Genomic DNA, 144,179 nt, shown 5'->3' with positions numbered 1-144,179 from the left:
TGTCTCTGATTTATATTGAATCTTTGTTAGAGGTTTATGTTTTAATTATTCATTTCATCTACTCTAAAATAATCACTTTTAAATAATGGCATCACTTTGCAATGTAATAAGGTGTGTTATCACATATGTAAAATGTGGGAAAACATATGCTAGCATACGTTAGCTAATAACCACTGAATTGATACGGCCTGATTGCACTACCAATATGTTCTAATGAGAATTAGTTGCAATTTAATGAATGTAAGTTTCAAAAATTCCATAAAATGAAGAACTTTGCTTTGTCATATAAAATTGTGAGCTTTTGTCTTTCATTTAGGTTGGTTCTGTGAATGCCCAGATTTTCTACAAACTAAATACCTGCAGTCCAGCATACTATTGTTGCTTTGCCATATTTCACGAGCTTGCATGCTGCCTTTGGGCACTTAGAAAACATTTGCTTCCAAATTGTTGCTCTGAATGTTCAATAATTAGGTCAGCACTTGCAGTCACATATAATGCCATGTTAGTTCATGCTTCTCAGTCACCAATTAAAGTTTAGTTTAAAGGAACTGAATAATGACCTTAGTTCCAGATTAAAATTTTTTTAACTCAAACTGAAAATGTGCTAGTTCACATTAATAGTAATCTTCTGTCTCTAGTTCCTCTATAATTATAAACACCTTTCAAACAAATGGAATTACTGTTATTTACTAGTTGACAACAAAACTGAGTTATTTTAAATGCAAATATTGATTTAACCACCTGATGTGTCATAAAGCCAATCAGCTTGCAGATATTGAACATATACATTTTTTTGCAGTTATTTGCAAAAATTGGTATTGATTTTGATTTCTTATAATTTAGCCATTTGGCAAAATGTCAAAACCAACTTATTGTTTCAATTATTTGTGGGATTTAATATTTGGTGCTGGTGTGGCTGACATTCAGATTTCTTTTAAGGAGCATCCACACAGAACCTGACTGGACACTATCTTCCTCCACTGTTTAACGCTGAACGCTTGTTGCCCCACTCCGTCATCGGGGCTTTCTTTGTTAAGGTTCTAAAGGAATTATTAAAAAGTTCTTCACATTACATTCTAACTCCTGCAGATCTTATATGTTGGTGATTAGTGAGACAAAGCTGTTGATAAATGATAAATCAGAGTGGTCATTTACTTGCTAATTATAGCTCTGTTTCCATACAGGCAAATGATTTCAAAACAGTAAAGGGTGAGCTAATCCAGCGCCAGCTTTTCTAGCACAAGTTGGCACTGGTCCCACCATTTTTCAGTAAAAGACCAGAGATTTATTCATGATGCACTTGCAAACACAACCAGAACAAGCTCCTGATCGCTCAGCTTGACAAGCTCAAGTTGACACAGTTGCCCATTAGGTCAAGAAGCAAAAAAATAAATGGTGGATAGCAATATTAAGCCTGCTTCCAGAGACAATAGCCAATTGTAGTGACAGGATGGCAGCAATTCAATCCTCTGGAGTCAACAGAGCAGTGCACTAAAATCACATCATCAATTTAACATGGTCTAGCAGCCAAATCCAAACAGTGCAGTTATGCAGATTTTATTGACAGTTTGATGTATATAAGTCCTACACCATATAAATGACTGAAGCCATGGTTATGCTTTTTATGCTGTGGACACATCTTACTATAAATAAAAAGGAAGACTTTCAAACCTTTTATGATATGATAATGATATTGTTAAACTATAGAAAAGAAAAGAAAAGCAAACATGTTCTGAATCACATTTAATTTTATATTTTAAATTGTTTCAGTAGACATTTGGGATTTAGGTATTTGTTTTAGTTTGATACTGAAAAGCACCATTTGCTAACAATGGTTGGTGCAGCTCTCCCAAAGTGCGGGTGGGATAAGGGTTAGGGTTAGCACATATGATTACTGGTTTGCAGTGATTGTGATATGTAGTAACTCCACTGGGTAGCTCGTGCTAGAAAAGAAAACAATCTTCATGACATTACTGAGCAGGGGCCTGTCAGATAATTTTTCGTCACCAAGATAAACTAAGAACATATGAGCAAACAACAAATAGGTAAGTGTATATGTTTTGAGCAGCATCAGAAAAAAATCATGGCATAGCAGTTATTTTATTAAATATAAAATTACCAAAATATTGTATAGTATGTGCCGATCATTACATAATCTTGAATAAACCTGAAACTATATATCCAGATAAACTCCACAGGACTATTCAGAACATCGAAGGCTACGAGACAACACACACCGACACGCTCTAGGTGGTTAAAGCACACTTCTCTTTTATCCTCAGAAGGATGAATTTTAAACTTTATTATATAACAGAGAGTGGAAAGGCATATCTCCATAGTAATAGTTGTTTAAACACTCTGTAGCTTGGTGTTGTGGTAACTGAAGCTGTTTGCATTCAACCCCCCCCCTCTGATTTTATAGAGGCACTGATCTAAAGATGCAGAAGCCTGAGGGTCTGAAACAAAGGGTGATCGTAAGAAATGCAAGTTAAAGTTTTGTCAGAGGTTTTCTGATGAAAGGAATTGAAATCAAACAGAGAGGATGACACTGCTGTACATCACTAAGAACCTTAATAATGGATTGCATTTATATAGCACTTTTCGGGGCCCTCAAAGAGCTTTACAGTTCCACTATTCATTCACTCTCACATTCACACACTGGTGGAGGCAAGCTACAATTGTAGCCACAGCTGCCCTGGGGCAGACTGACTAAGAACCTTAAGCAACTCTCTCTCAGATTTACCACAATATGTGCCAGTATAAGTACAGTATGGGTCTAGAAGCACAATTTAACAAGCTCCTGAATAAAAAAATTTAAAAAAAGCAAAGTGGATTGTCTGAAGAAATGTAATACATATTTTTGCAACTTCAAAGGGAGAGAAACCCCAGGACATCTTCAAAGGTATGCCCTTAAAAATAGACCATAGAGAAGTCCAACTTGTTTTCAGACAAAAACACAAATACAATAAAGGTAATGAAACTAAAGTAACAAAATAGAAGATCCACATACACAAATAGATTATTATATAGATCACAGCTTTAATTTTTTTAAGGCGTGAATGGCTTGCATTTGCTAGCCTCTAATTTTATTCAACTATTGCACCCAAAACAAAATGACACATCAACCATCACTGCTTTTCCTCAGATAAAATAAAGGCTCTATCACAAGTGATGTATGATTTTTAGCAGTTTTAAATGTTATATATTGCAATTAAAATTCTCAGAAGAATTATGTGCACTTTGTGTCAGGTTTTCTGCAAGATGTTGTAAATCATGTATGTTATTATGGTTCGACCTGAGATTGTCATCCAACGTCCACCATGGTTTTGAAGACTTGGCTGATGAGATATAGTGGTGTTCAAAACATCAACTGTCCTTTTATTTCGGCTGGGACACATATTGTTCTTACATTTATAAATCTTACCTATTCATCAAATATCACTGCAGACTTCTTTACAGGGCATAAATATATTACTGAATTAACATATTGAAATATACACCAATGAGCCCCAACATTAAAACCTGATTTGGCTCTGCCGACTTCTTGCAAAACATGCCACCATGTTTGCCACCCCTTGATTTGCAAACCCCCATTTTCAACTATTGTTGAACTGCATACCAGTTGTTTTACCAACTATATGCCATTCAGAAATTGTCACTAATTGTTTTTTGAAATTTGCATTCTTTTATCAATGTGTGCTCAAATATGGGACTTTGCAGAAATGCTGGACCAGAAGGGCTGGATATATACAGTAGCTACAGTCAGCTTCTTCAGCCAGTAGGTGGGAATCATCTCGGGGCCTAGTGCTGTCCAACTCTTCATACTTGAGACCTTTTCTTGGATATCTGCCATTGTGATGGTTACTGGACTCTATTCAGGGAGGTCGCTGTGGTCTGCTCTTAGATCCATTAGCCACGAGCATTGCCGTTATGTGCTGCATCCTTCTCCCATATGCTCTTCCAGTGTTGCTCCATTTCCAGACTTGGTGGTGCGGTTCTCATATTGTTCCCCTGCCACTGAGAGTAAACCTTGGCTGGTTCTTTGGAGAACATCTGGTTTATTCTCCTGCCTTCTGTCTCTCTGATTTTTCAAGCGGTTGGCCAAGGCTGTGAGTCTTTGCTTGGCAATTTCCAAGGCCTCAGGTATGGACAGCTTCCTGTACTTCTTAGGATGGACAGCTTCCTGTACTTCTTGGGCACCTTCTTTATCAGACCTTTCTGCAGCTATGCTCCTTGTGGCTGTTTAATTTGTGGCTAAGCATCTCATCTGTCAATGCTGCTATAGTGTAGATCAGCTGATGAAAAATGGTTAAAAAAGAAAAAAAATCCTGTTTTTTTTTCATGGTTGGATCTGAACAAGTTTCTAAGTAGAGCTTCAACATGCAAGAACTGGGAGTGAGACAAGCATTGAAAACAATGCTTAAAATAAAAACAGGCTGTTTTACAGCTGATCAAAAGTTTAGGACCACATGCCTTTAAAAGGCCAAATCTGTGCAAAAATGTGGATTCACTGTCATTTTGTGTCAGGTAGCCACACTGTCATGATGTTCTGATGGCAAAGGCAAAAAAAAGTTCCCTTTTTGAAAGTGGTCGGGTTGTTGAACTACATAAGCAGAGTTTTTCGCAGTGCAACATTGCTCTGGAGGCGGGACGCAGTAAGACAGTAATTTGGAATTTTTTTAATAATCCTGAGGGTTATGGAACAAAAAGGTCAAGTGGAAGACCCCCAAAAATTTAACTAGCACTGAGCCAGAGGATCCAATTGGCTGTCCATCAAGGCACTGGACGATCCTCAACCCAAATTAAGGCTGTTACTGGTGCCGACTGCAGCCCCATAACCATCAGCTAGCACCTGAGACTGAAGGGCTTCAAAATCAAAAAATTCCTTGACTCATTAAACGTCACCGAATTAACCGTTTGGACTTTGCAAGAGAGCATCAAACATGGGACAAGGTAGAAAGGTGGAATAAAGTTTTGTTCTCTGATGAGAAAAAATTTAACCTTCATGGTCTTGATGGTTTCCAACATTACTGCTATGACAAGCAGATCCCACCTGAGATGTTTTCTACGCACCACATTGGAGTGGGCGCGTCTGGTCTCGGATGCTTTTTCCTTCAGTGGAACAATGGCGCTCCAGGAGGTGCAGCTGCTGGCTATATCCAGATGTTGCCAAGAGCATCATGACTGAGGGCCCTCGTCTGCGTGGTAGCGACTGGGTTTTTCAGCAGGACAATGCTACAGTACACAATGCCCGCAGGACAAGGGACATCTTCCAGGAGAACAAAATGGTGTTCCCGTGATCTAAATCCAGAGAACCTTTGGGGGGATGGCCACTGAAGTTTACAAAAATGGACAATAGATGTCCTTCAGAAATGCTTGCATCAAGTATGCCGCAACAAGTTTTTGAAGTGATCAACAATAACGGAGCTACGCATTACTGAGTTCATGTTTGTTACTTTGGCAAAAATTAAATCTATAAAATAACTAACCACTAATCATACATTTTTGAATGTACTGTATGTATCCCTAAATTGCAGATCCTGTTTCATTTTGATGGTGAGAAAGACCAGTGAAATTTTCAAGCTTTTATCTTTAACAGTCTTTGAGATTTTTTTTTTTCAAACATAAAATGGAGATGATTGCCATCTTGGTGTTTTGAAGCATCCATTGTGAATGCAAGGTTGATCTGATTGATGATCCTTATTCTTGTATAGTAGAGACTTGGCCAACCCTAAAGCTTCCTCTTCTTTTCCACTCTATTTTTCTTTACACAATTAACAAAAAAAAATACCGGTTTAGACTATGAACTCATTACTCAGTTTTCAGATAAAGTGAGGCGGAGGTCTACTTCTAGCCAGTAGAAAAAATGCAAGTTTAAGTCCATGTTTTTATTGCTGACACTGACCACTGATGTAAGAAAAAAATGGGCTTGTCAAAGATGCCAAAGGCTTCCAATTGCTGTTAGCAGTTGTCAGGTAACAAATAAACAAAAACAACACTGTTGTACAAAACCCTATGCAGCAGATCATAAATTAGAAAGCAGTAATCTATTTTTTTAAATTATTTACTTAGTTTTGTATTGCAAAACCCCAGTGAAGAGTAACTGGTAGACCAGGAAGTGCTAACTTCCTTTTTTGCTTCTGTATGTGAAGTATGTCAATCATTCATACAAGGAGCTGTGTGCATGCACAAATAATAACCTGTCACCAAGACTTTATCACTTCACTTCTCATGTGCTGGTCTCCTGCTGCATTCTTCTTAAGACAAACAAGTCCACATGTCAGTACTTGTTCCACATTGTACCCATTTGCTGTAGTGTTGTCTTAATGAGTAAGACAGTTCATTTCCTATATTTTCCATGTAATCAAGCTCAAACCCATCACTGAATTTCTCAATAATGTTTGTGCATGTTTCTGTCCAGAAGCACAAATGTTCTTAAAGATGCAGTCAGTCAAATTTAATTTATTTATTTTTATTGAGTGTTTAGTTGTTTTAATTTAGATGGAGAAATTTGTTGCAGTTTTATTATCTGAAAAGGGGCCCCTTTTATCAAAGAAGGGAAAACATGAAGGAAAGAGAGAACAGAATCGGCATCTGGATAAAATGTCTGTTTTCTTAACCCCTAGCCTCATCTCTTTCACTGAAATTAAGGTTATAACAAATGAAACTACGTATAAACATTTTTATTTATTCCCAATATGGTAACAATTACTAAGTCTCCCATCTCTTGATAGCTGACGACAAGCCAGTCAAACAATAATAGCTGTTTTTCGGCTAAAACTATGCCGGCTAATGTTGGGCTCAATTGTCCAACAAAATTACACTTTCTAATAAAAAAAAATTACATTCATACATTGTCTGAGAGTTTATTTGCTAAATGTTAAACAATTTTATTTTCTACTTTAAGGATAGTTTCACTAATGGTGGTTAACATTAGCTAACAAAGGCTCACAGCAGATAAGCCAAGCTAACAGCAGCTAGCTAATAGCTGCAAAAATAGCAGTCCTTACCAGCAGAAGTCCAGAATACCCTCAACAAATCACCTCAGTATCAAAGTTATGGGACAGAAATTAGCTTAATTTACTTATTGACTTGTATCAGACAAAATGTTACCGCCTTTCCAGATGATGACACATATTTACAGACTGGCAGCCTGCAGTCACCACAGATGAATGGGAGCCACTGTAGCTAGGATTGTGCACTTGAACTGAGAGGGGTAAGAACACAGAAATCAGTTGACTGTTATCTAATCTACTGACCTCTAATGATGAGATTTTACCCACTGTACTGTTAAAAAATTTTAATTTTTTTTTCTTTCTCCAAAAAGCATTCACAAAGTCCCATATTGAAATGCCCAACTTTACATTATGAATAAATAATAACGTACAGGATGCAGTACATATAGAGTATATATTAAATGTAGAGGAAGCTTCTTAATCACAAGGGTGGTGCAGCCTATTTAAGTTTATTTTCTCCAGTTTTGTTGAATTAAATTCACATATTTTATTAATATGTTAATTTGCAATAATAAGCACGTATATGTGACTCTGTGGTGTCCTGTTAATAGTGTTAGCTCAAGCTTTAGCACTTAATTGTTTCCTCTCATAAAATATGGTCACTTCTCTTCTGGATCCAGAAAAAAAATGCATGGCCACGGCCTAACGTTGAAATTTTGAAACTGAGCTTTAAAAACCAAGGCTCTCATGTCGCTATGTCTACCTTTTATATACAATTTATGCTCTAGACCATAGGTGTCAAACTCTGGCCCGCAGCCTAATTACATTTGGCCCGCGAAGCCACACCAAATTACTATTAGAGCTGGCCTACTGGTATTATACAGCTAATATTTATATTGTTTAGTATTAAGCTTTGTTTGTTCCATATTCAGTTTTCCAGCAAAACTTATTTGAGTCCATAAGAAAAGATTCATTCTTATATCTGGAGGAAGATTTTTTTTTTTCAATAAATATTAATGTTAGCCCGCGACTTTGTTCCAGTTTTGAATTTTGGCCCACTGTGTATTTGAGTTTGACACCCCTGCTCTAGACACTTGAGAACAGGTAGCACAGACATAGCTTTGTCAATAATCAGCTTGCCGCCCTTTTAGTATATTCTTTGCAGTCAACTACAACAAAACATTGTGATATTTTAATTCTATTTTAAAAAAGTAATAATCTCCTTGCAGTCTTGTCTGAGTCACTGGAAACCCCCACGTTTTGGTGGCTTGGTATTAAGTCCGTATTAACTGAGGGAAAGTCCCGTAGTGGTTTTATTTGGTCTTAAACAACACCTAGTCATGGCTTGATACCACTTTTGTTAAAAAGAGAGAAAAAAAGACATAAATAGTCTGTGAAAACCAGAAGATATCCAATTAAGTTACACTTTTAGTGAAAGTACAATACTGCCTTCCTTTTATGTGTTAAATAAACACTTTATATTTAGACCAGAAGATATATAAGATATGATTAAGGTTCATTCATGTGTGTTCATTCAAAGTGCTTTCGTATAGAGGTGTGTGTGCATTTTCATAAGGATCTTTATTGATCTCTTGATTAAATAAAGTCATGCTTAGGAGAGAAAAGCATACGGTATATAAAATACTACCATTTTACTATTAATATTTAACACTTAACTAGCTGGGCCTTATAAATATAGAACCGAAACATAAACTGCTTCTGAGAACTTGCAAGCACGGAAAGGAATTCTCTGTAGGCGGGACAGTTTAACAACTCAACTCTGAGTCTGTGATCTACCAGCCAAATAAACCGGTTTGCAGGTCATATGAGGTGAAAACTGTTCATAGGGGAACAGGAAAGTGCACTCTGAATAATGCAAAACTTTGGTCAGCTCAACTCTTTCCACATCATATCAGCATTTAAAGTGCAAAGGTTTCTGGGAGCCGTATACGTATCTTGTTGTTTATTGACAGGTTAGCATTCCAACATGCTCCATTACGGTCCTTGTAACTTTTCAGACAGATAGCAGTGCATAGGTTGAGCTGATACTGGTGAGGGGGTTGGACATACATTGGCAAATATTTGCTCAGGCATTCTGAGGCAATGGCTTAAACTTAAAGCATGAATCCAAAAAAGGGGGGGGGGAAGTGTAAGGAGAAACCATTTTTCAACATTTTGTTTTATCGCAAATACACAGAAACACTCAGCAGAGTCAGATACATTAAGTGTGTAACTGTATCAGGTTGAAGACTGAGTCAAAGTAAATCTATGACACACGATATGAAGTAATAATATAATCTATTCAACATTAAAAGAACTATTTGTACATATGTAATCATTCAAACAAAAAATTTAAAGCCAAATAAGTGATAGTTGAAACTTTGTTACTAATAGCATTGAATAAAAAATAGATTAAGTATTACAATAAAGTCACAAAGTCACTTATTCAAAATAAAATAATTCTGAAAATGCAAAAACAGTGGAGCACAGTAACACTTCCTCTTTATTTTAGCACAATAAAGGCTCACTTTAAAGTATTCCATTTTGTTAACTACTTTTAACATTTCTAAAAAAAAATTCCAACCATTATCTGAAATCACACAGTGGCATTTACTTTATCAAAAGAACCTGTAAGCAGTGTTGGGAAGGTTACTTTTAAAATGTATTCCATTACAGAATACATGCCCCAAAATGTATTTTGTAACGTATTCCGTTACGTTACTCAATGAGAGTAACATATTCTGAATACTTTGGATTATTTAATATATTATCAAGTTTTTTACAACTACATGAATGTACTATTGCTGTGTGATTTCTTACTATTACTGAAGGTTATTTGCCATACCAATACCAACTAGATTTTTAAATCTTAATATAAAACGAGTAACAGTAGGGTGAACATTAGATAAGGCTGCATTGCATAATATGTCGTGTAGCCGAAAACTAGTTTTACTTTGCTGTCTGGGTCAACTTTACTAGCGAGAGACAGAGAGAGATAGCTTACTTTTAACTGGGCTACACTGCCCATAAGGCTATGTCTGTAACACTCTGCCTATTGCCTTCATATTAAATAATTTTTTGAACATTAGAGCCTCTTAATGCGTGTTTTGTTTGGGTTTCCACCGGCGTGGAATTACCAGAAATAGAGAGGGGACAACATATGAAACAGGAAAAGACCACCGCCTTTATTTCAAATAAGTAACTGTATTCTGAATACCAGCTTTTTAAACGGTAACTGTAACTGAATACAGTTACTCATATGATTGTATTTTAAAAATGTAATGCCGGTACAGTATTCCATTACTTCCCAGCACTACCTATAAGTGAAGTGACCTTTAATGCACAGGTAAGTATACACAGGAAATATTTGTGGAAACATTCATTCTTTCCAAGAGTTAAATAATACCACTCATGCCCCTATACAGTTACAACGAGCAGACTGAGATTAGCACAAAGACTGAAAACAAGGGGGCGGTATCACAACACACCTACTGGGCAGAAATGTGCTCAGATTATCTGCACTGTAATCTGTACACGAATAATGTTCACAAGAATACAAACTCTGCGAAATACTCACAGTCTGTGTTCACATGCTATAAATTGAATTAGTGAATTAGTAAATGAGCTTTAGAGGTGCTGCCTGCATGGCCTTTGTCAGAAGTCATAACAAAAAATCAAAAACAAACCATAAATCAGATTAATGCTGCTGCATTCTTTCCAAATGGTATAGTCTCGCTTTATGTGCACTTTATGGAGAGGGAGCCTGCATAGGCATGCAGCGACCTATAGCTGTCCTATATACTCTCTAAAGATGTGAGCTTCACAAGCCAATGCTGTTTGTTTCTGGTGAAACGTGCAGGCAATGTGGGAATTCTGTTAATGGTATTTTATGTTCCATGTTGGTTAAATAAACGTTCAATTCCAGTAAGACTGTCTTGGGTGAACCGGGTGAAATGAACAAAATATGAGTGACATTCCTGTCTAAATCAAAATCACATTAGTAGGCCAGCTGGAAATCTCTTCTGGATAATAAATCTGTCCTTTGACATTTCAAAATAAGTCTTTCATTTTCACACCAGTGTCGCTGACGTACTTTGTTCTGGCTTTATCTCTTTTAACTTTTGGTGTAGCTTCAAGCTGAAAAGTCAAAAGAGGCAGCACGACTCATTTCAGAGCACGCTGATAAACGGCGGCACACTGTAAAACAGACCTATCTTCTCGCTGCTGACTCTTTATCAATACAACAGATTAGTTATTCTTCACGACCAAATGACCAGATATGTGTTGCGATAAAGAAAAGAAGTCACCCTCTCTAAAGACCTCAGCAGGTGTATCAAAGGATGCTGCGGACAAAGGATGCCGGTGATCCAAGGCGATGTACCATTGTGCATCGAAGACTCCATGCAGCCAAAGTGGCCTAGACGGATTAGCCTGAGAGGGACTACATGATGGTTGCTTAGTAACTACAAACCTACTCAAATGCTTGGCGAACATTATGGGCAGGGCTGCATTTTGACCATGAATAATGAATAGTCAAAGGTGCTTTATGTTCCAGCCTTACCTCACCTTGAACTCCACACAGCATGATGTAAACATATGTGCCAAGAGAATCACCTCACAGCCCTGAAACTTCTGTTGCAATAATCGGTGTACATACGTACCTGCGGCATGTGTATTCAATAACTTTCCAGTGGCCGGTGTACTATAGTGGTTTCAGCTGGATCTCTGCCACCTTTAGTGCTTTGCTTCAGGCTCTGTCCAGGCTGTTTTTCCTATTCTGGGATGTCCTTGTATGACCCATACTCCCATGCCAAGATCCAGGCGGTGTCTAATGAAAGTAGGGTTCCAGCAGTTTATTTCAGAAAAAAAAAAGGGAAGAAAAAAAAAGAATCAAAGCTCAGGACAACAGTGTTTCATTAGCAATACTTGTCAAGCCAGTAGTTGAGAATTTGAAAAGTAGATGTGGGAATGTGATAACAGACTGGAAGGTTTAAAGGAAAAGAAATATTTTCACAGTGTAAGGGGAACCATTTTGTTCTCTAAATTATTATTATTAAGCGAAGCAGAAAATTTTTTCTGGTTAGCACTGAATATTGTAAAGTTTTCGCAGTGAAATGTAAAGTGGCTTCAGATTGCTTAGAGTAGGTTATAAATTGTTGCAATCTAAAGAAAATGAAGAAGAAAAGGTGAAGTGAATCAGAAAAACCCTAAAGACATAAAGGAAAAATTACAATTTTACCTCCATTTTTTTGGGTATAATTTATTGGAGTATTCTTCTTGTTTGTTAAGCTGCAATAACATGGACTGGTATTTATATAGGGTTTTTCTACCCTTAACTACAGAGTCATTGCACCAAAATCAAACGTGGACTTTCTAAACACAGACCAGCAAAACATCGGGAGAGAGAACCATCCAGAAGAGCTAGTGTAATCTAGGAAGTGAAAGTGAAGGTAAGCTCTTGTCCTGCTCATCCTATTGCATTTGTAATCAGGTGCTTAGGGTTTTCAGAGGTCACAGTATGTGTGCATGTGTAAGGCCCGTGATTTGAGCGACCCATGTTGAGTGGTTTTAAGTTGACAATCGTCGCTAGAGTTAATAAGCTTAAATGCAACAGTATTTCTGATGACCTCCTGGGCTGTGGAGTCACACAAGGGTAAACCCTGTCTTAGAAGTCCTAATTATTCCATGAAAATCTGATTCAGCCAAAGACACTGGCCGAGGGCTCCTTGCAAGCCAGCACACATGCTCTTTTCCTTCTTTAGCCTTGATGTAAACAAGCAAAAGACTTAGTCCAATCGAGTAATCCAGATCACAGCGGCAGTTTCCCAGAGTGATGTGGAGAAGCCAAATTCACAGTAACTCCTGATCTTCTCGGTGTTTCAATTGCTTCTCTCTTACAGAAGCGGTTAAGAAATCCTTCTGCTTGGTGCTGTTTCCTTTATTAATGGCGAACACCTTTTTAGAAGCATTTAAACAATATCGTATGATATAATATTTGATCATCTCAGGTATTGTTTTTTAATGATTTGCAACTTCTTGTTAAAAGTCCACATGTGCACATTGCATAATTTCTCAAAAAGCATATTTTTACATCGTGCCCTTTTCAGGCTATTCACTGGCCAAAGCTCATTACTAGACTGACATGAATTGAATGGCAGTTAGATCAGTTAGCCGATTATGTAAGTGTTTAAACTAATCAAGTGTCGGTAAAGAATAAAGACACAAGAGTGTCAACATGTCAGCAGCTATTATGTTAGTAGCAGCATCTGAGTCACTTCCCTTTAACTATGTCTTTTTTTTCCACTTCCAGTCAGCCTTCTTTGAATTACAAATGGTGAAATTGGACTTGCAGGAAAATGCGTTTTGCAAGTTCAAGCACAAATGTTATTCCCAGAAGTATTTTTTATGGTGATTTTGAAAGTTGAATGTATTTGAATTCACCAGCATAACATTCAATCAATTACATCAATTTACTGAAGTCTACTCTAATGCTTTTACTCTTTTTAATGCTTAGATTTAGATAAAGAGAGGTGCCGGAATTGTTTTTGATTTTTTTAATAATGCTATAAACTACTTTTAATATCGCGCTTATTGTGTTCATTCTTATTCATTTTCCAAATTGCTATTTAAAACAAAGAAGGTTCGCTTTCATGTTTAATTATAATATTTAATATACTTGCAATTAGAATAAACACTGTTTTAAAGGTGAGTTACTGGATGGAAAGCATGTGCCTAACTTATTGATAACATGTCTGTTTGAGTAAACACTGCAGGTTTATGGTCTTCCGCAGTGTGTGGCACCTGGCATCTCTTTCCACCCCTCTTTTTTCTAAACAAACACACATCTGGCTTTGGGAACATCTGGTTTATTACAGCCATTTCTCAGCAGGTTGTCTTCTGTTCGTTTTAGAGATTTTGCAAAACATCATCAGAGGCCTCCAGTGCAACAGCTGCTAAACAGTTACAGGTGCTTTCAGACAGCCAGGGCGTCTGGGCTGTATTTGCAGGTGTATACTCAGCTGCTAACAGCAACTTTCCAGCTGCATATTTTTATTCTTGGAGTCTGAATGTGGTTTTGTGGTTAAAAATAAGCTTTACTTTCTTATATTTGGCCTTCTTCTCAGGTCATCCACTCTCTGAAACAAGCTGTTTGACCTCCACTTGCTTTAAAATTATCTTTGGTTTAAGATAAATTCCTTTTGATTGGTTGGCCCTCATAAACAGAAGCAGTTATGTACTGCTGGAATACTGGATTGTGTTTTTCTCTTATATTCACAACAGAAATTATGGCCATAGTAGACAAATCTTTATGCTTGTTATTGGATAGGTGCAACCCCAGAACGAAGAATTGGTGGAGTTCTAGTTGTTCAACATGCAACAAATGTAGAAAGAAAGCAAATATGATGTTTAATCAGTGTTGTGGTTTCTGTATTCACTAGCATGGGATCCTAGTGACATAAATACCATTATCAAAGGGTGGTCACAAGGTTTTCATGTTTTTTGTTTTTTGTGAGTGCTCACTCATCCCTGAGGCACTACACTACAATTCACCAACTGTACATCCGTGTCAGCTGGCAAGAGCTTGCTAACAAACAAGTTTTCTAGTATCTAGTATTGGTCAGAGGAGAATAGAAACAGTTAATTCAAATTTCTACTCATTACAACCAAGGTATAGAGTAGAGCATCTCTGAATGCACATCTCAATGTGAAACCTTCAAAGAGTGGACCATAGCAGCAGAAAACCCCCATGTTAAATCACTTGGAGGGTATGGTCAGAATTTGGCATAAACAGCATGAACGCGTGGATGTATCCTGCCTTGTATCAACAATTCGGACTGCTATTGGTGATGTAACGTGTAGGGTGAATACACCTGGCACACTTTGAGCCTCTTAGCTGAGCATCATTGAAATGCAATAGCCTACCTGAGTATTATTGTTGACCATGTCCGTCCCTTTACGACCACAGTGAACAAATTTTCTGACAGCTGCTTCAAGGAGGTAAATGCACTGATGCAAAACTAAAACCATTTCCAGTTCTGTTGTAGCATACATACAGAGCTCCGTTTGATGTAGGTGGCAGTCAAAAATCTGAACTGGCGAAACTAACAAAAAGCACACTGATAACAAAACAAACAAAAAAAAAACAAATCAAATACAAAATAGGAAAGCAATTCGAACTGTCTAGATTTTGTATCCATCTTTCTGTGCTAAAGAAAATTAGAGCAAGTGAGATTGACAGGACAACAACAAAACAACAGCATCATAAGGTGATTATAATTCTGCAAAAGTTTAAATTATGTATGAACACACCCAAAGAGAAAATGAATAAAGAAACAGTGTTGCAAAGTTAGCAAGCTAGCTTCCTGGATCAGCTTTGACTGTTGCATCTTTTTGCACTGTACTGAATGTTGCTATATGTTGCATAAAAAATTAAAATGCATTAGAAAAATTGGCAGTTAATTTCAAGCAGGTGCTGCCTTATATTTCAAGCAATGAAACTTAGAAATAACAAGTACAAGCAGGAAAGAAAGGAAACTTTTATTAAATTAAATGAAATTGAATCATTTCCTTTCTTTTTCCAATCCTTGCAGAGGGTTTTAAAAAAAAGCTGTGAGTACAAACAAAACCACAAAAATAATTTGGCAGCACACAGTTAAAAAGAGATGACCCATTGCTTCCGTTCAGGAGGGTAGAGGAACCACTAAAGGACGATTTGCTAACTAAAGCTGAGAAGACTACCTACGGGAAATGTGTCTCGGACTAATAACGTCTGATGACAGATTCAACGGGCTGTGAACAGGTAGTGGCTGAGAATTAAACTAAGCAATGACTTGTAACAAAAGATTGATAATGATATGAAATTGAGTGTAAAAATAATGGTTCCACAGTGGCACGAAACCCAGTCTCCTGGGTGAAGGCCATTGGTGGGGGGGAATGTGCTGATGTTGTTTATAAATAACTTGATTTAATGAAGGAAGCAAACTGACGTCAGACGTGAGTAAAATGTATTTTATGATTTTGAGTTGCACTTTAAACATGAAAAGGTTCAATAAACATAAATCGTAAAGGTCAAATTTTCTAGTAATTTTTTCATGGTTCAGGCTTTAACCTCCTAAGACCCGAACTCTGTCATGGCATGCATTTTTAAGTGCTATTTGGGTTGATTGTTTTTACATTCATCAGGTCCCAAAGAATTACGTGATTACGTGTTTTGTTTGTTTTTTTTGTTTTTTTTACCTGATTTTTGTTTCTGAGAAAAATGAGATCCACTTATGAGGACATTCGCTTTAAATTTCGATAGCACACTGGCAGTATAATGTCCTTGTAAGCGGATATCAGGCCCTTGTAGAGCAAAATTTAGTATTTTGGTCTAGCCAACCCAAAATGTGATGACCACATATGTGGACGCCAGCTCAATTTTCCTAGGAAAGTGGGAAATACATGTAATGATTTACTGAAACAAGAGCAAGCATTGTGGAAATACAGCATATCGACACAACCTGAACTCTCTTAGTCAACCTTTCTAGTTACCTTTCTTTGTCAGCAACAAACCAATCAACCTTCCCATTGACATCCCGTTTTTCAATCGGACAAGATGCTGCCATCAGTCCATCCAGCCAATCTCTTCCACTTGTCCTTATCAGAGTCGTGGGGGGGCTGTATTCTATCCCAGCTATCGTAACACTGATTCTAAGAATCCAGCTTCACCAATAGTGTTAAATCTGAGACTCCTTTTAGCGTAAGGCTCCATGGTGTAAATAACCTTTAATACATGTAGTGTGTCATGTCCAGTAATAATACATTACATTCAGGAAGAGTTCTCCAGGCTTTTTAGAGGACATTCAAAGCTCTGGGGAGGCCGGTCCACAACCTGCTGAGATCTATTCTTATAATATTCACTGAAAACTGGACTGGATCGCAGAAGCAGCAAATTGTAAAATTACACACCAAAAAGATGTTAAGTCAACTTTTCCACATCTCTTAACTACTAACAAAACATGAAAGGTTTGAGTCTTGAAAGAATGCGTAGAAAAAGATGTATAAACTCACTGAGCAGCTTCTTATTGAATAGATTTAAATAGTTTGGAGCTGTCCAAACTAAAATCAGGCAAAACTGGCTTAAAACAGAGTCTGTTGAATGTCCAATTCATACTAGATATTATTTGAATGGCCATATTTTAATAAATAAATAAATTCACGTTAAATTTGTATAAGTAGATTCGCACACACTCATGACCTGACTATAATAAATCCCACGCTAAACCTATTGTGCTAAGGAGCCCCAGTAGTCTAATGGGGTGCAGTCATTAGGCAGTATGATAACCCATTATAAGCTTGATATAGTGCACATCCTGAAACAGACGCATAGCTTACATATGCACATACAGTGCCATGAACATGCATTTGTTAATTTAAAATGGGCCTTTGTACACTACCAGTCAAAAGTATGGATACACCTTCTCTAAATGGTTTTTCTTTATTTTTACTACTTTCTACATTGCAGATACATACTGAACACATGAAATATATGAAGCAATATATATGGATTTTTGTAGGAAGAACAAAATGATAAATAACTCTAAATATGTCTTATATTTTAGGTTCCTGAAATTAACCACCCTTTGCTTTGTTGACAGCGCTGCAAACCCTTGGCCTTCTCTCAATAAGCTTTATGATGTAGTCACCTGAAATGGTTTTCACTACACAGGTGTGTCTTGTCAGCATTCATTTGTGGAATTTCTTACCTTCTTAATAGGGTTGGTACATCAGTTGTGTTGTGCAGAAGTCAGGCTGGTACGCAACTGACAGTCTTATCTGATAACTGTTAGAATTCATATTATGGAAAGAACCAAAATCAGCTAAGTAAAGAGAAACAACAGCCCATCATTAGTTTAAGGACTGAAGTTCTGTCAGTCTGGAAAATTGCTAAAACTTTGAATGTGTCCCCAGGTGCAGTTGCAAAAACCAGGAAGCGCAGCGGCTGGCTCATAAAAAACTTTACACTCTGCTTTGGCGTAAAGTCCTTTCTATAATTATTTGAACATTTCACATGAGGACCGCCTCAAGAAATGAAGACCAAGAGTCACCTCTCCTGCTGAGGAGTCACCGGCCTCAGAAATCACAAGTTAACAGCACCTGAGATTAGAGCCCAGATAAATGCCACACAAAGTTCCAGCAGCAGCTGTTCAGGGGAGACTGCGCGAATCAAGTCTTTATGGTCAAACAAGAAACGACTACTAAGGAAAAGCAACAAGCAGGAAAGATTTGTTTGTGCCAAGAAACACAAGGAATGGACATTAGACCAGTTGAAATCTGTGCTTTGGTCCAAATTTTAGATCTTTGTTTCCACTTGCCGTGTCTTTGTGTGATGCAGAAACGGATGATCTCTGCATGCATGGTTCCAACTGTGAAGCAAGGAAGAAGTTTGATGGTATGGGGGTGTTTTGCTGGTGAAACTGTTGGGAATTTATTCAGAATTGAAGTCACACTGAACCAACATGGCTACCACAGCATCCTGCAGCGACACGGCATCCCATCTGGTTTGTGTTTAGTTGGATCATTTATTTTTTTAACAGGACAATGACCCCAAACACACCTCCAGGCTGTGTAAGGGCTATTTGACCAAGAAGGACAGTGATAGAGTGCTGCGTCAGATGGCCTGGCCTCCAGAGTCACCCGACCTACACCCAATTGAGATGGTTTGGAATGAGGTGGACCGCAGAGTGAAGGCAAAAAAGCCAACAAGTGCTAAGTGTCAAAGCAAAGGGTGGTTATTTTGAAGAATCTTAAAGATGCTTAAGGAGCTTAAGAATCTTAAGTTCATTCATAGTTTTGATGCCTACATTGAAAATCTACAATGTAAATAGTCGTGAAAATAAAGAAAAGCCATTAAATGAGAAGGTGTCCAAACTTTTTACTGGTAGTGTATTTGATAGGGACATTCTGTGGCCATCTGGTAACAAAAAATAAAATATAAAGCCTATTGAAAGAATACACCAAATCTTTAATAAATGAATCAATTGATATAAAGGTGGGATATGGTTACTCTACTGTAGAACAGGTTTGAACTAGAGATACCACTTTTTTTTGTCCGATACTGATATCATAAATTTGGATATGCCGATACCAATGTGAATCCGATAGTCTATTTTATAGTCAATAAAACTGTTTTCTTTTATATCTTGCTGCCGTTCGTATAAGTTCATACTCAAATTTGAAAAGACAAAACACTAAAGCTATTCTATTACAAAAAGATATGCTGCACCCAAAATATTTCGCAGTTCAGCAAAACTAACTTTTTATTTAACCATTTAGCGGAGCTTTAAATCTTATTTAAAGTAATATTAAAAAAATTTAAAATGCAGTTTCACGCAGATTTCAAAAACTTTGGTTCTGAAAAAAGCGCAATCTGCACAAAATAAAATTGAATCAATCAATCTTCAAAAAGAAAAAAAAATAGTTGTAGAATGGACCCTTTTTTCAAGTTTAACATAAATAGACATCCAGAGTGGAAAGCAGTGCAAATAAATCAGACATGGCTTCATGACACTCATCTTTTATGAAGATTGAGGTCAGTGTAAGCCGTTTCTGTGATGTTTAACCTGAGACTGAATTTTGTGTAATTTCTATACAAAACTTAAGACAAGTATGAAAATAGGTGGTTTTCATAGTTTTTTTCTTGAAACCACAGAACTGTTTAACCTGCAACACAGTTTTTTTTCAAAGTAAAACTTGAGTCCATCCATTGTACAGTCATACTTAGCGATGTTAAGCTTAACATCGAATGCTTTACAAACATTCAGAGATTAACTTACACTTGCTTTACTTCTCTGGGATAGCTTGCTCAGAGATGAAATGCTGGTTTGGTAGCATGTAACGAGGCTCTAGATGCTTTCAGTGTAAAGTACCACTGACAGGTCTCGCACGCAACAGCCGCTCTATCACGTGACGCATACTGCTCCAATATGCTAAGGGCAATACCTGGATTACGCCATGTCACAAGTTTTGTAAGGTGCCTTTGATATTTAATCCGGTGTCCTTTTTTATGTCCTAGGTCAGGATTGGACCGATACTATATATTGGATCGATCCTGTCCCTAGTTTGAACAGCAGGTCATTGGGTCTTTTCTGCTCACAGTAGAGCAGGGTGATATGGCCAAAAATATTTATCACGATATATATTTGAAAATTTGCGATAACGATATAACTGACGATATAATTGATGCGAGACAAAATACAACTCCACAACATTACTAGCGCAAAAAGACAACCTATCATTTATTTTCACTTAAAAATTAAACAAGAAGCTGGTTTTTATGTACATTAAAGCTTTATAAAATGTAACAGTGCAAATGCAAATTCCTTGCTGAAAGTTTAACCAAAAAGCATTTCCAGTAGAAATGGGCTGACATATCCTGAGCATAACCATGTATAATATCCACTGAAGTTAAAAAGAGGTGCTTTGCAACATTAAACTGCAGTGTGCAGTACGTATTTTTCGGACCATAAGGTGCACGGGATTATAAGGCACATTAAGCGAAACAAAGCAGTCAGATAAATCAAACTTTATTAAACTCATTCTTCTTGCTTCCTCCACTTCTGTACCATTAATTCATTAATGTTGAATTCTCTGGCAGCGGCTCTATTCCCATGTTGTTGCAGTATATTAATGACTAACCTCGTATTGTGGATGGATTATCTCAGTTGTTCTCCTGACTGAAGTTTGGTCCTTTTACAGCATCCTGCCATGCGATTGTATTTGTCTCTAACCATGAGGAACCTTAACGTTAACTTTTATAAGTGGAAAAGTGTTAGTGTTTGTCCTCCAGCTTCACTGTGTATGTTATGCTAACATAGCTGTGTTGCTAGCGATCACGTAGCACATAATTATATACCAGCTAGCCCAACTTCAGTAACCCTACAAACGTCACTGCTGTTTAGTTTCCTGTCTTCATTTATGTTGGAAGTGATAGCAGAGCTGTACGTTTGATTTTTTTCAGAAATCTCTCAGTCAGAACATGCAATATCATGTTTAGGTAACTAGCGAAACTAGCGAGCTAACTTCCGCTAGCTTCCTGCTAGCTTCTAATGAAGAAAATATTGTTCAGCTTTAAACATTATTCAGCTTTAAATATTGTTCAGCTTTAAACATTATTCAGAAATATTGTTCAGCTTTAAAGTTACTGTGCAACTGTGTAATAAAAATGTGCTCACGACTTTGGCCTTGAGAGCGATAAGAAGCGATCGCCTCATCCTGCAGGTGAAAGATATCTGCAAGCGAAGAGACTAGAACACCCAAGGCCGATTTCCTTTTATGGAGTTGTTTTTCTGCTAATGCAGCACTTTCCTCACAACCCCCTCCTGTAAGTTTTAGAGAATATATACCCATCCTCACAGCAAATATTTGGAATCTTCTGATGTGAGCTGTATTGAGAGGTTGTCTCTGTCTTAATAAAAGTTCACGGATTCCCCATCTGCTGCAGGTGTCCGGTTGTCTTCATTCTCCGCCAGCCTGGTTAAGTCAATTCCTCCTTAACATCTAAAAGAACCTATTTAATGAAGGAAGACGGTTCACTTTGTGTTTAATATTATTCTATTGCTGTTGTTGTTTTTTTTTATATCCTTCAATTGGCGTCACGAACAGGATCCGCTCCAGGTCAAACTGGAACGGGAGGGAGGAAATCGGCCGTGGTCTGAGTGAACGGAGTTTGGACAAAAGCTGTGTACACACAAAAGACAAGGTAAGCAGACCTTTTATTTCTGCTATATTGAACATTATAAAAATACTTAGTGTCCAAACTCCTAGTAATTCATAACCAAAATTGTCTGGCTTACTTAAGGCTTGTTGAGAATCAGACAAGTGAATAAGAGATAAGTGAATAAGAAATAAGTGAATAAGTGAATAAAGATAAGAGTGAACTGAGGTCTGACCACGGTTGCAGCCGACGGGTTTGCTCTCCGGTGTCGGATAAATACCTCAGTGCAGGTCTGGGACCTTGAAAGGGTTTATTAGTAACGCCTTTCTAAACAAATTAAAAGGTTAAAGGCCTTGAGAATATTTTTTAGTAATATTCTCTAAACTACAGAAGGGTTAGGAAGGCCCAGAGGACTTTATTAGAAAAGATCCTCTAAAACTTAAAAAAGAGAAGTACTGGTTGGAGTCCATAGGAGGGGTCCCTTTGATCAATAGGAGAAAACGGATCTCTTCTTAAAACCCCGATGATTTTAGTGTTTTAAATGTTTTGATGTTCTGTTTGATATTGGACACACATAAATACACGCTGAATGCTTGCTGTGGAACACTGGGCAGGACAGTTTGGTTCTCCGTTGTTCACAGATTACACAATTAAAGGAACTAGGTTCCTCTTTTGGTTAAAATAATACACCACACATAGAATTTTTTTTTACACATTTATTACATACATAAGGAGGGTAATGAGTGACTGCAGGTAATGTATGAAGTGTGAATGAGACGTGTGAACAAGGTGACAACCAACTAGCACCCCTATCAGGAAGCTCTAGGCAAGGTTACCCGCCAGACTCCGGTTTGGTAGAAGCCTGGTAACACCTGAAGGGATATTTCAGTGCTGACTCACCTTTAAAGCAGCGCCCCAGCTGATTAGTGCCTAACAGAGGCAGAAACCCAGCTGGCCCAAATTCTCCTTTAAAAGCAATAAAAGAACACTCCTCCATTGACAGTAAAATGGATGGAGAATTAGATCGAGATATGTCTATGCGGGCCCGTGTGTAAATAGAACATAAATTACCGGTGTGTGTAAATAAAGTGTAAAATAGTGGTATAAACTGTCTGTTGAATTTCTCCTGAGTGTTGAAAAAAGGAAAAACTCTTTTCTGCTCTCTTTGAGAGAGGGGCTGTGTGTGTGAGACAGGAAGTGTGCATGCCCATAGAAGGAAAGAGATGAGGTAAACTCTGTGCAGATAGACCGAAGTAAAAAAAAAAAAAAAAAAAAAAAAAAAAAAAAAAAGGAAAAGGGTCTCTCTCTGTCTCTGTGAGAGAAAAAAGGTGGGGGCCGAGTGAGCCCGCGGGGCCGAGCGGGTCCGCGGGAGCGAGCGTGTATGCTGTATGAGGAAGAAGGGAGTGAGAGGGAGCGAGTGAAAAGAGTAATCGAGTATTTGGTGATTTTTTATTATTTCAGAGGCACTGGGTAAGAGTTTTGACTTTAGCTGTGAAAGTTGTGAAAAGAGCAGGTTTTTCTTTTGTTGTAGACTGTGAGTAATCGGTGTTTTTCTGCCTATTGTGCTGCGTGGAAGACACAGAAGTGTAGAAATGTTTGTGGTTTATCTTTGTTTGACGTTTTATATAGAGTTGGTTGATTCAGGGTGATTTCTCCCGTTTAAGGGAGGAGTTGCATTGTGGTTATGTTAAAGCTTTGCTGTAGGGGTATGGGTGTGATTTTGTGCTGGCTTCGCATGTTTAAATGGATGCATAGAAGTTTGTCAGTGAGAAATTGTTATGGTGGGGTTTTAAAGTTAGTAAAGAGTCAAACAACGCCCACTGTTTTAAAAAGGCCCAAAACATCATAAAAGACACCTCACATCCTGGCCACTCCCTGTTCGAACTGTTGCCCTAAGGCAGACGGTACAGGGCAATCAGAGCAAGGACTAATAGACTCAAACACAGCTGTTATCCAACTGCAATAACACATCTGAATACTACAAAAATGTCCACCATGCCACTCTTGTGTTAATCTATGCACGGTCTGAAGCATGACGGTGGGAATACTTAGTATTTTAAGTATTCTATCTATTTTATTGATTGAATTTTATTGTTTTTTATATTTGATATTACTAGGGATGATGCAATGATCGGGGACCATTCTTAATGTCGTCGGTCTCATGACAATGACAATAAAGTTTTTGATTTTGATTCTGATTCTGAAATACACCCTCCTCAAGAGTTCAATGATTTAGGCAGTTATGTTTATACAAATACTAAATGTATGTTTAGTGTCTTCATACAGGTGTTTTTTCTTAGCCTGGAAGCCTGAGTACGGCAGCAGAAGACAGGCCAAGCTTTGGCTAAAATTCACGGCTGGACACCAGAGTTGTCCTCACCCCTCCCGGTAAAACAAAAAAGAGAGAATGTAGTTTGAGGCGGGTTTTTCTTGCTGAACTGCTCTGGGTGCTGTGTCCCTGAATCTCACCGGTGTTAACCTCTGGCGGAAGACATGGAGAAAAGGAAAAGATGTTCCTGGTAAATCACTGAAACAAATAAAACCACACACGACCAGAGAAAGATATGAGAAGGGTGAGGAACAGACACATGTGCGTGTTAGAGACATGCCTCGTTTGAGAAAAAGTTAAAGTAACCCATATACAGACGCACCCATACATGCAATGAAGAAACAGCTTACATACATGTGCACGTACATGCAAGGTTAAAGTAGCGACACTTAACATACACCTGTTTTTAAATGATATAGTTTATACATTACTGACAATTAAACGCTTTGGGTTGCAGGACAACAACGTAACGTTAAAAGACAAAGACACTGGTCTGAGGATTAAGTGAGGACACGACAAATTTAGTGGTTAAAAGGGTCGACTTGGGACATGTTTTTGTTGATTGTTTAAGACAAATGACTACTGAATGATAGGAAATTCCTTTTTAGGTTTCTAAACAGGATCTTAAGAATTTTAACACGTACCTGTGTTGTCCTGTCAACTTGAGGGGTTATGAGTTGATTATATGGTGAAAAAAAAAAAAAAAAAAAAACAAAAACAAAAAAGGGGGGAGACGAGATCTCGTTGTTTCTCCCCTCTCGGGATAACACAGCCAACACAGCACAGCCAACACAACATCATTTTCCTGTTCGCCTGTTTTGTTTTGTTTTTGTTTTTTCTGAGAGCCGAAGCTGACCTGGACTCCTACCCTCCCCTCTACCATCGTTGCCCTCTCCGCGACCATCTTTGACCCTTTGACCCCTGAAGGCCACAGCAGCTGGACTCACAACAACAACTTGAGGATGTCAACAGTGCTGCAAAAGAGTGATCTCATGCAGCAGAGACGGAGAGCACTAAACCTAAAGCCCGTTTCACTACACGGGGGAAATTCCCAGGCTGCGTCAGCTGACAGAGCTGTGACGAGACGCGCATTAAGCCCGGAGGAAAAGGGACGGTGAGCAGAAGGATGCTGACCTCTGAGAAGAGCCGAACAGCAGAGCTGCAGAAGGCCGTGGAGCAAAGTAAGGACAACATAAACAGACCCAAAGAGGAGGGGAGGACCCTAGGCCATGCGTCAGGCCGCTGGTTTACCTAAACTACAGAACAGGAAGGTGATGAACACAAACATATACCAACACACGAACACACACTTCTGCATGCGCCTACTTAGAATGAAGGGAAACACACACATGAACACTTATGCACTTGTTGAGGGAGTAAAAACTGATACATACCCATGCACTAAAATCAAAATGTTGATTTAATTTACTAAGAAGTGACACACAATGCTCCAGCTGCTGCAATGAAGAATGCTTTACTGACAAAGGCTCAATGCTGCACACAACAAAGTCAAATACAGAATTTGCTATAATAATAAGCCCGGAGGGCATTTGTGTGGTCTGGGGAGCAGAGTCCGGAGCGGTTTGGTTATGAAAATGATGCCCGTGCGAGATATCTGGGGCTTAAGGCCTCGACTTAATTGTTTACTCTACACTAAAAAGAAAAGAAAACACTCTGAGCAGTGGTGCAGAGTGAAAACGAGGAATTAACAGTGTGAGTTTTATTTCAGAGCGCCACGTCATTGTGATGGAGATTTAATAAAGGAGGAACACACGGACAAAGAAGAAGAGAAGGGGGGACAGCCCTTGAGCACGATGGCCTGAGGCATTAAAGTTCTGTACTAAATTCTGGTTTCCAGTGTAAGAAAAGTCACGCAGTGCCAGTAGTAGAGCTAGGTTGAGTGATGATTCTAAATTACTGTAAGTAAATCATCGTACACCGTTCAAGTTTCATGATAACGGGGATCTAGACTTTGTTGAACCCTAGGCAATTTGAACAGGTAAAAGTCGAGTGACCAAGTAGCAGTTGAATAAAAGTCATTGAATAAGTGTTGAAATAAACTGGCAGAATTAAGAGAATTAAAACATTTCAAGAGCTCAACTTACTTAATGGTTCAATTTTGTTTCACGAACGCAAAACATATAGGTTTATGAATATGAAAAGGTTGAGGTGGTGTTGATTTGACTCTGTGTAGGTTTAGGTTGGTATTTTTATTGATGGGAAGAATATTCAGTGACAAGTCCTAAGACCCGGGCGTCTGCATTTTGTTTTTGTTATTTTTCATTTTATTTTGTTTTATATTTACTGATTTTTGTTTGTGAATCTTTTCTTTAAGCAGATCTGCACATCGGAAATTACAAGCATTACACGTCGGCGAGAAAATTGTTGTGAGTTTCTCCGCATTGAAATGGGTTCTGGAGGAAACACTTGTGGGGACAATTAGAAACGAGAGTCCCTGTTTAAAAAAGGATTCAGCGAGGTAATCCAAACTCAAGTTCTTGTTTCTTTTTGAGATGACGTCATTTTGCTGAGTGTGGAAACTAGATGCGACGACAGGTTTCACTATCAGCAAAGAACGGATGAATGGATGAAAGACTGGGAAGAAAAACAAACGGACTGACTGGTAAAAGATGACAAGACTTGACCATGACTCAAGGTTAACCACCTCCACCTCGATAGGATAAAAGGGTGGATGAATTTATGTGGGTTTCTTTTACAGGAGTAGAAGGATGACAAAATATTCGAGGATGAGTGAACCTGTAAATGCCATTTTTGTGTCTTGTGTTGCTTACAGAGGTAACTGCGCAGCGTTACCATTTACATTTTCTTCCCTACAGGGTTACAGTTTTAATGTTTTTCTATTACAGGATTTCTGGGCGGATGTGTGAAGAAACGGTGTTTATGGGTTAGGAGTTGGGGATGCTATTACACTGTATTCTGGTGAGAGTGTTGGGGGAGACACACCCTGTCTTGAAAACTGTGATTCTTTTACAGGAAATGTTTTATAGCACCTATGGAATGAGGATGTCTGACTACGGTCAATGTGCTGCTAATGTTTGCTTTGCTTTGGTGAGAGGGGTGCAGTAGAAAACAGACAAGTGACATGACAACAAGTAATAATAACAGATAACAAATTTGGGGACAGTTTGACCTAGAGCCCACTAACTGGCCATTAGGGGCTCTCTCTCTCTCATTGCCCAAAGGGTGAATAAAGCAAATTGTGGCAATAATAGTGATTTAATGATTGGAGAAACCTGAACATGATACTTGTCTGTTGAGCTGAATCGTTTATTACTCTTATGATTTTCCGGTGGGACTATGAAGATTTTTTGGTACAGATTGCAGGTTGTTGCTCTTTAACTCCTAGAACACGCCCTTGGCGAGGTGGGGGGAACTGGACCACCTTTCTGTGCCCCATCATCCTCTATTAGACGACATCCAAGCTAAGTAAACATGTCTTGGCCCTTTCCCCCTGAAATGACAGGCAGGCAAAGATGTTGCGTATTTGTTTGCTTCCTGGTCCTGGGTCTCATTCCCATTGGCATAATCCTGATCTGTGAAGGGCCCCCGACACTTATGACACCTTCAAGTTCAAAAGCTTCGCCCCCTTCTGACAGTCGCAATCTGACAAATGTAGCCCCTAGGGTCTTGCCCACCAGTTCCTCTCAAGTTTTACCATATTCACTTTTGAATGTCCTTAGCAGTTACCGTTCTGAGTTTATTTTACGGTTGATTTATTCTTTCACATTTTCACGTTATATCTCTCATTATTATAGTATACTCTGTACTCTCCACATTTTTATCATTACTTATGCTTTTTGGTTGCTGAGTTACAGGAACTGTTAATTTTGTGTCACTACCCTGGTTGCACTAACTCGTTGTACCCTTGTGTGCAGGACAGCTGTTACTGCTTTCATCGGGAACCGAGACTGCTTGCAGCCGACCCCTGGGCAGGGTGGTGCCTGGACTCTTTTCTCCTCATCTGCAATGACAGATAAAGACAAATGAAAAGACCCGAGGAGTTTTTCGAGCCAGGCTTCGACACGTCTCTGTGTTCCTTTGATTGTTACTTATTTTTGTGTGTTGACCCATTTAAGATGGGTCAAAAGGGGGATTTGAAGAAAATATTGTTCAGCTTTAAACATTATTCAGCTTTAAATATTGTTCAGCTTTAAACATTATTCAGAAATATTGTTCAGCTTTAAAGTTACTGTGCAACTGTGTAATAAAAATGTGCTCACGACTTTGGCCTTGAGAGCGATAAGAAGCGATCGCCTCATCCTGCAGGTGAAAGATATCTGCAAGCGAAGAGACTAGAACACCCAAGGCCGATTTCCTTTTATGGAGTTGTTTTTCTGCTAATGCAGCACTTTCCTCACAACCCCCTCCTGTAAGTTTTAGAGAATATATACCCATCCTCACAGCAAATATTTGGAATCTTCTGATGTGAGCTGTATTGAGAGGTTGTCTCTGTCTTAATAAAAGTTCACGGATTCCCCATCTGCTGCAGGTGTCCGGTTGTCTTCATTCTCCGCCAGCCTGGTTAAGTCAATTCCTCCTTAACATCTAAAAGAACCTATTTAATGAAGGAAGACGGTTCACTTTGTGTTTAATATTATTCTATTGCTGTTGTTGTTTTTTTTTATATCCTTCACTAACTCCGTTAAATGTAATACATTTTGTTTTCATGGATGCCTGGAAGTTAAACTTCATAGTTACACCTGGTAAAGCAGCAATGCTGATCGTTTTATTAAAGATGAAAGAATTTAGACAGTTTTTAACTCCAAGTGATGCTGCAGTGTTGTTTGACCTGAAGCATACGGAGTTTAGGACCCAGATTACTCCCAGATTTAAGAGCATCTTAGTCCGACAAATACGACAATAACGACGGCCGCTTGCATGTTCTGCAAAAAAATGTGCTTTGTCGTGTATCTGACGGACAAACACCAAACCAGTTCCACATCACTGAAGTTGCACCATTTTTACAAACCAATTCTGGTTCATCTGTTTCACTCAACAATCGGCCATGTGCGTATGAAAACAAAGGCACTGCGCATGCGCGTTTTACGCATATTCTATCGCGATATTTCGTTTTCCTATCGTTGCCTAACATTATACCGGTATTACCGTGAACGGTATAATATGGCCCAGCCCTAGCTCACAGTAAGGGCTGTATGGTACAGATGACCATATTAAATATATCCTCTCTTGTTGACATCATGTAGCTCTGAGAGGAGAGTGTGAAATGGAACGCTTACAGCAGTTTGGAGACCATTTGATGCACAGGGATTATTTGCACATACAACACTTAATCACAACAATAGTCACGTCAATGTACTTTATATTGTAAGGTAAAGACCCTAACTACAATAATACAGAGAAAACACCAACAATCAGACAATCCCCTATGAGCAAGCACTTGGCGACAATGGGACAGAACACCTCTGTTTCAAAAGGAAGAAACCTCCAGCAGAACCAAGTTCAGGGCGGGGCAGCCACCTGCCATAATCAACCGGTGATGAGAGAGAAACAATGCAAAATATATACCTGATCCAACCCTAACTATTATTAAAAAGTGAAGTTTTAAAACTAATGCTAAAATCAAAGATTGTGTCTGTCTCCCATGTCAAAACTAGCAGCTGGTTCTAAAGAAGAGGGGTCAGAAAGCTGAAGGCTTTGCCTCCCTTTTATATAGCCTAGGAAACACAAGTAACCCTGCAGTCTGTGAGTGAAGTACTCTATTGGGGTGTGTGACAAAGTGGGTGAGAATACCATTTGTCCATATTTGAAGCTTGTTATTCTTAGTTAGCATTCTTGGTTTGATTTAGCCATACATTATTTTTTTTATTCTGTTGTGGGCAAACATTTACTATACCGGGTTTGTTTTTGTTTTGCACTTTCACCATTCCTTCAAATCGCGGTTAAAAAAACAAAAACAAAAAACAAAAACACTTATTTAGCCTTGCCTTTTCTACCAGTTGCTTGTTAGTTAGCTTAATGCTTATTCTTATCTTCGGCTTATTCTTAATTACTTTTAATCATTTTCAATTTTTTGACTGTTTTATCCTTTACACTTAGTTTTCTTTTATGCTTTTATATGAAATTCTTTTGCTTTTGTGTTTTAATGACATTCAACCTGCTAGCATGTTTTGGTACCTTGCCATAGCCCTCATCCTTCCCTGTTACTTCATCCTACTCTCTTGCATGTTAAGCATTTTGGTACACCACTGGTTTTTAAATGTGCTATATAAATAAAGTTTGTTGTTGTTGTTTCACAGATTATGTAATGTAACATCTTGGTTTAAATCAACTCTGACATGTTTGTTAAGTTAACGTATTATTTATTCCAGCTTGTCTAGTTTGTCGAACTCACCTTACTTACCTATGTTCCAGGAGTAGAAGGAGGAAGTGCTGCTTCACTTCCTGTATTTATAGCTTCCTGTTTAGTCTGAGGTCACAGAAAGGGACCAGGTGAAGAAGGGGGAGAATTGGTGTAATTTAATAAAGTCAAGTTTATGTTGTTTGTTGACAAATGGATGCATTGATGTAATATGTATTGGTTACACCTTAGAGTGTTTTTATTGCTAGTAAAGAGTAGTATCATAAGTTTATGAGTATGGGAATGTTTGTCTTACCTACTGAATGGAATAGTCCAGAGGAGAAATTGTTTGGATAGCTGACTATTTAAGCAGAAGAACTCAAGTGTTCAAGTGGAAAGGACCAGGTCAGTGTAGCTGAGTGCACGTGACCTTAATTTTTGTTGGTCTAAGTTCAGTTATGTTTATTTGTACTGGTGTTACGTTCTGTGAGGCTGTGGGAGTGTGTGGGTGGGGTGTTTGCCCACTCTCCCCGCCTCCACCCCTCTTGCCACTCCTACCCCTCTCTGTCTCTCTCACTCTCCTCTCTCCCCAGGACACAGCTGCTGCTGATTAGCCTCGTTTGCCACCTGACTCCAGTCAGCAATCATCCTCTGAGGCTATTTAAACTGGGGATGAGCTGTGAGCAGGGTGGCTTTTTTCCTCGGTGGCTCTACGCGTTTCGGTGCTAGATGTTGGACAGACAGCCTCTTTCTGACCAGTGAGCAGACGGGCTTGTGGGCCCTGAGAGTGTCTCCCCGTGGTGGGGAGTAGGGTAGGAAGTGTGGGAAGTGCCGCCTTTTTTATTGTGTTTGTTTGGTAGTCTTCCTGCCTTTCGTGGCTGCGAGCGTTTTCTTTGTTTCTTTGGCGTTGTTGGTAAGACGGCGTTGCTGGCCCTTTAAGTTAATGTTAATGTCGTTTGTAATCCACCTGTACCATTTCGTAATAAAGTTCTATTAATACAGAACAACTCTGTCTGTTTTCCTTTTTATTCTGATTCCGGACTCATTTGTTACTGGTCCCCTCACTCATATGCCTAGACCCCTTCGGGGGGAACGTAACAATGTGGGGGCTCGTCCGGGATATGAATGGAAGGAAAATAGAGTTTTTGTGAGTTGTTTGCCGGTGGCCTGGTTAGTTGTATGGTATCGGCTGCGCTCCCTCTCCAGTTAGCAAAAGGGGAGTGTCTAGCTGAGCGTAAGCTCCTCCTTCAGGCACTCATTTTTTATTTTTCCTTTATTATTTTCGGAGTAATCCCGGGTGGGGATTAGTTCCCTGTCGGGGGTAGGCTTGTCGGTGCTTTGTGCACTTGATGCTTAGCCTTTAAAGTTGCCTCGAGCCTGGTACACTCCAGAAGCTAACTAGGCTAAGATTTTAGTAGGCAGGTCTGGGGAGAGGGTCGGCGGTACTTTTATTTATTGGTTAACCTCTGGCCACACTTTTCCCGCCTGTTTTCTCATTTGTGTATTGGAGGTGGTGCTTCTTTGTTGTTATTGTTAGCCTCAGGTAGTTTTTTGTTTTTAGAGTTGATGGCTACCTTTGATATTGCCGTGTTTAAGAAAAACCCCTCGCTTGTCCAACTGGACGCCTGTAGGAAGAGGGATTTGCATGAGGTGGCATCAGGTTATAGCATTTCTGTTTCCACAGCTCTGCGTAAGGCTGAGCTGAAAGCTGCTCTTGTGTCTGGCTTGGTGGAGAAAGGGATAGTGGCCTTGCCAGTATCTGCCAGTCCACTTGAGCATGGGGCAGCGTCTCAGCCTGTTCCGCAGGCGTCAGCTCAAGCTGTAGGTCCATTGGTGTCGACACCTGTTGATCAGGGGCTGCCTGAGGACAAACCCATGACATTGCCTCGCTTCGAACCCCTCTCCATTGAATCAAGTGAAGGCTCGAAGCAGGATGCTAAGCTCCGTGTACGCCTGGCTCGTCTCCAGTTAGAAAAGGAGGACCGTGAGAGGGAGTTCCAGCTAAAGAAAGAGCTGGAGCTTAGGCGTTTAGACGCAGAGCTTGCTAGAGCCAGAGAGGTCGAATTGAGGAAGGTGGAGGTGGAGGCAGAGACAGCTGTGAGGTTGCGACAGCTGGAACTCCGGCAGGTTTCCCTTCCTCCGACCGCCTCCATTCGTCAGGCGGACACCCCGTTTGACGTAGGGAAAAACAGTCGTCTGGTTCCGATGTTCCGTGACACTGAGGTCGACAGCTACTTCGAGTCGTTTGAACGAATAGCCACGGCCTTGCACTGGCCACGGGATTCATGGGCCATTTTGCTCCAATGTAAGCTGGCGGGTAAGGCTCAAGAAGTTTGTTCCTCGTTGTCAGCTGAGGACAGCTTGGACTATGACAAGCTGAAAAGGGCTATCCTGCTGGCCTATGAGCTGGTCCCAGAAGCCTATAGGCAGCGTTTCCGGGGGTTGAGAAGAGGTCAGGGTCAGTCCTATCTTGATTTTGCCAGGGAAAAAGGTGTTCTTTTCGATCGGTGGTGTGCGGCCTGCAAAGCCACTGACCTGGCTTCGATCCGGGAACTAATGCTCATAGAGGAATTTAAGAACTGCATTGCTGAGCGCATCGCGGTATATATTAATGAACAGAAGGTTTCCTCGCTACAGCAGGCTGCGACGCTGGCTGATGAGTTCGCGCTCGTCCATAAAACCAGTGTCAGTAGGTATGACCGGCGCGATGCCCCAGTGAAGGCTAGCGAGGTACCAGTTGCACAGCACCCAAAGAGTGAGGTACTTGTGTTTCGTCCCAAGGCAGACCGAAAGTGTTTTTTCTGTTTTAAGTCTGGCCACCTGATCGCAGATTGTGAAGCTTACAGACGGAAACAATCAGTCTCGTCTTCACGTAAACCAAAAGGGGTTGGGCTGATTAAAACCATGCCTCCTGTCAGTAGGCCCCCTTCCCCTGAGACCCCGGATGAGTGTTTTAAGCCCTTCATTTTTAAGGGGATAGTTTCGCTTTCTGGTAAGACCGAGGATAAGCGTGAAGTGACCATTCTGCGTGATACTGGTGGCTCACAGTCCCTCACACTAGCTAGTGTGCTTGAATTTAATGAGAAGTCTGACTGTGACTCTAGCATCATTGTAAGAGGTGTTGGGATGAGCTTTGTGCCTGCTCCCCTCCATCGTATCTGGGTACAGAGTGAGCTGGTGAGTGGTTTCTTCTCAGTGGGTGTGCGGCCTTCTCTCCCGATTAATGGGGTGGATTTTATAATGGGAAATGATATCGCGGGTGGGAAAGTTTACCCTACCCCTGAGGTGACCAACAATCCTGTTATAGAGCCTGTGTTAGATGCCCTCAGCCTGCAGCACCCGGATGTGTTCCCGGTGAGCGTTCTGACTCGTTCACGTGCCCAGCAACAAGGTGGGGGGGTTGATTTGTCAGAATCAGTGATCGGCTCTATTCTAGAGAAGGATGTGATGCCCTGCACCGATGAGGGAGATAATGGAGCCTTAGAGTTAGCTCAGTGTGGTTGAGCCAGCTCCTGTGTCTGGAGCTCCTTTTCTGCTCACCCGGGAAGCACTTGTGAAGGCTCAGAAAGAAGACCCTTCATTAGTTCAGTGTTTTACCGCAGCAGCTCAGGATAAGGGAGGTGAGGGGAGCAAGAGGCAGACATTTTTCGTTTGGGAAGGTTTATTGATGCGCAAGTGGACCCCAAGGCCTGGAGAAGACTGGAGCGTAGTGCGGCAGTTGGTGGTTCCGACCAGTCTGCGGTGGCATGTGCTGCAGTTAGCACATGATCACGCATGGTCAGGTCATTTGGGTGTCACTAAAACATATGACCGTATACTGCAGCATTTCTTTTGGCCGGCAATGAAAGCAGATGTAGTGCAGTTTTGTAACACCTGTCACACTTGCCAGCTTGTGGGTAAACCGAACCAGGCGGTGCCCCCCGCCCCCCTACGTCCTATCCCTGCTGTCGGTGAACCTTTTGAGCATATCCTGGTAGACTGTGTTGGCCCCTTACCAAAGACGCGGGCAGGGAATCAGTTCTTGTTAACCATAATGTGTGTGTCCACTCGATACCCAGAGGCGATTCCTCTGCGGAAAATCACGACAGCAAGCATTACCAAAGCACTAGTCAATTTCTTTACCACCTTTGGCCTCCTGAAAACCGTGCAGACAGATCAGGGTACCAATTTCATGTCCAGGGATTTTAATCGGACTCTACGGTCCTTTGGAGTTTCTCATTCTGTGTCTAGTGCTTATCACCCAGAGTCACAAGGTGCACTGGAGTGGTGGCATCAAACTCTCAAGGCGATGTTGAGTAAGTATTGCCACGACACCGGAAAAAGCTGGGATGAAGGGGTCCCTTTTGTATTGTTTGCTATACGTGATGCGAAGCAGGAGTCTTTGGGGTTCAGCCCAGCTACCCTGGTGTTTGGACATGACGTGCGGGGTCCGCTAAAGGTGCTGAAGGAGAGTTTTCTCAGTGGTTGTGTGCCTAAAACTACTGTGGTGGAGTTTGTAAAAACATGCAAGGACAGGTGGCAACAGGCTACTTTGTTAGCAAAAGAGGCTCTCTGTGTATCCCAGGCAAACATGAAAAAACGATGTGATCAAAAAGCAGTGGAAAGACAGTTCCAGCCTGGGGACAAAGTTCTTGTGTTGTTGCCCGTGCCCAGTTCTGCCCTCATGGCTCGTTTCTCAGGCCCCTATGTGATAGTGAAAAAAGTGTCTGACACCAACTATATTCTCAACACCCCAGAACGCAGAAGGAAGACTCGCCTATGCCATGTCAACATGTTGAAACCATACCATACCAGAGACACCAGCATGACAGAATCATCAGACACTGCTGGGACGGCTGTCCCCGGTTCAGTCCCTGTTGCCCTGCTAAGTGTTGAAGTTAAGGGTGATGATGATCTGGGTACCCTTTCTGAGGGACAGCAATGTGGGCGGTTGTCAAATTCTGTTTTTTTAGCTAAGGCCGAGGCCAACCTATCTCACCTTCCTCCGTCCCAGTGTAAAGAGGTACTTGACTTGCTGCACTCCTACCTGTCTCTTTTTAGTGACGTACCCTCGCGTACCCACGTTTGTGAGCATGACATTGACGTTGGAGACGCAGTCCCAATCAAGCAGCATGCATATCGTTGCCCCTTCGCCAAACGTGAGGTCATGAAAGAAGAAGTTGAGTACTTAGTAGAAAACGGCTTGGCACAACCTAGTTGTAGCCCCTGGAGCTCCCCATGTCTACTAACACCTAAGTCTGATGGCACACCCCGTTTCTGCACAGATTATCGGAAGGTAAACGCTGTAACGGTCTCTGACTCTTTTCCGCTTCCTCGTATGGAAGACTGCATTAACAGCATCGGCCCTGCCAAATTCATCACCAAACTCGATCTCCTTAAAGGCTACTGGCAGGTGCCTCTCACTCCCAGAGCTTCAGAGATTTCTGCATTTGTCACCCCTGACCACTTCATGCAATACACAGTAATGGCCTTTGGCATGAAAAATGCCCCAGCTAATTTTCAACGACTGATGCAGTTGGTGTTGGGAGATGTGCCCCAGTGCAATGTGTATCTAGATGACGTGGTGCTATACACAGACACATGGGCAGATCATATGTCCCTTCTGAGGACAGTGTTTCAGCGGCTAGCCGAGGCCTCGTTGACCCTCAATCTCGCTAAGTATGAGTTTGGTAAGGCAACCGTCACTTACCTAGGTAAGCAGGTGGGGTTTGGGCAGGTCCGCCCAGTGGAGGCGAAGGTTGCTGCAATCCTGGACTACCCGAGTCCAGCCACCAGACGGGAACTAAGGCGGTTCCTAGGGATGACCGGATATTACTGGTGTTTCTGTAAGAACTTTTCTGTGGTCGTGACCCCGCTAACCAAACTGTGTAGCCCAAAGGTGCCTTTTGAATGGTCAGTTGAATGCCAGCATGCCTTTGAGTCGGCAAAATCTCTTCTGTGCAGCACCCCTGTATTGGCAGCTCCAAACTTCTCTCGCCCCTTTAAGCTAGAGGTCGATGCCAGTGCCACCGGAGCCGGGGCAGTCCTGCTGCAGGATGATGAGGAAGGTGTGTGCCATCCGGTCTGTTATTTCTCTGCAAAGTTCAAACCCCATCAACTGAACTACTCTACCATAGAGAAGGAAGCCTTAGCTCTGCTTCTAGCTCTGCAGCACTTTGAAGTGTATGTGGGCTCCAGCGCTTCCCCGGTGACCGTGTTCACAGACCACAACCCCCTTGTTTTTCTGAACCGGATGTACAATCACAACCAGCGACTGATGCGCTGGGCACTCCTGGCCCAGGATTACAATCTGATGATAGTGGCTGATGCACTCTCACGCAGCTCGCAATAGGGTGTTGTTGTTGTTGTTGTTGTTGTTGTTGTTGTTGTTTTGGTAGGGCTTCAATGTAAGGGGGGGGGGGGGGGGAATGTTACGTTCTGTGAGGCTGTGGGAGTGTGTGGGTGGGGTGTTTGCCCACTCTCCCCGCCTCCACCCCTCTTGCCACTCCTACCCCTCTCTGTCTCTCTCACTCTCCTCTCTCCCCAGGACACAGCTGCTGATGATTAGCCTCGTTTGCCACCTGACTCCAGTCAGCAATCATCCTCTGAGGCTATTTAAACTGGGGATGAGCTGTGAGCAGGGTGGCTTTTTTCCTCGGTGGCTCTACGCGTTTCGGTGCTAGATGTTGGACAGACAGCCTCTTTCTGACCAGTGAGCAGACGGGCTTGTGGGCCCTGAGAGTGTCTCCCCGTGGTGGGGAGTAGGGTAGGAAGTGTGGGAAGTGCCGCCTTTTTTATTGTGTTTGTTTGGTAGTCTTCCTGCCTTTCGTGGCTGCGAGCGTTTTCTTTGTTTCTTTGGCGTTGTTGGTAAGACGGCGTTGCCGGCCCTTTAAGTTAATGTTAATGTCGTTTGTAATCCACCTGTACCATTTCGTAATAAAGTTCTATTAATACAGAACAACTCTGTCTGTTTTCCTTTTCATTCTGATTCCGGACTCATTTGTTACTGGTCCCCTCACTCATATGCCTAGACCCCTTCGGGGGGAACGTAACAACTGGGTTAACTTTGGAGTTGAGTTGGGGGGGTTTTGGGGGGGGTTAAAAAAAATAAAAATAAAAATTATCACCAAGATGGTGAATAAATCACTTGCTGCACTGGACAGCATTTGTCTCCTGCCCTTCTTCAGCCACTTTGGTCAAGCTACCTCACAGGGTGACACGGTACTATTAGATCTTTAAGATAAGATGCAGCCTGGTTATTTGATACCCATATTTGAAGAGAATGATTTTGATTTCTATTCTGGATTTAACAGGGAGCCAGTAAAAAGAAGCCAATGTTGGGGGGGGAAATGGTCATATTATGTTTAAAATGATCATCCAACATTGTAACTGTATATGGGTGATGATAAATAGTGAACAGCATAGTAGAATTTCTGTAGGTGACAAGAAACTGTATATTCCTATCTGTTTTTACAGCCGGTGTATGACACAGCCAACACAGTGAAACAAGCCATGGGGTAGAATGAAAAAGGTAGGAGGAGGAAAGAAAGACTCAGGGGTGGGAAAGAAGGTTGGACACATGCTGGGAGTGTTATGGCATCAGAGAAACCGATCCAAGCAGTCACATGGATGCCATGTCATCAACGCCCGAGATGAGGAGGAAATTTCATGGTGAGGCAACATGATTTGCTTTGGCCTTTTTGTATCATACGGAATAGGAGAAACTTAAGCATGAGAATACAGTAATTCCACATTTCTTTTTTCTGTGTAATCATCGTAAATAGGAGGAACTTAAGAATGACAATACAGTAAATTCCACGTTTCATTTTCTAGTTTAATCATCTTTTACTAGACCAGACAGTCAGGAACAAAAAGTTGCTGACAAAATAACAGAATTTTATCTTACAATAACCCCAAAGCCCAGCTCAGCATGGCCTACTCACTGTTCATAGCTCCCATAGACGAACCTTCATTTTAATCTCACCTACACAGCACTGCCCAAATGTTGCTCAAAACAGCACAGTGATTATTTCCTCCTTCAGTTTGTCTTTGGGATCATGTTTTGCCATGATCACGGGCACAGACACACGCACTTCAATTTTGAAACTGGTGATGGCAGGTTTATGCTGCCTCCTTTTCCTAACAATATGTTGAGGGGCCCTAGACGAAGCGAATGACTCATCCAGCCTAGATGGTCTGTATGAATCCAGCGCCGTCTAGTGGCCGTAGAGGCCGCTGAAGCATGAAGTGAATCAAATGTTTTGCCTACTTTCTGAACTAACCGTACGAAGTCTACATGCCCAATAAAGTACAAAAAATAAATAAATAAACAAAACAAACCCCAAAAGATAGAGAACTGTTATGTGTTATCAACATTCAACCTCTCAATATATCTTCCTCTCGCGCTTCCCATGTCTTTGTGGATCTTTGAAGCCCAGAGTTGACGGGAGGTAATCCCCACCATGTGAGTGGGCGGTGCGGGTACCGGAGGCGTGTCCCCCCCCCCCCCCTCCTCATTATTCAAACGCTGTACCTATAAAAAGAGTGCCTGCGTGCGTCAGATAGTTTTCTCCAATGGGTAAAGGTGACTAAATACCAGTTGTCTCGTTTGCCGGCACAGTCTCATCCTATCAGCTGGGGGAGAGATGATGGACGACTCCGGCGGTGTCCAAATGGCGAAGGCGCTGAAGCATGCAGCCCTCTGCCTGATGCTGCTGCCCCGGTTCCTTCTGGCCGCAGTTATGCTGTGGCTCCTGGATTTCTTGTGCATTAGGAAACAAGTGCTGCTGAAAATGGGAGAGAGGCAGGAGAGCCCTGACGACCCGCCGGTGTGCGTCTCTGACTCTAACAAGATGTTCACCTTGGAGTCCCTGAGGGCCGTGTGGCATGGTCAGAAATTGGACTTTCTCAAATCTGCGCACCTTGGGCGCCCTGCGCCCAACACCGAGGTGGTGCTCGTCCAGGAGCGGAAGCAGGTGCGAATCCTGGACTGCGTGAAAGGGAAGAGACCGCTCATTCTTAACTTTGGCAGCTGCTCCTGACCGCCATTCATGACGCGTCTGACGGCGTTTCAGCGCGTCGTGAGTCAGTACGCAGACATTGCGGACTTTTTAGTTGTATATATCGAAGAGGCGCATCCCTCGGACGGCTGGGTGAGCTCGGACGCGCCGTATCAGATCCCCAAGCATCGCTGTTTGGAGGACAGACTGAGAGCCGCTCAGCTGATGCTCACTGAGGTGCCGGAGACCAACGTGGTGGTGGATAATATGGACAACTCATGTAACGCCGCGTATGGAGCCTACTTTGAGAGACTTTACATCGTGAGCGATGAAAAAGTGGTGTACCAGGGGGGCAGGGGTCCAGAGGGATACCGGATTTCCGAGCTTAGAAACTGGCTGGAACAATACAGGAACGATCTGCTGAATTCCCAAACAGCGATACTCCATGTGTAGATGCTGAACTGCCCGCTGCTCTGCCCACTCTGCTTAATAAGTATCCAACCCACAGTGCAAAATATCCAGATGCTGCTATCAGATGTTCACCCATGGCACATTGTTGTTTTTCTTGCAAAAAACATGAAGAATTTTTTTTCAGGACTCTTTGTCAAAATAGCCTAAAGTCATGTTGAAGCATAGACCGTAGGCTGTAATTTTGTGCTTGTCTCGACTTTCATTGATTGCGCATAGCGATTCTCTTTATTTCTTCTTTTTGTATGAAAAAGTCTCAATTGGATTCAATTGGTAATCACTCTATTTTTCTAGTGTGTGTGTGTGTGTGTGTGTGTGTGTGTGTGTGCGCGCGCGCGCGCTAATATCGCCTTCTGGTGTCTCTGTGAAGTTCGGTTTTTAAAAGGCTCATCCAGAAAACCGACACTGATGTTTCCGACACTGGTAGCGGGTCCATATTAGCGGGACGCCTCACTCGGTGACCGACTGCCTAACGGTGTAACGTTGAAGCAATTGTAACTGAACAAATGTTTTTAATAAATGTCAGATTACACACTGATGACGCACTTTTGAGTGTTGAAAACGCCTTAAAGCTCTTCCTTTGGTCATCCTGGTGCATCCATTTTTATTTTACTGCTTCTGTTTACTTCTAAAAAGAGAGACAGAGAGAAAGGAAAGAAAGGAAAAAGTAAGTCGTCACATTTTCTTGCTGTGTAGTTTTAAAGAACAGATTTAGAACTGAGCTTCATATGATTGCTTATCTCTCTGTTATGACGTTGTTTATTCTCTTTTAATTTGGTACATAATCTGTCCTTGTGGCTAATCTGTAAACCATTCACCAGTTCAAGAAAGGAACTTTTTGTGTGTCAGTGAGAGGGAAAAGGAGGAAACAAAAGGCTACTCAGTTTTATTTAGACAGTTCAAAAGAAGAGGCCTGTTTCATGTTGTGTAAGACGGTTAATGAGAAATGACAGTGAAGAGAAACTGATATGATGATCAAGCAATGAGGAAAAGATTAAAAAAAAAAAAGCAAACAAAAAACCCCAAACAAATCTGAATTTAACCGAATTTGTCTAATATTACACATTAATGGAAGTCATGAACATAAATTATTCTCTTTGTTGAATTCATGTAATCTGCATTTTGGCAGAAAAAATCGCTCATCAGAGATTGTCTTGACTTCACCAGATCAACTAATGCACAGAAAAGCAAACTTTATACTCTCAATATGGAAGCTGCATATTAAAAATTTTTTTTAAAAAAATGGAATATTAGTTATTCTAAAGAAACTGAGATAGCTAAGATGCATCTTTAGTTCTTAATAAGTCTCCCCCATATACATTTACACACTGCCACATAATCAGGATTAGGGAGTGCTGTGTAATACTGTAGGTCAGTTGTGGCTAATGTTACTTCTCTGTAGTTTTAATGTATTCAGGTTGATTCTCATGTATGTGCTATACAATGTTGTATGTCCTTAGGCATTAATGTAGTGTACAGCAGCAGGGGAACTGATGTGTCCTTGCTTTCGCTTCAGTGCTAAATGTGGGGAACAAAGTCAGTGTTCGTTTAAACTTCCCCTTTCTGATTCATTCCAGGTCTTTCAGGAAAAACAGAGGGGGAAAAAAAGGTCGGTCAATTAGAAATGTCTGACCACAGAGCTTTTTAAAAACGTCACTGGTCACCTGAGAGAGATTCACGAGTCAAAACTACCAAACGGGCCGTCACTGTCGAGCACTGACTCTAGCATTCAGTTTGTTTGTTTTTTAAAATGACATTTTCATTAGTGTCCCAGTCCTCTTTTTTTTCTTTTGGGTTCTGAATATAATGCAAACAACATGATCAGACAAGACTTAAAAAAAAAACAAAAAACCACTGATCTCTTGTTGAATTACTTGCTTGGCTACCGTGTGCCATACAGATATTAGTTTCATCTTATCTGGCAAACTGACTAATGAATAGAGAGGCAAGCAGACTGCTTAAGGGCCCATTAGACCGAGGGTTCAAACACCGATGACACATCTTTCAGTTTTATCAGATCACACCACTGTTTGCGTCAGACGACTCGGTCTTCCAGGGAATCTTATTTCTATGGGACCAAGTGATGCTCAGTGACAGTCAGAGGATGATCTCGGTTTAAGTGGTCTCTCGAAACATACAGAGATCCGTGTGCATAACACTGAGGTATTAAGTGCATAATGGATGCAGACCATTTCAATCCCTGTTAGTATAACAGGCTTACAGAGTCTGTGTGTGACCAACATGGTCTAAGCTGATTCCCTCCTTGCTGATAGGAGGCTTTTTTTTTTAGCTCATTTTTAATCACAGTGGTGAAAAATGAAACTGGTTCATAGTTGTGCTAAATATTCAATGACTAGAAGACAACAGAATGTGTGTTTAGCAGGAAGCTTGAGAAATAGTTATTCTCCTTGTAAGCAGTAGTGCACTGACTGTATTTTAACAGTAATACGTGAGTCACACAGTGTGACTTGCATGTGTTTGCTTCCTTCAGACTGTGGTTTGTGGCGCTTTGCCTTTCAGAAAGCTCATCCTGCTTTTGGAAAAAATGAACCACGAATAATTCATTTTCACCATAAGTATTCATTCATAATTTCCTCGTTTACTTTCCCTTTCTTTGACTGCCCATTTCCTTCTTTAATTAATCTGATATTTTAAACAACTATAAATTACAAAACTGGGAATGTAAAGGTGATGTAGCAAAGACTGTAAATGTTTATATTCCTATAGGCCAAAAACCTTTACCAGTATGAAAGTTCTTAAATGTTGACATTTTACTCGAGATAGCGTGAAGGTTTGAATTACAGTACGTGTCGGCAACAATTGTCTAAAACTCTGTGCAAAGTCTTGGGTTTTGCTGTTGAGTCAAATTCAGGGAAACAAATCTAAACAGATCAGTTGAAGTTGGCAAAAACAAAAATGGCGACGGTTAGGTTAGCATAAGTACATGTACATGATCTATAGAAGTAGTTGCCTTCTCTTTCCTTTTCTTTTGTTAGATGTGGCTAATTGTGTGGCTTCATTTCTGCGTCTATCTCCCAGACGAACGAGCACCAAGTCAAGGTTGCAAGAATATCCTTGTTTAGACATTTGCGAGTATTATTAAATGTGATTTTGTTTCAAGTTGTCAATTTCTTTTCCGTCTTGGCCAGCGCACAAAAGGTTTTTAATCTCGGCATTACGTATCCTGGTTAAATAAAGCTATTAACAATAACAATCAAATAACACACAAAACAGTCTAAACTCATAATCCCTCCTGTATAATGTTGGGAAATTCCAAGGAGGGGCAATGTGGAACTATCAATTATAACAAAAAGCCAGAGATAAGATCTTCTGGTCACGTAGGTGTTCATTTGTTAAGCTCTGCGAGTGCAGTACCTTTTCATCTAAACTCTTATTGCATCCTCCACCCCAACTCTCTTTACCCCAAGCCGCAGTGATTAGTACTTTTCTATAAGTCCTGCAGCTAAACAAATGTGTCCTTTGTTTCTTCTTGACATTTAAAATAAAATAAGGCATTTCAACTTAAAAGGAAGTGACAGTGAAGTCTGCAGAGGGAGGTACACACCCATCTTTTAGGCAGGACACGAAAGTTCAGGTCCGACCACTTTTAAGTTTTGTTGTCAGCAGATTGCCAGTTTAGTTAGCAAGGTGGATCAATAGACTGTATGAGTACATTTCACAGAGACAGATACTTGTTTCCTGCTACTGTTATTAATTTCATTGACTTCTAAATGACATGTTCAGTTGATCACAGAGAAAGGAATATTATTTGTCTGACAGCTGCATTTAAAAGTTCCCGGAGCCACCAAGACCACAAAGACAGGTGACTCATATTTGTTGAGGTTACATCATTTAGCCAACTGCCTATGTTGAGATCCACCTATCACTCAAAGTCTCAATAATATTCAAAAACATTAATTAGACAATAAATAAATTTTATCCCCAATCATGTTGTGAAAGAGGTCATGAGTAATAAGAGGTGGTATCAGTGTTTAGTTCTACCAGTTTAAAGGTAATGACACCGATGTGGATTTCACCATGTTGCACAGCTTTAAATATATACATTATAATTTGCCCAAACAAATTGTGTTTTTTTTATAGCAAGAAGGTTCACTGGTATAATTTCATATGCTAGTGAACCAGAACATTAAAGCCCCCCTCTGAAGTGAATGCCATTAATAATCTCTGCAGGCATCACCCATCCCAGTGTTGATGCAGACTAGTATAGTGCTGTGCAAAAATTTTAAGACAACAGTCATTTTGCATCATTGCAGAATTATTATAGCATCTAAGGCCAAAAAATGCAGTTTGTAAAATTTAAAAAAAAGCTTGAAAGTTAACATTTGGTATGACCGCCTTTATTCTTTAACACAACCTGAAGTCTATTAGCCAAGCTTTCTTGTAATTTCTTTACAAAGTCTTCAGGCTTCTTCAAGGACATCAAAAGCTCTTCTTTGGATGTGGGTTGTGTTTAGTTTTTGTTTTCTGTCAAGATGATCCCACATTGCCTTGATAATGTTTTACAGATGGTTGTCATGGTTGTACTTTCTCCCGTCCTCCTCTCTACATATGGAAGACAATTTGAACCAAAAATGTCAAATTTGGATTCATCGTCCTGTGTCAGGTCTTTGCTGGGGGGTTTTTCTTATTTCTTCAAATGACTTTCTGACACTGTTCATGTGTTTTAGATACAGTTGTGTTTAGAAGTTTACATATAATCATCATGGGTATGAAGGGCTTTTAATGATTCCTCTGTGCTGTTATTTTTTCCAGGGTGGAATGATTGTACAGCTTTATTGACTTTAGAAAACACAAGAACTTGGATTTTGTTTAATCCACACAGGGTCAAGAGTATAAAATACGCCCTAGCTAATATATGGGTAATGTTCTTTGGCTAATCGCACCTTGATTAGATCCTTTTTTCAGCCATCAACAAGCTTCTCGCATAATTTTGACCTGATATATGACCACTCTTCTTGACAGAACTGGTAGAGTTCATTTAACATAGTTGATTTGTTGGAACAGAACAAGCTTTTAAGCGTAGTCCACAAATTTTCAGTAGGGTGTCAGTTGGGGCTTTGGAAAGTTTATTCCAGAAGCTTAATGGGTCCTTTCCAAACAGCTGCAGATTCATCAATTTAAACAACTGTATTTTACTACATGTTATTCTGATGCATCCCTACTTTCCAAGGGTCTGAAAGATTACCCAAACTGTCATCCTTAGATGATTTGGTTAGGATGTTCATGAGCAACCCAAGGAACTAAAAGGGGTTCATCCAAGAAAGACGCCTCTGCTCCAAAATGTTTAAGCTCAACTGAAATTTGCAGTTGCAAAAGAACTTTTTAGAGAAACCAAATGCCTTCAGGAGACAGGTTTTATGGTCAGATGAGAAAAAGATTGAGCTATCTGTCCACAATGACAAAAGATATGTTTGGAGGCGCAAAGGTGAAGCTTTCAAACCTAAGAACACAGTACCACTGTCACGCATGGCGGTGGTATCATCATGCTCTGAAACTTTTTTTGTTCCCAGTGGTAGAGGTACGATGTAGAGAGTAAACTGACAAATGAATAAGGAGGACTACCTCTAAATACATCGACTACCCACATGTCAACTGCTGTATATTATGGCTGGAACAACCAATTAAAATTCCATATAAATTGTTTGATGATTATAACCTGCAGGGTATTTCCTGTTGCCACCAGGTGGTGCTATAAGTGTGACATAATATTGGTACATAGATGCCTATGAACTCAAAAATGCTGGCAAAATTATACATTAAATTCAAAATGGCTCACTACCATTGGAGTTTAGTCCATGGCTTCAAGAGTCTTTGTGCATCTTGATCGTCTCTTCCAAATTTTATGATTTTTTTAGGCTTTTCAAGACCTCAACAATTACCTTCTGTTTCAAGACGAATCACCATGGCACCAGGGTTTGTTGTTAAATGAAATCTCCCAATTTTCACACTGTAGCTTCATCAAAGTCTGATATTTATTCATGTGGTCAATCTAGGAGGAGTAGAATATGAAATTAAAACATTACATTTCCTGTTTTCACTAGGTGGAGTTCTAACTATTGTTGACAAGTATCATATCAGTCTATTCAGGGCTGGACTCTCATCTTGCCAGTGAACTTTGGGAGAGACTGGACCACGTGTCTTTGAGTTATAGCAATGTCATGCTTCATGGTGAAACATTAAAATTCGCAGTGCCACCAGGGTGACGCCCTTTGGCAAAAAATTCACAGAACCCAAGACCAACTTCTTGAGTTATTTTGGGTGGCTCAGGTCAGTCACCTTGAAGCTGTATCTCAAAGTGTAAAACATGCCATTTCCTGTTCCCACTAGGTGGTGCTGTAACCATTGTTAAATATTACAATTGAAATATATTCAAGGGTATACCCTTATCAAACTTTGGATTATGCTTTTGTGAATGACAGCAAATGAAAATATCACGGCGAATGATCAAAATTTGCTGTGGCACCACAGACATGCCCTTAGCCAGACATGCCAAAAACTCAAACCCTTAGCGGAATGCCCAGGTCTGCAGTTAAGACTGACCAAATATGAAGTTAGCAACTAACTGGTAAACTTGCCAGTTGATAGAAATTATGTTTAAGGTGAGCTGTAATGTTTTGCTATAGTGGATCAGCATCGGTTGGTTGCATCCATTAGTTAAGAACTTTAACTAAGTTTAAAAGTTGATTTAGTACTTTTTTATGCTTGTCACATTTTATAGGCAAGGCAAGGCAAGTTTATTTGTATAGCACAATTCAACAACAAGGTGATTCAAAGTGCTTTACAGAGACATTAGAAACAAGAACAAATAAAAAGCATGATTTAAAATTGATTAAAACAAGCAAATAAACTAACTAACTAATTAACAAACAAACAACAAACAACAGTATATAAAATCAAAACATAAGCAGTATTTCATCAAAAAATAAATAAATTATTAAGCTTTATATCATCGTATTCATTTTATCCCTTCCAGCAGAGGCAAAAGCGTTTTTTAAAAAGATTTTATAATAGATATCCATGTAATCCGTGAGCATTTTGTTAAGTTAATGTTCCAGTGAGTTCCAGAAACCACAGGAACCCATCTTTTGGCATAGGGCCACCTCTTCTGCATGAAGCACTGACTTGGCATTAAAAGAACAGAAGAAATCCCAGAACATACCGATACATGGTAAATTGTAAATGGTAAATGGCCTGTATTTGTATAGCGCTTTACATACCTACAATATGTAAAGTTCCTGATATGTGATGAATCATTATGTTATCTGAAATGAGGTGACGTATAGGAAGACATCAAATCTGTTGGTGAAATTATCATTTTTCATCTTGCCAATCTCATGACTTTCCATTTAGCTGCAAGCCCTTGAAGTCATATGATGTACAAAACAAGGTGTGTGACCATGGGACAGTGTAGCCATGTGAAACGATAGTCTATGACAAATTTTTACCTTACCTTAGTGACCCCACTGGATAACTTTTATCATGTTTATCACTTTTATCAAGCTTTTGATTTGGTACAAGACTAGAATCAGAAATTTTGCTGCCATTAAAGGCAGAATCCAAACGTTTTTTCTTTTAGTGCTGTGAGACTCAAGCTGGGAAACATACCTGCAATGAGCAAGCCATAATTTTAAATAATTAGGTCTGAGCCTTGTAACACACGGCAAAGTCTCATATAGTGTATAGAATTGTGCAGACAATACAAACTGTGGAAACAACACATAATAAAAAAAGAAATGGCTAGACAATAACACTAGGGAGATTTGACTCAGTTTCATAAACTATGCAAACATCAGAGGCAATAATAAGATTAAAAGAATCACAGAAGCAGTGAGGACTCATTTTCAGTGAGGAGGTGACCACAGATCGCTGTATGCTGGTATCAGACTTTTATATAAGCTTGTGTCATCACATAGTTTACACCTAACACATGACACATAAATGACTAGTTTACTGATAGAAATACCTTATCAAGATGGGAAATGCTTCCCAGACTTCAAACAATGGAAAACCACAGCTTAGCACATAGGCTGAAATTGAGCATTCAACAGTTGGATGAAATACAATTACATAGTGAGACAGCTCAAAAGCAATACCGGTATTTATATATTACAATATATAGGGAGGGTTATGAAGAATATACCAGTTGGATCCTTCACATCCCAGGAAAAGAAGAACATATTTGTGAGCCACACTTGGGACATGCCTTCATTGCCTTCCTAACAAAACTAGTAATCAGCATGGCATTTGATTCACGTCATTTGGTTTCATCAATTTAACACTAACAGAGAGGTTCAAGCTTTCAACTTAGAAGATTATTGCCTCGAGTTTATAATGTCAGCTGATTCATCCAAAATCCCTGTGATGATCATGCTGGCAAATTATTTTATCAACTCATGCAACAAATTTCATATTAATGCAGCATAGCATTGTGCGTGTAGGTGCATCACAAAGTCACAGACACTAATTATAATTAGTATAGTAATTAGTAACCGTATGTCACTTGATACGATATCAAGTGACATACAGATAAAATGTTAGAATTCCACTTCCCAAAACTGGATTACAGACCTCTTGTTCAGTTAATGACACTGTGAGCATTCACCTGTCATTCAAAGTAGCAAACTTGCAATTGTAATAATGCAAATTTACTAAATAAAAATGTAGATAGGTAAGTTCTAAAGCAATTCCACATGAAAGGGGAAACTAACCATACAGTCCATATCTTTTTACATTGTGGTTATTTTGCACTGAAGATTGGCATTTTAAAATGGGAGCCATGGCAACCTTAATTAAACATTTTTTATGCTTTTTTACCACGAGTCCCCTAGGGTCCATTCAGGTCCAAATGACATAAATTTTAGCATCTGTCAGTTAACACCTTTGGTTTTTAAGTTACACCACAATCTATCTGGACCATTGACAACATAAAAGATGGATGCGTGAAAAGTGACGCTAACATGGAAGTGCTTTAAACCTGCATTGTTTTTAATGACCACTAGGGGCTAATTTCTCAAGTTGCAAATATAGCTGTATGGAAGCCTTTGGGGGAAACCCCCCCCCCCCCCTTGCTCCTGCTCTGTGACTTCAGTAAAAAAGAAAATGTTGTGTATATATGTATATATGTGTATATATATATATATATATATATATATATATATATATATATATATATATATATATATATATATATATATATATATATATATATCACAGTCTTTTGTATGTCTCTCTTTTTTGGGGCCAATGCTCATTCGTGCCTATCTTTGCATGTTTATAAGGATGAACGATTGGGTGTTGAATATAGTTACTGAATGGTCAATGTGATGGATTCAAAAAAGTCTTGCATTTAAATTTCTAAAGCATCAAGTACAACTCATCACAAACAGAACCTATAATCAAACCTAAATTTTAATGATTATTATTCTTTATATTTCAGAGCATGTAAAGAGGGAGAAATGAACTTTTACTCCTGACATTTTAGGCCACTTGCTTGGTTTTGTTTGTGTTTTTAGTGTGCACAAAAAACTTCATATATTCATACATCTCGCTTAGTTTAGTAGGGATTTAGTAGGGATCTACAATTATTTTTAAAAGTTTTTCCAAGTGTAACTTATAGCAAAAACTATCAATTTTTTCAAATGTCTCTGATCCATAATTCAGGGGGTACATCAATCACAGTGAGAGGAGGCTGCTTTGGAGAAATGGTAAAAAGTAATTAAAGTAAGAAGAATAGGCAGGAAATCGTAGGAGGCCAATGATGCAGGCAATAATTTTGGGATGGAAACTAGATGAATCATTCAGCCAAGTTTTTTTTCTCTTATGGAAAAAAATGTCATTGTGGCAGCCAGTTACTCTGCATATCACCTCAGCGTGGCATCTGTATCCTGGTTGCCATAGGAATATGGTTGCTATGAGATCAATTTATCTGGAGATCTGGCGGTTGCAGATGTCACTGGGTGCTGCTTTTAATAACAATGCCCTGGCTAAATTACATACATTTAAGGTTTACAGTCGATACTTACTTTGACAGAAAAGAGTTTAACAAAGACTGAAAGCATCGATAAAGTAGTCGGGACATTTTGGGTACTTCACTCTCCTCCGGTAACTGCGTAAAACTGTGACCCGAATGCACACTCTCGGGTGTTCAATATATCAGATGAATGCCACAGATGCCAAACCTACTCTAGTTTCATTCAGTAATTAATATCCATAAGTGTCATATGAAAATTGCTTTATTGCTCATATGTCTTCATTTATGTCAGCCTGTATTTATCACAAGTGATAAGAGGGAGTGACTGTAAGACTATACAATGTCCTCACAAGGATGTCAGCTACAGGACACATTTGGGCAATCTCACCAGCAATGTCCTGGAAAAAAAACCCCACCAACAACAAAATAGATTCCTGCTAAGGAATTTTGAGGCAAATTACTTAAGTGAGCCTGAATTATTTTACTTAATTTCATATGTGCTCTGTCAGTGTATGTACTCTGTGGGGTATGTGGCACAAGTGGGAAGGTAGTTTTCCAATGTGCGGCCTTTGCTTACTTAACTTAATATAAAGTTCTGAAAACACACACACACACACAGTTCGTCAGCAATGTAAAGGATGTGAAGCGGTTAAAGGCAAGAGCAAATCGCCTGCTGTTTGTGAACAGTAGCTGAGCCTCATTACAGTGTTAGAGAGAAGCAGTAATGGGCTACAGCCTGAAGGTACATTAGTATCAAAGCAGGCTGAAAGTGAGGTGAGCTGCACTAAAACCTCAGGTAGCCGTAAAGTGAAACCAGTGCAGAGGGGCCATGAATTCTTCTAATGGCCAGCAGGGGACCCCATGAGCACTTTCCTGATGAGTTTCAGTCTGGCTTAAGTCTTAATGAATGCCACAGTATCTTCTTTGTGTCCCATTTAGAGCAAAATAGATGATACATCAGGGTGGGCTATTGGGTGTGACTGATCTGACAAGTCATAAAATGTTCTCAGTGGCTGCGTCAGAGCCACTGCTTGTGATTTGTGAGTTTAAAAAAAAAATCCAAGCAGGCAATGACTCGAAAAATGAACCACGAGAGAACATGAAGTTTTAAAACAAATTTAAAACAATCTGCCAGAGAAACCTGCCTGTAAATGTCCTTTCTAGATTTAATTACCATGAATCAAGCAAAGGTGTACAAATATTTACTATATGCTGCCGTCTCTGGGACAAGAGATAATTGAGTTGTGTCTCCTGGGCAGAGATGTGAAGCAATGAAGTACAAATACTTGTATACTGTACTTAAGTAGAATTTCAGTTTTCTGTACTTTATTTACTTTTTACGTTTACTCCCTACATTTTTACACAAATATGTTCTTTCTTCTCCTATCTGCCAGAATCAGCTGCTTCTCAGGGAGAGAAAATAATGAGAGCTCACTTCACCCACAGATGGAGAAAGATATACGAAGGCCATAAAAGACAGGACAGAGAGGAAGAAGAGGTCAGATTTAAAGTTAAGGACTGTTCAGTGGTACTTTACAGACTGAAAATTTAAAGCTGACATGTAATGTCATCATTTTAATCAAATACTGGATTTGTATGTAATATGTTTTGATGAATCAGTATTCTAACTTTATGTTATTCAATTTTGCACGGAAATACTGGATAGTTTTGTCCAGTATAAACATGTCAGCTTGCTGTACTGTGGTGAGTTTGAACATCTGTGCTTAAGTATAGAATGTAATATCTCTGCTCCTGGGTAGCTTTCTTGATTGAATGACTGTCTAGCACTTCAAATGATGGTTAAAAAACATTTAAAGAGCTCCATTAATGAGCAATTAAATGATGCTGTGGCCTCAAAAACACACTATGATCACAACATAAAAGATTGATTCACTTAATTTAAACGTTCTTCACCTTAAATGCTTCATTTTCTGTAAAATGCATGTCTTAGCTCGCGGGCTTAAATTTGCCACCTGCCTGTTAAACTACATAAACGGCTTGATTTTCTTGTAAAACAGCAGTTTTGTCATTTGTCACTTGAAAACAATAAGTTGTGATTTGATAAAGAATATGATACAAATGTTTACTCACTGTTTTCTCACAGAGCATATTTTGTACTGCCCAGTGGCGTCGTTAGGCCTATTTTAGGGGTGCTGAAGCCTCCCTAAAATATTCTTAAGCCCCCCTAAATAATTTGGTGGGGGGGTTTTTTTGGGTTTTGTTTTTTTTTAACTTATTCGATTTTTTTTTTTACAGAACTTGCAGACAAATTCAATATAAAGATGCAGGAATATGAGTTTAAAGAAATAATAATATAAACCTGTCGCTATTCACACAAATATGATCATAACTCGGTTGGTCCCTTTCGCTTTACATTGTTAAGGTAGCGTCAGTGCTTCGTTATCCAATCCCTTCCAGTTGTTCACAGGGGACATCCACATGACTGAAAATCCAGTCCTCGTTTTCACTGCTACTTTACACTCCGCTCGTATACACCTGCGGACACACTAGCGTACATGTGGCAAACGGCAAGAAATCATGGATATACGCAAGTTTTTCAAGAAAGTAAGTCTTCATCACTGGCTGGTAGTAACAATTAGTTAGCTCCAGCTAACAGCAGAGAATCCCATGTAAATAATGAACCAGGTGCTCCCCATTTTGTAAATAAAAACCTGGCTAGCGCACTAAGTTAAATTGTTAGCATAATTTTAATTTCTGTCACTCGTTTTAGCTCTGAAAAATCCAGCTGAGCTCATTCAGGTATGGTTATCATCAGTGGAAATAATAATAATCACTCCATCCCCATTAACCTGTAGGAGTCAGGGCAGAGGAGCACAGAGAGGCAGAGGGGAGAGACGTCTGCTGGAGAGGTGAGTCAAAGGATGGAGTCATTTGTGATGCAGACAGTCTGATTAGAATTTTATGGGACTCAATATGGATATGAAATATGAAACATTTCAGTCACGGTACAACATATAAGACCTGTTTAACTTGAGCTTTTATTTAGGAGAGTCAAGGTTAGAAAGTGGAGAGAGCAAAGAGAGAGATATGTATATAAGTCAAATTAGCCTGACTCACATATTTTTGAGGGTTCTATTTTAATATTACTTCAATTCAAGTAATTTAGTAATATTTTTCAGGGCTTTAAATTGCAACCATTTTAGTCACATGCGTGCTCAAAATATAATGTTTGTAACTTCAAAATATTTGGGAGCAACAAATTACTGTGGAGCGGGAGCAGAAGTCATGATATTAGCAATTTACATTACAATTCAGTATGTTTTAATGTAGCTTGAAGGGTGAGGCAGAAGGAGTGGCTGAGGGAGAAAAAGGTCAACAGGCAAGTTCAAGTCAGAGAGAGCAAGGAGAGACAGAGGAGCTGCAGCAAATGGATCGAGAGGCAGAGGAAGATCAAGTTATTACAGAGAGAGGAGAGCAAACAGGCCAAGAGAGGGAAAATGATGAAGCAGCTGCAGCAACTCATTCTACTACAGGGTTTGATTTAGGTGACAAAGACACAGGGCCCAGACAGGTGAAGCTGAAGAGCTATCCACATGATACTTTTGGTACACAGAAGCGAGCATTTAACCACAGCTGGTTTGAAAAGCACAACTGGTTAGAATATTCAGTCAACCAGAATGCAGCTTTCTGCTTCCCATGTAGAGTGTTTGGCAAAAACATCAAACATGATAGTTTGGTCAGTAACGGTTGCAAGAACTGGAAGAAAGCTTTAGTCATCTTTGGCAAGCATGAGATGGCACAAACACATAAGGACAGTGTTGTTACATGGAAAAGCTACCAGGGAACTAGCAAACAGGGAAACGTTGCACAGATGATAGCAACTGCAAATGTGAGTGAGATAGTCGAAAGAAGAGAGTATCTCAGACGAATTGTTGCAGTCACCTCTATGTTAGGGAGACAGGGACTCCCTTTTCGTGGCCATGATGAAGGTGAAGACAGCCCAAACAGAGGGAATTTTCTTGCGTGCATGGAGCTTTTGAAGGAGTTTGATCCTTTTCTTCAAAAACATAATCCCCCATCAAATGCACAGTATATCTCACCAACATCCCAGAATGACATGATTGACTGTTGTGCCCAGGAAGTTACTAGTGTCATTGTATCTGAAATGACAAAGTCTAAAGTCTATTCCATCATGGTGGATGAGGCAAGGGATAAAAAGGCAGAGCAGTTAGCTGTTTGTGTCAGGTACGTGTCAGAGGGGGCAGTGAAGGAGCGTTTCCTTGCACTTGCAGAGATAAAATCATTTGATGCCCAGTCCATTGCAAATGAGATTCAGCAGCAGATCCAAAACTATGGTCTTGCAGAGCTTAAGTGTGTAGCACAAACATATGATGGTGCAGCCGTTATGAGTGGCTCCACTGGAGGTGTACAAGCACATTTTAGAAGGCTCCATCCTGAGGCTATCTATGTGCATTGTTATGCTCATCAACTCAACCTGGTTTTGTGCAATACTTGCAAGGCTGTCCCAGAGGCTGTGGAGCTTTTCAGCTTGTTGGAGTGTGTGTATTCTTTCTTCAGCACCTCCCTAGTCAATCATCATAAGTTCATGGAGACTCAGGCAAAGCTTGGATTGACAAAAACTGAGCTTGTGCAACTTTCAAACACTCGCTGGGCATGTCAGTTGCGATCAATCAGTGCAGTTCTTGAGACATTGCCTGCCATTTTGGAGTGCCTATCTGCAATTGGATCCCCCATAGCTGTTGGTCTCAGAGCAAAGCTCTACAAGTTCTCAGCAGTCTATGCACTACTGATGTTTCAGTCGATTCTGTCTGTAACCGAAGGACTCCACAAATTCCTGCAGAAAGAGACTTTAGACCTGGCAGAAGCTTTTATCTGCAAACAAGCTGTGTGTGACACACTTAAGGGCAAACACTCAGATGCATTTGCTACAGAGCTGTATGAGAAAACCAAGGCCCTGTGTAACACCCACAGTATCCCTGAACCAGGTGCCAAGACAAGGCACAAACAGAGGAAAATGGAGGATTTTGTCCTGGAGGCAACTGTGGGTTCACGCACTGAATTGAACAACTCAGACACATTGAAAAGAGAGTTACTTTTCCCTTGTGCGGATCGGATGGTTGGCGAGCTTGATCAAAGATTTTGCAGTGTAGATGCAGGGCTGCTAAAAGGCGTCCAGGCATGCAGTCCTAAATCTGAGAACTTCTTGAGTGAACCACACTTGAATGAACTTGCAAAGCACTACAGACTTGACCTGAAAAAAGAGGAGGTTCTGGTGGCCAGAAACTTTCTTACCCGGAAAACAGAGGCTGGATGTCCACCCAAAAATATGTTGTCTGTGTACAACCTCCTTGATTCAGACATGTTTCCCTCTCTGAAGGCAACCATCCAAGTTGCCCTAACAGTGCCTGTCAGCAGCTGCTCGTGCGAACGGTCCTTTAGTGCACTGCGTCGGCTGCACTCCTGGCTGCGTCAAACAATGGGTCAGAAAAGACTTCACAGTCTTGCAGTCATGTCTATTGAAAAAGACACGCTTCAGCATCTGAGTCACAACAGAGTGATTGACCGATTTGCCACTCTTAAAAACAGACGTCATTCTTTGATGCTTCCACCCACCAAGTAACTGGTGATTGCAGCCAGAAAAATGTACTTTTTTATTTTCAGTTTTTTTCTTGTTATTGATGCGGCAAACACATTTCCTCTGTTTTTTTGTTGTACTGTATTATAAAGCAGACTGAAATAAAACAATAGATCTATTGGTGGCCTAGGATGTTTAATCTGTCCAAAAAAGTAGGAAAACAATTTCTCAGTCTTTGTTTTCTGTTTGTGAAATTTTGTGCTCATTCACTACGTTCGTTCATGTCGTGTGCATCTCTTGGGGGCTAAGCCCCCCCTGTCCTTAAAACCTAGTGACGCCCCTGGTACTGCCTAACTACCGGACTATTCACGGTCACTGAACAGCAGTGCTGTCACATGACAAGAATAACATTAAACTGTGCATGATGTTCTTTTTAATGTCTTTTGGATTTTACAAACTTTATTGAATAGGGAGAAATTTAATTAACACTAATTTCATTCATGTGCTGGCAAAGACTTTATCTCTGATATGATGCGTTAGGGTGTTCTAGGATCTATGGCTTAACCTCCTAAGACCCGAACTCTTCCACGGCATGCATTTTTAATTTCTCTTTGATATTTGGGCATATTGGGGCTCAATGAATGTAAAAACCAAGAATTACCAGATTTTTTTTTTTTACCTTATTTTTGTTTTTATGAAAAATCAGAGCCACATATGAAGATATTCGTTTAAATTTTGATAGAACAGTAGCAGTATAATGTCCTCGTAAGTGGATATCAGGCCCTTGTAGAGCAAAATTGAGTATTTTGGTCTAAATAACGCAAAATGTGATGTCCACATATGTGGACGCCAGGTCCTAGGAGGATAAAAACACCAGAAAACATAAAAAAGAAAAGGTCCTGTAAGGATAAATAATAGTAATGTTTCATTATTTGATTGCCATTTTCTTCACATGACAGGCTTTCAGCTAGTCTTCTTAAAAGAGAAATGTATTTTTCTTATCCAGATCATTTACTGGAGAAATGAGAGGCACACAGTTTGGATTTAAGGCGAGTTTTGCACTTAATTCGCCTCAGCTTCCTGACATGTTTTTAACTAAGAGAGATGAGGTGTGAAGCCCCTCTAGGGGTAAAATTGCAAATTTCCAGCTGATTTTCTGGCAAGCTCAGACCCTCCAGTGTGTTAGGGAGAGAAAGGAGAGAAGAAAATGAAAATCCCTGAGTGTTTCGTTTCTGGTCATTTTTCTGTTCTGATTTAAAATGTCTTTCAATCTCTTTGAATCAATGTTCTCGTTGAATAGGGAGCCCCCCAGTCACTCACTCACGCACACACACACACACACACACACACACACACACACACACACACACACACACACACACACACACACACACACACACACACACACCTTTCCTTGCAATCCACAGCAGGATGATCATTAAGCATCGTGTATCTTGTGAACAGATTTAGGGAAGCCTGTTACTGTGGCGCTGTGGTCAGTGTGGCTTTGAACTCTCTGTTTTCAGAGGGGAAGATATCATTTTGGAAGATTCTAGGCTTTTTTTTTTCTTTTCTTTTTTTTTGGAGCAAAGCAATAGAGATCACCCTCTCACTCCAATGCTTTTAGCTTGAAAATGTAGCTATATTGTTGTGTGATGTCTGAATTAGGGTTTGGGACTATGGGCTTAGTTCTATGACAGGGATGTCAAATTCATTTTATATAAAGGGCTGCATACAGTTCACTTTGATCTTAAGTGAGCCGGACCAGTTCAAAGAAATTTGACTGCATATTTAATCCCTGAAATATCATAATATAATATAAAAAAAAATACAATTTCAACAGCACATCTCATGTTTTGTACATAAATGTGTAAAATTGTAAAATTACATAAAAAGTTCTGGTAGCTCACTACCCAGACTGTCCCGTCTATAATAGGAACTTCTGTCATTGAATTGTTTATCTATTACTTTACTACTCTGATGTAGTGTGAATGGCTTTGGGGTGATCTTTATCATCAGCCAAAGTTGTAAACCTATTAGAGTTCATCTACAAATGCCTTGCTATTTTTATCCAGAGGGCCGGAGTCTTTGCCAGGCTGATTCTGGTCCCCAGACCTTCTGTTTACCACCCCTGTTCTATGGGCTTATGGAGCTGTTTAACTGCCTGGTGTCACTGTAAATGATCAGTGAACTACAGCTATTTAAGAAGTGGCCTGGTAAACCATAGCTACTCTAATCTTATCTAACAGCGAATAACATTAAGTAGTTTGATAAACAGCTAATGACTATACATAATCAGCTGTTAGGAATTAAATGCATGCATCCAAGAATGCCTGAGTCTTTTATTTTGTTCAGGATTGGTGGTTGTTTAATTAATATAACAAAGAAACTCAGTTTTGTTGACTGCCTATAGTTAATTAAATTGAATGGTGTTAAGCTGCCAGATTAAAGTACTCTTGAGCAAGATTCCAGTATAATAAAGAAGTATATTGTTTTACTGTTATTGAACTGGTTAAAGGTTTCTGGGTCAGTGATTAATAATGGATTGCATTTAGATAGCGCTTTTCAGGGCCCTCAAAGCACTGTACAATTCCACTATTCATTCACTCTCACATTCACACACTGGTGGAGGCAGCTACAGTTGTAGCCACAGCTGCCCTGAGGCAGACTGACAGAAGCGAGGCTGCCACATCATGCCATTGGCCCCTCTGGCCATCACCAGTGGGTGAAGTGCCTTGCCCAAGGACACAATGACTGAGACTGTCTGAGCCGGGGCTTGAACCGGCAACCTTTCGGTTACAAGACAAACTGCAAACTCAAGCCCCGGCTTGGACAGTCTCAGTCGTTGTGTCCCTGGGCAAGACACTTCACCCGTTGCCTACTGGTGGTGGTCAGAGGGCCCGGTGGCGCCAGTGTCAGTGCGCCCCAGGGTGGCTGTGGCTACAATGTAGCTTGCCATCACCAGTGTGTGTGAATGGATGGATGACTGGATGTGTAAAGCGCTTTGGGGTCCTTAGGGACTAGTAAAAGATTATACAAATACAGGCCATTTACCATTTACAAAGCACCACAGCTTATTGTGTCAGTATTGTTCCAGACCATGTCCATCCCTTAATGACCGAAGCGTACATTAGCGTGTGATTGGCTGCTTACAGCAGGTCCAAAATTTCAAATGACCTGTTCATTCTTGAACATGACAATGAGTTCACCGTGGTCAAATGGCTTCTCTGTGGTGCTTTTTTTTTATGTACCAAATCAAGTTACTGTGCTGTTGCAAATTAACCAAATTAGTTTTGAGATGTCCAACAGCTTTTCTCGTCTTCTGTTTACCCTCTTTCCACTTTTTTATGAACAGGCTGTTGGCTTACAAATTTAAAATATGATATAAAAATGTATATAAAATAAATCATTTCTAATTTTCACCTTGAAATGATTTCCTAATCATTCCAATTTTACCATGTCGTAACTTCTTATGAAACAGACAGAGCTGAATTAAGATTGTTTTGACTGTTTGTTTACTACATACCAATCATTTATTTCCACTCAACTGACAGTTCAGCACTTGGTGTGATTTCAGACTTCTAATAGGATTAATCGAAGCTTCCAAAAACGTAATATTTAGACCAAAGCAGAGGAAGAGAGTCAAATGCGAATCTTTGTAAGTTCTTATTTTGCTGAATTAGATTTTCAGTCTTTTTTTCCCTCCTAGAGTTCTTTGAAAATCTGGTTAGTGATGTTATTAAGATAACTGCGTTTCTAATGTGCATAGATTATTCTTCAAGGGGAATTCCGACACGTGCAAACGGCTGTCCTGCTCATAGTGAAACCATGCTATCAGAAATGGCCCCAGCTCTGTAAGTATGTGCATAATGCAGGTAGAAAATAAGAAATTCTGATTTATGTAAATGCTGTGCATTACTGCACATTTTGGTATTAAAGTGATGTCAGCTAAATATAGGGCCAACACTAATACAGATACTTTTAACTTATATAGTGAGCTTAATCATCAATTTGCGAATTCTGAACAAACTTTAATGACCATTGTGATTTTTACTTTTTGTGATTTTCTGTTTGTTTGATTTTGGAGCCCCTGAATCTAAATGTGACTGTCTCTAAAGTGTAGTGGGCTGCATACTGAGCTTAGGGAACAGAAACAAAGTATTGGTTTTATTGCACTACTATCCATCTGATACCAATACCAGCATTGGTATCAGTACCAATGATATTTTAATTGAGCTGCCAACCTCTAGTATCGGTTAATTTGTGGGTTGAGCAGGTGACTCTGACCTGAAGCCCCATGCTGTGTATCTTCCCCCTGCTCTCTCCGCTTTTCTGTCTCCAATAAAGACAAAACGCCCAAAGAAAATAAGAAATTTGGCAGAAGACTCTGAATAAATAATACCAACTGTAGAGAGAAAGATCACTGAGACTGTTTCTAGGATTTCTTTTCTTCTGCCATCATCTTAATGTTACCCATAAATAGTAACAGCCTTTTTTAGTTTTGTCATTTCTGTTTTCTCTGCAAAATCCACAGTTGATAAAGTATGTTCAGGTGATGGCTGAGCTTTAGATGTGCAAAAACAGCAACAGCAATATGTGTGCGAGGCTGCTTGTGTCACAGCAGCTTGCACATGCAGTGGCATTGCTAAAACCGCATATGCACAATGAGGATGTTTGGTTGTTGGTTCTTCATGATGCATGCGTGCATGATTATTATTTGATTTATTTTTTTATTATTGCTTATAGATGTTAATGGGCAGTTAGCTGACAGCCCTGCATATTTCTTCTCACAGGAGCCCTACAGTTGCTCTAAAGGAAAATCTATCTCAGGTCTACACAGCATGTGCAAACAACCATGTGCCGTGGTCGAACTTCAGAGGTTAAAAAGCTGGTTTAACATTAGAATGAATGTGTACCCTTCTTCCCGAGGGTCGACCTCCAGCAGGCTATCCATCCCCGGCCACATGCAGCAAAAATCAATGAAGTCAGAGCTTTTTGTGTTTCTATAAGAAACTCTGGAGACCAAGCCGCCCAAAATCAGCTTGACCCCAATGCCAACATGCAGACACTCCCACGTCTTTTTTTTGTTATCCATCAGAAGAAGCTTGTATTCATTTACCTTCTGTTACCCTGCACTGCAAGTTGGAAGAGCCTGTGTGACTTTCAAGCAAAGAATCATGTATAAGTTGCAGAATATGCTTTTCCACAATTAAGTCATAGTTCATGCATTTACATCTGCAGACATGCTATACCTGTGTTATAGTTTGTGAAAGATGTGCCTAAAATTGAATTTCTTGCAAAAAAAACCCTGAAAAAAAGAATGCACAGCACGTGAATGCAGCCATGCACATGCTGAGAAAAAATCATTCTCCAGCAGTGCTGTTTAGATAATGCTTCTCATCTGAACATCCTCCTCTGCAGAAGTTTGCCCCTGCATCATTTCAGCTATTGCTCAGCCAAGTGGAAAAAGAGCAAAGAGTGTGAAAAAGCTTTGTGTGTGTGTGTGTGTGTGTGTGTGTGTGTGTGTGTGTGTGTGTGTGTGTGTGTGTGTGTGTGTGTGTGTGTGTGTGTGTGTGTGTGTGTGTGTGTGTGTGCCTGGCTCGGGCTTTTTTTCTTCCTTCCTCCAATTTCCTTCGTCCTTTTTGACATATTTCCAAATACAAGTATACAACTCGGTGCTCTGCACAGTCTTTTCTGCCCTTCAACTCCCTCAAGTGTGCTCTGACGTTGTGTGCTGAGAGCAGTGAGGCTCCAGACAGTCAGGTGAGGCTGCCATCTCCAAACACCGTTCTGGTTCATCTCCCCAGCACATCGTCACACAGTTACCGGTGGGTTCGTCGTACACCACCGAGCCCTTTATGCGTCTGCGTGGATTCAGCAGACAATCAGGTCGTCCCCAGATGCCCCTGAATCCCTGCAAGATAATAAAGGTTCTGTGTGTCTCAGACAGACATGGAAGGCTGTCCTGGTACGACTCTGTTGTGCCCAGAGTGGCAGGCTGCAGGATTACTGCTGGAGAGGTTAACGCAGTTTTGTCTCCAAAACGCACAAACACGTGCATCCACGTGCACGTGGAGCAGGCAGGAAACTAGTTGTGGAGAGAGAACAGGCTAATAATGTCAAGACTCCGCAGTCTTCTGATCAGGCAGATGTGGGGTCGGATTTCGACTCTGGTTTTATTGATCTGAATTCAGACTTTCATACCTTTGCTTTTTTTTTCCACATCAGTTTTTTTCCAGGCTCATTATTTAAACCTCACACTGTTTTTAAAGACACACACGTGAATGCTGTCCTCAGGCCACAGCTCTTAGTCTGGTATTATTTTTTTTTTTTTTTTAAATGTCCCTTCAAAAATACTTTGAAGATGAATTCAATTTTTGGACTCATTTTCTCAAACCTAATTTAAAAGCAGCACTGAGAGTACAGTCAGTAATCAAGATAATAGAAACCTGACATTTTTCCTCTTTTCAGAACTAATAACATCAATATATGTTTAAATTTGACCACAGCTGAACCGAGCCTCTGTGTTTTATTCATTAATCAACTAAACATTGTTTGCTTTTGTGCTTAAAAAATAAAGAAAATAATAACAGTAAAATGAAGTTTTCATCTTTTTTTATTACTTACAGCCAAGAAAGCCAGCAGCCTGCGTTTTCAAATGGAACGCTTTGATTCCAAGTGTACAACATTTATGCATGATTTTTTTGAGACTTCTACATCATCAGTGTGATTTTCTTCCGCCTTAACGAAACCTGATGTAGGCAATCAGATACATGCGGTGCTACTGTGAGCCCTAAACTGCAGAAAAATGCGGGATTTTTTGGAGAAATTATAGAAATGAAAACATATATATGCAAATCGATATTTAATGTGTTCATTTTTAATTGTTGAAACAATTAAAATTTTCTGGGTTTACATGGTGAAGTATGGTTTAAAGTAAAAAGAGCAAATAATTTGTTTCAGGCCAAATTACAAATCCCGTTTTTGGCCCTTACAGGTCTGGACAAACTCATCATTTCAGTGAGTAAAAGCAGCAGAAGTTCCTGAAAATGGTCAAAGAATCATAGGTAAGAGTTTAGAGTTGTGTTTCCAAGGTTTCTTGTTCAAGTTTGAAATCATTTCTGTCAAATAATGAATGGATTTCTCCCAAAGAATGAGCTGTGAGTCATACTGATGAGGTCTAACTTCATAAATAAAAGTCTTTACAGAACATGAGGGTTGTTTCTAGTTTCACTGGCAGGGTTATATCTTCAAACACTTAAGCAAAGTGCTGTTTTACCAAACTTTGTGGTGTCCCTGTAAGGAAGTTTGCTTTGTTCAAGCCGGACGAACCTGAAGTGAAGTTGTCTCTGCCTGTGTGTGTGCGCGAACGTAAGGATACTGGGCTGCTCCTGGGCCTGATCCCTTTGAAGCCGGAGTGTCGAGCATCAAAGAAAGCGGGCCTGGGCTGCACCCCAGCTCTCCATCCTCAGGGGGAGAGCGGCTGGAGTGCGAGGTGTGACTCGTCGCTTTCCAGAAAAAGACTTCAGGTGTTGCACAGCACCAGCACGAGAGGAAAAGATGAAGTGGATATAAGGACACAGAGCTAAATCCCAGACCCCCTGTGTGATATGATGAGTCACTTCTTGGCTTGCAAACATCACACGCACACACACACACACATATGCACACACACACAAGACACACGCAAGCATCACTCAGACGTAATATCTGGTCCACACAGATGTGCCCACAACAGACTTCCGATTAAAGTAATGCACAGCCGAAAGCTTTTCCTAAAATCTGATTGGATATAGTCAAAATGGGGGTCGACGCTCCAAACTTTGGAGCACTGTTTCCATGGCAATAGGTTCTGACATCTCCTGTCGTGACGAGATGCTTTTTGGTTGCAAGGACTGGGGGGGGGGGGGGGGTTCGCACAACAAGATTTGAGCACTGACAGTCAAGGAACGCTGTCAGAACATCCTAATAAAAAAAGAGTGAAATAAAAAAGGGGGGGGGGGGCAACACACCATATTTGAAGTCGAGACGTGTGGTACAAGAGTGTGACTGCAGGCAAAAACAATGAACCCATGTGACCTCATCTGAGATGAGGGAGAGAGAGATACACAGAGCCTTTTAGCCACCCACAAAACCCACTGATGTATTTTGATTTTCAATGACGCATGCAGCCCTGAGGAATATTTCCTTAGATAATTGGAGGACAACGTGTTGACAATGAGCCCAACTGGGATTTTTTTCTAGTTTTTGTTTTTTCATCCTCATTAGGGCAAGCTTTTAGGAACAAGGGTTATTATGCCCATTCAGAGTAAATATAGAAATCTGTGAATAATAAGTTTGCTGACTGCAACAAGGGCGCAAGATCAAACGCCAACAAAGCGAGAAATAAATAAATTAAATAATTGACACACTTTCCCTTCTGCTTTCATGCCAGCAGCCCAACAGTTGTGTGTTTTTGGAGCGAAAAATATGCAAGTCTATTTGTTTTCCAAATCCCAGCTGGTTCATTTGGGTTCAGCAGATGAATCCCAGCAGGGGTGCTAGACACAAGAGGGTGGGTGCCAAACCTCACTGTTGTCTTCAAATGAATAGAGATTGGAAATGTGACGTCATTCAGGGGCAAAACCGCAAAGGATTCTGGGAACGAGTGGCAAGCGGTACTAGCGCACGCAGGCTTTCACATGAAAACAGTCACATAGCGATAAAAAGAAACAAAAAAATGGCAAGAAGCTGTTGTATTATTAACTGCAATAGCCGGTCGCATGACAGCCACGGGAAGCCGACGGGTAAAGAGATCGGTTGTTATCGGATTACGTCGTCGAAGAGAAATTGTTTAAGCCACGTTTCCGAAGTAACAAAGAGCCGACGGATGGCCTGGATTGCTGCAATTTGAAGACCAAATATATCGTTTCAGAACACTGCAGCTCACATGTTAGTCTGCTCCAAGCATTTCCACAAAGGCAAGTCTTCTGTTGTAGTTGTTACGTAATTTATCGTAACATTATTGTTGACGTAGGTTACAAATAAGTCTATATTGATTTGAATTTAATTCGTTGCGCTATGCTGCTTTGTTCACTGTGGCTTTGCGGGCCAATGTTTGCCAATTTTTTGATGTGTTTTATAGAAAAAAACAGCCTACAAAATGCTGGAATGTGATCCAGACTGGGGCCCCCTCTATCAACCTGGGTCAGACCGAGTTTAAAGCTGCTACCACAGCGAGATTTGATCGGTTGAAAGAGAGCGAGATCAAAACAGCCACGAAAGGTCTGCATATATGTGTCCAAGTGTTGTATTGAAGGAATCAAGTGATGAATAACTGTTTTCCAGTATGTTGTTGTTTTTTTTCATTGTTGATTTGTTTTTCACCGAAGCAGCTAATAAAGCGTGATGGAATACAATTTGCCTCTTTCGTGTAAGATTCTATAATAGAATGAAACAATAATGCCAGTTATAAATAAAGAAAAACTGAATTAATTACAAAACACTCTTTTTTTTCTATTAGATCTGAAAATGTTGTGTAATACTACAACCTGAAACAACAAATAGATTGCGTTGGCCTGTACAGGAGATAAAGAACAAAAATGTAACAACAGCGGTGAAATGACCAAAGTAAACTAGACCTGGGCTTGTTGCAGGGATCTGAAGTTACTAAACATTTTGTGAGTGTTGCACTCACACTTCACTCAGGATCATATAATAATAAATATGTGCGTGATGAAAGTTGGGCAGCACGCTAACGTCTTTAGTCCACTCTGTATGCTCGTATGGGTCTCACCCTTTCACTCCTTTGATTTTTTTTTTCCTCGTACTTTTTTTTGGCTTTTCGTTAAGTCTGTCTTTGTACGGACCTGCTGTGTTCTCCGTCGTTTTTTACATAACTGTTTTTGGGGCAAATAAAATGAAAGTAGGGATTAAAACTGCAGAATTGATGATTACTGGTGCTGGAAATGCTAGTGTTTGATGCAGTGTCTTGATGTTGTTGCCACGTGTACCCAAAATGCCATGCGCGAAAGTCACGTGGTCTGTCAATCTCATAGGTGAAACTTGAGTGACCTCAGACAAGCCAATTTAGAGAGCGTTCGGGCAATTGTGAATGGCCGATGGAAGCACCTAGCAACACTCGAAGACAAGAGGAGAAAAAGAAAGCAGTGTCCTTCAGATGATACCCGAATGAATATCACTGCTTCTGATCTGAAAAGAGGATATGATCACATCTTAGGCTGGAACTGGTTGGTAAAAGTACCATAAAAAAAGGATGAAAACAGTCAAACATTCAGAAAATGCAACATAGATTACTCTTATTGTAATCCAGCGTAAAATTATGAAACCTAACTGACTGGATTATATACTTTTTCAGAATGATAAATAATTAACGGGAACGACAACAACAAATGAGATTCTATTTTGAAAATGAGCTTTTAATGTTAAAAATAAAGGGCTGAAAACATCAAAGGTGGCATGCTGATGTGCATTTCATTAGTGTAATACTTTGCGCACCCCTCTTATTTCTTATTTCTGAAATGCCAAATCATCTTTTAATTTGGAGGTAGAAAAAGTCTGCAGAGATGCATGAAGTCTGCATCTTAAAAGTGTGAGAAATGAGTGCAGTGAAAGCAAGTGAAGCACCACATCAATTCACGATTAAGCTTCTTGACAAGACAATTAATCTGCGTGTTGAGGTTCAAATATTCTCCAGCAGGTGGCAGCAAAACACTTTATTTCTTTAGTAACTTGTGGATGCATTCAGGGTATTTTTTTCAGGATTGGGGATCTGGGGTTCCTCTTTTAGTGTTTTTCATTATTTTTTAATCAATCATTAATAAAGAAGATGAGTTACATTAAGACATGTTAAAAATGTGTGTGTTACAACCTGTCATTGCTAATGTGTAAATGGATATACTGGATAGGCAGTCTTTGGAGACTTTTTAGGCCATGTAATCTAAGCTCATACAGTTTGGCTTATTTGGTTTTCTGACTTCAAATTCAAAGCTAATTTGTTCTTGTCCAACTTTAAAAAATTACTAAACTTTACTAAACTGAAATACATCAATTTCAACACACTCGAGCTGGTTGTCTTAGTTTTACTATAAACACTAAACACACTGCATCAAATTAAGTTCCACAATTAACCCCGACGCAAACCAAAGATTGGCTGTACATTTAAAAGAAATTACTGGCAGCTAGAGTTTGGAAGATTGATCTAAATATCAATAGTATTGATACCACTGCTGATAGCATTGATTCTTTGGATCTATCTTTTAAGTTCAGTATGTAGCCCACTGAATTGTGTTAAATAAACTTCAGGCTAAATTATGATCTTCTAAATCACTGAGATGCTCTCCAGCTTACGAGTTTTCTGCTATAGGGTGATGCTTCTGGGTTCCCCCGTAAGGTTTCCTAATGATCTATAAAGCCCACGTCGTTTTTTGGGCACCACTCAGACAGAATCTTTGTTATTTTAGCTTGTGGAGTGTTAGATATTTACAGAGCAATCAAAAGATGAAGCAGATGAACAGAGCAGATGATCATCTGGATCAAAAAGTTACAAAATGTCAACACTATTTAGTCCAAGCATGAACTTGTGACCATCAGGAGCACTGCAAGGAAAAAAGATGACACACTGTTTTTTTTTTTCTTAGGATGAAAATATAAAACACATGTTCTCTTTATTTGCTGTATATAGATAGATGTACACCACTGGAGATTTGGATAAAAGCACACACGAAAAGCTCATGTATGTAGGGTCAACACATCTGGAGGTGAAAAAAAAAAAAAAATGGAAACGATGTCAAAATTACAAAGATAAAAAACTACCCAAATTCTATATGGTTTCTAACTGTAAATAGTTACATGTGTTGAACTCTGTCCCACATACCAACTGTCAGCAGTTGCTAATAACCTCTGTAATCTGTACACGGGATATTTTGTACAAAATATGAAATCTACCATTTAATAATAGCTATAACACAAAAGTACATTGTATGTACAATATTAGACAAAGCCATTTAGTATCAGACGCATACTAAAGGACACTTGCAAATATAACTCTTTTCAAACAAAAAGCTTATGTCAAATGAAGAGAGCTCCAAAGAAGCCAATATTAAAGCCATCTGAAGAAGAACAGCAGTCACCAATGGGAGCCAGCACTGCGCTTCAGCCGGGATGGAATCGCTTTCCTTTTTGTCAGGTTTCGGTGAAAGCCTTGAATGACTGTTGTTCTTCAAGACAAACATGGAGAGAACTGAACAGTGTGGTTGCAGTACTATTTACAAATTTGCACATTCAGTTGAAAACACTGACAGAGAGGTTCTGCGAGCAAAGGAAGAATAAAACCATAACAAAACAAAACAAATTTTTAAAAAAAGAACTTGCAAGCATCCAGAAGCAAACACGTGCTCAAATAACGAGCCCTACAGGTTTTGTTTCGTGTTTTTAAACTGAAGAGGGCGTGCACCGTGTGGGCACGCAGGTGGAGGGCAGGACGAGAGAGGATCAGACTATGGGACAAATCAGAAAAAGTGGAACGGGAATAGAGGGGCCACAGGATGGAAGAAGAAAAGTTGGGATGGGAGGTGATTTTCCTCTCCTGTATAGGCTAGCTCTTAACAACAGGCACTATGGGGAGGGGACTCAAACACTCAAACAAGCGCACACACACACACACATAGACACACACACACACACACACACACACACACACACACACACACACACACACACACACACACACACACCAAGACAGACAGCATCACGGATTTCAAGCTGTGGATGTTTACTAGTTTGTTTTAGTTTCAGTTGTGTTGCGAGTGTCTTTCAAGTGTTATCAGGAAGTGCTTCTTTGCTGAAGTGGTTTGGGGCAACCACGCCATCTCTGCTCTTTAGCCTTGAACTCAAAAAAACAAAACGGATCCAACTACGTAGCTTCAACAAGGCAGAAGTCCAACAATGGACCTGAATACGTTTTTTATGGAAACTACTGTTATAACCTTTGAAATCATCTGACATTTTATGTCATGCTGCTACTCTGTTCTCAGTTGAGTAAATACCCTCTCCGACTACAAAAGGCACTGTGAAAAGAAAGGCTTATGTTTGACCTCTTCAAACCAAACATGCCTCCTCTACGGAGCAATCTATTCTCTACCAATTGTTGTACAAATAAAAGGATCTTGCTTGAAAAGATTTGAAAAACAAAAAAGACAAAGTTCATTATCGGCACGGTTTCTGCCCCTGTTTAACTTCTCTCAACACACAGTAACATCGTGTTAATCCCAAACAACCTAGTACATCTCTTTAACCTCTCATAAGCCTTAAATGAATGATAGTGACTTGTACTGAATGCTAATAACCATGTTAAACACACAATGGCTGGACGTAAATAGGAAACTAAAAATAAATCAACACAATCCGCTCTCATGTAACCGGGCAGCCAAACATGCTTGGGCCGCGGACTCATCGCTGTGACCGATAAAAAAATGCTCTGAACATGTGGTAAACTTTAAGCCATAGATGCTTTGGGAGCCGTGCTAACTGACTGCCTTCAAAATTAAAAGATCTTTTTTTCTTAAAAACAGGAACTAAATGAGAAAGTTGGCACCGAACTAGGTTTCTACACGGGAATAATGATGTGCAGAAGAAAAACCTGGAACCTCAGTCGGGTTGGCCGTGTTTGATGAACAGCACTGAGTTAAAAGGGTTTTTTTTTTCCCCCAATCCTTAATACACACCCCTGCTGAATTCAGGAGTGGCCCAGTCCTGATGAATGGAGTGAATGAATGAATCCTAAAATAATAGCAAGAAACAGAACAGTTCTTCAGATAGGACGTGATTTTTTAAAAATCTTAGAAGAGCTCCTAATATAGCATGAAGGGAAAAATATAAACAGCTATCTAGTTTAAATTTTATGAGAAAAAACAGCCAATATTAAATATACAGAAAGAACTGACACAGTCTCACCCCACTGTAGATGGCCTCCATTGAAGTTATAGTTGGGGGCTCTTATTATTTGTACAAGCACCTGACGTTGATAAAGAAGAGACGAGAAGAAGACGGCTCATACACACACACACACACACACACACACACACACACACACACACCAGAACAGAACACCTGAGAAAAATGACCAGAAGGGGGCAGCACAGCACCCCAAAACACAAGTTGAGCGGACAGGGGGAGGAGAAAAAAAAAAAAAAAAAAAAACAGAAGAAAAGGAGATTATGACAATTTCTTATTTGAAGTTCAGTATACGGCGGGTTGCTGTGGTCATGCAGGACATCCCAGCACCGCAAGCAAGAACCAGGTGAAGGGGTGGGGATCAGTAAGGACCGAGCACCGCTTGTCTCGCAAAGCCGGACCTGGCTTAGATGTGTGGCTTTAGACATTTTCTGTGTCAGGTGGAGCTGGGATCGTTCATTTCTGTGTTGCACTGGGCTGGACTGAGATACCACAGTTCTGTTTTGTTTTGGGGGGTTTTGTGCTGGCCCTCCGTGGGTTTGTGATTCCACTGTGGATGCTGCTGGTTTATGGTAGGTCTGGGATGGTCTCTTAATGGCCATCGTGTGGCGTCAACATTTCCTCTGCTCTTCGGTGCAACTCCAAAGCTGTGACTGTGGAGATGTCTTTGGGGAGCTCAGATTTCCTCCGCATCAACGGGCGTTCTCTGCGCTGGTCTTTTTGGATCTAGACACAGACACAAAGAGGGATCAGTAAAATCAGAACTAATGCATTTACAGCCCCACTTCATGAACCTAAGCTTCTGCACAGAGGCCCGTTTTACAGGCCGAACAAGATTTTAATTCCTGCAATTTGCTTTCCTTTCAAACCTTTTTCTCACTTACATGACAAAACTGATAAGCTATACAATTCAAAACTGTATAATAAAGAAAAATGTGATAGTGCAGCATGGACAAGTCTCTGGCAATATTGTCCTTTAACACTCTTTGTTCATCCCGTCTCTGTTGTCTGGGTTTGGAAGGCAGACAGGATGCTCAAGTGATTTATGTAATCTGTCTCCGTTTCAGCAGCTGGAATAACCATCTTTGCTCAGGAATTACTTGTGGGGCCAAACAGCTGAGTCATAAACCAAGTTCATTTGTGATTCTGAAGAAATATTTTTTTAACCAACAACCTGCAAATTCACTGTATGTGTGCATTTTATGACCACTGTTTCAAAACAATACAAATGTGAAGATGCTGTCTGCAACAGTCCTACACCCACATACTTTACACAAACAGGAGTGTGCAGACAGCTTAGAGGTTCTGTGCTGCTCGGTCGACAGCATTCTTCATTTTAGCATTTGACAGATATTAACAAAAAAACAAAGTGATGACAGGACGCATTAGGAGCTGCATCGATCGCGCAGAATTGGAACATCCGCATTCGTCTTTGTGCTTCTGAAAAGCTGCTGGTGGCAGCGGCAGTTGCACAGTAACCACTACAAAGTCCCCTGATAGTGCTGCTGTTTTCACACGCGCCACACAGATATTTATGGGCCTGAACGTGGTTTTTATTTACAGCACAGCTATCGCTAAAACAGTACAGACACACCAAACTGGACGATTTAGGCAAAGTGACTGGCACACGGCATGAGAAAAATGTCGCTAAGCCTGAGCTGCACAGTTCACAATTTTAAATGTCCTAAAATTGCTTTTGTATTTATGTCAACTAATGAGAGAGGCTCCACAGCATCCTGCAAAATGAGCTGTGATTAGTGGAATTCATTTCATATTATTAGCTTTTTTCACTTCACACATTTTCTTCATTATTAACATTTCTTGTAGTTTTCTGCTGCTTTGAAGCAAAATGAAAGAAAAAAAAAAAAACGGACTGCTGGACTGTGGCTGTGTGGTTCCACTTAACATAACCACATTTATTTGTTTTCAAACAAAAATAAACCTCCATTCCTGGCGCCAAAGTCAGTATCAATAAATAAATTAAAGTGTCCAGATTTCTGCTTTTTATGACCACGTATATGATTTCATTAAGACTGAAATGTAAACAGGTCTCATATTAAAGCGATATTCATCAAAGCTTGTGCACATTTCAGTGAGAACGTGTGGTACCCCTCAGATATAGGCATGCATATTAAATGTTACACACACTGACCTGTGTGGCTTCCTCAACTACTGCTTTCTTTAGCATGTTGACATCGTCTAGCAGTGGCCCATCTGTCTCCATGTCCATCGGACTCCCTGATCCTATTGAGTCCACATACACGACAAACTGCAGCACAGGAAGAGAAAGAAAAGTTAACCACAAAGAATCGCATTATCCAATATACAGGTTTGTGAGAGGTGCTAGCTTTAAGCAGAACTTTTCTCAATGACTTTAATCCTCAGCTTTTGGACATACATTTCCCCACAATCCATCCTGTAACTTTCCATCTGTTGCTTCCACACATACACAAAAGAAAAAAAGAAGAGAAGAAAAACTAGAAACTCTTTTTCCTTTTTTCCCCCTCAGTTGGAGTGTTTGTCAAAACACCAACTGATGTTCATCACCAAAACATCAAACCCTGCTTGATTCGCACTGAGATACCCTGCAAACCACTGAGAGGGTTGCAGCACTGTGAGAATTGCTAGGTTACTATTTATTTGCTCACCTGTGGGTTTGCCTTTGCTAGATTCTCAATCTTCACCCATGCTTCTTCTCTCTCTTTCCATTTGGCTTTCTCTCTGACACACACAAACACACACAGAGTCCTAAGAGACTTCTTCAAAACAGAGAAGATTTGCTGAAAGATAAACTCATGTTAAAAAAAAAAAAGTTATATACCCAAACTCTTTCAAGTTAAGAGATTGTGGTTTTAGTTTGTATCTACTTAGTCATCTTTTCCACTTCTAATGATGTTTAAACAATGTTTTCCATGATGTTTCTAACACTGTAATGAGAACAAGGAAACTGTAGCTTGCGCTGTATAAATGGGTGTGATGTCTCCCTGCATTACTTACTTGCTTTTTTCTGCCCTGAACTGCTGGGTGCAGTCATCAAACAGTTTCTGGTTCATCTCCATAAAGAGCTTCAGAGCATTGTAAATCAACCCATGAATCGTCCTACAGACACAAAAAGGTTACCACAGGTCACTTGCTTTGCTTACGTACTATCCTCATACACTTCATCATAAAGATAAACAGATAAATGGAGGGGGTGGGGGGGGGGGGTGGGGGGGGGGGAGCCTCACTTGTTCCAGTGGGTTTTGGAATTGCGGTAAAGGGCCGGGAACATGATGGGGAGGATCTTGGCAGCGTTGTCGCTGATCAGGCTCATGATATACTCATTATTCCAGTAGTACAGCGCTCGCTCTGCTACCTGACAACACAGTTTTTCACAGGGTTACGTGCGTACACAGACAAACAGAATGCACACTGTACGATTAACTAAAACACGCATCAAAATAAACAGGGATGTGGTTCAGACCTGAAAGTGCGGGCTTGACACACATTTGGCCAGCTGTCTGAAGAGGGGTTCCATGACTTTGACGAACTCCGAAGGCTCAATGACATCCAGTATCTCCTCCAGTTCGTTGAGGAACATAACTTCTTTTGGACTGTGGGTCTTTGGCCAATACTTTAACAATGCCATTACCGTCTACGCACACAGACAGGATACCAGGCTTATTAAAGAGGAAGCAGGAATGTTTGGACAGCCGATTTTGGTCAGCTATTAATCTGCTGATGGTGGATTACATGAGCTTACATTACAAAAACTATCAGTAGAAGCAGAAACAGTAGTCAACATATTCATAAAGTAGTTTAGTTGATCTCAGGGCCTTAATGCAAGCACACAAAATCCAAAACACCTTCCAGCAGGTTTGTGAGGACTTGTGAGCGCGTTTATGTTTGCTCCGACCTTACCCACCATAAAACAAACAGAGAATACTGTCTTGAGGAGTTTGAATGACGTATGTCTGAAAAGAGCTTGAAGGTCAATCGATAATAAAAAATAAAAAAAAGCCAAAAAATCAATATCAAAATAAATAAATCTTACCGGTTCTGTAAGGGTGCTATCCTTCTCTAAGAACTGTACCACACAGTAGGCCAGCTGGGAAATAAAAGGGAAAAACAGGAAACGGCATGTGTTTTCATTTTGACAAAATCAGAAGTATCATAAATATTATTGGGAGAGAGATTGCACTCAACAAACTACAGAATCTACATAATAAAAGTAACATCAAAGATGGCGGCTGTCCTAAATGTTCTAATCAGGCAAAAAAATGTTGCTGCATTGGCACATGAGCACAGATGTCAGTTTTTGCATGTGTACGCTATTTTTAAACATTAGTTAGGGGTAAAAGGACCAGATTGTTAAGTTGAAATGTGCATTTTTATCTGGTGAACATTGAGAGTTAAAGTTGTGACTAACTCCACATTTTTTATCATTGGATACACGCTTCACTGACAAAATAACTGCTTTGAGGCATTACCTGCATGTCTGCCAAGTGAAAAGACTTTGCTCGAGACATACTTTTGTTACAGCGTTTTGCTTATAGCAGAGGAAGGCAGAGCAAGGCATAAGAAAATTCCTACCTGTGGGTGATACACACTAAGGGACTTGACTTTGTGCAAAGGCAGGAGGACTTTCAGCAGGAATATCTTGTGCTCTTCTTTCAAAGGTAATGCAAATCCATTGATTATGCTGTGAGAAAGACCGTTATTAGAGAAGAAATTACTCCAGTTTACAATAATTCGGCATCTAAATATTAATAAAAGTCTTGAGCCACCACTAATGCTCTTATACATTTCTTCCAAGGAGTCAGCCTGTCATTTTTGAAATGGTCTTGAACAATAGTTCTGCAGGATTTCTGAAGCTCTTTCAAAGACTTTCTTTGGACACTGTTCTTTCACTCATTTTCAGTCCTTGTACTTGAACATTATCAGAGAAATTTTTTTTCAGCACAGACCTACGAACACAAAATAATCTCTCAACTCATGGGATGAACCAGTAATATGTCCATACATAGCAACTTTGCAAATACCATGTGGCCTTTCAGGTGACCCATTATCTGTTTACTGAAGCCTCATTAGAAATGTTCTAATGAAAATGACAAATCACACAAGGACTGGACTGAAATCAGTGGCAACAAGTCTTATGGAGTGATGGCACCGAAATCTGTATCCTCCACAATACAACTCCATCTGGAAAGCATCTGATTGCCAACAGCTTCATTTTTCAATTGCATCCAGAGAAGTGCTTTGAATGTCCTTCAAGAAGCCCAGAGAACTATTTCTGAAGACAACTCAAAGAAATCACAAGAAAGCGCAGGCTGTGTTGAAGGATAAAGGTGGCGTTACTAAATATTGACTCTCAAACTTACTAAAACTATGCAAACTCACTTTTTGCCTCATATACTCTATTTCTACTTAAATTTGCAAATGGTATAAATCACTGCACCCTTTAGCCATTATCCTAGCAAACTACAAAGAAAAAAAGAGGTAGCTCAACACTTTTGCACATACTGTGTGTGTGTGTGTACGTACACACACATATATATATATACACACACATATACACACACAGGGGTGTACATAAGTGGTCCGCAGGTGCACTCTCGCTATCAAAATAAAAGACGCGCACCAGATCAGAAGTTGCAACGCACGTTTGCGTGCATAAGATTTTCTGGAGGAGGACAGACATTTGTTTAGAACTCTTAAAGATGTCGAAGAAGCTCCTTTAAGCAATTACTTTGGTGTTCCTTCACCTCCAAAGAAATGTCAGAGGGAGTCCGCAAAAGAAGCGCATATTCTCGGAGAAGTGGTTGGAGGAGGTGAGTTGGCTTCAAACAAATGATGAACGCACAGAGATGTGGTGCAGAATATGCCATGAAAATCCCACTCTAGTGGACCAAAACAGTGCCTTTAATATGTATGCAAACGCATGTTGAAACTTCTTATCTGGTGCGCATCTTTTATTTTGATAGCAAATGCGCACCTGCGGACCACTTGTGTACGTGTATGCACGCACGCACGCACGCACGCACGCACACGCACACACAAAAAACAAACCTATATTTTGAGCCCTATACTGCGAACAGCAGCTGCTTTAACAAATCTAAAAGTATCTTACCTGCCTAGTATTTCCAGTAGTTCTGCAATTCCATTATGATGCTCAGTCTCATAAATGAACCTGAAAAAGGGCAAACACACACAAGTTAGCAATAATGTTCCTTTAACCCTCAGGCTTTGTTAAAAATCACCACCCTTTCAGCTTGTTCGTGGCCACAAGTGGCCAGTATAGAGCCCTGAGGGTTAAAGAAAACAAAAAAACAAACAAAAAAAAAAAAAAAAAACCCATAAACAAAACAAGCACCATTAATGTAGCTATAGAAGACACACACTCACCTATAAAATATGTTATTAATCTGTTTTCTAATGTATGCTCGAAGGCCCAGGAACTTCCCATAGATGCGATGGAGAGTGGTCTTTAAAAAATCTCTTTCTCTGGGGTCTTCACTGTCAAAAAGTTCTAAGAGCTGAAGAAACACACACACACACACACACACACACACACACACACACACACACACACACACACACACACACACACACACACAAAAGAAGGTTACTGGGACAATAAAATTAAACGTAACCAAGTACTACATACAATGCTCTTAAGTGGGCATGTTACGGTTTTTATTGTTTTGTCACATTGATACTATTACAGAAATGCAGAAATGCATGCTCATACTAAACATGGCTAAAGCTTCAAACAATGATTTCAGTGTATGTGCAACTAATCTGAAAAAGCCAAAACTTCAGGCCTTAGGCTGCTTTAGTCACTAAACTTCAGACAAACATTGGCCTCAAATGACGTGTAGGAGAGCAGATATCCTCAATATGTTCTTTCCAGGCATCTGTGCGCACATTCAAAGCTGTACACGCAGATGCCTCACCCACATGCATAAAGGCAGAGGAGCTAAAACAGCTTGTTTTAGACAGTGCACGAACAGAGGGGCTGGACCAAGCACTGGTATGCGATAAACAAGGATTATTTTGAACTATCAATCATGCAAAGCTTGTCTAGTTAAGAATAAAAATATCAAGGTGGAAATGAGCATCATAGCTCCTCTTTACAGAGAAAGAAGCTGTGCTCTAGCAACATGCTCACCTGCAATACAAACCTCTGGTCAATATACTTTTTGGCTATGTTTGGTTGAAAGTCCGGTGACTCTAAGAACCGCAGGAAGAACTCGTAGACGAGCTGTGGAAGAGGGGCAAAGACTTTAAAACAACAGAAATAGGTGAACAGGCTCTTTCTGACTAAACCATGTATGTGGGTGTGATGCATGTACCTGTAGATGCGGCCACGCAGCTTCTAGAGTGGGTTCATCTTCCTCTGGGTCAAACTCTGCACCCGTGGGGTTGGATGACGGCGGCAATGCCCTAAACATATTCACAGCAAACTGGGAAACAAAAACAGAGGACAGACAATCGGACATGCCAGATAAATATAAACTTGAAAAAGACATTTCCCCCACAGAAATCCAAACCGCTCAAGGAAGCGGTGGCCTCTGCCCTTTTTACTTGCATAAAAACACAATATTTAAAACATCACCATTTCTTTGTTTACGTAGGCTGCCAGTAACCTGTAGTAACAAATAGATCAAATCCATTGGACCATGTACTGTCCAAACTGCCTTTAAAAGACAAGTAAAATATTTCTATCAGCATAAACGTGTTTAAATGTTGCAAAATCCACTTTTTGCCATTTTTTAAAAATTGTCTAGATCCACAAATTATGAGTTGACTACATCCTCTCCTTCCTTTTCCTTCTTGAGCCCTTCGAGGTTAAAACCAACTGAGACGTCAAAACCTGATAAGCACCGCCCCCGGCTGTGAAGGAGACCTGCCTTATTAAATTCAGTATGAGCAGCTGCTGTGGCTAATGTTACCTTTAGGTTTGAGTGTACTCCTACGAGCCACAGTTATGTCAAAATTGGAATGCTGTAATGTAATGAAAATCAGATATTATGAAAAGCAAGAACAGAGTGTAGGTTACTGTGTTTCATGTTGCTTTTTAATCAGCCTTTAGATTTGTTTGCTTCTCTCTGTTCTCTGAGCTCGTATCTTCCTCTTTTTAATATTTCATACATTTAACTACGATGAATCTGTGTATCTGTGGACTGACTGTGCTTTGAAATGTATCCATTTTTCATGCTACATCCACAGCACATATTAGGTATACTAGGCAAAACAAGGCAGTGAGCGTTGATTTGGGGATTGGTGTATATTCGTTTCTTCAGATTAAGAGCAGTGCTGTGAAACTGATTCATCACCAAAAATGTGCAATATGGATAAGTTAATATCTGCAAAATACAGCAGACTCTGTAAGGGGCAAAGACGTTAAAATGTTGTGGAAAGAAAGACCAGTGAAGTATTTTGAGATTACATTTTAAATACACATTGTGCAAACATATCAGACTTAAACTGTTTTTTAACAAGTTCAGTGTAATACATCAACTTTGAGGTATTGTTTGTATTAAAGAATTAATAAAAAGGTGGTAGGTGAGTGGATATCAACAGTCTCTTGCGCTAGTTGTCCATACTGGCCTATTTCTGTGACTGTACAGACCCCAGACTGTGAAGAATCTATTTTGCCTCTGAGACGGCGCATTCAGAACTCCTTTGGGATTCCAGTCGATCAGAGGTCAAAACACTCATTCACCATCAGGTTATTATTCCAAGCAGAAATCACTCCTTACTTTCAACAAATAGATCAGGACAACGAAACCACTGTTACAGTGCCATGTAGTGCAAATAATGCCTGTTTAAATAATGATGCTTGAACACTGAGATGTCAAAAATGCTCTGAAATACAGAAACCTTACGGAAGTAAATAATGTGCAAAGTTTTAGCATCAGAATACACTTTATTACCATAAAGGAAAATGTCGTGTCACTCTTTACTTACTTTGATCATAAAAGCCATCAGTGGACTTCAAAGAGCCCTTGTCTTTAAGGGGGTACGGGGACAGGCGCTGCCAGGAGTAAGAGTATATTTTTATGCTGATTTGACAGCTCAGTTGCATTTTCTGCCGCATTGATCAAATAAAGCCCAGGCAAAGGAGGACGGGGGGGAAATTTGCACCTTGATCATCTGCAGTTTACCATGTGGCATTGAGGCCGGCCTTTGATTAACATCAAAGGCTTTTTAATTTGGCTTGGGAAAGCAAATCTGGCACCAGGAACACATTGAGACCACGACCTAAGAGGAACACCTCTCCAATCTACAGCAGGAGCTCCAACACAGCTGCACTGGCAACACCCTGATTAAACGAGCAGTTTTCAGACCTACACCATTGAGGGGTACAAACAATTTAGGGTGTGCAATACACGAACAATCTTTAGACGAATTCAAACAAGAGACATGCTGAAGAAAACAAACAGATCACCTGGTTGCATACGAATTATTTAAATGATCTTAAAAGATTTGTGGCAAAAAAAAAACAACTACCAAAATAAAAACTAAAATGGGTCAAGTGAAAACCACAAAATGTTCGTTCCATGCTGCGAAAATGAAACTGAAGAAAACAAATCAGCTTCATCACAAACATGAAAAAAAGAAAGAAAAGGGAATCTACCGGGTGAGATGGCTCTCCGAGGCCATGTGGCTTCCACTGAGCCTTTTTTCACAATTACAACTTACACAATTTTACAGTAAGAGAAGTGACACGTGACATCTCACTAACACGAAATAAAGCAATTATAAAGGAACAATGCAGAGTTTGTGTAAGTGAATATTTTTAGACCTAAACTACTAAAACATTCCCCAAACCATATTACACATTGCATATTCTATGGGATAAAAAGCTTTATGAGAAATATCATCAGCTATAGAACCACAGCACTAGTACATCACAGGACATTACAGATTTTAATGTTCTATTCTAAATCATTTAAAGCTTTCATTCATGGAAACACTGGTGGCAGAGTTTCCTCACACTTAAACCTGACTTGGGTGGGAGTCCCATGTATCTTGGCAACATACTTTGCATTTTCTTCTAATTTTTCCCTCCATCTCCGACAATGATGTGACCTATTTACAACTGGAAAATTCCCTTACTCTTATTTTGAAAGTTAAGTTGACATAAGATGTAGCCTTTCGAGACAGAAAGTCCACACATACTTTTGCAATATGAGTAACCAAATCGCTTTTTATGCAAGGCTTTACTTTTTTCCAGGAGTTGAGTGATACAAAGTACAAAGATGGCTAACTAAGTTTAGTTAATTATGTTCACTTATACTCTCTACTTATTAAACATTTGCCAGGTCAAAATAAAATAATAAAATAAAAACAACTGGTCCAAGCTTCTCATTTCCACTGTTTACTGTAACACTGACCATGTGAACCACTTCTGGGTAGATCGGTTCGGTGATGACGTTCCTGTTGTGGGTGATGTACTCCACCATCTCGCTCAGCGCGGCTCGTTTCACCTCCTTCCATTTCAGGTCACTCAGTGGGTCTGAGACAAAATCGAAGAGAACGCAGCACTGACGCAACTTCTGGATAAACAGCTTCTCCTGCTCTGCAGGGGGAACATCTGTGAAACAGAGAGAAGAAAGGCTGGAATTAAATTCAAATTCTCTTCACAAAGCAAAATGTCAATGATTTTTAACATTAGAGCAGCAATGATACCGACAGGCTGACTTACTTTTAAATGTTTTGCTAAGCAATCTCTTCATTTTACAACCATATTTTATTTTGCTGTGATCCATCACAAAGGACTTATAATGTTATAGACTGCAAGGCATGTCTCTGAATAACTTTAGGTTTACTGAGCTGTGCTGTGCTTGTTTGAGACAGAACGGTTGCAGCTTTTGTGTGTGTGTTTTCATTTATTTGATAGTTCAGGAAATGCTGGATTTCCTACTGAAAACTCTTTAATAAAAACACCAGATACACATATTTTGTGCTTCTCCAGAGGAAAGAACATTTCGACTTGCTGGCTTTATTCTGGGCACGACTGCATTGTTTCTACAGACTTCACTGGAACTGTGAATTTGTGCACAGCAGCTCAGCTGTTTGCTTGGAGATAAGCATTTTGGTTGATAAAGCAGAATATATCCGGGTGGCACGTCACATGATAGATAATGAAGTTACCAGTGCCCCATGCATCAACTGTGCACAGCAGCTCTCTCTGTGCTGCCAGTGTACCCGGTGATGAAAGCCTGCTGACAGCCAAATAACAAATCACAGCTGCTTAAAGCAATAACCAATCACAGAGTAGAGCAGCCCTGCAGCTGACGTATCCGTGCGCCAACTGTTGTGAAATCCTTTGGTAAAAAATGAAAACTGTTCATCCAAATGATTTCAAACTCAACTCTGCACACACATACACACGTTCCTCTAGTTATTAAAGCAAAAAGCAACCAATTCAACTTAGTGAGGTAATGACTGCTATGTTATCGCCACATCAATGATGCAAAAGATCTAAATCACCCTCTGGGAATGTGGGGCCACACCTACCTGTGTATCATTATTAGCTTGCAATTAAAAAAAATTACATGTTTTTGCAGCCAATGAATTTTGCACAATGAGCTAACCTCCAATCAGTGTCAGTTTAAATGATTTATAACCACTTGACAGCTTCCTTAAAGATATGAACGATTAGAGAAAAGTATGAAAACATTTTTTGTCTGCAATTAAGTAATTAAGTGACAATAACAAAGCTTCTAAACAGAATTATTATATATTAAAATAGATCATAATTTCAATCAACTTTCTGGACTGCTCAGAGGGAACCTGAACAGAGCTTGAAGGGTTTGCACACTCCATACATCATAAGGTGTGCAACAGTGCAAGGTATGAAAGTACGGACGTTTTTATAAACAAGACCTACTCTAAATCTACAGGTAACCATTTTAGCAATTTTAGAAATAGCTATAATGTGTGCTCTCTCCCTTTATCAGCAGCACTCAGGAAGAAGAGCTCTGAATAAAGTGCAACTTACTTTCACCTTTTTTTGACAAAAGTAGAAAGGACGCCATTACTACAAGCAGCCTATATAGCACCAAATAACCCCAGCATTATGCACTCTACTGTGATGGGGCCTTCACTAGGACACAGCTATTTCCCTTTTCTTTACAATGATCAAAACTGTCAGTAGCAGCCTGTAATAAATGACACGAGTCACAGAAAGGAAGCTTCTCCTCTGAATTAGCCTGAGCTCATCCGATTCCCAAGCTCCAGAAAATACCATGAAACCAAGAGAAGTGGATTGGTGCTCATTCATTTTCATCCAACACAGGGATTAGTGTCTTAAAACAGAATGTCACCTTATAAAACCTACCTATGGGGCAGCATTAATCTCTTCATCACAGTCTGTGATTCTTGAGTCTTTCTTTTCTCCCCATTAACAATCTGCATGTGTACCCTACATCACCATGGTGACTGCAGGCAGAGACAGGACTTTGGACCAGGGGGTGACCACTGCTAATCAGAGACGCATGTCTGCTGCTTCTACACTGGAATCAAGAGACCGCTGAATTGCTGATCACATCAGCTATGGCTGAAAAAAAGTGTCAGCCAAAGGCATCATGCAAAACATGAATCATGGAGTAAAATAAGTCAGTCAGCACTCCCTGCTACACTCAGTAATCTTACAGATACATTTATAAGCGTCCAGTGGCTTTCTTGAACACTTTGGAATAAAGAGTTAAAACAGCACGGTAATCTGTAATTATATATCTACAGTATTTTCTGTGCAGACCCTGCTTTGCATAAGTTGATACCAGACAAAATGTTAACAGCTGGCACCAATAAAATAGGTCAATTCTAAAAGATTCAGTAATGGAGGCAATGCTCACAGACTAGAACCTCAAATTGCGACTGACAGCACACCTCCACATTAGTCACAGAGGAAACGTTAGCATTTAAAACAGCATGAAACAAAGCTGTCCTATGAGTTCTTTTAGGTAGACTACCCTTTTGAATCAATAATGTATTTGCTTTATAATTCCCCAACACTGTTACAGTGTCAAAGCTTTGTGGTGAAGCTTCCTTACTTTACTGTTGCTTCCTTTCTTATCTAATAGCTCTTTGTTGGCTCTTGTTTTACATTTGTCTGTTTTTATACAAATAGTTATACATGCCATAAGATATTTGGAAAAAACTGGAAGATTTTTGAATTTATATTTAGAAGACTAACTGCCATATTCAAACTACTATCCGCAAACAGGATCCAATTGAGCACAGTAAAAGGTCAAACATCAGCCAAGCTCTTGAGCTTTTGCCACAACATCCATTTTGTATTTCTGGAGCAAGTTTACATAAGAGTGTCTTCCTTTCCAGTGAGGTGCACTAACTGTGAAAGTAAAACTCACGACCACTTTTTGTGTTCATGACTAATATTCAGCTTGCTTCTGCTTAAGTGCGTACAGTGTGTTTAAAAATATATATATATATTAAGCCTTGTTTGGACAGTGAGCACAAATACTTGTCAAAATGATGAACAATCCCCTCTAAATGCATGCAAGTTAATAAAAATATTTATAAGTGTTAAGTTAATATAGTAGCATCTGTTTTACTAGGAAGTCTCAAAATTTTACCCTTAACTCTTTAACGCTTGAAATCCTACAAGGACCCTTTAAGGTCTTTTCTGAATTGAGCTGCTTATAGAACAAAATGACTGGGTGTGCAGATTCGTGAGGGTGGTCTCTGCTTATTCAGCTACCCTTTGAAAAACCCAGAAACTATCATAATGGTCATCAAACAACATCTTTACTGATAAACACTGAGGTGTCAAAACTTGTCATTAAGGGTAGAGGGGAGGTGGTCAAATGTGGTGTTTATAGCGAAAAGAGTAAGATGAATACAGAAAAACGGTTGCTGAGTTATTTGAGGCTTGGTACACCTGCATCAAGTTTTGTTCCTATTACTGTTACAGGCCGACTCATGAGCACCTCGACTCATCAGCCTCTGAGTGCTGAGAGGTCTACCAGCTCCTGTTACACAACAGCAGTAGGGTTTCTGAACAGACCTAAAATATTAAGAGACCTGCTGTGCAACTGCAGACTTCACACACGAGCGTCTCTGCATGGATCAGTGAATAACCTTTACTCGTCTAAAAGCTCCAGCATGCATACAGGAAGCCAGCCACGAACACAAATTGCTTCTAAGCACAACTCTTGACTCAGACATTCTGTACTACGGAATATGAAAATAACTGATTAATAAAGTGTCCCTAATGGCAAATGTGGTGCGCTTACCATCTGTCCCTTCAGACACAGGATATCCGAAGGAGGGACCGGTGGCTTTTTGCCATAACTTGCTGTAATTATCACTATGCATATAAATGTCACGAGACCATGTTAACAGCCACATAAGCAACACCATGATACTGACATCACTGTGACAGCAGCAAGCATATGAAATAATTGGCTGCATGTTAAACACACACTGCCACTTCATCTAGAGACAGCTTCCAGCTTCCTTAAGTTTGTCCGAATCAACGTCAACTCAAAAAGAACACTGGAGCTACAACAACATCAAACAACCTTTCTACTTATGTTAGTCACATTGCAACAATACAATACAGACATATACAAACTAACAACAAGCTTTGACCTCACTTCCTATGACATCAATAGTGTTGATGGGGGAGGGGAGACTCAAAACTACCAATCTTACACCCCCCCCCCTAAACTAAAGCTAAGCTTTGCAATGTCTTGGCAGAACCCTTCCTTGCTGACATACAAACACAATCACCTCCTTTCTCTTTCAAAAACCCTCGTGCAAACAACACTAAAAAAAACTCTTAAACTCGCCTCCACAAAAGTAATGATACATATAATATCAAGCTTTTTTTTTTTCTTTTTTCTTTTTTTTTTTAAATCACCAGCTGTGGCTGCTTAACACTCAAGCCCACCTCCTCTTTAAACAGACCAGTACACAGCAGCAGATTTCCTATTCTCACCTCTAAAATGCATGAGGGCCACAGGCTGGAAAGGCCCATTGGCGCTCGGTCCATCCAGAACCATCCCGCCGGCAGCTCTAGTACATGCCAACATCAGTGAGCTGAGGCAGGAAACAGGAGAGAAGAGGGTAGCCCAGGCTAAGGCGAGGAGCCAGCCTCCATTTTAGCACGAACACTGAGCAGAAAATGAAGCTCCCCTGCTGCTGGAGGGAACCAGCTAGTTAGTGATGTCATCCCACACAGAAGCAACCTGGTTGGTTAGCTGCAATCACATGGGCGGGCTGTCAGAATAAATAAACATGAGGAAAGAGACTGGCTATTGGAGTGGGGAGAAAAGGGGTGGGCCAGTTACTGTGATTGGGCCAAAAGAACCTACATCTGTCAAGGAGTTTTTAAAGCACAAACAACTCGCCTGAATTCCATTTAACCGGTTCTGAAATAACCACAAATGGAATAATAATACCATGGAATACAAATAACTGTACAACATGTAGGTTGCTTGTAAGAAGCAGAGGACAAAGGAAACCATTTATTTCTCTTTTAGTCTTTAACTCCCAACAACACCCACATGGAAAAGAAATAAGAAAAACTTATAAAAGACTTGCATCAGCTTTAGCTTGCTTCATATAGTGAATCATATAACGCTTATATGATATACTCATGAAAGTGGCCACTTTCTCATTACTTTCATATATTGTTTTAGGAAGTATCCAAAACATGGAAGTTTCATTTATATAATTTTTCAAGGGATCTTATATCTGTTTTCACTCTTATATGCTTTTCATACAAGTTTCACACAAGACAGATACAAACTTTAGAAGATTTATATATATCTTTTCCATATTGGCAAACCTAAATAAAACAAAATACAACAAGGTGTTCAATGCTTAATGTCACCTTACACTGGTCATCAACTAGTGGACCTTTTTTTAATGTCTGCTGCCATTTCCAGCATGCGTGCCAACTTTGTGCGCGTGTGTCTGTGTTTGCATGACAGATGGCTCTTCAGCAGCACAGCCTGAGCCCAGGTGTATGTGACAAGAGAAACAGGAAGGCAGGAAGTCTCAATGTGAGCAACACAGGATGTGCATATGCAGAAAGCCACATTTTGAATCAGCAGCACTGGGGAACAAAAGCCTGCACTGTAAACCTTTGCGGGCACATTGGTGACACAGACAATTAAAAGCAAGAAATCCATACTCCCAGTCACTGGCGTAGCACTCCCAAATATAGTAACCACTGCACCCTTAGAATACAATAGGGCTCTGTAAAACTCTGCACACAGACAAACACAGTCAGAACATACACCGACATTTTTTTTTTTTGTGCATGCCATATGTGTCATCATACTGAAAGTACAGTAAGCACATACAGACAAGGTGTCGAAACAGTGATTCAGCTAAAGTCATAAGCATTCCTATGCACGAAGAATAACCACGCAAATACAGTGTAGATGGGTGTGAATTAAACAGATTTGGACTACAGTCACATATAATCTAATAATTTTTGCTGCATAAGAAAGCCACCGAGGAGAAAAGACTGCACAAAAAGACTTTGCTTACCCCATTAGAATGAACATTTCATAACCGTAGCTGTGTGACAACCCACAAACATTTCTATTAAAATGTGTGTATGGCATACTAGCCTTCGCAATTACTTCTCTTCTGTGAAGGACAAAAAACGACATTATTTTTTTGCACTATGATTGCTGTCATTTCAGTGATTGGCAGCGTTAGCTAAGATTACATAAAACTGGCCGAGCAACTACAGCAAGGCAACAGGGTTGTTTTTTCTATGCAGTTTCTGCATAATGTGCAAAGAAGGAAGACATTGATATACTCTTGACTGCTTAAAAGTAATTAGGGGAATCATTATTTGTGGATAATATTGTCCAGCAGATGTAACTCTATACAGAGGTTTGGTTAAGCTCGGGGCGATCGTGGCTCAAGAGTTGGGAGTTCGCCTTGTAATCGGAAGGTTGGACAGTCTTGGTCGTTGTGTCCTTGGGCGAGACACTTCACCCGTTGCCTACTGGTGGTGGTCAGAGGGCCCGGTGGCGCCAGTGTCGGGAGCCTCACCTCTGTCAGTGCGCCCCAGGGTGGCTGTGGCTAAATGTAGCTTGCCATCACCAGTGTGTGAATGTGTGTGTGAATGGGTGGATGACTGGATATGTAAAGCGCTTTGGGGTCCTTAGGGACTAGTAAAGCGCTATACAAATAGAGGCCATTTACCATTTAAGCTCAAAAAAGAAAAATACATAAAGTGTTTTGGAAGTTTCACACTTTCAAAAAAAAAAAAAAACAAACAAAAAAACAAACAAACACTGTTTTAGGCTAATGTAATGTTTGTGCAAAATGCATTTTGTGTGGTATTTCATAAAGCACATAATGGTGTCACGGTTCCTCCCTGTGGGTTTGCACTTCTCCGCTGGAGGTGCAGGAGGTGTGGTGTGGTTCGAGTCCGGCTGCTGTTTGTTCTTGCACAGTTCTTGTATTGCCACTGTTGCTCCTGCTACACAACCTTGAGCTTGTATACGTGTTTGTCTGCAGGTTAGAGGATGTAAAAAGTCTTACACTAAAGTCAACTGTACAAAATGGGAACAACTACACCCCTAATGGATGTAATACTTAACATCTAGTTTAGTTGGTCCTAATATATACGATAATGGAGCACTTCATCAGCAGGAACTAATCTGGGCATATAAAGGGCTCTTTCTTGCCATTTTGTACCTTAGGCATAGTGCATCCATGACCATGAGAAGAAAATACTGGATTACTCATTACAAATGCTACTTTGGCACATGCATTCACCAAACTCGAGCTTTCTGCTGTGTCTGTGCTATTTTTTAAATGCGAAGAAACTTGTGAGATTGCTATAACACAAGCATGGTTTCAGAGCTTTTTCTAAACGTATCATTGATATCAGCAGCACTGCCTAAAATACACAACGAAGTGGTTCATTCACAGGTCTGCTGATCTTCAATGTCACGGTCCTCTGTAAACGCTTAAGGCTCAGATCTATTTGGAGAAACAGACTGATCGACGCAGCTGAGGACACAGGCTCTTTCAACAGTGGCTGAACTTAGGCAGCTTCCAATGATAGGGACATCTTTATCAAGATCCAACGTATTTTTTCTTCTTCTCGTAACGCAAAGATGAATCACAAAGCGATGATACATGCTGATCTGTATTAGTCACATTAGAAGCAGATATATTAAGAAACAAAGCCCAGATTTGTTCATTGTGCCACTAAAAATGTTGCACAAGTGGAAAACACCTGTGGCTGATGACTGCAAGATAAACACGCTTGGAGATCGCATTTAATGTTGCAGCTTAAACCTGGTAACTTGAGGAATGTGTTATTATAATATGTACAACAGTTTAAAAGCTTAAAACGTTTTTCAAAGTTCAAAAACAAGTTTTAGACCTGCAGATATAGTAAACGTCAAAGTCAAAGTCAAAGTCAACTTTATTTGTCGATTCTTCCACATGTACAGGACATACGGAGAATAGAAATTGCGTTACTCTTCAATCCCTAGATAAATAGCAAATGAACATTTAAATATATTTAAATATAAAAGTGATTTAAAAAAATGCAAGTAAAATAATTAAAAAGTAAAAATTTAAATAAATACAATTTTACATATAACAAGGAAGCTATACAATATACAATATAATGGGTAAGTGACATTGAGTGTAAACCAGGCAGAGTAGTGCAAATAGGCAAATAGTGCAAATGGAGATTTAGTAGTGTACGGTAAGAGAAAGTGTAACAGCAAAGTCTTATGAGGTAATGGCAGTCCAATGCTCCACAAAGTGACTGGTAACTGGTGCAGGCCAGTGAGTGAGTCAGAGAGTGTGTGTGTTTGTGTGTGTGTGACAGAGTTCAGTGAGACCGTGGAGGAGAGAGGGGAGAGGGGGCAGAATCGGGAGGGAGTTAAGCTTCCTGACAGCCTGATGGATGAAGCTGTCCTTCAGCCTGCTGGTCCTGGCCTGGAGACTCCGCAGTCTCCTCCCCGACGGCAGCAGCTTGAAGAAGCTTTGCATTGGGTGTGTGGGATCAGCCGCTATGCAAAGGGCTTTTTTAGTGAGACGGGTGCTGTAAATGTCCTGGAGGGAGGGGAGAGAGACACCAATGATCCTCTCTGCAGCTCTCACTATGCGTTGGAGGGTCCTATGACAGGACGCATTGCAGGCTCCAAACCACACAGTGATGCAGCTCGACAGGATGCTCTCGATGGTGCCTCTGTAGAAAGTGTACATGATGGGGGCTGGTGCTCCTGCTCTTCTTAGTTTGCGGAGAAAGAAGAGACGCTGCTGTGATTTCTTGGCCAGTGCTGTGGTGTTGTACGTCCAGGAGAGATCCTCTGTGATGTGCACACCCAAGAACTTGGTGCTGCTCACTCTCTCCACAGACGCTCCGTCAATGGTCAGAGGAGCATGTTGGGTGTGCATTCTCCTGAAGTCCACAACAATCTCCTTCGTCTTCTCCACATTCAGAGAGAGATTGTTGTCAGCACACCACGTGGCCAGGCGTCTCACCTCACTTCTGTAGTCGGTCTCATCCCTGTTGCTAATGAGACCCACCACCGTTGTGTCGTCCGCAAACTTGATGAAGAGGTTGGAGCTGTATGATGGAGTGCAGTCATGGGTCAGCAGAGTGAAGAGGAGGGGGCTCAGCACACATCCCTGCGGGGCCCCCGTGTTTAAAATGATGGTGCTGGATGTATTACTGCCAACCCGTACTGCTTGAGGTCTTCCGGTGAGGAAATCCAACAGCCAGTTGCACAGTGAGGTGTTGAGCCCCAGCTGGACCAGTTTTTGAATGAGCTGTTGGGGGATTATGGTGTTGAATGCTGAACTGAAATCTATGAACAGCATTCGAACATATGAGTCATTTTTGTCCAGGTGTGTGAGTGCCGAGTGGAGTGCAGTGGAGATGGCATCATCGGTTGAGCGGTTGGGCCGATAGGCAAACTGGAAGGGATCCAGGGAGGGGGGCAGGACAGTCTTGATGTGTTGCATGACTAGTCGTTCGAAGCACTTCATCAGGATGGGAGTAAGTGCAACAGGACGGTAGTCATTAAAGCAGGAGGGAGAGGACTTTTTTGGAACCGGAATGATTGTGGTGGCTTTAAAACATGTGGGGACGACAGCCTGGATGAGTGATATGTTGAAGATGTCTGTGAAGACATCAGTGAGTTCCACTGCACAGTCTCTCAGTACACGACCAGGAATGTTGTCAGGACCCGGAGCTTTACGTGCATTGATCCTGCTGAGGGATCTCCTCACGCTGTCCGGTGACAGAGTCATCACCTGGTCACCAGGAGGGGGTGGGGTCTTCTGTGCAGTGGTGCTGTTTTGGACTTCAAAGCGAGCAAAGAAAGTGTTCAGCTCGTTCAGCAGGGGGATAGTGCTATCACAGGTCTGTGGTGGGGGCTTGTAATCTGTGATGGTCTGAATGCCTTGCCACAGGCTCCGTGAGTCTCTGCTGTCTTTGAAGTGATGAGATATTTTCCTGGAGTACTGTCTCTTAGCCTCTCTGATGCCACGGGAAAGGTTGGCCCTAGCTGTCCTCAGGCTTGCCTCGTCTCCAACTCTGAAGGCAACATTCCGAGCTTTCAGCAGCCTGTAGACCTCTCCTGTCATCCATGGTTTTTGATTGGCCCGGACAGTTATGGTTTTCGTGACTGTTACATCCTCGATACACTTGTTGATGTAGGCAGTAACAGTCTCTGCGTACTCCTGGAGGTCAGTGGTGTTGTTATAGGTGGCAGCCTGCTTAAACATGTTCCAGTCTGTAGTATTAAAGCAGTCCTGTAGAGCCTCTGAAGACCCCTCTGGCCACACTTGTATCCGCTTACGAACCGGTTTGGTCACTTAAACGTGTGTGAATTAATTAAATACCATTTTCAATATTTACTATTCTTCCAAACAAAAGACCACCAATTCAGATACAGTGTCATGTTTTTTAGTAGGATCCTGTCATTTCTGAATGTTGCTGATGCATAAATGAAATATTCACTGCTTAAATATAGCAATGTGTCTGATTCTCTGACTTCTAGCTACAAAACCCTTCTAGAAGCAATGCTGAAAAGTCCAATCGTGCAAAACCAGTGCACAGCTTGAGCAGTTTTAACACCATGATCACTGCCAGTGACTTTTTTTGTATTTTTATTCATATGAAATGTCTGACCCGGGAAGTTTCTGTCATGAGTTGTAGGGGCCTTTTTCTGCTCCCACATGTATTCAAAGTTAAAGACGTTTCTCTGACATGACATGACAAATAGTGATTTAACGTTAAGATTACTTCCTGGAAGCTTTAGAATGTAACTAAAAGACAACCACAGTAAAAGCAACATTTCGATTCATAAAAATAAAAACTGACTGACGTACACTTTAGTAGTTTGACTTAGACCTGTGTTTTCTGCTAACAGTCATTGACACCTACTAAACAACTGTATTACAGGTAGCAATAACAGAACTAAACACACAACTTATTTAGTTTTAACATCTTCACGTTTGCTGTCATTATCCTGTCTCCCTAGTGCTAGGCTGAAAAAATGCTTAAAAAAAAAAAACATAACTGCTGACCATATAACTTCTGTCATCTTTACTGTTTATCCCTCAAAATGAAGATGACTGTACACTGAAGAAGTCAAACATAACTAGCTGTTGGCACACAGTGTGACACCAAAAAAAAAAAGTCAGAACTGTCAGAAGCACTGCAGCTTATTAGACTTGGGACAGCCCACTGTCTCCAGCTGTCCCTGCTCCGTGCTTCGTCATTTGTGTCCATTGTGTCTTTGACTAGTGCTGAAGCCCGTGTACCGTTCTCACTGATAAGATTCATTTCAGACAATTAATAATTTACAATGAACTACGCTCATTCAACAGGAGAAACACAACAACGGGAGAAACATAACAATTTGTGACGCATAAACTAAATCCAAACTACTTTGAATACTAGTAGCTACATGTTTATAAAAGAGCAGAAATGTCCCAACTTAACCTGCGACAATAAAAATAATATTTTAGTACCCACCAGAATCTGCCGTGACATAGGCATTTAGCCTCGTCACTATCTGTAACATTTTACTCTACACAATTTCTCTCTCATCCAACTGTTTACTCAATAAAACATATCTCAGAGTTAGCACGAACTACTGTTCACAGACTAATAAACATTCTCGGTCATTATGATTTCATTATGTTGTTTTTGTAAGGCTTTTCCTGGTGTCCTTCTGTTTAAGTGTTTTATTTTCCTTATGTTTTCTTTTTTACATTGTGTACAATGTTTGCATATCTGCGGTCTGCCGACTGTTAGTTATATCCATTAAAGTGCCCCTTAAAACAGTTTCACATTATAAAGGAACATGGGAAAGTTTTGCATTGCCATTAAGCATAGTCTCATTAAAAAGGTAAGGACTGCAAATTTCATACACTATGTTAACTGTACCCTCAATTAAAAAAAAAAAAAAATCAGATTAAAAAGTATTATCTGTTTTAAAACTTTGGTTACAAGTAGATATACTCATGTCCTTCAACATCACCTCTCATATTTGACACTCTAGCCACAAGGTGGCACCAAACCCTGTGAGACCAAGGCTCCATGAAGGAGAGCTCCTGCTTTAAAAGAGAACCCATACAGAGGGAGCAACTGTTGTTGTTCTGTGCTTTTTGGCACATGTATATAACACTTGCAATGAGACAAAGAAAGAGGAATTAATCTCCTGTTTACTTGCCTCAGTCAGACAGATCTCCAGCTGAACATTATGCCAAACACAAAAAAAACAAGTTTGGATTTGTGTATTTTGTCTTATAAAATCTACACACAAAAAAAAAACGGCAGCTCACCACATCGGGTTTCAACAGAAACCAAACTATCGTCCAAACAAATGCAAAAATTTGAACCATACAGTCAAAGAAAGCACACACGAATCTGGAAGTTCATGGGAAAGGCCTGCTTCTGGTCAGGGTTTTTAAGTCTCGCCTCAACTTTGCGGCTCTGCAGGACAGGCTCACGGACATGTGTTTCCATCAGGAGGTGGTGAACATGCCTGGAATGAAAACAGGCCAAGCGAGGAGCCTGTTTGGACAGGACTAAGTGATAACATCTACTTGGCCACTGTGGGATAATGTTTTGCAGAATGTTATCAAAGCTCTCATTGGGGTGTGGGAAGTGAGCAGGCTGTATCAGAAATGAAGTTAAGCCTATTGGTTTCCTCACACGTTACAAAGGTAACGGCTAGCTAAGATAAAGACACAATCATTTTTTTATGGCAGAGCATAAAGACACAATGAACAATAAATGGCCTGTTATCATGTTGCCACCTTAGGAAATCCAACTTTGCTCTACATGCCAAGGTTTCCATAGACAGAAATAACATTCGTAAATTCTCCTTGAAGAACGCTGCCTTTGCTCTACTGTGAGCTTACAAGCCTCCCACCGATGACGAAAAACAAAAACAAAAGCGCTCTTTTCTGCACACACGGCATCAGTGCCAGAACGTCCACAATATCTTTTACCAAATACAGAAACTTTTGAGCAAGTAACCCAACGAGACTGCATTCACCACCATTCGGGGTTACATCAGTTCCATAAACTTTACACTGCTGTTGCATCAACTGTAAATAATCTAACAATCCAGGAAATATCTGTCCTTGAAAGGAGATGGATAATTCTCCCTACCCACTCTGAAAGTGTCGGGCACATTTCCAATGTCCCAACTTTGTTTCACTTACTAAACAGAATAGTCATCTGGGGACCACTAAAATACCCTTTTCCTACGAGATTCTTATTTTTCCTGAGTCTGAACATTTAGAAAGAAACAGAAACAGTATAACCAATTCCTGTTGTGCCATTGCCACTATCAGTTATAAAATTGTTTTTGAAGTTTAATTACATGATTATTTAACAGCCAACAATGTCAATATAACTGTCTGTAAAGCATACCACTATGTTAGGTAACTATAATTAAAGTACTGAGAAATTATGCGTGCAGTCATCCATGTATACACAGGACAATGCTGACAATATGCATTTATTGTGTCGCAGCAGTGTTTGCTCGTTGCTCTTGGATCTGGCACTGAACTTGGACACTAAATATCCATATACATCTGTAAAGTTCACGAGGAAAGACAGGAGGAGGAATAGTAATAGCTGGCAGACATGTCTTATCTGCTCACTGGCAACATTCGGAAACACAAGGGCCGTGGAATTAAAGCTTTATCTCTGGATTATCACTAAATATAGATGCTTGGGTTAAATCCAGAGCAAAATCCATGCCATGCATGTCCTCTGTTTGTTTCCACATATTGCATAATGTCATGTTCAGCCTGGTATTAAAATGGGGGTGATGCAGCAAGGGATGCTCATGGGAACTTCTGTGGGGAAGGAGTGACTAAATAATTGAGTACGTGCTTGTTAGTACATATTTCTGTGAGGTGTGCACTTATCTAGATCTGCATTTGAGACATTTCTTACATATTAAACATACACAGGCAGACCAGGTAGTTTTCTCCACCTGCCAAATTTGGTTGATTTGATTTTTGAATTCTGTGCAAAACCCTGAAGCGTGAAAACATTACCTCAACTCCGTTCTCTATGAATATATAACAAATGCAAATTCTACCAAATCGAGCGCACTCTGTAGTTCATTATGTGATTACATAAAATGGATTTCAGACTGTCACACAGGTGAATACCTTTAAAAGCAGGAAGTTTCTGCAGTTCCCTGTTGTTGCTCAAGCTGAAGCGAGAGGAGCTCTGCCTCTTGTCCTTTTTGACAGGTGTCTGGGAACCTGGCTGCTTCCCCTTTAGTAGCTGAGTTGTTGGAGGAACACTATTGCTAGCCTTCCTGTTAGAGCTCTGCTGAAACAAGAGAAAACACACATTAGTTACACGGACATAAGAGCAAAGACACACTAAAAAAAAAAAGATGCAGGTATAAAATATGGGCGAATGAACCTCTGCAGAAATCTAATAAAAATGTGTGCATGCAGCCACCAGCCAAGGAGCACAACTGGTACTTTTAATTATATACACTGAGTTGCCATCCACTTGACAAAATGCTCATTAAAAAAAACAAACCCGTTTACCAAATGTACAATTACTCTTTACAATAGTGCATCATCCTGATGTGGGATCACCTGAAAGCAGCAAGTTCAACTGATCCAGCCTTCCTACTAGGATCCATTTATCAGTGTGGACCTGATGACACAGAGCTTAATTCACCTGATGCAGCTGTGGAGTCTGAGTCACAAGAGATTTATCAAATTCGCTTAAGACCCAGACAAAGTTGGCCACAGTCTGAGCCACACTACAAGACAGACAATCAGTCTGTGCCACTAGAAAGCTGTTGTGTGAAGTGGAAAATGCCGCTGTGCTGACTTCTGCTATGAACTCGATTACATATTAATGTACTGGAAAGATCTGAATTAACTCATGTAAGTATATTAGGCCAAAGTAGAAACATCTGTCATCTATGGTTCTTCTCATTTAATGCTTCAAATTTTCATTTGTCAGTTATGGTTGCTGACAACAAGCCAAATAGGGCTGCCACAAACGATTATTTTGATAGTCGACTAGTCACCGATTATTTTTGCGATTAGTCGACTAATCAGATCATCATCCATTAGACGTAAAACTACAGCTTATTGCACCAGCAGCATCTGCTCTTATATAACTATCATTACCTTACAGCTTTAAGTGTTTAAGGTCTGTGCTAACTAAAAATAAAGACAAGATGATAGTTTATTAAATTTTAATGAAATTTGCAGATTGTTTCGGTGAAGTTTAATAAACTCCTTGCTATCTAAAATATAACAGGACACTGGAGTATATTCTGGAGCATCTCACACTTCTGATAATCAGCTGTCTGCTTGACGTTTATTCAGCTGTGTAAAAACTATAACTTTAATCTCAGACAAACTGATTTACTCAGGAACAAATAAAATACTAAAAAAAAAAAAAAAAGCCAAAAAAATAACATTTTAAGTTATCTAAGTGACTCATATATATTTAACCTGAGTAGCAAAAGACGGCGGTGGGTTTGAAAACGATTTGCGGGGAGTCCGGTGTTCTCACGGCGCTAGTGAGCCTAGCCCCCGGCTCGCTAACGAGCTAGTGGGTAACAGATGTCTCTGAAAACGTCGGAGCGCTTTTGAAAATATGTGGTGTCCTGATAAACTGAGCAGATATTTGAGGTTTACACAGCTACATTCTCGCCTGAAAATATGTTAAACGTTTATTTTGTGACCCAGAAAGAATAAAAAGAGTAACATTAAAACTAACTAGCTGCCGCCATTGTTGGAAACTGCGCTGGGCCGCGCTATGAATTCTGGGACACAGCTGCTTCTTCTTCTTTCGGGTGGCTGTAGCTCAGGTGGCAGAGCAGGTCAGCCACTAATCAGAAGGTTGGTGGTTCGATCCCAGGCTGCCTCCTCGCTGCATGCCAAATATCCTTGGGCAAGATACTAACCCCGTGTTTGCCTACTGGTGGTGGTCAGAGGGCCCGGTGGCGCCAGTGTCCGGCAGCCTCGCCTCTGTCAGTGCGCCCCAGGGCAGCTGTGGCTACAATGTAGCTTGCCATCGCCAGTGTGTGAATGTGTGTGTGAATGGGTGAATGACTGAATGTAGTGTAAAGCGCTTTGGGGTCCTTAGGGACTAGAAAAGCGCTATACAAATGCAGGCCATTTACCATTTACCATTCTTCTTCTTCGGGGTTTAACGGTAGCTGACATCCTTGTACATGCAATGCTGCCATCTTCTGTTTCAGTCCGTTATTACACTCTTAAATCCTGCCACTTATTCCTGCGTCTTTTGTGATCGTACAAAGTTTCAAACGACGCGTCGACTATTAAATCAGTCGTCGACGATTTTGATAGTCGACGTAATCGTGACTAGTCGACAAATCGTGGCAGCCCTAAAGCCAAATGAAAGTTACATATATATTACATAACAGCCTTTACAGTTATGCATTTCTGGTTGACAGAGCATATGGGAAAAAAGGAAGGGTGGGGGCAGTGACAACAGCTTGCAGCCCAGCGATTTTAATTTGACACAGGTTGGTGCACTAGCTGATCTAATACATGGCTGCTGACACGCAAGTCTAATGCTGGCAGAGCCTGAAACTTTCAGCTTGAAAAAAAAAAAAAAATATATATATATATATATATATATATATATATATATATATATATATATATATATATATATATATATATATATATATATATATATATATATATTTTTTTTTTTATTTATTTCAGTAGGTCGGCAAGGATGACTAATATATGTAATTGTTAGCCAGCTGTTAGCCAGCTGTTATTAAAGGACAGGTTTTAAAATAGAACAGATAAGGCCTTTATTGTAATTGTAAATGTACAACGCAAATGTGGAAAATAATAGGGATTATATTAAACTGGTAACTACATAAAGCTCTGAAATAGATATAAAGCTTAATGAAATTATCTGCTAACTGACAAGTGTGGATTTTATAACTCAATAAACTGGACTGTGTATATAACACAAGGCAATAAAATAGTGTGTTTCCCACAGATTTAGCTTGTACAGTCATGGCCTAAAGTTTTCATTTCATGTTTTTATAATATGGTAAAAACATAATCATAGGCATTTGATAAGCTTTTGTTGTCAGTGTGACATGCTGGATGTCAGCTTCGGGGCTAAGTCCAGAAGCTCATAAAAATGAATCTGATCTCTTGGCACAATAACTCTGAACCAGTGTGAATGACTACTGTAAAAACTCAAGTTGCATATTGTATACAATACAAAATTTGTGCCATGACTATAATCTGTGTGTATGTGTGCCTTTGTGGTTTATATGCAAATTGGACACGGGGGGGGGAGGGGGGGGTCTCTTGAAAGGATGAAAAGAAAAATATGTAAATGTTAAAATGAGTCAAGTGTACTTGGGCAGACTTCAAAAGACCTTGCCACCTAAACTCAGTCCATCTGTGGTGACACCGGAATACAGCCTGGTTGAGAACATTGTAATCTGTGCAAGAGCCTTTTGCTTTCTAGGCAGCACAAACAGCTGCCAGCTCTCATTCCACACGCGACATAACTGCATTCAAATGCTTGCCTTCCTTTAAAAAAAATTAAAAAGCCTCTAGTTGTTTGAGGAATGAAGGAAGTCAGATCTTCCTTATCTTCCTTTTCTCTGCTCAGTGTGGGTAGCTCCTCCCCACAAACACACAATAAAACAGCAGAAAAGAAAATGTAGTCAGATCATAAATGACAACTGAACAAAGTAATGACTCTCACACTGAGCTTGAAGTGAACTTTTGCACATATAGGGAAACATTAAACATTGTTTAAACTATGCTATCTTCCTGGTGCCACAGAATTTCCTCATATTTTATTTTATTTTTTACAAGCAGTGTATGACTGTGCAGCACAACAAAGCAATGATTCACATGAGATGCCAGTAATGCAGATGGACAAACTCAATGTTGAACAATTTTGTTATGAGGGCCAAAGATAAATTTCCCCAGATGCGTCCTAATCCAGATGTAAGCAAAAAGGTTTTATAGCAAGTCACAACACATCACTCCTCAAAGGAATTTTATTACTGAAAATCATAGATCAATGCATTAGCAGCAAGTGGTTTATGAATAGCAATAGCTATCCTACTTAAGAAAAATCACAAGGCAGCAGTTTCATGAATGTTGAATAAAATTTGTGTTTTGAAGTAAAGCTCTCTGCTTAAAGCCGCTGTATGACAGGTCAACCATGTAATTATGGGTGAAATATTGATGAACTCAGACATGCCCTAAACTGGTGTTAACGACACATTTAGCAACAGGGTATCAACATCAAAAAGAGAGCAGCTCGAGTCACATGAAGTCACTCACCGGTCCACTAAAGATCCAAGGCTATGCAGCTATGAGATTATGATTTTAAAGTTCAGTCATTATCATCATCCCATTTTACTAGTTTTATTAGTACAGGGAGGTCAAATGTAAGGCCAGCAGACCAGAATGAGCATGGCAAAGACTCCAATCCTGCACGCCAGACAGCTTTAGAAAATATGAAGGAGTTCATAGATTCCTATTGATTAATCACTCCCTACTCCCATTCATACTCCTACAAAGCCATTAAGTAAGAGATAAACAATTAAATGACAGAAAGTTCATGTTTTTCCAATATTACAGTAAGTCCACAGTTGTGATGGACTGAGATTTTCAAATTGAGATGGCCAACACAAGTAGTCCATACTCCCATATTTCACTATGGTGTTCATGTGACTCACATCCATCATTAGTTAGCTCGCTACAGCAAATTTGGTCACAAAGAAGAATTTTCCCCTGATGAGTTCAAAGAATCATGAGACCTAAAACAGAATAAGCTTTTCTTGTTCCACTCCACAGGAGGCTTCCTGTCCTTTTGCATGAGTACTTGCTGTCAAGTGAAAAATATACAATTTCTGCACAAGTATATAACATAGGCATCCTGGTTTGTGGAGGCCTTTGTGATGCATTTAAGTATTCTGAATCGGCACTTCAGGAGCAACATTATAAATTGTAATCTGCAAAACACTGAATTGATAACAAGACAATAAACTAGATATACACAATAAAACTTAAGCTTTATCGTGTCCCTCTTCATTTTTTTTAAATTGAAAAAATAAGTTCAGCATGTACGTTCATTTGTATTGCAACCACAATCACTAATACTGGAGACCACTATCATGCAGTAATAATCCAATTATAATGTAATACTCCTCTTGCAAAGCTGGTGTCACTAAATTCCATTTAATTTTAAATGACTTGGAGGTAATTACATCAAGTTGAAAAGGTTATCCCAACCCTTGCGGTCTCTGTTTGATCTGTGATGAGTCTAGGGTGTGTTGGTTTTTTTTAACTGCTTGTTTAGCTTTTAATATATCATTTACAAGTTTCTATTTCCTCTATCTAATCTAATGTTATATATCGCTCTGTGTTTAGGGTCTTTGGTAATGTATATGCTCATTCTATTTGAGTTGTTCTCTTGGGCAGGGGACTATCACAAACGAGATCTGACATCTCAAAAGTCCCAATTTGAGGGTTAAATACATTTTAAATAAAAATAAAGTTATGTGTTCTTAGAGTGGTTTTCCTTGTTAGCATACCTCATGTTCTGAATTCTCCTGTCCTCCACTCTTCCCCACTTTGCCAGACTTGGGAGACTCCTGCAAAAACATTTTCAATCAAAAGATTATAAACTTGATTTAATTAAATGAAGTTTATATTGGTTGACAACATCAGGTGAATGCAATTGGTGAATGCCGCCTTGCACAAATCCAAGCTAAATATAGCACGCCTGCCCACCCAGTCTCGCACTCCTGTTTAACCACACTGTAAAGTCTGCTGTTAGCTAGCTCACGTTACACGACCCGAGGTTTCAGCTTCTAAAAGTCCTTAAATTTACACCAAAATAACACACACGTGCAATGTAAGTATCACTTTAAGATAAGGGTACTCTATTTACATAACACTGCACAACGTGCCAAGTGCTAACATGACGGCAGGATAGGGCTAGCAGGTAATGATTGCAGGCTGGCTAACGTTTGTGTGATGGGACAGTGCGCTGGTAGCAAAATGTCGTATTATACACCCGGCACGTTATCAATAAATTCAATGAAATGTAACTCGTGCAAAGTTTGTTCACTATGGACACGGCCTGCTAGCTTTTGTCTAACTCACCTTATCTTTTTTCGTTTTATTCGGCATTGTACAAGCGTAACCGCCCTTGCTCCCCTCACGGATACTCCACAACCAAAACCTTGACAACTCTCAGGACAGCACACTGCAAGGCGGTTCAGTCTGCCCTTACGCTGTGATTGGCTGTTTTCAGTCAGCTGACTCTGGCGCGTCACGCTAACGATGGCCAGTGTAAAGGCACCGAGAGCGCACCCTGCCGGTGACAGGACAGCAACACATAGGATTACAGGCTCCCGATACTTTGGATTACAGCCATCGACAGCATACTTCCTATGGTCATTCCATGGAAAATCAATCAGTGCCTCCCACATGACCCCCTCATAATGAGTTGGCAGTGTATATATATATATTTTTTTATTACAGATACATGTTCAGGTACAGTTTTTATTTTACTTATTCCTTTTCATTCAATTTTTCGTCTAAAATCTTTGAGCATCCCAATCCTGGCACATACCATAGTTTCAGGAGCGAATCTGCTAAAAACTCGTCTCCATAGTTGTGTTTCCTTAATGTTTCTCCCAGTGTTTTTGGCTCTTGTTCTTCTAATGTGTTTGAATATGTAGAATTATCTTTAATAAGTGATTTTATCCAAACTGTGAAGCAATTTGTAACTAGGTTTAAAAAATCCTATATAAATAAAGTTGTTATTATTATAGTGGTAGTAGCAGTAGAAGTAGTAGTATTATATACTGCAGAATTTTGGGTAGACTCGGATGGTGAAAACAAATTATAACATTTTATACCAGGCTGAACCATCTTCGTTATGTGTCAAAATAATTTTCCTTTATAGTTATATTTTTGGCTAAATATATTCACGCACCTGTAAAACCAGTGGTAAATGGCCCGTATTTGTATAGCGCTTTATTTAGTCCCTACGGACCTCAAAGCGCTTTACACTACATTCAGTCGTTCATACACTGGTGTGTGGCAAGCTACACAGCTGCCCTGGGGCGCACTGACAGAGGTGAGGCTCCGCCACCTACCTTCTTCTTTCAGCTGGTTGAGACCCCTACTAGGCCGGAGCTTTCTAGAATATTTGAACAGCTTGGTAGAACCTTCTTTGAATGCACAACGACTGCCATCTACTGGTAGTTAACAGGAACCCACACGTGTAAAATGACTTGGACATATAGGATAAAAGCAGTGCGGAATGCATGAAAATATCTAAATCGATGTTTAAGCTTATGAGTTTAAGTCTAAGGAGCTTGGGGAAAAAAGCGTCTGGACTTCTTTAGGTTGCTTGAAGACGTTTCACTACTCATCCGAGAAGCTTCTTCAGTTATAGGGTAAAATGGTGGAGAGTCCAGACTCTTTTCTTCCCAAGCTCCTTAGACTACAATGACCTGGATGACTGAGAACCTTCACAGACTTATGAGTTAAACATGTGCCTTTCCACAAATAACAAAATGGGTAAGCCTTAATTTGATCATTTGTATCTTAGAAGAAGCTTAAAGATAGATAAGCAGAAAAGTAGAAGAGGAGACAAAAAAAGGAAGTTATTTTTGGATGAATCTGACTACAGCAATGATGTATTATATAAACCTTTCCTTCCTCTTTAGGAGTTTCTCTGTCCACTTTTACTTTTTCAACACAAACATCTATATCCTTGTAGCTTCAATCTGGCAAGAAATATCAGTACTGTGGAAAAGACTTCAGTGAGGTTACGTAAAAATGAACAAATTCCCAAATTATAGCCAAAAAAAGAAGCCTCAAGTTCTTTTGGCTTTTCCCCGTTTGTCTTTCTTTCAATTTGTTCCCAATAAAGGCATAATTATCAGACTTATCTGCTATTTCTTGACTTCCCCTCAAGCATTTTGCTTTTTATTACACAAGATTTTTTGCTTTTTCCATGGAGAAACTAAAAAGGCAACTGGAGAGCAAACAATCTGCCCAAGGGCAATGCTTCATTCATATGAAGCAAAGAAAAAAAAAGGGGTGGTTCTTCTCTTTCTTTCACTCTATGTTTAAGCAAGCATTGGTTTGGTAGCTTATGATTCATAAACAGTGTTGACTTCACTGGTTTTAAATGAAAACAGTATACTTCAAACATGGAAATTACAATGTCACATCATCACTTTATATTTATCAAGATATAAATTTCTGTCAAATGATGGATAAAGAATGTCTTTAAAAAATCCTGGTGAGAAAAAAAAAAAAAAAAAAAGGGTTCTAAAATAATGTTTGTACTTCATTTGAGCTGAATTAAGAAACCCTTTTGACATAGCTTTCTACTTGTTGAGAACAAAGTCTAAAGCAGTTCTTCGACTACAAGTGAACACTAAGTTTCATTGATTTTCTCGATAGATAGAAAGATAGATAGACAGATAGACAGAGTGGACAGGTTAACCCACCTGTCCAATCTAAAAATGCAGCATACTATACATAAAACACGAGACTTGTGTTCACTCATCAGTAACAATGACCAAATAGCTTAACATGGTAAACCTTTATTAATGGTTTTTGCACCGTTTCAAATAACAGTATCGTGTTTTGTTATATTTACAATAAAGAACAAACTTTGGAATGTCAAATACAAAAGGAACAAATGCATCAATACAACTCAATACAAAAACAAAAATAACAATCTGAAAACTCTAAACATCTAAAGGAATGACTGAACTGCATGTGGTCAACGCAAGTGGAAATAAAGTTACGATGGTCATCAAAAGTGTTTAGGAACAGACATTCCAGGCTCATTTACAACATTTAACATTAATTTTTTTTTTTTATAACATTAGTTTTGTTTTGTTTTTTTAAATCTAAACAGGAAATGGAAGCTGATTAGTCCACCTCTTCCATCCTAGATGTGTCATCATCTTCCCCTTCAAGAGGGGGCATGTCCTCAGTGGGTGCAGAGGTGTTATCGTCAGATGTCACATCATCTTCATCAATACCTGGAAGGAAAATAGGAGCAGATCAGTCAGCAAAGCAGGGTTAACTCGTTTACTGGCAAACATACCACCAAAAGATACAAGATTTAACAGATACTCACCAAGACCTAGTTTGATCATTCTGTAGATGCGGTTGGAGTGGGTCTGTGGGTCATCCAGTGTGAATCCTGAGGAGAGCAGGGCGGTCTCGAAAAGAAGGATGACCAGATCTTTCACAGACTTGTCATTCTTATCGGCCTCTGCCTTCTGCCTCAAGGTCTCCATGATTGGGTGGTCAGGATTGATCTCAAGGTGCTTCTTTGCTGCCATGTATCCCATGGTGGAGTTATCCCTCAGCGCCTGAGCCTTCATGATCCTCTCCATGTTGGCCGTCCATCCATATGTGCTGGTGACAATGCAGCAAGGGGAAGAAACTAGGCGGTTGGAGACTGTGACCTGCAGAGGAAAACAAAAGCCACCGGTATCAATCAGTTGAACAAGAAAACAAATTCCGTTGTTATATTGTCATTTGGTTTCATCAGCTTACCTTTTCAACCTTCTTCTCCAAGATATCCTTCATGATTTTGCATAGGTTCTCAAACTGAGATTTCTTCTCCTCCTGCTTCTTCTTCTCCTCCTCATCCTCAGGCAGCTCCAGGCCTTCCTTGGTTACTGAAACCAAGTTCTTGCCCTCAAACTCCTTCAGCTGCTGGACACAGTACTCATCGATGGGCTCAATCATGTAGATGACCTCCAGGCCAGCTTTGCGAAGACGCTCCACAAAGGCAGAGTTGGCAACCTGGTCTTTGGTCTCACCTGAAATGCAGGCATGATAATGTTGTTCATTCATGCCATATTGCCCACATGAGACAAGTTTTGTTTGCCGAACGCATGCTTTTGATTGGCAGTTTTAAAAGTGTCCTCACCAGTGATGTAGTAGATGTGTTTCTGGTTGTCCTTCATACGTGTGACATAGTCCTTCAGGGACACCATCTCATCTCCAGAGGCTGATGTGTAGTACCGCAGAAGCTCAGAAAGCTTCTTCCTGTTCTGGGAGTCCTCATGGATGCCAAGCTGTAATAAGGAAAACAGTCAACTGTTATCAACAGTGCAGATTTATTCAGCTGAATGTGCAAAAAAAAAAAATTGCAGGCGCTACCACTGGCTGCATTCAATTGTTGTTAAGCTACTTTATAATATTCATACTGCTAGAGCTAAATTATTCAAGCAAAAGAATTAAAGACAAGATCTGGTAACCTTGCACCTCACTCAGTCAAGGCTGTGGATACTGACCTTGATGTTCTTGGAGAACTGCTCGTAGTACTTCTTGTAGTTGTCCTTGTCCTCAGCCAGTTCTGTGAAAAGCTCCAGGCACTTCTTGACCAGGTTCTTGCGGATGACCTTCAGGATCTTGCTCTGCTGCAGCATCTCTCTGGAGATGTTCAGTGGCAGGTCCTCAGAGTCCACCACACCCTTGATGAAATCTGATAGGAAGCAGAAAGGAAACTGTTAAAACTCTAAAGATTCCATTGTGTCATTTTCATTATGATAATTCTATTATTGTTAGGGAAATTGTAATCCACACTTTAATACTCACTGAGATACTCTGGGATGAGCTCCTCGCAGTTGTCCATGATGAAGACTCTGCGCACGTACAGCTTGATGTTGTTCTTCTTCTTCTTGTTCTCAAAGAGGTCGAAAGGAGCACGCCGAGGCACGAAGAGCAGGGCACGGAATTCAAGCTGACCCTCTACTGAGAAGTGCTGTTAGGCAAAAAAATAAAAATAAAAAATTAAAGTGATTATATATTGGACTACATTATATCAGACATAATTTTCCTCCTATAAAGTACTGCTACATTTTTAGGTATTTTTAAAATAACATCTCAAAAGCCCAACCTTAACAGCCAAGTGGTCCTCCCAGTCATTGGTGAGACTCTTGTAGAACTCTCCATATTCCTCATTCGTGATGTCATCTGGGTTTCGGGTCCACAGGGGTTTGGTCTTGTTCAATTCTTCCTGGTCAATGTACTTTTCCTTGATCTTCTTCTTCTTCTTCTTTTTGTCCGACTTGTCATGGTCATGTTCTTCATCTGATCCAACATCCTCAATCTCAGGTTTGTCCTCATCCTTCTCCTCATCTTTCTCCTTCTCCTCCTTCTCTTTCTCCTCCTCTGCCTCGTCGTCACTCACCTCCTTGTCCCTCTCTTTCTCCACCTGAAGGAAAATACATTTGGTCACACACTAAAGAATTTCCCTACACCTTAGCCTTAGGCATAGCTGGACAGGCCATCAGGCATACAGGGCATTTGCTTGGTGGGCCGATGGTGATTTTTCGTTTTTATGGGCCGATGATTTTTTTTTTTTTTTTTTTTTTTTTTTAATAACAGTATAAACAATGAAAGGTGATGGATTGGCCAGATGCTGGCAGATGTGTAAAAATAACTCAGTTGTTTGGTGGTGGCTATGGCGGAGCTGCCACAAGAGGCCAGGTGGATGAGGGAAAGGGGAGGCAGGAGGAGCAGAGACCCGAGGCGGCCGCCCGTCCGAGTGTCAGGTGAACTGAACTTCAGGTAAGAAGTTATGACCTGCAGTCTATCTGGATCAGATATAATCCAAGTTTAGGTGGAGTTTATTTTCGTTGTGCTGAGTTTTTACCGTCAGTTACAATAACTTGTACTGCGTACTAGCTAGCATGACGGAGTTTCTACAGCTGAGTGGGTGCTATGTTACTGATAGTGAACTTTATTCTATTCATAAGGTTAGTTAGTAGAGTTGCCAACCGTCCCCTGAAAAATGGAATTGTCCCGTATTCAGAGAAAATATCACACGTTTCGTATTGAGCTGAAAAGGAACAGTTTGTCCCAGACTTCAGCTAGAATGGAAAAAGACACAAAGCTGGAGTTTTTCTGTCTTTACGCTGTCAGCTGTCTCTTCAGCTACCTTCACACTGCAGGTCTTAATGCTCAATTCCGATTTTTTGATCAAATCCGATTTTTTTTGTCTGCTCGTTCACACTACAAATAAAATGCGACAGCGAACGCGCTCTAGTGTGAACGTTCAAAGTGGCCCGCATGCGCAAAAGAAGATGTCACACACAACGCGCTCTGTTTAGACACAGAGCAAACAATATCGTTTGACTGATGGCCCTTAATATAAAGACTTCGGACTTCATGTTTCCCAATTTTTGCTTTAAGTTATTTTGTTATTTCCATAATAATGTAAATAACTTAATCATTATCCTTATTGCTGTTTTAGAGGAGCGGTGCTTCAAGGGATAGTTGCAGATTTCTGTCAGAATCTGAAGATTATGCAGTACAAATAAAATGTTCACGTTTCTCCAACGTTGTCTTCCCAGCAGTTTCACCAGATGGCCAGGAAGCGTTCGCGATGTCTTATCGGGCGCTTCTCCAGCACTGATAATTGGCGTCTGTCTTGTGTCAGTGACGTAAAAGACGGATTTAATGTGACTTGACCGTTCACACAGCAGTCGCTTTCTGAAACATTGGATGTGTATCGGATTCAGTACCACATATGAAAGTGACCCAGATCGGATTTGAAAATATCGGATTTGTGCCGTTCACACTGTCATACCATGATCGGATATGGGTCGCATAGGGTCAAAAAAAAAAAAAAAAAAAAATATCGGATTTGATGCGCTTTCGCCTGCAGTGTGAACGTAGCCTTCTTCTCTCATTCAATCGTGAAACTGATCAATGATCAGCTGATCGGCTCTCTTGCTTGTTTATCGCCCACTTTGCGCCAGAAAGAGGAAACCAGCGGATGTCGCACTAAGCAACAGCAGCATGTTTAAGCTTGATCAGCTGTTGTTAGAATTTATTTAATATTAATTTCTAGTATCAGCTGATGTTTGCTGGAGTCACAGCTGTAAAAGCTGCTGGTCATTATGTCGGTTTGGTTATCTGGGGAGAGGGAAGCATGAAGTTGAAACCAGGAGATGTCCTTACTGAATCATCAGAGCTGAACAGGTGATGGAGAAACAGGTTTACCTTTTAGGTGACATGAATGAGTTGAAGTTATGAACTGTTTCTGAGAGACAAATAACACCAGGTTCCTTTTCTAAGTAGCTGACAGCTGGTAACTGTGCAGGGGCGGGTCTAGCAAAGCTTTGCCAGGGGCCCAGGTGGGGCATTAACAGGGAGAGGGGGGCACAAAGAAATACTTTTCTTTCTTATTCTCATTTAAAATATCTAGCTTTTATTAAATAATTATCTGAATCTTACAACCAAAGTTTTTATCTGATGTACAACGTATTGAAATCATACATATACCAACAAGACAGTGTACATCACTGTCACAACAGCGTTTGTTTTCATTCAAAGGCTTTATGGTTTTTCCTATAATACCTGGTGGGCCGGTCTGTAGTCAAAATGCCCGGGCCAATTTTTTGTCCCAATCCAGCCCTGGCCTTAGGGAGTCACTATTTTATAATATCAGTGTTTCCGAGATTAATTGAGCAACTTTCTCAGAAGTCTTAAGTGCAGAAGCTATCTGCAATAGTTACAAATTTAATTCTTCTATGGGATCATTAAATATGACTTAAGTACTTACAAATAGCGTAATAGGGTAGCCAATGAACTGTGAGTGCTTCTTAACAATCTCTTTGACCCTTCGCTCTTCAAGGTATTCTGTCTGGTCTTCTTTGAGGTGCAGGATCACTTTAGTTCCACGTCCCAGTGGTTCAGCTGTAGAGGAAGACTATAGGTCAGTATACTTTATAACCACTGGGTTAAATGATTAATAATTCACTTCAAATTCGGGGTTATATCACTTACAGTTGTCTACTTTAACTGTGAATGAGCCACCAGCAGATGATTCCCAGGCGTACTGCTCGTCATCGTTGTGCTTGGTAATGACTGTCACCTTCTCGGCTACCAGGTAGGCAGAGTAGAAACCCACACCGAACTGACCGATCATGGAAATGTCAGCTCCAGCCTGCAGAGCCTCCATGAACGCTTTGGTGCCGGACTTTGCAATTGTGCCCAAGTTGTTGATCAGGTCGGCTTTGGTCATGCCAATACCTGTGTCAACTAGGGTTAGAGTACGCTCCTCTTTGTTGGGAATGATCTCAATTTTGAGGTCTTTGCCAGTTTCCAGCTTGGAAGGATCTGTGAGACTCTCATAGCGGATTTTGTCCAGTGCCTGACAGAGCAAAACAAAATGTTAATTGTTTAAACAAATTCCAGAATTTATTCTGTATTGATAATAATATAATTAAATTTCTTAAGGGAAAAAAAGCATGTAATTTAATTAATTTTTTTAAATAATAAACACAGCAACACAGACTAATATTGAAAACCTACATCTGAGGAGTTGGAAATAAGTTCCCTAAGGAAGATCTCTTTGTTGGAATAGAAAGTGTTGATGATCAGGGACATAAGCTGAGCAATCTCAGCCTGGAATGCGAAGGTCTCTGCCTCCTCCTCCATTGGTTGGTCATGCATTTCAGGCATCTGAGTGAAGACGGAGAACAAATATTGTTTTTTAGAAAACACATTGACTAAAGTGACTGGAACACAATATAAAATACTATTTTTATGACACTAAATGTTTGCATCCCAGCAATGTACAATTGAAAAACACTGCCAATCCTTCTTATGTAAGATGTTGCAGTTACAGCTTATCTTTATTAAGTAGCCTCGATGTTACATTAAGGAATTAACAGCAGTCAAACGAAAGCAAATTCTCTGTAGATGTGTAGTATATAGTGACTTTCCCGGGTTTCTTTCTTGCTTACTTTCATAATTTTGTATTAAAAAGGTACAAGGACCTTTTTTTTTCCCCTTCTTGGACTGTGAATTTAATCTCTGCTTGGTTATTGGCTAATCAGATTAACACGTGGCTTGAATTGCATATCCGTGTCAGCAGAAATGACTCCACCTGCTGGTTTCCCAGGTGAAGTGCAGGTTTCTAGAAGGTACGAGGAGGCAAGAAGAACTCTCTAGCAGTTTCCATAGGAATCAAAAGCTCCGCCTCTCATACAGCTGACGAGATTAAAGGAATGCACACTCTGTACCTACTGATTTTGCACTGAATTAAAACCTGGTACAAGGATAAGGTGGCCCAAAAATCTTGCAGAAATTTTAGCACAGGAAATTTGATTAAGGTTCAAACAGTTAAACCCCTGCTTAACATAACACCTTCCTCCCAAATACATCACTAAAGCATCCTGCCATGTGGCTACTGTCCCGCAGGTTTGAATTCTGAAATGAGGCACAATAGGAATCAAATTCTTATTACCGTTTATGAAGCTGACATTAATATTCTCAGAGCAGATATTAATACTTTTTAAATCAGTTTTTAAAGACCAAGTGCTGTAACTAGACTTCACCCTTTCTTCACTTTAGCTTCACTTTTTATCCAGACATGACAAAAATGTCAGCTTTGTTTATAAATTAATGTCAAATAAGCTAACATTTAGTACTATTAAATCTGAATTTCAGGGAGTGTAATATTTTCGTATCCCAAATGTCTGTGGTAAGGCTGTTAATGTATTTACCTTGGTTTGCAGTGTGCCAAAACCTCCTGAGGAAGATGTGTAGAGATCCTTCCTTATTCACAGGTTCGTTGACTGCTAATGCTCCTACGGAAACTGGTGTAACGGTGCGGTTTTTATACCCTCTATGACCATTCGAGAAATCCTCCTGACACAAGCTTCCAGAACCGTCTGGAATCCTCCTGCTCGGTGGTGGCCACTCACTGGCCCGGTGGCCTGTCAATCATGGTGCGTGTACATGCCTCTCTGCCTTTCTTGGCAGAAGGAGGCGGGATTAAGGGAGGGGTCGCTGAGCCTAATGAGTAAGGCATGTGAGAGCAGAAACTAAAATGAACCATGCTGTATTCACTGAAAACTCCAGAATACATGATAAATCAAACGATGTAATTGATAAATGAAAGCCAGCTGTATAATGCGCTTCTCTAATACAACTTTTCACCTTTCAGTATTATTGTTTGCAGGAAGCAAGAACAAGTGATAAAATAAAGTGCAGTAGATCAATAAAAAGTGACAGGTGTCATTTTTAAAATATATTTTATTACAAATTTGATTGCTTTTCATAAAAAATGTTGCAAAAGAGATACAAGTCAAACCCCCAGTGACTCAATAATACTCTTAGTGATTGTCAGAAGTTTTACAAGTGGCTGATACAATATAAACTAAAGCCACTGTGGTCTGTATTAATTCCATCAACTTTTTCTGACTAGCACATTGTTTACTAACAGAAATTCTGCTAAAAAATAATGTACATTTAAATTAGGAACATAAATTACAAAAATAAAAATGAAAGCCAGAAAAAGTCTAGTAAATAATTTAGTCAACTTCCTCCATTCTTGATGTGTCATCGTCGCCTTCCAAGACTGGCATATCTTCATCAGTGGGCTGAATTATGTCTTCAACTGCAGAATCATCATCATCAATTCCTGTGTATAGAAATACAGCCATTAAAAAACAAATTCCTCAATTAATGTATAATAACCTAACTACTACCTGAATGTTTAAAGGAAAAGATATACATACCAAGACCAAGTTTGATCATTCTGTAGATGCGGTTAGCATGTGTCTGTGGGTCTTCCAGTGTGAATCCTGAGGAGAGCAGAGCGGTCTCGAACAGGAGAATGACCAGGTCCTTCACAGCTTTGTCGTTCTTGTCAGCCTCTGCCTTCTCCCTCAAGGTCTCAATGATTGGATGCGAGGGATTAATCTCAAGGTGCTTCTTTGCAGTCATGTAGCCCAAGGTGGAGTTGTCTCTCAGTGCCTGAGACTTCATGATCCTCTCCATGTTTGCCGTCCATCCATAGGTGCTGGTGACAATGCAGCAAGGGGAAGCAACCAAACGGTTCGAAACCACAACCTGTCAGGATAGAAATTCAGTATTTTTAGTATGTTTGAACACAGTCAAGCCAACTTCCCATCCCTAACAATGTTAACTAAAATAACTGTATCATTTTCTGAAGGAGAAAAATTACCTTTTCAATCTTCTTGTCAAGGATGTCCTTCATGATCTTGCAGAGGTCCTCAAACTTAGTCTTGAGCTCTTCCTGCTTCTTCTTCTCCTCCTCATCCTCAGGCAGCTCCAGGCCTTCCTTGGTTACTGAAACCAAGTTCTTGCCATCATACTCCTTCAGCTGCTGGACACAGTACTCATCGATGGGCTCAATCATGTAGATGACCTCCAGGCCAGCTTTGCGAAGACGCTCCACAAAGGCAGAGTTGGCAACCTGGTCTTTGGTCTCACCTGTTAAAGTTATTTCAATATGGTGTTTAATGAACTTAAACTACTGGGGAATACTTGAAAACAAAGGAAAATAAACCACACTGAATAACTTACCAGTGATGTAGTAGATGTGCTTCTGGTTATCCTTCATACGAGAGACATAGTCCTTGAGGGAAACCATTTCATCTCCAGAGGCTGAGGTGTAGTAGCGGAGCAGCTCAGACAGTTTCTTCCTGTTCTGGGAGTCTTCATGGATTCCAAGCTAAACATAAAAAAACAGCGTGTCATTTCGTGGTATTAAAATCCATGCAAGATGATTGGTATCAGACATTTTTTCTGAAGTTTTAGAGTTGAAGAAATTCAGATGAATGAACCTACCTTGATGTTCTTGGAGAACTGCTCATAGAACTTCTTGTAGTTGTCCTTGTCCTCAGCCAGTTCTGAGAAAAGCTCCATGCACTTCTTGACCAGGTTCTTGCGGATGACCTTCAGGATCTTGCTCTGCTGCAGCATCTCTCTGGAGATGTTCAGTGGCAGGTCCTCAGAGTCCACCACACCCTTGATGAAATCTGAGTAGGGAAAATAAACTGGTCAGCTTCCCAAAGCCAGGAGTTGAGTTCCAAAAACAATTACTAATAACTATGAATTTTGAGAGAATGCGTCAAGATTTATGCGTTACTTCATTGTTACTTACTGAGGTATTCTGGGATCAGTTCTTCACAGTTGTCCATGATGAAGACCCTGCGCACATAAAGCTTGATGTTGTTTCTCTTTCTCTTGTTTTCAAAGAGGTCAAATGCAGCTCTTCTGGGTACAAAGAGCAAGGCGCGGAACTCCAGCTGGCCTTCCACTGAGAAATGCTGCGGGGGTAGATATGTATTAATTAGCATAACATTATTGCAACTGGTGTTGGTAAATATGATCATCACAAGAAGATTTAGCTTACCTTCACAGCCAGGTGGTCCTCCCAGTCATTGGTAAGACTCTTGTAGAACTCGCCATACTCTTCATTGGTGATGTCATCAGGGTTACGGGTCCAGATAGGCTTGGTCTTGTTGAGCTCCTGGGCATCAATGTACTTCTCCTTGACCTTCTTCTTCCTCTTGTTCTTGCCATCCTTTGTATCTTCATCCTCATCAGAGCCAACGTCCTCAATCTTAGGTTTGTCCTTGTCCTCAGCAGCCTCCTTCTCAACCTCCTCTTCCTTTTCTCCCTCCTCCAGGTCTACTTCCTTCTCTCTTGTCTTCTCCACCTTAAATATGCAAAGGCATATTTACATTTTGCTTTGCCATGCCATTATCACAGTCAATGTGTGGTTATTATCAAGTATTGATTGAATAATTGTTCTTACTGTGTAATTAAAAACTTACAAAAAGTGTGATGGGATAGCCAATGAACTGTGAGTGCTTCTTCACAACTTCTTTGACGCGTTTCTCCTCGCAGTACTCTGTCTGGTCTTCCTTGAGGTGAAGGATCACTTTTGTGCCTCTGCCAATTGGCTCTCCTAAAATCAACAACAAAATTAGAACCGTGGCAGACAGGGTTAAAATGACTGATTCAATTGTTCTGTAAATGAGGGGACTAAGACATACCTGTATCAGGCCTGACTGTGAATGAGCCTCCAGCTGCAGACTCCCACACATACTGCTCGTCATCGTTGTGCTTGGTAATGACTGTCACCTTCTCAGCTACCAGGTAGGCAGAGTAAAAACCCACACCAAACTGACCGATCATGGAGATATCAGCCCCAGCTTGCAGAGCCTCCATGAAAGCCTTGGTGCCGGACTTTGCGATTGTGCCCAGGTTGTTGATCAGGTCAGCTTTGGTCATGCCGATACCTGTGTCAAGGAGGGTCAGGGTGCGAGCATGCAGATCAGGCCTGATTTCAATCTTCAGATCCTTGCAGGACTCAAGTTTGGTGGGATCCGTCAAGCTTTCATATCTGATTTTATCCAAGGCCTGCCGAGAATAGATAACTCAATTAAAATACTTTTTTTTGGCAAAAAAATATAAGGGCTTGTTTTACATTAAAAAAAAAAAAAAGGAAAACATGATGCGGAAGTGTTTATTTCCCTTACATCTGAGGAGTTGGAGATGAGCTCCCTAAGGAAGATCTCTTTATTTGAGTAGAAAGTGTTGATAATAAGGGACATCAGCTGAGCAATTTCAGCCTGGAAGGCAAAGGTCTCCACCTCCTCCTCCATAATGTGTGCAGAGCTCTCAGGCATCTAAAGGGGGAGAACATATTGGGTAACATTTTTCAGAAAAACAAAATTGAAATTGTACCTCTATATTTTTTGTGTTTTCAAATAATTATATTTTCACCTGTAGTTTAAATTTATTTACTCTGAACTTCTTCGGTTACGTTTTTCTCAGGCAGCCACATGGCCTGCTGATACGCACATGTTCCTTCTGTCAATCAGGGAACTGGCATTTTTGGGGGAGAGGAGGGGGGGGGGGGGGCTAATGCTACTGCATATATTTTTTAGGCCTTCTAAGAACATTTCATAGATTAAACAAAAGCTTTAATCCAGAATCAATAATTCCTTTACAGTTTACTAAGCTAAGATGCAAATGTGCTGCATCAGCTGTTAGAATAGATTCTGAGAAGCCATTGGTCCCATACTTGGGTCACCTTGCTTGCCATGTGCTTCATGCCTGTAACAGTCCTACTTAGACACTGATAGAAAAGCACATACACTATACCATTCTGATTCTAACCGATAGTAAAGGTTAAAATTAATTACATTATATCACAAAAGCACCCAATATACTGTAAAAAGAAAAAGTTGTTTTAAATTTTCTAATTCTTACCTTGAATTCTAATTCATACCTTGAATATAGTCTTTATTTTTTGTTACTTTGTATAGTTAAATCAATCACTGAGTTTGATTTCTCTTCTTCAAGAGCTTCAAGTGTGTGCTTGGCTGCTGCTCCTGTGAGCAGTAAGTGTCTTATGAATTAAATCACTCACTTTACATAAAACCGTGCAAGCACCCAGTATACTCTAAGATTGAAATGATTGTTGCATTGATTCCATTCTTACCTTAGATTTAATCTTTGTCTTCTGTCACCTTTAGTAGACAAATGTATCACTGAGCTTGATTTCTCTTCTTGGAGAACTTCAAGTGTGTGCTTCTCTGCTGCTCCTGTGGGCAGTAAGTCTCTCTTGGTTGTGTTCTAGTGAGCGTCTTCTGACTCTATGCAGACCACACGACATGACAACGTGTTTTTATACTTACGGGATGGTTTCTCGAAGCTCCCATTCAGAAGCTTCCAGATTGTATGTTCACTACAGTCAGGGGGGTGCTGAGGAATGGTCTGGAAGGGGGTTGCGATTGGGACATTGGCGCTCTAAAGTTGGTGTGCCCTTATAGGGTTGCAGAGTCACAAGGAGTGCCTGTCAGTCACAATGAGAGCTTCGCTGATAGCTTGTATAGCTGTTAGACAGCATAACCCAGCACCACAGCTGTGCATTGCCTTTGCCATCAGCAGCTGCCATGGTGCCCCACTGCACCCACATATGCTCATATTTAAAGCCATTTGGGATGCTGTTTGCAACTTGCTGTCCATTCACAGTTTAGATTAGGCATGTTAAATTCATTTCATTGTGGGACACATACAGCCCACTTTGATCTTCAGTGGGCTGGACCAGAGAAAGACATTTACCTAAACATTTAATCCCTGAGATGTCTTTAATGCAATTTTAACAGTGTGTCTCAATTTTTCCACATCACAAACACATTTAAAATGGACTTCTTGTAAAAGAAAAGAAAAGAAAAGAAAAGAAAACTAATAAAAGAAAAAAACAAAAAAAAAACAAAAAAAAAAACCCAAAACAAATTTATATAGTATATCACAGAAACAGGAACTTTTCTGCAATTTAATTGTTTATCTATTACTTAACTACTTTCGTATAATATGAATGGCTATGGGGGAGATTTTTATCAATAGGAAAAGTTGTAAAAACTAATGAAAATACAGTCAAAAGTTCAAAATCTGTGTACTCATTCACATTTCACAATCAGAGTGGTGTCTTTACTGGGCTGGGCCTGGTTTAGCTCATACCTTCATACACTTCTGAATTTGTTCTGGGCTATTAATAAATTTATTGATTAATACATTCACCAAACAGAAATTCTGGAGGGAAACCCATATGCTGCCTTATTTACACATCTATATATGCATATTGTCAGAGTTTAGATTACCTTTTCTTTATTTGCATAATGCATATTGCAGACCAACTTACTAGGAATGTCTAGAACTTTCCATTTAATTTCCTGATTTTCATTTGTGGATTGCAAACAGAATATGCCATCCAAAGTATTTGGTGATAGAGAGAGACTTATAGTGAAGCAAACTGAATTTTGACTATGCTCTGTGGCCACTGGCCAAACTTAAATTCTCGCAGAAATCATAAGCTTCCCTATAACACATTAATATGTGTATGCAAAGACACAGTGTGTTGATGAGAGCTTGTGATGGTTTAGCAAGAGGTTGCAAAAACCCATTCATCCCATAACACTTGGAATAGGCTGCACTTACATGTAAAAAATAATTAAAGTCAGACTTGTGTAAGACAGACGACTAGAATACTCTGGTCCGATCTGAGCGGTAATGGCTTTACTTACCAGAGGAGGGCAGTGTATCGCACTTTCTAGGGATCAGTTACATAATCTAAATGTTTCCAGCTGGTAGCAGACGTTACTAGAAGCTGAATACTCATGTACCTCAGTGTAAACTGATGAAAGAGAGAAGCCAAATTTCTCGGTGTTCCACTATTCTGTTTGAGTAAGACAGTGAGTCAGTCCTTTTTTTAATGAAATGGAAGAATGAGAATAATAGCAATGTTTCTGGAACTTAGTGCCAGAAGGTAGTTTTTACATCCTGGGATGGTTCTTACTTTGGTGCTTTGATTACAGAAGTGACCATGAGTTTCAGTCTTGGTTTTCTGTTTCAGAACTTTCTGTCTTTGCCTTGACTATGGAAGATTTTATTGCACAGAGAGATTTTCCCCCTTTGTTTTTATTTACTAATAATATTTATTTTGTTTACTCTGTTTATACTCAATTGAAAGCTTTTTCACCATAGGTTTTCTTATTATTACATAGAATTTTTATTTGTATTCATTCAAAATAAATATAATTTATTTATTGCTTTGGTGGTCCATAAAAGTTGTAAAAAAACATTGATTTTAGCAATAAAAAATATTAAATAACAGCGAGTTATTTTAAGTCGATGTGTTTATTGTTTAAATTAATCGCGTTTTACACGCACATACACTTCTGTTTTTCTGCTGGACTCTATAATTCACTGTACGCATGGCTGCGACCGCAACGGTTCAACGCATGCGCTCTCGCTGACATCCGGGGCCAGGACAAGGATGAACGGCGATTTCCAAGATGGCGGCGGAGGGAGGAGGGAAGGAGATGAACGAAATTAAAACTCAGTTCACCACACGAGAAGGTGTCTACAAACTCCTCACGCACTCTGAATACAGCCGCCCGAACAGGGTGCCTTTCAACTCGCAGGGCTCCAATCCCGTCAAGGTCTCCTTCGTCAATGTAAACGACCAGTCCGGCAACGGCGACAGGATCTGTTTCAATGTGGGCCGGGAACTCTACTTTTATATCTACAAAGGCGTGAGAAAGGTAAACAGTACTGAGCGAGGAGGCAAAGTAACCGCTGTTCGGGAGCAGTCCGTTAATTTGACATATTTAAATGCGTTGCAAACCAGCTGTCAGCTCTCTCGGCTTCTGTTATTTAAGTGCGCAGATTATCAAGAGAAGGCCATGTAGCAAACCGAGCTAAGTTAGAGACTGATTAGCATTCTTAGCTAACATCGCCACAGTTGTTTTTGTTGTTGTTGTTGCTTCGATTAGATTTGTGCGCCCTCCAAGGTTCACTAGTTAATTCGGCGAAAAGCTGTGACATGAAATTACCCAGTGAACTGTGCTATACGAGAAAAGGCTTCTCCTGTTCTGTCATGTCATGTGGTGTTTGTTTATCCTCGTTTCTTTACGTGGAAAGTGCACCTCTACACTGTCGGTGGCAATACAGACAGGAAACAACTTTGTTGTTCCTGTTAAAGAAGCCACTGACTGCATGTAAGCTTTAGACTTTGTAAGCTGTGGGCATGGAAGTGAACAGTGTTGTTTTTCATGGTGTAATGATGTGTGCACGCTACTGTCAGGACTGGGTTGTGATGCAATGTGATCCACTGTTTAGGTTGCGTGCAGTGGTGATGTCATTGCAGCAAGACACGTTTAAGCAGAGATGGTGACTGTGACAGCGGTGATCATGCTGGTCATGTGCTTGACCCGTAAGCTGGGTGTAGCGGCCAAGCATCCTAATAAGGACTCTCACTTGTGTTCGTGTTTTGGTTTTCCACGAAAACTCTAACATTGCATATTGACGTTAATGTTAGAGCTGTTCTTCTGTCGTCTTTAACAAAAGTAAAGTGCAAAGAGGAACACTTATTTTGGATAATTCTAAGTTAATATGGTGTACTACCCTGCAAAGGGCAACCTTTAGGTTTGAAAAGTTATGAAGTCTGTTATTTGACAGCAAGTTAAGCTACAGAATTGTGTGGTTCGATTTTACATTTTTTGAACCCTGAGGCTAGTGTTTGACGTTTCCTTATGATTAAAAAAATCTTCAAATTGACTGAGCAACCGTAAAACTGCAATGTCAAAACATTTAACAACACTGCTGTCTATGGAAAAGAGATCCTAGAGAAAATTTTCGAATAGTGATAAAAATGCTGATACTTTTGCTACTTAATCAAAACTGCAGGGAGTAAATATTAGCCATTATAACTGTTTGCCAGTAAACAGCAATGTTAACCTGTTGATACAACAAAATTGAACCAGAGTAAATGCTGCATTAGCTTTAGGGACAGCATTTGTATTCAGGTTCATTTTCCTGATGTAGGGACGTCTCGGGTGGTTTTTAACATCAGCAATTCTCAAAACTTCCTCATCAAGTTTTGGAATCCCAGAGCACGGACTGAATTAGTGCAGCCACCCACACACACACACACACACACACACACACACACACACACACACACACACACACACACACACACACACACACACACACACAAAACCCCGTTCAGCTATCTTAGTGAGGACCTTCATTGACATAATGGTTTCCCTAGCCCTTTATCCTAACCCCAACCATTAAAAATGATGCCTAACTCTAACCCTTACCCTAAACCTAACCATAGCCTAATTGTAACCCTGACACTAAAACCACATTTTGAGCCTCAAAAAGGCCTTCAAACTTGTGAGGACCAGTGTGTGTGTCCTTACAAGTGACTGTTGGTTCTCACAAGTATAGTAGAATGCAGATTTTGGTCCTCACAAAGATAGCTAACATAGATGGATAACACACACATTACAAGGTGAAGGCCTGACTATCTCAATTATTTTGGGGTTAAATGTCTTGTTCAAAGACCCAGTGATGTGCATGAAGAAGGAGCTAATGGTCAAACCACTAATCTTACAATCAATGGGATTGCCACTTAACATCTCAAAGTTTTTCAGCCATATACAGGACAGTGGGTAAAAGAAATTGAAGCACAGCAACACATTTTGCACAGTTTCAGATTAGTGACAGATAGATCAAAATCACCATTTTGTCTGTTGACAAAAGTGAGTAAAACATTTGTCACCTGAAACCCTAACCAGGGTATGTCAGGATGATAAGTCACAGTGAGTTGTTGTACATAAAGTTTATTGTTCAAGGATTAGACAGATCCACTGCAAACAGTTGGGATCAAGCAAGTTTTGTTTGAGGTATTTATTTCTCTTTAAACTTAATATTAGCAGCTGAACATCCCTGGTAATATGTCTTCTGTGTCTAACCCAGGTGGAATATGAAGCATCCTTGTATAAATGATTTATGACAGTCTAGCCACAGCATCATCGTAGCACTTGTATTGTCAGGCAGCCATAGATGCTTATTTTATCTCATTTTATTTTGAGCTGCCTTTTTGACAACACTGATACCTTTAGAAGCGTTGCAACTCCTAACCTTTCTCTCTGACTTGTTTTATGCCCCAAAATAGACCTGAAGAAAGCGATAGACATGAAGCTATCACAAATGTTAGATTTGCATTAGTCAGGCTTTGTTGCTCTTTCTTTCTATTTCGGAATAATGACTTTCTACATGTAACAACATATCACAGTTTCTTTAATTTATTTTTAGTCATGTCAATGTGTTTGTAATTGCAGGCTGCTGATCTTAGTAAGCCCATAGACAAGAGGATATACAAAGGAACGCAGCCTACGTGCCATGACTTCAACCCCCTCACAGCTACAGCAGAGAGTGTCTCTCTGCTGGTGGGCTTCTCAGCTGGCCAGGTGCAGCTCATAGACCCAATAAAGAAGGAAACCAGCAAACTCTTCAATGAGGAGGTGGGTAGCAGTTATCATTGTTTTGAAGACAACTTGCCTCTCTTGAGCCTTGTACTATGAAGAAGGATTTGAGGCTTAGTAATGTAACTTCGGGTTTAACCCTGGATTTTCAGTGTTCCAAATGTGGTCCACTACTTACTAGGGTACATCGCCAACATAATTTGTACCGTAGACCTAATCTGCTCTACAGGTTATGTTTGACGTAAGAGATAAACAGGTATGTTCAGTTTTCTGGAATGAAGCATCACCATTCCTGGATGATCCTTGTGATCCAAGTGTGTAGATAGTTAAAGGTTGTAAAAAAAAAGAAAAAAAAGAAAATCTAAAATCTTTGTTTTTCTCTGGTGAGCATTAGTAATAAATATAAATTCTTCCTTTTGTCCAAGCTATCTGTAAGTCATTTTAAAACTTTTATTGTACTTTGAATAGACTAAACTTTATTAATATTGCTTTTTCAGTCTAGCTGGCCAAAGAAGATGAAGCTCACACATAATCAAGCAGCATCATGAATGCTTCGAAACAAAGGAACTTTATTTTTGGTTTATGAAGAGTTTCCCCTCTCATCGAAGAGGTTTCGTAAAATTCTAAAACAACTCATGGAGAATCTCAATGACTTAATCCCTAGTGGGGGTTGTCCTGAGGTCTTGTGAGCCATTGTTAATTATGTGAGTTGTCACATGAGCCAAGGTGTGAAACAAGGCTTTGGTCATTATTGTAATCAGGGCCAAGGTGGGAATCCTCTATGAGTCTTTGCCTCACTTTATCATAATATGAGGTATTTGGTGTTGTCCTGTCCTTTTCCTGTTGAGGTGGCTCTGTTATGTTGTGTAATGCATTTGTGGAGTGAGTGTTTGGTTCCTCCCATGTAAAAATCTGAACACTGCTTACTGAATTACACTGTGTTGTTTAGCTTATGTTAGAGTATTTTAGCCTTGGAATGTGCCAGTTTTTGTCTTGAGGGTTTTCCATGGTGAAACGTGTACTAGGATGTTAATGGTTGGAGAACATTTTTTGGAACTTATCTAAAAAAACTTGCCACATACTGGACAACAGTGTATTTCCCTTTGTTGTTCTCTATCCCTGGTGGATGTCTGAGGTTTGTTCTGGTGCATTTATTCTCATATTAATAAGGTGTCTCCAAAAGTTGATTCTGTTCATCTGGACGTAGCGTTTTCAGTGGGAGAAACGCTTCATCACTGATTAAAGTAGCTTCTTCAGTCTCAGCTGACTGCAGGTTTCCCCAATCTTATAAACAGTACATTTGCATAATGACTGAAACGACCTCCCAGCCCATTGTTCCTTCAGTGGGCTGGTTTCAGTCATTATGCAGGCTTCTGCTTTATAGGTTTTCTATTGTGACACAGGTGTCATCTGCCCATCTGATCTCTGAAGGCGATCAGACAGTGTTACTTTCCACTTCCTCTATGCAAAAATTGGTTACACTGGGGAAGCCATGGCGCATATTTAGTCTGTAGCAACCTTCATATTTGAATTATATGGTGGCTCATTTTCACAAACCACAAAAGATACCAGTTGCCTTCTTCTCAAGCAGTCCAGACTCCCATGACCTGGACATTCTCTGACTGAGATAACTACATAGACATATTTAGATGACTCTTTTTTTTTTTTTTATTGTACTTTTGTCTCAAACACACAAACTCTCTGGTGTAATAGCTTTAGCCCTGATGCGCATGTGTGTGCGAGTGTGTGTTCATGCACGTGTTAGTTTAATTTTTAAGCCTCTATTATGTCTTTAAAATCTATTTTTATAATACCATAGTGTATATCACGCTGCTTCCCTTAGTCTTACCCCATTTCTGATTGGTCATATTCTTTCATATGAACATCCTCATAGCTAGATCGAGAAACCTGACTTAGCATGTTGTTAATCACCTTTGTGTGACCCCTTAGCTTGACTGCTGATTTTGGGGTAAGTGGTGACAAATAGAAAAAAGGTGTCATGGATATGATGAACTTTCCTTGTACAGGCTCCCAATAATATGTTTATCAGAATACTTTATTAATCCTTAAAGAAATTGTGTTTATGTTTGATCTAGTCCACTAGCTGACCTGTCTCCTTGTTTTTTGCTTTGTTTTTCCTTTTTTCTATTCTTCTCTTTCCAGAGACTTATCGACAAGTCGAGAGTAACATGTGTGCGATGGGTTCCTGGTTCAGAGAGCCTGTTTCTTGTGGCTCACTCCAGTGGCAGCATGTACTTGTACAATGTGGAAAACACCTGTGGCACCACAGCACCTCACTACCAGCTCCTTAAGCAGGGTGAAAATTATGCTGTGCATACCTGCAAGAGCAAATCGGCTCGTAACCCTTTACTGCGGTGGACAGTGGGCGAAGGGGCGCTCAATGAGTTTGCTTTCTCCCCAGATGGAAAGTTTCTAGCTTGTGCGAGCCAGGATGGCTTCCTGCGGGTTTTTGGCTTTGATGCCGCAGAGCTACACGGAACTATGAAGAGCTACTTCGGTGGCTTACTGTGCGTGTGCTGGAGCCCCGATGGACGGTATATTGTGGCAGGAGGGGAGGACGACCTGGTGACGGTTTGGTCATTTTTGGACTGTAGAGTCATTGCACGAGGGCATGGCCACAAGTCATGGGTGAGCGTGGTGGCGTTTGACCACTGTACCACCAGTGTTGAGGATGGCGACTTGCCTGCGGAGTTTAGTGGCAGCGACGAGGACTTTCACGAGCAGAATCACTTCAGTGCAGGCAGAGACAGAGCAAACAGTTCTCATTCTCGGCTTTCTAAGAGAAACTCTACGGACAGTAGACCGGTTAGTGTGACCTACAGATTTGGCTCAGTGGGACAGGACACCCAGCTGTGCCTGTGGGATCTCACAGAGGACATTCTCTTCCCTCACCTCCCTTTGTCCCGCACTCGAACACACACTAATGTTATGAGTGCCACAAGCCCTCCAGCAACAGGACAACCTCCTTCTACTCTGTCCACGACCACCAGTTCCGGTGGCACCAACAGTAAAGACAATTTGAGCAATAGTAGCACTAGCGGCAACCCAACTAACTCCCTCCCCGGCACCTTGCCTCGGTCCAATAGCTTGCCTCACTCCTCAAATCCAGCGGGGGGCAGCACCCCCAACAGTAACACAGGCAGCAGCAACAGCAGCAGCAGCACCACCGCCACAACCAAGGCCAACAGCATCATTGACAGCGCTTTCATCGCCACCAGCGTCAGCAAGTTTGCAACACTGTCGTTACACGACTCGCGGAAGGAGCGCCACGAGAAGGACCACAAGAGAAACCACAGCATGGGTCACATCAGCAGCAAGAGCAGCGACAAGCTAAACCAGCTCAGCTCGTCAAAGATGGCGAAAGCTGATGCTGCTAAGACTTTAGGCACTACTCTGTGCCCACGCATGGAGGAGGTGCCGCTCCTGGAACCGCTGGTGTGCAAAAAGATAGCTCACGAAAGACTCACTGTGTTAATCTTCCTGGAGGACTGTCTGGTAACAGCCTGTCAGGAGGGTTTCGTTTGCACCTGGGCTAGGCCTGGGAAAGTGGTGAGTGACGGGCCTCATGAGAATACTCTCTTGTGACACTTTAAAGTTATGTTTTGTTGTTGTTGTTGTTGTTGTTGAGTAATTCTTGCATTCAGGAGCAGTTGGGTTTGGGTTTGTTTGGGTTTGAGTTCACACCTCATATATATCTATCGATATATATATATATATATATATATATATATATATATATATATATATATATATATATATATATATATATATATATATATATATATATATATATATATATATATATATATATATATATATATATATATTATAAACCTGCATCATTTTTGATTATAAATAGGACAGTTTGTTTAAAAAAAAAAAAGAGAGAGCAAACCTCACGGCCTCACTGTTCTACCTCTCGTGTTACATTTGAGTAAAAACCTTTATTATCAATGTGTGTTATCTGTCTCTCCACAGGGATTGCTATCATCTCAAAACAACCCAGCCAATTCCCCCAGTGGAACAGTAGTATAGTCGATGCTGGTGCTGCTAATAACAGCTCCACGCAACAGAGACGTGGGGACGACCACGACCGAGGCCCTGCAGCGCTTCTTCACACACAGTCACACATCACATGACCTCGAGTGTTTCCTTTCATTCTCATCACTACAAGCACCCAGATGCTCTCTTTGTGTTACTGTTCATGTTAAGAATTTTGGCCAAGGCCAGAGTTAGAAACTTGACCCCCTTTGTTTTGTGTGTGTGTGTGCGCGTGCGCCTGTGTGGGGGAGGTGGAGTGGGTTTAAAGGGTGCTATTGGAAGTTAGATGGCAAGTTTTAAATCATCCAGGAGGCTTATGGGAAGGTTTGACTGGCTTCATTATTGCATCTATGCTCATATCAGAACGTGTCAAGTCTAACAATAACAAACTAATCCCCCAATCTCTTGTGCCTGTAAATCTTCAAAGACTAGATACGGTGTAAGCATTTGTGATGATGCCTCAACCTGACCTTTTTGTGTGGGTTTAATTAAATCCCTTTTTTAAAAAAAAAAAGAAAAAAAAAAAGAAAGAGATAAAATAAATGTAATATATTCACAGATAAAGGGAATAAGATGAGGAACTGTTTTGGAGCGACAGCAGCATATCCCCAAAGCGAAGTCTCTTATTTTTCACCTCCTGGGTGATTCCTTGTGCAGTCACGGTTGTCAAACACCTGCCCAAGAGAGACTGCCTTTTACTTCCTTTTGAAACGTTTTTAAGTCCGAGTTGTCAAACTCAGGAGTTTATTTGCACAGTTTTGTTTTTCTTTCATTCTTTTTCTTCCCTTGTATATTTTGAACTCATGAGGGTGGAACAAGTTTTTCAAAACGCTTTGAAAGCACTTGGGGAAACGGCTTGTTATCGTTCTGTCTCAACGCTGGATGCTGCAATCATAGTTTTTTATATAAAAAAAAATTGTTTGCACTTAATAGTTAGAGGAGTATGGCTTTACATTTTGGAGTGTGTAAGGACTCCTTGACAAGGTTGTTATATAAATAGAATTTAAAAAAACAAACTTTGTATCTATTGAGCATTTATTTTAATATTGTTTCGGATGAAATGGGCTCTGTAATATATGTAAATATTGTACATCAGTGATTTATGAGTGAAATGATCATATTACATTAATTGAAAATCCTCATTTCAGAAAATAGTGATATTTCTAATACAGAAAATCTATACCTAATATTAAAACAAATCTTGAATATGCAGGTGAAAATGTTTCTTTTCTGTTGTACATAGAGAAATTTCAGGTGTATTTTTATTAATGAAACGTTTGGTATAGGAAATGTCTATCCTTTTGTCTAACAGGTAGTGCTGAATGCTAGCTAGCCTGTCGCTGCAGATTCCTTTTACTACGTAGACAGGTAGGCGCAGAGGCAGTGGTCTATAATTCAGCCATCACTTCGAGCTCAGGTAAACCACAGGAAGACCAACGCTGGCATAGTTCTCCTCACCCATAGGCAGCAGTCCCATCCGTCATAATACTTGTGAAACTCACTTTAACAAATAAGACTGACAACCTTGTTCTGCACACAGGACTGAAATCTGTGACTTCTGTTATATTGCCAGTAACTGATGCTGAACTTGTGAACAAACTTGACACTGTGTTGAATTACCAGCTGACATGCGTCAGCACTGGTGGTGTTGGGGGGGGGGGGGTTAGGTGCTTGAGGTGAGGGGTGCTTTTTCAGGCACCCACACAGAACTAAGGATTTTAACAGTGGGAGCCTTTTCCTCCATGTGACGCCTATTAAAACAGCTTTGACAGACTACCTGTTCTGTTTGTGTTCACTGTTTATTTACACATGAAACTACGCGTTCATGCAACACTTATTAGTTGGACATGCAACCTCCATGCTTTCTTCTGCCTGGTTAAGCGGTCAGGCTCAATACAATGTGAATTTCTTACATTGTTAACCTTTACTTTTATCGCATAGCGAAAGAAGTATTACATTTTTTCACTTCATAATGAAGGACTAGCACAACTAATAATTTCCCATGATGGCTTGGTTCCAGGGCAGGGTTCTAGGGCAAACTCATTTGACATTGTGAGCCACTTTGATCTAAAGCAACCTGGATGAGTAAAATTCCCTTTTCTTTCGATTTAATTGCAGAGATATCTTATAAGCTTTGCAATTGTAACAACATCTCAGTTTTTCAACACGACAAAGAAATCCTGCTGCGGTAAATGAATGAAATCTGGCTTAAATAGTGAGAAATAAATGTGTAAGATAGCAGGAAAACTTCTGGTTGCTCATCACACAGACTGTCCTGTCATTGCAAAACAAAGCTTTTGTTTATTCACTGCAAATGTCCCTTTTTGTGGACCAATTCTAAAAAACAAAACCAAATAAAGAGACATTTCTGAAATAATTTGTGAGAAAATAGGAAGATTTCTGTTATTTAAATGTTAATGAATTACTCTGGTGTAGCATGAACGAATGAACAGCCATGGGGGAGGTTTTTATTAGCAGAAGAATCTGTGAAACTTACGAAAACACAGTTAAAAGTCAAAAATTGATGCCCTCCTTCACATTTTCCAAAACCATCCAGTGGACCGAATTTACCGTGTGAATTCTGGCCCCCGGGCCTTAAGTTTGACACACCTTATATAGGAGATTTCTAAAATTTCCTTTTACTTCATTTTGAGAATTACCTCCCTGACCACTGAAGTATTAGTATTGCAGCTAACCAGCAGGTGGCAGTCTTGTTCAGGCAAATGAGAGCTTTTGGAATGTTTTTTCAATAACAATCACTTGATCAAACGGGGAAATTGCTGTCTATGTGATATGTAGCCTATATCCTGTTGTCTCTCCCTTGGTCTCCCATCACAAATGTATTGCTTCCACTTCATATATATTTTATATTCAAAGAGCAGAATAAAACTGCCTCTCCATAATTTATGAGCTACTTTTAGGAGAAACACAAGCACTCATAGCCATTAAACCGGCAGCCTGTGGCATCGCTGTTATGTGAGGGGAAAAAAAGGTGTGATCAGCAGGATAGACTGGCACAATCATCCCGTCAGGCTGTCACTAAAACAGCTCTGACTGCATTACTGATCTCTTCTGGGCTGGCAACATCAATCTTGAGCAAGTGTCAATCAGAATTAGTGAGATATTTACATTTAAAAAACAAAAACCCCACTGATTGTAATATATGTGCTATTATTGTGCTTTCTGTGCTGTTTACAAACCCTATCACCTTTGAATGGCAATCAAACTACAGTAGCGTCGAGCACAGGCTTGAAAAGAGCTGCATCTATCTTACACCTTCAGGGAAATGGGCCCTCTTTGATAGGTATTCAATAGCTTGAAAACGAATCCCACTGCACAATCCCTCTTTGACCATCTTTTCACACTGATGCAATTCCCTCGTCTGCATGTCTCCATATATTGACCCAGAGTTTTGTTTACCTTCAATGTGTGCAACGTCTATGAATGATTAATATTGCCTCTCGGGGGCTAGAAGCCCAGACTGAGCAACATTTCATGTGATGCAGAAACTTGACATCTTAAGATACTGTGAGAAGGGAGGGAGGGGAAAAAAATTAATTCATGCCTTTATGTCAGTGATAGATTTGAACGTACACGTCTAGTCAAGTTGGGGAAAGGATCACATTAATCTAGTTTCATTTTCAAGCTCTGCAGGGATGTTTATTTAACCCGCTGCTAAGACCTGTGGTTAGTTTAGACATTAAAGAATGAGTTATATTACAAAGTCGGGATAAGAGGGTGACAAATTAAATGCAACATGGAATACAAAGTTGCTTCATTAGGATGGCTGTATTGACAATTGGCCTGGATTCTAGAGTGGATAGGCAGTTTTTTCCTCTGTGCCTTTTCAACTGCAATTTAGATAACTGTGTATCGGGAATTTTTAGGAGGGGGAGAGGTATGGATAATGGTCTTGGGCTGTACAGACCTTAAATCCAACACATAACAGTTTCTAACGCTCCAATGTCAGCTAACCATTAGTCACCACGTATCAAGAACAATGTGCCACTTCTTCTATTCTCAGTTCTATTCTAAGCCATGCTTCCCTTGTGGTACAGGCCCAATTTCTGAGTATGCACCATGGGAACAGCTGCACAATTTGCCAGTTGCATGACCTCAGAGAAGCAGCAGCAGTATGACTGCATGTCTTCACACTGCATTATGAATTGAAGTTTACTAATAAGAAATTAACAGGAACTGCTTACCCTGCAGAGATTGCATTGCTTTGTTTTTGTACCGAAGAGGAACATTTGAGAGGCTTTGTGTCAATCTAAATAGAAAAAAATCACACTAAGGAAACAACTTCCTCTACATACATTAAAGTATTTCATCTTTAATTCATGTGGTGCTTTATGCTGAGACTTGTGTCACTGAAAGGCCACCGGCAGAGTCTACCAGAGGAGGCCTTAAATGTGAACTGTTTGAAGAGTTCAGTCACTGATAACTTATTCCAGATTTTGAAAAGTATGCAGAACTGATTGTTGAACACTGCCAGGAGGATGGTTGAGGGATGGAGTGATGGAAAGGGAGTAGGGGATCAATGCAGCCAGAGAAGCCAGTGAGCTCGGGCGTCAGCGGAAACTATCAATACTGAGCTGTGGCCTAAGCACTTAAAATGTAAATGCATCTTCAATAGGAACAACAGAAAACAGAAAGTAGTGTCAGAGCCTTGGGAGCTCTCCAGGTGCATCGCGTTTATTTCTCTGTGAGAATCTCTGCAGATACAGTAGCACAACGTTATACTACATTGGGTAGGGGCAGTGATGCATTGCAACAAAACAATGGCCTGCAGTTTTATTTAGCTGCAGTGCATCACCATCACTTCTGTCAGATATAACACGATGAAAACTGTAGCTCTGCGCGCCCCCGTTACTGAAAGCACTGATGGAATTGAATTCCGAACTGCTGCAGTCACTTTAATATCGAGTCTTCTGGTGTTCTCTAATAACCTGTTGAAGCTAAATGGAAATTATTTAAATAGAATGAGGTGTCTCAACGGATCTACTTTGATCTCAGCAAATTTGTGAGATATAAATACCTTCAAACTAATTATGTGAGCACAGCGGGACCTCCGAGTCCATAGTTTCGCCAAACTCGTGACTGCACCAGTGAGCACTTGCCTGCTCTTCCCAATTTACCACCTACTGAGATACAGATGGGTGACAAATTACGGGAACACCTGAATGCGTAAGTGCTATAGTGAGGGGATGCTGTAGCTCAGTTATGCTGCAAGGGTCACTGGTCAACTTAAGAGGAAGAGATCCCTACTCATCAATAAAACGTTGTTCTGAGCAGTCATCTTTATTCCACAAACATTTCCACCCTGATGAGCAGAAATTGAGTGGTCAAAAGCACAGGATGTGAGAAGTTAGGGTTTCTTCAGAGTATTTAGGGCTTGACAAAAAATTTTTGACCGGAGAGATAACGGTGGGCAGTCACCAGGCTTCAACTCAAATTCCTAAGCCAGATTTCAGACATTTTTAAGCTACTGTTAATTTGGACCCAGTTCTGCCTTGGCGCCTTTTGTAGGCCAGATTTTCATAGGTTTGAACTTATCATTTCTTAGTGTGTACTATAAGATGTTGGGATCATTTCCTTGTATGGAAAATTAGGACGGATAGAATCCGTGGGCTGCCTTTCAGTCCAATCACTGGTATATTTCTTGTGATAGCTCCTTCCATACCCACTGACACCAGTTTTTGGCACTAGCAACAGACGTTTATGAGTTAGAAACTGGCCATTGATCCGTGGAAAAGGAGCACAGGGTAGTGCTGGTCCTAGTTTCGCTTTGGTGCATTTTTTAAACGGACCGATAAGCTGCGTAGGAAAAATTTGTGGTTCTTTCTGTCATAAGAAACTCCCGGCAACCTTTAGGCAATGTTCTGACCTTTTTTCCAGTGTATGTGTGCAGACTGAACAATAGCAACAGGTCAGTGGAAACCAGTGGCTTAAGTTATGTTGACATTACCTTTAATTTGTTTCCCATCAGTATGTTTTTAGACTTTGAATATCAAATGATGCATATAATAATCTTAAAATCTTCTTATAGAAAACACAGCAATATATATTGTTTAGTATATCAATGATACAAAACATTGCAGACTTGTTAGGAATTACTTAAATAATTCAATGTAAAGACATATTTGTGTTAAAGAAGCCAAAAATCCAACATTCGTCTTTATTTGGAACAAGCCAATAAAACAGGCAATATTAAGAATAGTCCATAAAGATTTACTTTTTCTTTATATAGGATGCAAAAGAGACAATAATATATAATAGTAGCAATTAAGGTCACTGTAATCGAACATAGCTCTTGCAGAGTTCATGATCCCTGATGTCTCCCCAGCCCCCATTTTTCACATGTGGGGCCACTCCTCCTGCCCCGTTGGCTGGCAATCTCTTTGTGATCAGGAGGTTTTTTGGGAACAGCTGGTTCCCACTGCTCTGTAGGATGTTTTCTATCTTGGTTTTCTGGTTAATGGGCATGCAAGAAGCCTTCTTGTGGTGCATGCCGCAGTCTCCGGCATGGAAAATCCGTGGTGCCTCGCTCACCATGACCTTCCAGTAGGAGGGCAGGCATGACACAGTCAAGTGTTGTAAAGACCAATCCCAGTTGTAGTCATCATAAGTGCAAAAGGTGTCGGTGCATTGGATGAGTTTCTGGTACGTCTCTCTACTCAGAGCCATCCCCATGTTGTGCTCGGTGGACTTCCAGGCTTTCACCTCCACTTTATTTGCTTTGCTGGAGTAGCCGATGTGGCTGTAGCTCCCCAGTGAGAGGATATCGCAGTCTGTGCACTGCTCCCTTTTCAGAGCAGTCATTTGCTTTAAGAGATGGATAAAGTCCGGAGACAAGTAGTGGTCCTCTTCGATCAGGAGAACGAGACCCTTATGGTCTTTGAGAACTCGAACTCTGTCCCATACAAAGTGAAGCTTCCACCACCAGTGGTGCTTGGTCTGGGAAAACTTGGCCTCCCGGTAGTGTCCAAACGAGTCAGGGTACTCTGCGTTAATGCAACCCAGTTTTAAGGCGTCTTTTTTGGGGATGTCTCTGGGGCAGTCCCTGGGGTCATTTCCAGGGAACTCCTGTGGGTACAGCTGGATGCTGAAGGGGAAGAAAATCTGGAGGACTTGGCAGAAGTCAACAGAGGCAACCACTTTGTTAATCTCAGGGGACCAGTAGTCATGGCTGAATATCAGCAGTATGCTATCCACACCTCTGGCCTTTCGTAAACTGTCTACCAATAGCTTTAGATAGTCTGGTCGGTTATGGACCTGAACTACTACAACCAAATCGTCCTTCTTTCGAGTCGTCTTAAATTTCTCTTCATTTCTTATCGTCTGATCAAAGTTTAGCTGGAAGACAATGCCACGGTAGACTAAAGTGGTATTATCCACATCTGGCTTGGATATTTTGGGTTTGTCCTTTTCTTTTTCTTGGTGTGTGTCATTTGCTTGTATAACAGGTGCTGGGACAGGTGCCCGACTGACCGCTGGCGTTGCTTGTTCCTGGTTATGACTGTTGACGCTATTACTGCTGCTGCTGCTGATAATGTTGCTCCTCCGCACCGCCTCCACTTCCCTGGGTAACGATCCACTGTCGTTCTTCTTCTGCCTTCCACTGCTCCAGAAAGCCAGGCCACATATGACAACCACCAGAGACAGTAACACCACCTTCCTCTTGTAGATTCGGAATCTCATGATAGAGGGTTATCCTCTTGTAAAGGGAGAGAAGTTGATAATTGGGACTCAAGATGCAGCTGTATGGGGGGCTTACGCTTTGCACTGAGAACAGGAGCGATTTAAAAAGAAAGTGCTATCAGGCTAAGTGTTGGCAAAATTAACTGTTGTTGTAAACATGGATCCCACTGGAATATCACTGGTGCTGAATGAATATTCCATAAGGCATGGCGGTTTTTGAGAGGCAGCAGAGTGGCAGTGTGCGTGCACCACCTGAATGAAAAATAAACCAGAAAATAAAATTAAGTGCATTGTGACAGGTGGGGGTAAGGCAATGTTACGAAAATCTTGACAGAAATTTGTTTCCACAGTATATAAAGCACATTGCCATGCTGGAACATGGAAAAAGACATCAATTGATGTTTAAGCATATACTGTTGCAAATTACGCAAGACCAAACTCGGTGCAGTAATCATCACTCATTAGCTTTTGCCATCCCACACACATAAGGTAGGTCACTTGGTAACAACTGAACCACCTACACGACAAATGCGCAAAACTAATATGGTGATAACTGTAGGAAACAGCATCAATCTCCGTAAATGGCTAATAATCAGACCTGCAGTTTAAGTTACCATGTCAATCGGTTTGAACTTCTTCTATTCAAACATACAGTGCAGTACTATGAAAGTTTTAGGTACTTCATGCAGAACACTGACCAGTCTATCTGTTAAAGTGCTGCAGCTGAGTTTTGACGTTGTGCTGTATTGTTAGTGATACTTGAATGGCTTTACCTGGCTGTGAACCAAAAATATCTTGGTTTTTTTCTTGTTTTTCCAACTTTACTGCCAGAACCCACTAACTATGGAGTGATTTCACTCTCAGCTCTGACATCTGACTTCCAAACCAAATGTAAAGCAATACTCACAAAATAATGTTATCAGGGTAGGAGATGCCAGGAAAAAATTCCTGTTTAGGAACTATTCCCTAAGAGCGTCTCATTCTATAATCACAATGGACAAATTTAACATACACATCGCATAACAACCAAGCTGAATTTTTTTTCTTATAATTACAAGTAAAATGATCACTCAGGAGAAAGTTAAATGAAACAGAGTCTATCCTTCTTGAAAATGTTGTACTTGGTACAGAGACAGTTTTTTATCATATAGCTTTGAGATCAGTTTAGTTAGAATTAATCAGATTAGATTATTAGACAGGGGCTACAATCAAGGAAGACAAAATTCAAATGAAAAAGAAGCAGATTTTACAAAGTGCTTAAAACAAGCTACCTGCCAAGTGCCACCAAAAACTGTCAACATAACTGCTGCTGTTTTACAGGCAGAACATTGACCATATCAAATACAGATTTCTGTATATTTACTGTACTTTGCATTGAGCTAATACCTGAAAGCACCTCCAGTTTACTTATCTTCCCTTATCTGCAGAGTACAGTTAACATATCCAATAAAATGCATTTAGTCTGATGACAATGTAAAAGTATATATTATGGTTTCACAGACATTCAATAAATGATAATCACCGAGCTTTATTAGAAATATACATGCAACTGGCTGCCAGCCAGCCCCTACAAAGAGTATCACAAACGCCACAATTGTGATTTCATCCAATCCTCACCCTTACCCCATACTTCATCTTCGCTTATATCGTTAATGTTGGTTAAAGCTCAATGCTTCTAATTTGCCCTCCATTTATTTTCCTCCTTAACTGCATTATCAATATTGATCGCTCATTTCTGCTGAGCAAACCTCCATACTTTATTCGTTATTAAATTAGTAGTCTCTCAGGCTGACTACCTGACCATTTATTCTGTTTTCTGGTTGCCTGAAAACTCTACTTAATGGTAGCATCCAGTCCAGACTGCAGTGTGTCACCGACACTGCCTGAGAAAGGTATCTGATACCTACTAGAGTCTGTGATAACAGAAGTAAACACATTCCCTGTAACTGCCCCACACAGACATATACATTAAAGTAAGCCCCAAACGCTATTAGTAAATGTGCACAGAAATGTATTAATATGTGATGTGTACTTTAAGGAAAGCAGCTAAATGCAGGAGTAAAACGATACAGCTCTCTAACCCACATTCTTCAAATTATTGTAATTTGCATGCCCACATTCGGCTTTTCCGTGCTAAATGCTTTCCACACGCCTCCTGCCAAATCAACTCAAATATTTGGTCTACAGCTTAAAGTATTTCCCATTTTAATCCACTTAATTTCTTTTATCGTGACCTAAACCGGTTTATACTAGCAGTACAAGCGCCTATCATGTAAATGTGCAGTTTCGTCTTGGAGCCTACAGCACAAACCCCATCAGTTTTTTTTCTGTCCTAAATTGGCCGCCGTTGGACAACACCGAGCCAGCGGCGGCTTCAATCGATTTTTTTAAAACCACGAGATACAGTTTTTAGCATTTCGCCGACTGACACAAAACCCACAGAAAGCAGCCGAAAACAACGGCGGGCGCCTCGGCTTCGCTCTTTTATGACAGCCAGCATCACGGAAATGCTAATAGCAAGTTAGCAACGGCGTCAGCTAGCAACTTGCAAGTAACCCGCCCGGACCGAACCACCGTCAACACCGTGTCGAACCACAACAACCACGCTCACAGTAGTTTACCTAAAACCGCAGAATCCGTGCGGAGCTTTCACTGTGAAGACTCAGTACGGTGGCTTCCCATTCTCCTCCATACCGTTCTGCAAAATGCACGGCAAACGCAACTGTCGACTAGCTGTGTGAAAACACTGCCTGTCGCTGTCCCACAATGCAACGGGCCAGCGGGGGGCACCAGAGATACCCGAAATATCTTGAATCCCCGCTGCTGCTCCTGCTGCTGCAGATACTCTGCTCTCTAAACTGACCTGATGAGGTTTGAGTGGCTAGGAAAAGTTATTGGGCCTGTTTGAAATGTGATTGACCCCCCAAAAGTAATTTCCCATGTTTTTATGTGTGATTTGCTTTTTTGATGTCTAAAATCTGTGCTTGTTGGGGGTAAATAGTCTGTGGTAAACAAGATTTACGAAGGGGTTATATATAAAATAAAGAAATTACTTGTTTTTTGTTTCTTTGTTTATTACCTTGCATTATTATACCTACATTATATTCAGTCATTTTTGACTTTATAGACTTTATAAAAAATGTTAATGTCAGTGTCATTTTTAACCTGGATGAATAAAGGCTATATCAAAGTTGTTGTTGTTTTTTTAAGTCGCAGACTAGAATGATCTTTCTAGCTCTAAATGACTTGATGTCATTTACAATTAAGTTCAGTTGAATTCAATTCAGTGTGTTTAGTACCAAGTCTTAACAATAGTGTCCTCAGGGCACTTTATATTGTAAAGTCCCTACAATAATAGAGAGAGAATTCCAGCAGTCAGATGATGAGCAAGCACTTGGCAACAGTGGAAAGGAAAAACTCCCTTTTAGCAGGAAGAAACCTCTGGTAGGACCAGGGAGAGGCTGCCATCTGACACAACCTCCTGGGGTTGAGGGGAGGGAGACCAAAAGGTGCACTGTGAAAGAGGGTCCAAGTTTAATAATCACTACTAATAATAGCTATGTTTGACGGATTGCAGGCCAACAACTCATTGACATTTTAAATGCTGGCAATTATTTGTTGGCAAATACCAGAAATCACTTTTTGGCACAACACTGGGATTTCTTGATTATTTATACAATGTGTTGCAAATCTACACAGACTGCCTTAATTGCTACTTTTTTGTTTTTGTTTTTTTCTTCTTCACTGATCACTCACAGTGCAGACCCAAAAAAGGGAAGTGTTGAATTTTGTTAACTCGTGGAACCTATTTCAGCAATACCAACCTCCATTAGATGCTACATGTAGCTCCATGTAGGATGTGTACAACATAGAAGAGGAATTTTGGATCAATCCTCCCTAGAAACTGTTCCCACAATTGATCTTGATTGAACATCCCTCTTCGAGTCATCCCACAGCATCTCAATTGTTTTAAGGTGAACATATTTATTTTATTTATTTTATTTAGGACAGTGCATGTTAATGAACATAAATGTAAAAAAAAAATTACATGAATGTAAACATACCAGATTATAGCCAAGGGCTAATTTCCATCTGTTGTCCTTAAGCATAAAAAATAGACATAATAATTCATAAAAATTCATCATTCATTCATAATAAAAACTCCATCACCAAACTTACACATACACACCATTCTGTTCCCAAATAAAACATTAAAACTATACAACTCATACATGATCACACACTTGATTTGTCCATAACCAGTTTTTAACCTTTGCCTTAAACAAATTGAGTGTAGAGCATTCTCTAATGGGTTGAGGAAGACTGTTCCACAGATGGCCTCCCTTGACAGACATATCCTGACTTTGCCATTCAAAAAACAGTTTCTTATTTCCCAGCTATTCTGCTGAAGAATTACCTGTGCACTTTGGGCCTTTGTGTAGCTATTGTCCCATCACCTAACCTCTCCCAAGATAGGTCATGGACAGCTGCCATAATAATCTCTTGGTAAATTTTCCTGACAGATTTATGCATTGTTCCCTCAGTGAGGACATGGGGTTTTGGTACTAAGATGCAGTGCATTTTCCTTATAAACCTGCTTGTTTCCTTCTTCTTCAGTAGTTCAGTGTTTGTCTCCTTTATTGAGAATAAAAGATGATGCCAAAGATGTTATGAAACAGCAGGGGATCTTCTGCAAATTTGAAACATACTATTAAAAATACAAAAAAAAAAAAAAGATTCTTTGCCATGATAAAAATGACGCAATAATTCTGAGTAAAATGCAACTGAAATATATAAAATCAAAGGCTGAATTATTCAAAGAACGAATCATGCAAAAATGCAAGGTGCAAGCTCAATAAGATAAGATAAGATAAGATAAGATAAGATAACCTTTATTAGTCCCACACGTGGGAAATTTGTTTTGTCACAGCAGGAAGTGGACAGTGCAAAAGTTATGACGCAAAAATTAGAATACAATAAGAATAAATACAGTACACAGCTGTACAGAATAGAATAAAATAATATACTATATACAGTAGAATAAAATAGAATAAAAATATACAATAAGATAAAAATAGAATACGAATGCTATATACAACTGAGTAAAAATACAACGATGCCAGAAAAGATTATTGCACTTAGTGTTATTGCACATGTGTGGATGTGTGTGTTTGTTCAGTTAAAGTCTTTGTTGTGGAGTCTGACAGCAGTGGGGAGGAAAGACCTGCGAAATCTCTCCGTCCCACACCGTGGGTGCCGCAGTCTCCCACTGAAGGAGCTGCTCAGTGCTGTCACAGTCTGCTGCATGGGGTGGGAGATGTTGTCCATCAGGGATGACAGCTTAGCCGCCGTTCTCCTGTCACTCACCACCTCCACTGGGTCCAGAGGGCATCCTAGAACAGAGCTGGCCCTTCGGATCACCCTGTTCAGTCTCTTCCTGTCCCCAGCAGAGATGCTGCCGCCCCAGCAGACCACACCATAAAAGATAGCAGAAGCCACCACAGAGTCATAGAAGGTCTTCAGGAGTGGGCCCTCCACCCCAAACGACCTGAGTCTCCGCAGCAGGTACAACCTGCTCTGCCCTTTCCTGTAGAGGGCGTCTGAGTTATGAGTCCAGTCCAGTCTGTTGTTCAGATGAACACCAAGGTACCTGTAGCTGTCCACAGCCTCAATGTCCATACCCTGGATGTTCAGTGGTTGCAGTGGAGAATGCTTGTGCCTGCGGAAGTCTACCACCAGCTCCTTGGTTTTACTGGCGTTGATCTGGAGGTAGTTCAGCTGGCACCAGTCCACAAAGTCTTGAGTCAGTCCTCTGTACTCCTTGTCGTCCCCATCAGTGATGAGGCCGACTATTGCAGAGTCATCAGAGAACTTCTGCAGGAAGCACTGGGTGGAATTGTGGGAGAAGTCTGCAGTGTAGATGGTGAAGAGGAACGGAGCCAGAACCGTTCCCTGTGGGGCCCCCGTACTGCAGACGACCCTGTCCGACACACAGCCCTGAGTCCTCACATACTGTGGTCGGTCGGTGAGGTAGTCCAAAATCCAGGTACCAATCAATATTTTAATTTAAAGCTGAGGTTGTACCTATGTCACGAAATTACTTGGAAGATTTACATATAATGAAATTATTTAAAGTTTGTATTTGCTGTATATTTCTTTCTTTCTTTCTTTCTTTCTTTCTTTCTTTCTTTCTTTCTTTCTTTCTTTCTTTCTTTCTTTTATTTTTTAGAATATACAATAACTATGTATCTGTTTGTGAATAGCTTTTTAAGAAACTGGAGCTAAATACATTATTTGTTTAGTCTGATTGCGTTTGGTTATAATCTTAAATGAAGATTAGACCGCATTTTGTGGGTAATCAATGAACAATTTCAGGCATTTGTGGTTTGCATGATTTTTTATTGCAGTACATTTGTACATGTCACGAGTTAATTTGAAGGATTATGTGTGCAACCAGATGCTCACGCTAAACAGAAAGAGCCAGCACTTTGCTGTTTTAAGTGCTTATGGTCAACAGACAATTGTTTCCGAGATGAAGACTGAATAGTTTAATATAACATGGTTTTATTTAAATGCAGGGCTTAGAGCTGTAAGAGGGTTAAATGATGTCACGGTTACCCATTGGGCTGTGGGATTTATTAATTCAAATTGATTAGTTTTGGCGATGTACAAAAAAATTAGTATTTTAAATTTAGTTAGGCGCTAGGAGGCGGTACACAACAACCCGACGCCGGAAATAGAGCACCAGAAAGCCTATTTGCGCACGCGCGCCCTTCTTCTTCCTTTCCGACACTCGAGCGAAAAGAGACAAGATGGGCCATCAGCAGCTCTACTGGAGTCACCCCAGAAAATTCGGACAGGGATCCCGCTCCTGGTCAGTGTCTACTTTGTTGCGTTGTTTATCGGTTAACGTGATCAAGTTGAGGTGATATAAGGTGTTTCTGGCCTCCCCATCTTTAAAAAAAAACGCTACCAAACGTGCACCGCATGTGCCCTGAACCTGAGCTAATATGGCGGAGGCAAATACTCTCTCCTTCCCTATTAGCATCAGCCTTGTGTGTCTTTTGACCGGATTTGGTTTTATAACGGCTAGAGTTACCGAAAGCCCTTAATGCATATGAGTTAGGCGTGTAATTTCTTCCGTCGCTTGATCGGAAGAAATTTAACAAATGTTTAACGTTATTGAGAATAGCATTATTACAGGACTGTTAAAAGTTAGCCCCGGTGTTCAGAAGAGCACACCAAATGCACACCGGCTCATAGTTTACGACAATCGGCGCCAGGGTTTTGTATAACTGGTACATAAAAGCGTATATATGCGTTGACTGATCCTACTCTGATGTTGTTGCAGCCGAGTGTGCTCTAACAGACATGGCTTGATCCGTAAATACGGGATCAACATGTGCCGCCAGTGCTTCAGGCAGTACGCTAAAGACATCGGCTTCGTTAAGGTAAGTTGTATTTTTCTGTTGCCTCTCAAATTGATCATAACTTTACATCACAGAACATCAACTGAATTTCCCACTGTATAAAGTTTCATTAGGACTGGCTTTACTGATTTGAGGATGAAGCCCATGAATTAAATGTTGTTTTAATTTTGCATGAGTTTCATGCTGTTTTGCTTTTTGCTCCTCACAAGCATGCTATATGCCCGTCTCTTTACAATAACTAACACCTGTTTTGTGTTCTTACAGCTGGACTAAGATGTCTTGTGCTGACGTCCTCGGATGGGTCAAGTTGTCAGAAGTCTGGCCATGATGGGATAATTAATCATTGCAAATAAATTTTTTGTCCAATTTGATTGATTTTTGCGTGGTTATTAATTGGCATGAATTTGATATTTTTTTTCCACAATGGATAAAAAGGACTTTTAGATGAGCGATCAAACACTATTAATGACCTTTGGTTTTGCTCAGCAGCAAAGTCATGTTGGTCAGGCAGTTAGAGGTTTCCATTTTAAATAAAATAACTTAGTTGGTCACCTACTTTGAGTTGCTGTTCATTAAGAGTTAAGCAAACAGGTTTTATATAGCAAGAGGTTTTAAATATGAGTAAAACTGAAACTTGATCGATATTAACTGGGGTTATGGCTACTCAGCAGCATTTAGTGACTTCATGTCATTAGATTATAATTGTGTAGTAAACATGAACATTGAGTTGCAAGCCTTATAGCTTTTTTTTTCATTTAGGTGAAATGTAGACATCCTTGTAATAGGTAGATAACTGCAGAGAAATGGTTTGTATCCATGGAAACTGGTGCGTGGGGAAAGACTGATGGGAAGAAAACACAATAGGAATGGAATAGCCTTGATAATTTGATAATGGGGTGGGGAAGCTTTTAGACAGGTCGGCTGTGCCTGTCGTTTGAAAACAAACCAGGAGCATGGAAGTAAAATATTTCAGGTGGAAACTCAATTTTAAGGTTGCTTTGTGGTTGAGTGGTCACATTTCTTTGTTAATAACCTTTAATGGGACATCCGCTGAGCTATTTTGCAAGAAGTCAAGTAGTGCAATTAATCCTCACAGTTGTGCATCATGGCAGCGGCGTAAAGTGCAGCTGATTAATTTTTAATTCAGCGTGCCTTCATGTAAAACAACATACCCCCAGCTTTCATCCAAGGACTGCTAACATGCTGAGATAATAGTCTTGCTCAAAGTTAATGAAATTTGATAAGTCCCCTGTAGTGTGCCTAATTGCTTAGCGCCTCGTGACTGAAGCTACCAAAGTGAAGCTATTTGTTTAAGGCTGTTCCCAGGTAGATGGGATTCTGTGCAATCTGATATTGAGTTGTTTTTCGGTTTCTTGTTTTTTTTTTTTGTTTTTTTGCCAGGATTTACTATAAAATATTTGTCATTATTGTTCTCACCTTTAAAAAAAATAGTGTGAAGTGTTAGGCACTAGATGGCAGCAGCACATCATGCTCAGCGTCGTTGATGATGCCACTGACTGCTGGTAATGCTATTTATGCTGCTGCCCCCCCCCCCCCTCAAAAAAAAAAAAAATCTTTCATTCATCATAATTATATACCTTTTGCCATCAGGTACTAGAGAAGCTTCATGGGGTCTAAAGTGGGCAGTTAAAAGATGTTTGTGGCAGATTGAAAAGTCTAAAAATACATTGTAGTTGTGCAGCTACTTAGATTTTTTAAAAAGCATAGTCAATCTACTCCTTTATGCTCGAGGTTCAGATTTTAATCTGTTTAATCCAAGGCAATAACTAAAATATGGTTGGGAAGTGCTAGCGTATCACAAATAATAAATCTGTTTTTGTTCAGCAGGCATAAGATGAAACTTTAATGCTCCCATTGGGGAAATTGTTAAAAAGAAACAAAATGACAAAAAAATGAAATTGACACAAACACTCAAACCTATAATTCTAGCAACAAAACAAACTGCTTAGAAATAAAAGGATGAATGAATAGTGATAGAGATGTTTAAAAGTAGAGCAGCACCCCTCATTATAAAGAGTCTTCGGAAGTCCAGTACATACACAAAATGAACAAGTGAAACTTTTTAAATGAAGGAAGTAAATAAAAGGTACTTCCTGCCAAATGCAGTAAATATATGCGATATAGCTACTTTAAACAAATGTGGCCATAACTGTCTGACTGAACTTTAGAAATGGAAGCACAGCGTGTGCAAAACATTCTGCAAGGCTAAGGCGTATTTTATGGGGTGTATTGATGTCTACCTCAGATCTGTAGGTATTTTAAAAGTAGGCCAATAAGTTATGCATAAAAGGAGCCTGTGTGCAGGAACGGGCAGGCCAGTTTGGAGCTGAACACACAAGCGCTCCTTGTTGCATCACTGCACCATGTTGGCGGGTGGAAGGTGTTGTCTTTGATGTTCAGTTCAACTGCCTTTTTTTCTTCTTTGCACCGCATCAGTGTTCTCGCTGTGCTGTCTCCTCAGTACACAACTTCCACGACAACTGACTCAGTGAAAAATCAGTTTCATCCAACCTGAATCTTTTTCAAAAAGTCTCCCATCGTTGTTACCGTTCACTGGCTTTGTGTGGTCACACAGTTTGCTCCAGCTCCACTTTCTGCCTTACACTGTGCTATTTTTATATATGTAGCCTACATATAGTTAGGTTCACATGTGTTTGGGAAATAGCTCTGTTTAAGTCCTTTGTCCTCAGTACACAGTGGCTTGTGAATCAGACAATCATTTTCTGAGGTACAAAAGAATTTGGGCAGTTGACTTAAGTGAAAATAGAGTTGTTAAGAAATTGCCTCCATGTCCTTAAATAATTATAGTTTTTACTTATTTTTCACATTTTTATTTTAGTTATAAAAGTTAATGATTCAGGAAGTAAACCTTAAATCTTATCAAATCTGAAATATTGTTACCAGAAATGCTGTTTTGACATGACGATCCACATTTTAACTTTGACTATCAGTCCTTTGTTGTTAAAATTTGTAACAAACCAACTGAGTGGAAACCTATTGTTGGTCAACTCTTTGTCCAAATGTGTGAAGAGCTGGAGTTTCCCCAGAGACATATGCAGTTTTGGTGACACAGTGAGTAGCAGTAACTGGGTAGATATCTAAATTTACGCATTTATTATCAAACAGTAATGGTTTAGCACATACAGTAGTTCACTTTTCCTTTTGGGCTACTGCTTCAACTTTAGTCTTGCATTTTGTAAAGGGAGGAGAACCACAGAGGCATATTTAACAAAGACAGTGTTTAAGAAATGGACCTGGTTCCCTGGTCTGAAAAGGGAAGCCCATGCAGATGTGCCTTAAAGCTGCATTTATTTCCTGTAGCTGGCAGGGAGAGAATCCTGAATAAGCACAATGGTTATGCTCTGCAAATTATGCTCCCGTTTTGGACAAAATAAATGGTAAAGCAGGGTACATACCTACCTTGGGACTTGCACCTTGCTACTGTAGGAGGATGCAGTGTCCCTCTGTTTCACACATTTGGCCAGAGGGGCCGATGGCGCGATATGGCAGCCTCGCTTCTGTCAGTCTGCCCCAGGGCAGCTGTGGCTACAACCGTAGCTGCCTCTACCAGTGTGTGAATGCGAGAGTGAATGAATAATGGAATTGTAAAGCGCTTTGGGTGCCTTGAAAAGCGCTATATAAATCCAATTCATTTATTGCCAATGCTCAAACTTAGACTTCTCAAATCAGTGGTGTTGGCAACATCACAAAAGCTATGATCATCTTTCACATAGATTTAAATAAAATGGAAAAACTGAATCCACTGAAACTGAATGGATGGATAACATATTTAACTGGATCTTTAGTAGCTCATAATCACTGACTTCTTTTCTTCTTTCTAGGGGTTCCCCTTTAGAAATTATTTAAAAAATCTACTCAGCAAAGTTATCAACTATAAAACCAATATAACTAAAATATGACAATAAGGTCAGTTAACTGTTTACTTAGGGGGTAAGGATACGTTTTCTTTTGATATATTGTTAATACAACTAAACTGAATGAAGTTAAGAGTTATGGGTTTTATTAGAAACAATGTTGCAAATAAATTTGTGAAGTCTCTTTTATTTTAGTGACCTGATGAGATAATTGCATCTGTACATGGAGGGGCTGGTCGACAGTTTACTGGGAGTAGCAGTTAATATTATTATCCCTAAGTGATGTACGTGCTGGTAAAATCGACTGTTTGTGGCTATAAAAGACTCTGTGATCGCTCATGTGTGCCATGCTTGTACACACACATAAATATGTTATTGTGTGCACTTTGTGGTCACAGCCAGATCTTAACGCCGAAAGCAAACCTGAATGGAACACTAGTTTGAACAAACCAGAAGGGAGCTGTTGGTGTGATGGCTTGGGACCCAAAGTCTCTGAGCTACTGTGACTGACTGCCAGATATATTGCAGAGGTCTGCCATCCATCTCCTAGATTATAGCGAAAAATAGGTGAATTGAAAACGTTACAGCACACTGTTGGCATGGAAACATTCCTCTGGGTTTACCTGCTTTTGATTGTTAGACCAAGAGGCACTTCTCTCTGCAAGGTTACTCCAAACGGCTGTGGGCAAACATGCAACTCATTCATACTCCCCCTCTCCCAGTTTCCACAGATTGGGAAAGATGTTGACTGAGGGATGGCAAATGAAAAATATGAAGAAAAGAGCAGCAGCCAGAGACATAAAGAAAAAAATAGATTAATTGAAGAAAGAAGCAATAGTAAAAGCAGAACCTGTGAAATTATGCAATGATTAACAGGCTATTGTGTAAGACGCCCTAAGAATAATAGCTGATAATTACAGGATGTTTTGTTCCTGATATTCTCCTTTTCTTTATGTTATAGTAAGCTGGAGGACTGAAGATAAAACATATTTGTTATTATTTTCCACAGTTGCTATAAAACAGCAATATATTTACCCACAAACATCACCTGACTACATTATTATCTCAGATATTTTTCTGTTTCAGTGTACTCCCTTGAGACGTGAGCTGCGCACTTCACTGAGCTTTATTACAGTCCAGTACGGAGCACCTGGCTGACTCAATCGCTCCAGTCAAACAGAAGCTAATTCTCCAGCCTCCATGGAATAAGCGTGCTGCAAAGCCCCAATTTAGGCTTAGATGACTTCAGCAAACATTAATTTCTCCATAAATTTCAAGGGAATTGCCTCAGCAATGCAGACTTTGTTTACCTAAAGTCAGCTGTGTGGCCAATATTAGACTTACAGAGATATGTGCAGCCTATAACGTCGGGCAGATATTAAATAAAACCAAAAGTAACATCAGCTGGCTGTGAAAGTCTCCAAGGCTAAATGGAAATCGCATGCTAAGCCCATGGCTGACAAGTCACCACAGGAAATGCGCAGGTGTAATTATTAATGGCCGTCATCCATTTAGATGCTGTATTGCCAGAATCCTGCTGCAGTCTGGCTCAGAGCTGTTGCTTAGTGGGACATTTAAATGAACAAAGCCGTCATGAGCGCCGCTGTGAAAGAGATCAATTATGGTGTTTTTGCTAGGCCAGAGGAGGCTGATAGACATTCACTTTGTTTTCATTG

The 144,179-nt window shown here is 40.2% G+C and overlaps 7 protein-coding genes across 9 annotated transcripts; 3 read left to right on the top strand and 4 right to left on the bottom strand.

The window, feature by feature from the left end:
* Positions 1 to 38,862: 38,862 nt before the first annotated feature.
* dio3b (iodothyronine deiodinase 3b) lies at positions 38,863 to 40,905 on the top strand. Its single transcript, XM_080883027.1, has one exon. The coding sequence runs from the start codon at positions 38,924 to 38,926 to the stop codon at positions 39,728 to 39,730; it is 807 nt and encodes a 268-aa protein (XP_080739153.1). The 5' UTR covers positions 38,863 to 38,923; the 3' UTR covers positions 39,731 to 40,905.
* Positions 40,906 to 67,055: 26,150 nt separating this feature from the next.
* ppp2r5cb (protein phosphatase 2, regulatory subunit B', gamma b) lies at positions 67,056 to 100,021 on the bottom strand. 3 transcript variants are annotated; one of them, XM_080881741.1, is made up of 16 exons: positions 99,910 to 100,021; positions 99,336 to 99,395; positions 93,910 to 94,075; positions 79,629 to 79,828; positions 76,581 to 76,691; positions 76,397 to 76,489; positions 75,631 to 75,761; positions 75,356 to 75,415; positions 73,819 to 73,927; positions 73,280 to 73,333; positions 72,710 to 72,880; positions 72,474 to 72,601; positions 72,244 to 72,345; positions 71,895 to 71,967; positions 71,399 to 71,515; positions 67,056 to 69,972 (listed from the first exon to the last, which is right to left on the bottom strand). In XM_080881741.1, the coding sequence occupies exons 1-16, from the start codon at positions 99,934 to 99,936 to the stop codon at positions 69,838 to 69,840; spliced, it is 1,737 nt and encodes a 578-aa protein (XP_080737867.1). In that variant the 5' UTR covers positions 99,937 to 100,021; the 3' UTR covers positions 67,056 to 69,837. The 3 variants fall into 3 exon arrangements, with proteins under 3 accessions (XP_080737867.1, XP_080737868.1, XP_080737869.1); XM_080881742.1 differs by having other exon boundaries at positions 93,910 to 94,072; positions 99,910 to 100,019; XM_080881743.1 differs by lacking the exons at positions 93,910 to 94,075; positions 99,336 to 99,395; positions 99,910 to 100,021 and adding an exon at positions 84,203 to 84,401.
* A 2,333-nt stretch (positions 100,022 to 102,354) lies between these two features.
* On the bottom strand, positions 102,355 to 109,476 carry hsp90aa1.2 (heat shock protein 90, alpha (cytosolic), class A member 1, tandem duplicate 2). Its single transcript, XM_080881947.1, has 11 exons — positions 109,317 to 109,476; positions 108,121 to 108,270; positions 107,593 to 107,959; positions 107,369 to 107,502; positions 104,696 to 105,013; positions 104,395 to 104,560; positions 104,091 to 104,281; positions 103,724 to 103,871; positions 103,345 to 103,613; positions 102,920 to 103,253; positions 102,355 to 102,821 (listed from the first exon to the last, which is right to left on the bottom strand). Exons 2-11 carry the CDS (start codon positions 108,268 to 108,270, stop codon positions 102,709 to 102,711), a joined length of 2,190 nt encoding a protein of 729 aa, XP_080738073.1. The 5' UTR covers positions 109,317 to 109,476; the 3' UTR covers positions 102,355 to 102,708.
* Positions 109,477 to 109,830: 354 nt separating this feature from the next.
* hsp90aa1.1 (heat shock protein 90, alpha (cytosolic), class A member 1, tandem duplicate 1) lies at positions 109,831 to 114,321 on the bottom strand. Its single transcript, XM_080881948.1, has 12 exons — positions 114,273 to 114,321; positions 114,077 to 114,179; positions 113,109 to 113,258; positions 112,623 to 112,989; positions 112,401 to 112,534; positions 111,977 to 112,282; positions 111,725 to 111,890; positions 111,409 to 111,599; positions 111,145 to 111,292; positions 110,783 to 111,051; positions 110,334 to 110,667; positions 109,831 to 110,236 (listed from the first exon to the last, which is right to left on the bottom strand). Exons 3-12 carry the CDS (start codon positions 113,256 to 113,258, stop codon positions 110,127 to 110,129), a joined length of 2,175 nt encoding a protein of 724 aa, XP_080738074.1. The 5' UTR covers positions 114,077 to 114,179; positions 114,273 to 114,321; the 3' UTR covers positions 109,831 to 110,126.
* Positions 114,322 to 116,408: 2,087 nt separating this feature from the next.
* Positions 116,409 to 125,277, top strand: wdr20b (WD repeat domain 20b). The gene is made up of 4 exons (XM_080883529.1): positions 116,409 to 116,681; positions 119,271 to 119,453; positions 121,578 to 122,984; positions 123,414 to 125,277. Exons 1-4 carry the CDS (start codon positions 116,433 to 116,435, stop codon positions 123,468 to 123,470), a joined length of 1,896 nt encoding a protein of 631 aa, XP_080739655.1. The 5' UTR covers positions 116,409 to 116,432; the 3' UTR covers positions 123,471 to 125,277.
* A 4,341-nt stretch (positions 125,278 to 129,618) lies between these two features.
* On the bottom strand, positions 129,619 to 133,944 carry mgat2 (alpha-1,6-mannosyl-glycoprotein 2-beta-N-acetylglucosaminyltransferase). The gene is made up of 2 exons (XM_080882387.1): positions 133,799 to 133,944; positions 129,619 to 131,429 (listed from the first exon to the last, which is right to left on the bottom strand). Exon 2 carries the CDS (start codon positions 131,175 to 131,177, stop codon positions 129,768 to 129,770), a length of 1,410 nt encoding a protein of 469 aa, XP_080738513.1. The 5' UTR covers positions 131,178 to 131,429; positions 133,799 to 133,944; the 3' UTR covers positions 129,619 to 129,767.
* Positions 133,945 to 137,911: 3,967 nt separating this feature from the next.
* Positions 137,912 to 138,978, top strand: rps29 (ribosomal protein S29). Its single transcript, XM_080882520.1, has 3 exons — positions 137,912 to 138,051; positions 138,529 to 138,628; positions 138,872 to 138,978. The coding sequence occupies exons 1-3, from the start codon at positions 137,990 to 137,992 to the stop codon at positions 138,878 to 138,880; spliced, it is 171 nt and encodes a 56-aa protein (XP_080738646.1). The 5' UTR covers positions 137,912 to 137,989; the 3' UTR covers positions 138,881 to 138,978.
* The last annotated feature ends 5,201 nt before the right edge of the window (positions 138,979 to 144,179 follow it).

This window comes from Rhamphochromis sp. 'chilingali' (assembly GCF_963969265.1).
Source record: "Rhamphochromis sp. 'chilingali' genome assembly, chromosome: 5".
NCBI lineage: Eukaryota > Metazoa > Chordata > Actinopteri > Cichliformes > Cichlidae > Rhamphochromis > Rhamphochromis sp. 'chilingali'.
This window is presented reverse-complemented; position numbering and strand designations above follow the sequence as displayed.

Excerpts from the sequence above, each read along its gene's own strand:
- ppp2r5cb (XM_080881741.1), bottom strand. The coding sequence starts at position 99,936 with ATGCCGAATAAAACGAAAAAAGATAAG. Across the intron at positions 79,829-93,909 it reads GAAACTTCCTGCTTTTAAAG|ATGTTCCCCCTGCAGAGCAG; the intron begins GTATTCACCTGT and ends TCTGTTTCACAG. Across the intron at positions 73,334-73,818 it reads TTAGTGTGTATCACCCACAG|CTGGCCTACTGTGTGGTACA; the intron begins GTAGGAATTTTC and ends TTTATTTCCCAG.
- hsp90aa1.2 (XM_080881947.1), bottom strand. The coding sequence starts at position 108,270 with ATGCCTGAAATGCATGACCAACCAATGGAGGAGGAGGCAGAGACCTTC. Across the intron at positions 107,960-108,120 it reads TTATTTCCAACTCCTCAGAT|GCACTGGACAAAATCCGCTA; the intron begins GTAGGTTTTCAA and ends TTGCTCTGTCAG. Across the intron at positions 104,282-104,394 it reads GCTCATCCCAGAGTATCTCA|ATTTCATCAAGGGTGTGGTG; the intron begins GTGAGTATTAAA and ends GCTTCCTATCAG.
- hsp90aa1.1 (XM_080881948.1), bottom strand. The coding sequence starts at position 113,258 with ATGCCTGAGAGCTCTGCACACATTATGGAGGAGGAGGTGGAGACCTTT. Across the intron at positions 112,535-112,622 it reads CACAGTCAGGCCTGATACAG|GAGAGCCAATTGGCAGAGGC; the intron begins GTATGTCTTAGT and ends TGTTGATTTTAG. Across the intron at positions 111,293-111,408 it reads AGTTCTCCAAGAACATCAAG|CTTGGAATCCATGAAGACTC; the intron begins GTAGGTTCATTC and ends TTTTATGTTTAG.
- wdr20b (XM_080883529.1), top strand. The coding sequence starts at position 116,433 with ATGGCGGCGGAGGGAGGAGGGAAGGAGATGAACGAAATTAAAACTCAG. Across the intron at positions 119,454-121,577 it reads GCAAACTCTTCAATGAGGAG|AGACTTATCGACAAGTCGAG; the intron begins GTGGGTAGCAGT and ends TTCTCTTTCCAG. Across the intron at positions 122,985-123,413 it reads GGGCTAGGCCTGGGAAAGTG|GGATTGCTATCATCTCAAAA; the intron begins GTGAGTGACGGG and ends GTCTCTCCACAG.
- mgat2 (XM_080882387.1), bottom strand. The coding sequence starts at position 131,177 with ATGAGATTCCGAATCTACAAGAGGAAGGTGGTGTTACTGTCTCTGGTG.
- rps29 (XM_080882520.1), top strand. The coding sequence starts at position 137,990 with ATGGGCCATCAGCAGCTCTACTGGAGTCACCCCAGAAAATTCGGACAG. Across the intron at positions 138,052-138,528 it reads GGACAGGGATCCCGCTCCTG|CCGAGTGTGCTCTAACAGAC; the intron begins GTCAGTGTCTAC and ends ATGTTGTTGCAG.